The following is a 120,999-nucleotide window of genomic DNA, read 5'->3' as shown; positions in this document are numbered from 1 at the left end:
ATTCCACCTCAACTCCATCAGTCAGGAAAGCCTTTTCAGTCCTATTCACAAATACAAATTGCTTATAACGTTTCAAAAATTATAAAACCATGAAGGAGTTGCTGAGTTCCCAATTAAGGAAGGTGATTAACTTCCATTGAATTGGGGGCATTTGATTACTTCAAGAGAAATCCATGGGATTTGGAATTAGATTAATTCAATTAATCACTATAAAAATGTTTACTCCCCATGAGAAAGCATTCTTTCTAACCTACAGCATATACACTTTGCAAGCAGAACACACAAAGCACAACCAGGAAGGCTCAAAAGGTTAGGTCTTTTGGAAAATAAAATTTTTAAATCCTGAAAAGCCTTCTTCTATGAAGTCCAGAAGCTTTGCTTTGATCACTGAACTTCCTTGTTAATATTTCAACCAGAAGTTTGGAGCAATGGAATTTTGTGCTCTCTTTACTTCACGTTTGCTTGAAGTTTTAGTGATGATTTTAAGATAACTTTTTCTTCTTTCCATTTGTCATGAGGCTGTACAGTCAGAGAACAAAAACTAAAAACAGTCAAGAGTGTATGACAAGTACCTGTGAATTGCAGGATCTATCAATAGAATGTGAATAGGATCTGCATCTACCTCATCCTTGTAACTGTTGGACAGAGCTAGTGCTGATTTAAAATACTCACATTTCATTCTGGATTAAAGTGCCCTCTGTGAGGTTAGGAAGCTCCTATCACATGACACTCTGGTAATGATACTGGCCAGAACCCCTTTATGAGCAGAATCAGGACAGGGAGATTTTTACTTTAGTCTGGAACTGGAGAAAGCCCATCGGGTCCTCACCACCCATGGTCTAATAACCATTTCTAGATTGTACAGACAACTTCTGATCTGATGGTGTTTTATCTTACTCTTTATTATTTAGATAAAAGACTTTAAAAACAAAGGACTATTTCAGTAGCGATAGAATAAGGCCAACTGTTGGTGCCTCAGATAATCTCCCTGAAAATAGTTTCTGTCTGTCTTTTCTTAAAACAGCTTTGTCAAAAGCACACTTTGTGTATTTGCTGAAGAGAATCTAAGAAACTGCAAATAGGAGGAAGGAATTATATGACTCAGTATTATTGCTAAAAGACAAGGTAAAACCATGACATTTTTAGTTACAACCATAGGTGCAATGTGTAAAATGGAAAGAGCATAATGTCAGCAATGACATCAGTGCTCAATTTGAAGTAGCTGGTTTTTAGAAGAGCTGCACTTGTAAGAATGCCCCAAAATGTACAAAAGGGCCGATCAGTAACAGCGGAAGCACAGAGGATATGACAGTGTGCCCTTACACAGCCTGAAGGGACTGCACCCCTCTGGAGTCAACATCTCTCCCAGGTGACCCCAGGTGACAGCTTTCTTGGGAAGGAATGGCTAACAGGGGTGGAGGAAGCAAGATGGAGCATTGGCTGCATGCAGCAGACATTGCCTGCTGTGGTGCTTGGTTCAGGTTATTTCTCTTCCGAGTGAGTAGACCACTTACACTAGAAAATATTTTCTCCTCAGTTTTTAATCATGGACAAGCTTCTGCTAGCAAAATTCTTCTACAGAATTTCTGAGGAAATTAAGACAAACAGAAAAGCAATAGTTTAGAAGCAATTATTTCACTTTCTGTAGCTTGCCAAAAGTCCACCAGCTTACATAGAAATCCCTTTCTCTGAGAAGAGATCCTGCCTGGTAGTTACTTGCCTAAAGGGTAAGCTAGGCTTGTCCATTCCTCAGAAAGGGGGGCCTTCTCAGCTTAGGAGATGAGCAGCTGGGGGAGGTATATTTATCACCTGTGCAAGAACACCAAGGCCTCCCTCCCACAGGTATTTGTGGATTTTTTTTTTTTTTTTATTTAAGAAATATAAGAAATACTTAAGAATCTCAGTTCTAGAACTTTCAAAATCAGTAAAGGAAAAACTATGAAGTTCAATGGGCCCTCATTCCATATCTCTAATTGTACTTTCTCAATCATTTTTCAACTTAGTCTGCATGTGAGTTTGGTACCCTAGCTGTGCCTTTGCTGGGCACTGCATTGCCTGCTCTAAACATGTGATTCCCTATAAGTACCTTAAAAACTTACATACACAGTATCTGTATGGAGGACAGTGCACACTTACACATATACATTTTTACTATATATGTATCCCTTAACAGAAACATAAAAATATATTCAGTGTAAAAAGTATATACTCTATATACTACATATATGAAAAAGTACATAAACTCACAACTGTTCACTAAGTCATGCTCAGACACATGTTGTCAACTCCAACCCAGCAGCCTTCTAGCCTAGGAAATATCCTGCTTTTTTACAGGACTCTTTCTACAATTGTGGCTTTTTGTTTTGTTTTGGGGTTTTGTTTTGTTTTGTTTTTGTTTTGTTTTTGGTGGGTTTTTTTCATCTTCAACCATCCCCAGAGCTGTGAAAAAGCAGTGACATTTTTTGATTTGGTTTTGGGTTCTTTTGACACAGAGAGGTGTGTTTTCCCTTATACTCAGAAGATGGTTTTACCTCACATTTCCAAAAGAGGTTGTAGCTTACAGCAGAGACCAAATGCAGAATTTTTTAAGCTGAAGTGTAAAAGCTTGAACAAAAGATTTGGGTGGGTGACTGATAAGAGTGGGCTAGAGTGGAAATTATTGCACAACATTAACAGAGACACGTAGGGGGATACCATTTCTGTAATAGACTGGTTTGATAATCAGAATATGTAACAGAGTATGCTGTACCCTTTCAGCATGTAGCAAAACCCCTAACTTCCACTGGAAGGTAACCAGAGACCATTTTTTAACATGATGGTTGCTGATTGCCCTTTTCTTCCTTTTTTTCTTTTTTTTTTAATTTTCTTCAAAAGAATGGGCAGTGCGATGTCATTTCTTTCAGCCACAGATTCACAGAATCATTTGAGTTGGAAAATACCTTTAAGATCATCAAGTCCAACCATTAACCTAACATTGCCAAGTCTGCCACTAAACTATGTCCCTAAGCACCCCATCCATGTGTCTTTTAAATACCTCTAGGGATGATGACTTGACCACTTCCCTGAGCAGCCTGTTCCTATGCTTGACAACCCGTTCAGTGACAAAAATTTTCCTAATATCCACTCTCAGTCTCCCCTGGTACAACTTGAGGCTGTTACCTCTCGTCCTATCACTCTTTACTTGTGAAAAGAGACCAAGAGACCAATCCTCACCTCACTACAACCTCCTTCCAGGTAGTTGTAGAGAGCAATAAGGTCTTCCCTCAGAAACAGAGTTCTTCAGATTAAACAACCCCAGTTTCCTCAGCCATTCCTCATCAGACTTCTGCTCCAGACCATTCACCAGCTTCGTTGCCCTTCTCTGGACCCACTCTAGCACTTCAATGTCTCTCTTGTAGTGAGGGGCCCAGAACTGAACACAGTATTCAAGGTGCAACCTCACCAGTGCCCAGTACAGGGGGATGATCACTGCCTTGGCCCTGCTGGCCACACCATTTCTGATACAGGCCAGGATGATGTTGGCTTCTTGTCTGTGTGGGCACAAGCTGGCTCATGTTCAGCCAGCCATCAGTCAGCATCTCAGGTCCTTTTCCACAGGGCAGCTCAGAGAAGGAAAGATGAACTACCCTACACCAGTGCAGAGCAAAGACCTCATTCCAGGGATTTTCCTGGGAAAGCTGAGTCTCGCCTCTCTGCCTGAGCTCTTTGGGCTCCTAGTGTTCAGAAGACATCAGGATATCATTCACAAAACAATCCAAAATAAAACCCCATGGTTACTCTTTGGCTAGAGCCACATGAGGCAGAGCCTGTCAGTGCACTCTGCGGGCAGCCAGGGGCATATCTGAAGGGAGCACGGCTTTGATTGGAATATGGATTTGAAAAGCAGATTCAGAACCAATGAGAAAGAGAGTTGCTTCTCACTCAGGCAGAAGAGCAGGCAGCTTCTCGTCTTGCTTCTCTTTAAGAAGGCAGCAAGATAGCTCTAGGACCACCTGGGCTCTCCCGCTGCTCTGGGGGCAGCCATTTTGCAGCAGTCACAACTCCTGTCCTGACACTGACCCCGCGGGGCAATCCCTGTAAAATGATGGCAGGGTCCCAAGAGCACTAGTAGGTCTTAATGGCCATGAGCAGATTAATCTGGGGCCTTTAACCCACCCCTCTGCCCACAGGCTCCATCGCAGGTACCCAGCCTACCCTGCACTGCTGCTCCAAGTGAGCTCAGGCCTGTGGGATACCAGGCCCCGTCAGGGCTGCTCCTCAACAGTCTGCACCCAGCTGTGCTGGACACAGGTGGTGTGGAGCTGTACTGGGTGTGGAGCAAAGGCAAGGAAGGCACAGTCTGGAGGGCAGCAGCTAAGTCCCTGCCATCCTTGCATAAGTGTGGTAGCACTGGAAAGCAGAGTGTGGGAGGCTTCACCACCGGCAGCACAGATCTTCAAGCTGTCCAAAGGTATGTGCATTATGCTGATTTTTTAAAGTGTGGGGCTGTTAAAAGGTTGCCTATGGTAGATGATAGGTTGATTATGAGTTGCAGTGTGTCCTTACAGCCAGGAGGGCAAATAGCATCCTGGGGTGCATCATGAGGAGAGCGGCTAGCACGTTGGGGGCGGCTAGCAGGTCAATGGAAGCAATACTCCCTCTCTACTCGAGCCTAATGAGGCCACCTCTGGAGTACTGTGTCCAGTTCTGGGCTCCTCTGTACAAGTCAGACAAGGAGCTACCTGAGAAGGTCCAGAGGAGGGCCACAGGGATGATCAAGATCAGAAGCATTTTTTCTTACAAGGAGAGACTGCAGAAGCTGGGCCTGTTTAGTCAAGGGCAGACTGAGAGGGGATCTCATTAATGCATGCAAGTATCTCAAAGGCCAGGAGAATGGTGCCGGACTCTTTTCAGTGGTGCACTGCAATAGGATGTGAGCATAAACAAAAGGTGGGAGAGCACTGAACAGGCTGCCAGGGTGGTCGCGGAATCTTCCTCTCTGGAGACATTCAAAATTCACCTGAATGCATTCCTGTGTAACTGCGCTGGGTGGCCCTGCCTTGACCAGGATATAGTTCACGAGACAATCCAAAAGTAAACCCCGATGGTTACTCTTCGGCTAGAGCTGTGTGAGGCAGACCCTGTCACCGCACACTGCATGCAGCTAGGGGCACCTCTGAAGGGACGTCTGCCTCTTAAGTCTTGTGCACCTCTTTCTCATCATTTCCAAACCTGCTTTTCAAAATCAGATGATCTCTAGAGGTCCCTTCCAACTCTAACGATTCTTTGATTCTGGTGATTCCGTAAAAAGTTAATATTAAGTTAGTCTTAAAGGAAAATAATTACCCTATAACAGATTTTTCCTTAAGGCTTTCTCTGAGTTAAATTCATTTCAATTCTGGTTTTCTTGTCATTAAGTAAGTGATTTTGTGGCTTATGATTTAATAATTATGTTTTATTATAGCTGAGGCTGTCTAATATAACAGAGGATAGGCTGGGTATTTTTCTTCAGCTGTGACCCCTGAGTTTTTTCTGAAGCCTTCTGCAGCAATCCTGACAGGGAAGTGCAGGATAGTGCTGCCATTTTCCAAAGAGGTGGCAGTTGCCAACCCCCATTCTAAGAATAATTATGCATGTGCTTAGCACCATCACATTGGAGATTTCTGTTAATTGCAACAATGTTGCTCATTCCAGTAAATATATATGTAAGCAGGCTAGCAATTGGCTAGATAAATCCCTTTTCTGATATTTTGAATTTGCTGGAGAGGAAGAATTGAGGGGGAGAGATGGCCACAAGGAGTCTGCAGGGTTGCCTAAGGGAAGGGAACTTACCCAGGGGCTGGGGAAGCTCAAGACTGGGACCTATTGCTGCTTCCTGCATGACATTATCAGCACAGGCAGGCTGACAAGCCTTCCCATACCATACAGTTGCTTCAGGAAAGACCCCTGGAATGGAAAATTCATCTGTGCCTCACATTTGACATAGTCTTCATCCTTGAATCATAATTACTGATCTTCCAATTCCCTATTTGAGGAAGAAGCAGTCAGGGAAGATTGAGTTTTGGGAAGGACAGGAAATGAGTGTACTGATGGTGTGGGAAAGATTGCAACGGAAGTGATGGGCCTTGACAACTTTGGGAAAGAGGGACATGCGGTTGAAAAATGCAATGGCTGGAGGAAGAAATGGAGATGAGGGTAAAATGGCTGGTGATAGTAGAGGAACCATAGAGGGGAGAGGTGCAGAGGTGTACACGATTTAAGGGGCAGAGGACAAATATCTATTCGTCAAAGCAGAGAAGCAAGTGCCTAGGTGTGTAAACAGGTAGGAAAGGATAAGTGTACGGGGGTAATAGGTAAAAGTTTCTTTCGACTAAGGGCAAAGCCAAAATTTCCATTGCTTTATAAATAGATGGTCTTGGGCTTGCAGAAAAGAAATAAGAAAAGCTATGGAGAAACTTTGCTACTACTGAATTCATTGGTAAACCATTGAGCATAAATACTAACCACCTGAAACCAACACACATTATCTAGAGACAACTTTACTGAAAATATTAAGAGTCATCTCCCTCTCCCCCTCTCCCTCCCCAAACCAACACAGAAAAAAAAATACCCTAACCCCAAAACAACCCCTACTTCACCAAACTGTTTGACGTGTCATGAAGCTACACACAGGAACTGGTTTGGGGGTTTTGTTTGTTTGCTATTTTGGACATTAGCCTCAAGATGTAGAGGAAAAGAACATCAGACATCTAGGAACTAAAACTGGAAAAGACTCTGCTTCTGTCCCAGAAGCCACCATACCGTTTGGTATGAACATCTATAGTAATTTATATGCTTACCTTTCTGAAATCTGCCAGCCAATATGAGCAGCGGGCTATTTGATTACCCTTGCTATTTTTTAAGTGTTCTTTTCATAAATCAAAACAAAGGCTTTTAGGGACTAAGTAGTCTTTTCTAGGCATGCACTGTATTTAAGAGCTGAAAAAAAAGAACTGTTCGAACAAACCATATGACTAGTACTTGGATGTAAGGTAGACTTAAATTGTTGTGGCTTAAAGCTATACTTCTAAAGCCAGGGTAAGGGACTTCACAAAAAACTCACTCATTTGGTATGGCCCTGCGACTTATTAGACTTCCAGGTGGACAATGAGGAAATCTCTTCAAGAAGCCTGAGGGAACTCAAGAAGCACTTCAGGGCCTTGGGAGGACTGTTTCAGGGTTCAGGAGCCCAAAAAGTGTTCTTATCTGTCCTGCCACTCGCAATCAATGACAATGGTTACATCAGAAAAATCTCACTAATTCCTGGCTCCATGGCTGGTATCAGAGTCAGAATTTTGTGGGTTTTGACCATCAGTGAGTCTACGTGGCAAAAAAACCTGCTGGAGGCAGATGGGGTATGCCTGTCCCAAAGGGGGAAAAGGATCCTAGCCCAGGAGCTAGCAGGACTTATAGAGAGGGCTTTAAACTATGTTGAAGGGGGCTTGCTAGAAATGAGCCACGTGGTAACATGCCGCTGCTGGAGTCCAGATCCATAAGCAACTTAAATGTATTTATGCTAATGCCTGCAGCATGGGCAACAAACAGGGGCTGGAAGCCATTCTGCAGCAGAGAAATTCTGAAATTTCCACAGAAACATGTTGGAATGATTCACATGATTGGAATGCTGCAGTGGGTGCCTATAGGGTCTTCAGAAGAGATAGGCAAGGAAAATGAGGTGGTGGGGTTGAGTTCTATGTCAGGGTGTGCATTGACTGTCTTGAACCTAATGTTGTGAGTGAGAAGACTGAATGTTTGTGCGTGAAGATCCGGGGGAAGGTCAAACAAGCAGATATCCTGATAGGAGTCTGTTACAGACCATCTGACCAGGATGATGATACAGATGAAGTGCTCTTCAAACAAATGGGAGAATTCATGATCACTTGCCTTTGTTCTTGTGGGAGACTTCAACCTATCAGATGTCTGCTGAAAGTACAACACAGCTGAGAAGAGACAATCCAGGAGGTTCTTGGAAGGTGCTGATGATAAATTCCTAATCCAGCTGGTCAGTGAGCCAGCTAGGGGAGGTGCCTGGCTAGATTTTCTGTTAGCAAACAGAAAAGGACTGGTGAGTGATGTGATGGCTAGAAGCCATCTTGGACAAAGTGATCATGAAATGACTGAATTTTCAATCCTTGGAGAACTCAGGAAGAAAGTCAGCAAAACCTTCACCTTAGGCTTCTGGAAGGCTGACTTTGGCCTGTTTAGGATGCTGGTTGGCAGAATTCCTTGGGAAACCTTACTGAAGGACAAAGGGATCCAGGAAGGCTGGGCACTCTTCAAGAACGAAATCCTTAAGGCACAGGAGTAGGCGGTCCCAATGTGCCAAAAATCAAGCCAGCACAGAAGACACTAGCCTGGCTGAACAGGGAGATAGTGCTGGAACTCAGGAAAGAGAATTTGTCACCTGTGGAAGAAGGGACAGTCAAGCCATGAAAAGTACAAGGATGTTGTTAGGTTATGTAGATAGAAAATTAGAAAGGCAAAGACACAGATGGAACCAAATCTGGCCACTACCATAACGGATAATAAAAAGTACTTTCACAAATACATTAGCAATAAAAGGAGGACCAAGGAGAACCTCCATCCTCTACTGGATACTAGGGGAAACTTAGTGACTGAGAATGATGAAAAGGCTGACGTACTTAATGCAGCTTTTGCCTCAGTCTTTAATAGTCACATGAGACATCCTTAGGGTACTCAGTTCCCTGATCTGGATGGCAGAGGTGGGGAGATGAAGTCCCCATAATTCAGGAAAACGTGGCTAGCGAGCTCCTGTTCCACCTAGATGTATATAAGTCTATGGGGCCAGATGGGTTACACCCAAGAGTGCTGAAGGAGCTGGCAGAGGAGCTTGCTAAGCCACTCTCCGTCACCTATTAGCAGTCCTGGTCTAGTGGGCAGGTCCCTGAGGCTTGGAGGATGGCCAGCATGATGCTTCTCTACAAAAAGTGCAGGAGACCCTGGCAACTAAAGGCCTGTCAGCCTGACCTCAGAGCTAGGAAAGGTCATGGAGCAGATGATCCTGAGTGAGATCATAAAGCACATGTGAGAAAACTGAGGAATCAGGTCAGTCAGCATGGGTTCATGAAGAGCGGGTGCTGCTTGACCAACCTGACCTCATTCTACAGCAAGGTGACCCCCCTGGTTGATGAGGGAAAGGCTGTGGACATTGTCTATTTGGACTTAGGGAAAGGCTGTGGACGTTGTCTATTTGGACTTAAGTAAAGCATTTGACACTGTCTTCCACAGCATTCTCCTGGACAAATTGGGTGCTTATGGCCTGGATAGATGGATTATTCACTGGGTTAGAAACTGGCTGGGTGGCCGAGCCCAAAGAGTGGTGGTAAATGGTGTCACATCTAGTTGGTGACCGTTTACTGGTAATGTTCCCCAGAACTCAGTACTGCGGCCAGTGTTGTTTAATATCTTTATCAAGGATCTGGATGAGGGGATCAAGTGCACCCTCAGTAAATTTGTGGACAACTCCAAGTTGGCTGAGACTGCCGATCTGCTGAAGGATAGGAAGGTTCTGCAGAGGGATCTAGACAGGTTGGATCAATGGGCTGTGGCCAATGGTATGAGGTTCAACAAGGCAAAGTGACGGGTCTTGTATTTGGGCCACAAAACCACCATGCAGCACTACAGGCTTGGGGAAGAATGACTGAAGGCTGCTAAGTGGAAAGGGACCTGGGGGTGTTGATTGGTGGCCATCTAAACATGAGCAAGCTTGTGCCCAGGCGGCCAAGAAAGCCAACAGCATCCTGGCCTGTATCAGAACTAGTGTGGCCAGCAGGGCGAGTGAAGTGATCATCCCTCTGTACTGGGCAGTGATGAGTCTGCACCTTGAATATTGCGTTCAGTTTTGGGCCCCTCACTACAAGAAAGACACTGAGGTGCCGAAGCAGATCCAGAAAAGGGCCACAAAACTGGTAAAGGGTCTGGAGAATAAGTCTTATGAGGAACAGCTGAGGAAACTGGGGTTGTTTAGTCTGGAGAAAGCTCAGAGGGGGGAACTTATCACTCTAAAACTACATGAAAGGAGGTTGTAGTGAGGTGGGGGTTGGTCTCTTCTCCCAAATAACAAATGATAGGACAAGAATTAATGGCCTCAGGCTGTGCCAGGGGAGGTTTTGGCTGGATGTTAGGAACAATTTCTCCACAGAGAGGGTAATCAGGTATTGGAACAGGCTGCCCAGAGAAGTGGTGGAATTGCCATCCCTAGAAGTGTTCAAAAACCGTGTAGATGAAACCCTCAGTGATATGGTTTAATAGTGATCTTGGCAGTCCTGGTGTAATGGTTGGACTTGATCTCAAAGGTATTTTCCAACCTAGTTGATTCTATGGTTCGGAGCCAAAGGTATAATATCATGCTATGATGCTAATTGATAAAGAAGACTGCCCAGGTAGTTTCGCACTACAGTCACATAATTTAGACAAAGAAATCCCTGGAGAAGTCAGTCTGCTGCAAGCTGCGCAAATAAGTAATCTGGTTCAATACTGAATGGGTGAAAAAGAATCAAACCAGCGGGTTGGTAGCTAGGTGATAGAGAATAGATAGATAACTGCTTAGGAAAGTTCTTCCATGGAAAACTCAGTTATTTTTTTTAAGTAAATCTATTTTCATAGACAAGTAAAAGACGAAAAATGTACTCAAATTTTCCTTGCTTTTATTTCTTCTACTACTTCCCTTTTATATGGGAATTCACTCACATTTACATTCACTTTCTTCCTCTTCTCTAAGCAATTTGATAGCCCAGTGATATCTGTTCTTGGATGTCTTAATTTAAAATAAATTTCCAGCAAGTGAAGAAATTAAAATGAATCATCATAACCTTCAGTTTGCCAAACCTAAAAGAACAAAGAAAGGTTTCTTGTGTGTGAAATCAAGTCAGTAGTTCAGAGTTTGATAAGAAATGATCTAGCAAATGTTTAATCATTTATATTTAGCCACTGAGATTTCTTTCCAGCTTGGAGACAAAGACATCAGATTGGGGAGATATCTTCTGACCCACAAATATTTCTCTAGTCCATTGAAAATGAAACATGGGGTTAAGACAGCTTTAGATACAAGTTGACCTATGGTCTGATCAGTCAGGGACTTTCACTAGAGTAGCAGGTCCAAGTCTTCACAGATGAGGAGAACTTCCACACGCTGAAAGAGTTCCATAAACATTTAGTTACAAGTAAGTCGCTCCTCTTCTGCAGGGATGCTTGGCTTAGATCCCTAATTCACAACTAGGTAGTGTATTCTTGGGGCGGGAGGTTTCTCCTAGTAGGAAAAATGCCTCATGCTCTCCTAGCTGGGGCTGTAGCTGCACTCACCTCCTTGGCAGGTTTTGCATGCTCTAGAGAACTCCTGATTCTTGTGGGCTCCCATGTTTGAGCATTTAACTTTTCTGCATGTATTGTGTAGGGATTTTGAGTGTCCAAGTCAGAGCAGTAAGCTCTGCTAGACTGCAAGGTGAATGTATTGATGCTTTTGTTCTGCAAATCTAGCCTTTTTTTTTTTTTTTTTTTTTTTAATGTCCTCATTCTCCATCTAGGGAAAGAAGTACATTTTGGTATAGGATATTTTTTTTTGGAGATTCCAATCCTTTCCTGGGAGATTTCAAATAAAAACTGGACTACAGGTGTAGGATAAATGTCCCAGATAGTGACTCATTCCAGTTAGGTATGAAATGAGGAGTAGCCTTCAGTTTTAAATGTCAGTCGTTTAAATCTAGTAATGAATATTTCTAGTTTCAAGTTGACTAGCGTAAGGGCATCTGTGTTTTATTCTAGAGCAATGAGAATCAGAGGAATATAAAAGAACAAGAAAAAATGTATATTTAGCAATAACCCATTTGAGCTCATTTGTCTATGAAAAAAATCACATATTCATGCAAAGTACAAATGCCCATGGCCATCCAGCTTTATAGATGACCTAAATGGGCAGGGCTTACCAGGAAACTGTTTTGATAAACACCTTGTCTTCACATGGGATGCAGGAAGGGATCATACCAAGATAGTTTGCATGCTTCCACCAAAGCAAGCCTGCAACTCAGCACTCTCTTTCACACCAGAGAAATCCTAGGTTGGAGTGAAGCCGACAAAGTAGCTCTGTTGTACTGTCTATAGAATCATAGAATAGTTAGGGTTGGAAAGGACCTTAAGATCATCAAGTTCCAACCCCCCTGACATGGGCAGGGACACCTCGCTCTAAACCATATCACCCAAGGCCTCGTCCAACCTGGCCTTGAACAGTGCTGGGGATGGAGCATTCACAACCTCTCTTGGCAACCTATTCCAGTGCCTCACCACCCTAACAGGAAAGAATTTCCTCCTTATATCCAATCTAAACTTCCCCTGTTTAAGTTTTAACCCATTACCCCTTGTCCTATCACTACAGTCCCTAATGAAGAGTCCATCCCCAGCATCCCTATATGCCCCCTTCAGATACTGGAAGGCTGCTATGAGGTCTGAAAGGCTGTTATGAGGTCTATCTGGCAAAAGAAAGGCCATAGCCTGAGAACTGCTGTATAAAGAAGATTTCTCCCTACTAGCAGAATCAGACAAACCCAGAGCTTGTATGGACTTTGTGCAGTGAACTCGGGACATGCTGTGTGTGATCACAGGTCTAGCCCTGCCTTGATTCAGTTGAGATCAAGTACCCAATACCACTGTAACCAAGTCAGCAAAATGTCAATCAATGTGGGCTGTATAGATCTGCCTGGAGTCCCAGGGACAGCCAGAGCAAGTCTGTGCTGTTATTTCACTGCTAGGCTCAAGTTGTCCTGGTTAAGTCAGTCCATGGTAGAGGATTGTGTCTCCATCTGTAAATGCAAACATACCCTGTGAGTTGTTTAGAGGGGCTGATGAGCTCACTCATACCAGCAGATCTGCCTTAATGTCAGTTGTTCCTCACAGCCATCCTCCAGCACAATCTGATCAGAGGCAGAGCCTGCATTGCAAAATGTTAGGTGTGCTGGAAACATTGCTGTATGAGAATGAATTGTGCTCTTTATGTTTTCTTTTATTACCTCAATTTCAGTGTTGAAGAACTCTAAAATTTTTGGTTTATCTCTGAGATTTGTATTCTTTGTCACTGTGTTTGTTATTAGTAAATCATAGGAATAGAAACTCTTGACAATGACTTCGTCCTTCCTAGGTTTTAAACACAAGTTTCCTCAAACTGCCTCTCTTTTTAAGATCAACTTGACATAAATTCAGGGTTCATAGGGAACAGTGTGGTGTTTTCTCTCCGTATATATTGAACAGGAGAGGATTAATGAGGAAAGGCATCACTAAAAGGCTTGCTGGGACTTTTATCACAACCCTATGTAAGTTTTAATAGTAGAAATATTTCAAAATCCTACTACTACTTGAGATTCTCACAACTTCCTTCTTTCAAACGGCTTAATGTATTTTTAGAAAGAAAAAAAAAAAAATCCCACCATATTTTTCACATACACTTCCTATTCCAAACCAAAAAGAATATGGCACCAATTTCTTCATAGTAACTGTTTGCACAGGCAAGTTTCTTGGCCTCCTTTTCCAGGGAAATTTCTGCTTTTGTTTAAAAGCACGTGTTCTCTAAGGAGATTGTCATTTATGTTTCCAGGGTGCCATCTGTGCTTTATCCCGTAATTCCAAGAAGGGATGAGGTACACTTTAAATGTTTGTGTTAAACTTTCAAAACTTTAACATATAAGAGTGTCAGGCTGTTCCGTCAGTTAAAATTTCAGATTTTTCCACTTACATGCATTTTATACTAGGGATCTGTAATCAAGTCTGATTTGATTTCTTTTCTTTCTTTTCTTTACATATAAAGAAATATTAATGATAACCAGACATTATCATTAAAAATCATTAGAATCAAAAAATAAAGAGATTCATATCTTGGCACATAGAAGTACTTGGTCTGAATCTAGCAGATTCAAACCTTGTGGTCCAGCCTTTGTCTTTGGTTAGACTTACATTTCAGTCATAGTTTCTTGATGCTCTGTGTTTATGATAGAATGACAATAAGAACCTGTGCCTCTGATACTGATGTACCTCTGCAGTGCAGAGCAGCTGTTTGAAATAATCACTCTCACAGAACAGAATCGGGGGAAAAAACGAAGAATGGAATCTTACCAGCTGAGAATTTGATTTCTTTTATATAAAGAAGGCTTTGCTGTTGAACCTGTATATACATATATAAATGCAGTTTCAAAGCTCTTCAGATAATTCATCCAATGGCTTTAATGCCTCAAAAAAATGTTATTTAATTCAAAAGGTTTTTCTGTTTATGACATGAAATCATATTTCTCTCTTCTGTGTGTTTAATGTCCACCCTTTACAGAACAATGACAGTTTTCAATATTGTGATTTTTCAATTTGTGATTTTTCTATTTTGTGTTGCTAGCCCTCTCACTCAACTAAACAACTATATATGAGAATGCTTACTGTAAAATAGAGGTTACTGGACATCATCATATTCAGGAATTAAGCATGTCTGTATAACAAATGTCTTTTAGTGACCTGATGATCATTACTGTTGCAGTGGAGAAAATTACTTTATTCCTTACTCAAAACATTCCTACAAAGTCAAGCATGACTATCAACTGTACAGTTATTTGTGCAAAAGAAGCCTACAAAATGTAGGTGCTCCCCTTACATCAGCTTATATCCTGTTGACAACTCAAATGACACTAGGCCCATTTATTAGTTTCTAGTGGTTTAACTGACAACTTTTGGTCTCATAAAATGTACTGTAAATACTATCTCTAGCACAGCTTTGCTGTTCGGTGGTGCACCAAGTGTTCAGATGGTTGAGAATGCTGTTTCCCAATGGGAAATGTGGCATTTGGCAATCGTTTATTCCAGTTTCCTTTGGGGATATGAAGGAAAGGTTTTACCAAAGTAATCCCTGAGTAAAAAACAAGCAACAAAATGATCAATACCTAAGCACTAGGCTATAGAATGAATGCTAAATTGCAAAATTTATTATACCTTGAAAGTAGATAGGGTGATTGCATACTTCTACCTCTACAGGGGAATAAATGTTTGTTCTTTCCACACATGAGGTTGGTGGGAAAATTGCATAGAACTGATTTCATGAGTTTGGAAATGAGCCCTGGTGTTGAGAATGACTTCACAGCCCCAACTCTGAACTCACTTGGCAGCATGGATGTAGGAACCTCTTGCTCCCAGTGAAGTCAGTCCTGCCAGTAGTTTCAACACAAGGAAGGTTTGGCTGAGCCCAGAAAGGACAGATTGTGATATAATGAAGTCCCATTGTGGAGTGAAAAAAAAAATGGATTTGTTTTCACTGGAACAGGACAGTTTGTGGAGAGAGGAGAAAACAGCCTAAGCATTTATTCCTCTTGGTTTCTCTAGAGCTATGGCACCCCTATCTTCTCAGGAAAACCAAGGGAATGAAGAAAGACTGAAGTGCATGTTTAACCAATGTAAAATTATCACATTTATTGAACTTTAATCTCACTTTTCCAGTACCTAAGTTCACCATGTTCTTCATCTGCAGAGAGTTTATAGTTGATCTTTTTTCTTCTTGCCCTCCTTCTTAAAGACATGAGTTATGGGGCTGTGCTCTTACACACCCTTAGGCAGAGGGCAGACTGGTTTGCTAGTTTCAGCTGAATTTGATCACCAGCCTTTCTAGAGAATTCAAGCCTATATGGAGCAAAGAGCCTGGACTGAGAGAAAGCACAGAGAAGCTGGCCTCTGCCTAGCCTCGTGGCAGAAGGCAGGTGACCAGCCAACATGTATGTATTACTGGGCTGCTGACACACATCATCCAGAGGCAGACACCAAGCACACCATCCCCCTCTTGGCTAAGTGTGCAAGGGATGTGGGAAGAGAGTAGGGGGAGGAAAGAGTGACACAGAGGTACACAGGAAGGTCAAGGTGGCATATGGGGGGCTGGGGTTTGTAGAAGTGGGGCATGTGAAGGATGGGGTATTTCATTCCAGGGGAAACCATACTTCATACTCAAAACCTTCTTTTTGTTTTTTAATCTAAACTGAACATTCTGCTTCTTTTTCACGGTTTCTTTTTTACATGACCTTTCCCTACCCACACTCATTAACCGAACCCATGACAACATGGGGTTAGCAGTTTGGGTGGGCTGTACATTTTCCTCAGGAAGATTTTAACCAACACTTAGAAAAATGAATTAAAACTCTCATGTGCAGCTATAGATTCAGTGAACTGAAACAGTTAAATGCTGATCTCAGAATAAGACATGAGACCACAAAACCATTTTTTCAGCCTCAGAATAATAGTCTCCCTGCTGAAACAAACAGAAAATGTGTTGCCTGTGCAGATAAGAGAACCTTACAGTACCTTTGAAACTGTGATTCAGCACTCTGAACTTACTACTGTTTTACAAGAAGGTGCTGACTCATTTACTGGTTGTATGTCAATGGCAAAACAATCAAAAAGCGTCACTCTTTCTCCAGAAAAATTTAGACGTTACTATCGGTAGCTACCCTGAGTGAAGAAGGGCCAGAAATGGAAAAGCAAAAGTTTCTGCACTCTCCAGAGCTGACTGGCTCATACGGGGAATTACAGACAGTTGTCAGCAACAGATCTGATCCCTGCTAATAGTAGGTGCTTGTTCTTCTCTGTTTCTAGACGCATGATGAGGAAGGGCTTAATTTGAAGGGGATCAATCAAACTTTGAAAGTTGTCCTGAAGAACCATTACAGTCAGAAAGAGAAGGCAGAGACAGGTTCAAGGTTATTCTTTCTGTCATTTCATGCTTTTTAAGGCAAATTGTCAGGTTAGGTCAATGACCAGCTTTTCTTTTTTTTTTTTGCTTCTTCATAGCAGCAAAGAGATCATATCTGTCCTTGCAGACATCTACTGAATTCAGGAAACATCTGTAGCAACATATTTTTTAAGGTTTTCTTATGTGAGGCTAATACTTTTCTGTCAAAAGTAACGTGCTGAAAGTTAATTTTGTTTAGGTTCCCTAGCAGTGGATAAACTAAAATTCAAGGAAATTACAGTTAAGTGATCATTCGTATCTGGATAGTCACTCCCAGTTGATGTAACAATCGGCACTGCACTCTGATTTTATCCAGGATAAGTGATACTGTACTTTCAGCATGTGATCACCCATACTGCAAACCTTGAGTTGCTTCCACACATGACCAAATTGACTCCAGCTTCAGTAATGTGAGATGTCATATAGAAATATAGGTTTATACTGTGTAAACATGCAATGTACCTGGAAGTTTTGAGTCAGTGCTTAAACTGGAAAACAATGGAGAAATTGAATCCACCATCACCTGTGCATTTCTTCCTGGATTTCACACTTTTTGGAGGTTAAATAACTGTTCAGTAATTTCGAAGCCCTCCTGTGGCCTCCTTGTTTTTCACTAGAGAATTTAGCAGAATGGATGCCAGAGCAGCACTGTAGAGAGATGCTGGTTACACAGTTCTGGATTATTTGTGGAGCTGGTAAGCACACTTTCTCGAAACTGACGTTGTGTCCATGTAAGACATCTGTGGTTCAGTTTGTGCACAAGGATGTAGCCCTAACTTACTTCAAGAATGTTTTGGAGAGAGATGAGCTCACTTTTATAGGTAACTGTTGAAGCGCTTGAGGAATCTGAAAGCAAAGGCACAAAACTAGTATTGACACAACCTTCTCAAAACTCTCAAGATGGAAACAGATGGTAACACTGCCTCAAGCTGCTTCTCCAAGAGTGAAATATTTACATCAAAGCTACTTCTCTTTCTGGTAAATTAAACCAAAGCAGGGCAGGTATGGAAACCATAAGCAATGGCCAGTTTGCAAATGTCATTCTTGTTCCTCCTCTAGACTAACATGTGCCTCCCACCCGGGAAAACTGTTCCCTCATCCGACTTGGGCAGTAAATTCAAAGTGCTTGCTCTGCACCTCTCAGAGTAGGGCCCAATCTTGCATTTTCTGTATTCTAGCTAAGTAATGTATGTAATATATGTAAAATGATCCTACTACTGCCATTTTGTTCCTTTCCACAGGACTTGCTGTACTAAGAGCTGGTGACCTAGAAGTAATATAAAACCCATCATGGCTTGGCAGGAGTGAAGTGTTTAGCTCAGAGGAATCAGGACTTCAGCATTTGTCTGGTGTGCCTGGAGATCAGGGATTTGCCTGGAAGAAAGAAAACTATCTGTAGGGTTAGGCAGCTGTTGAATGGAATGGATACCAGTATCACATGCATGCTGGATTCATGTGCCCTATTACCTCTTGTGAAGATAGCCCAAAGCAAAAGTGCCTAAAGTTGAGGGATGAAAAGCTAGGTCAACTTTTATGCCTTTTGCTTACAGTTCCCTGAAGGATTAATTAGTATATAGCAATAGTAGCTCCTTGGTCTATTTACGGTACTTTTCATCAATAGAGAACACTAGTTTTAAGGAGCAGGTATTTGCCCAAATTCACACATCTAGTGGGGCTTAACAGTAAAGGCAGCTCTGCTTTGTGTATTGACTTTTCTTTCCATGTGCCCCTGAAGTCTGACTTTGGAACTCAACACTTAAAATTTGCTTGTATTGCACATTCCTGAAGATGTACTAGCTAAAAATTAGAAAAATCACATAGTATTGCAGTAAAACCCCAAATCTTTCCATTGACATTGGAAAGAATTTGGACAGCAAATTCGTTGGATCAGGTTTTTAATCCAAACTTAAAAAAGTACATACTTTACCATTAGTATGTATATGACATATAAGCATAGTTGCATAATTGTGTGCCATTACAAAGCCACGTGATACAATATATAATCACCTAATTCTCTATAAGAAATGACAAATTTACTTTTTCCTTTTCCTTCTTTGCCAATCACTTAATATTTCAATATTGTCTCCTTAAATACGTGAGTCTGTTGTGGTTCTTAAAATGCTTTTAATTCTGCTGCCAGGAACTGCTCTAAACATCAGCTAAAGCCTGATTTAGTTATTTATTTATTTTCTGCCTTGAAAACAGTTAGTTACAGCTGTGTGGCTTCTGTACATTGTTTTCATCATATAAAGACCTAAAGGTACAGTGCATTTTCTCCTCTAGTGATCTGCTACCTGGCCTTTTATTTCTCTTTTCCTTTGAAAAGCTTCTGCCTCTGCTTTCCGCTGAAGATGCTTCCTCCGCGCTCCCTGGCACATAGTTTCCCACTATGCCTTTTAGCATTAAATCCCACACACTGTAGGAACAGGAGAAGTTCCTGCCAGCTTCCTGACTGGAGGATCTCTGTGGAGATAGAGAATCTCTGGGGAGATTCTTGCAGCTATCTCTGTGCCACACAAGCAGTATCAAGGGATGTAGCTGGATGAAAAAAAAAAACAGCCAAATTTTATCTTGTTGGAGGAATAGCTGTTTAAAGAGTAATGTGGCCGTAATTCAGAATGCATCTCACCCTATTGAGATGATTTGGCTGTTGCCTCACTGTTGAGTTTTGATTTCCCTACTATTTCACATGGTCTCTATGTGACGCTCACACAGGCAAAAATGAGGTGTTGCTCGCAGAGTTTCCAGAGCAAGAGCAATGGGGGGAGTTTGTTTCCTGGAGATTAGTTTATAGCTGGTGTGACTCACCCCTGATAAAATCAGCTTAAAAGAGGGTAGTTTCTGTTTGGGTTTTTATTTAAAAAAAAAAAAAAAAAACCAAAACAAAAAAGGTCTATTTTTGATCCAGAGTGCTATTTTAAGGCTTGCATTTGCTCCTAGAGAAGCCCAAATGCTAATGCAATTAATGGCTGAAGCATTAGACTTTAAAGGATAAATCTTCATAATCTTTGTATTGCCTTGCCTTTGTCACATGGCTCACTGAGGGGATGCTGTCAATGCGCTCCTGTATGTACTATACCTATGCTTCAGAGAAAGTCTGCACCTTAATGTTTCTGGTCTGCAGGTCACTGGATAGGCTGTTGCTTTCTACCTCAAATAAAAGTTGTATTCAGAGAAAAGGGTGTAGTCTCAAGCTACAAGCTAGGAGCTGTATCCAGGTACTGTCAAAATCCAGGCTGGGGCTCCTTCTTCCTCAGTTTTTCTTACATAAGGCTGTCTGTATGAGTAAGGGGCTTAAAGGTCCATGTGCGATGCTGAAATGAGGACTTTAGACTGGGAAGAGATTCAGTGAAGTTAGTGTAGAACTCTGTTTCAATGGGCTTTTGGGCTGAGACAGCCATCCCTGGCAAATTTTGCCAGCACTGCTGCATTAGTTAAGGTCAAGAAACTAACCACACCACTGACACATATGTATGCCAGGGTGCTGCAAACAGCCACCACCAAGTCCTTTTTCTGGCAATGCATGTGGTTTATGAGTGTTGTGTTTGAGACCAGGACAATCAGGAAGGCAGTTTAGGAATGTTAGCATAAGTTCTCTGTCAGTAGAGGGTGTTTTTAATGCAGCTGGAGTATTTATAAAATGATCAGAAGAATTCTGAAGAAAGTGAGTAAGAGAAGAAAAAAAATGTAGGTTTCTGTTGCTGATAGAAAATATTTATGTTCAAAATGTCCATTTCTGTTGAAAATTTTTGGAGTGTGGAGTAGTTGAGAGAGAATGACTGTAAAAAGAAAAAGACAACATGAAAAATTCTGAATTTGAAATCTGTTAATAAAAAGCTGTTGGTTTGTGGTGGGTTTTTTTTTGTTGGTTGGTTTGGGGTTTTTATTAGATCCTCAGGACAGAAGCAGTTTTCCCAGTAATGTACGTAGTTGAGTGGCACTGTGATAACTGGCATTAGTCACGTGATGCATATAGTAAATTATGTTTAAGATATGCTCTAAAAAGGAACTTCAAATTTAGAGCAATATGTAGTTTTTGTTGTAGCCATCTTTTCCCTTTAGAGATAATAGCACATTTAATTCATAATTAAGATCATATTTAAAGGAGATACATAATGGTTTAAGAGTTGCTCAGTAGATGAGGATATACTACAAAGTATTTACACTAAAACTGTGGATGCTTAGGAAAAGCAACTTTTTCTGGGGCAAGTCTGAATTTACAACCTACCTAACAGGGTGCAGTGCTCAGTGTTCTCTTCTCCACCTGCTGCCCACCCAAATTATGTGAGAAATATTTGAGAACCTTACTATATATAGTCAAGATTTTATTGTCTCCTGTTGAGGTCAGTGGGAGGTGCTGAAAACGAGATGGGGGAGGAAATGGGCCATGTGGGAGCGAACTTATGCCTCCTGAAACTGGGAGGCATTGGAAAGAGGTGGGTCAGCTTCAGCCATCACATCCAGCAGACCAGCCAGTGGGAGTGCAAAGCAAAGAGATGGTGCAAAAATAAGTGTTGCTAATACTCATGTGGAGGTGGAGTGGGGTGTTTGCTTTACATGAGAAACTTGAGCTGTATGAATGAAGCTGCAGAGGAAAGGTAGGACTGAAAGATGCAGGTCACAGGAAATTGTGTATATGCTACCTATGTGTGCTGGGACAATCTCCATATGGGTTGTGCAGGTATGAGAGTCATATATTCCAGTAGCCATATGTGATAGGAAAGTTCCCACTGCTGAAAGCTTTGTCATGGCTGGGTTAATTTGTCACTTATAATAGGTGCTACTGTTACAATCTAGATACTTAACCAGACAATAGTCCTCAAATGCAAGAGCATTCCTCCCCTCAAGTTAAATCTAGGAATGAAGACACAAATTTCAAGTGAATGCTTGGAGGTTTTGGTTTTAGTTTTTTTGAGGTCTCGTTTGTTTGTTTGTTTTGTTTGGGGTTATGTTGGATTTTTAACTAAGTTTTTTAAAAACTGAAACTTTCTACCTGCATTAATGATTGACTCTTACTTGCACTGAGATCTCCTATCTTGAAGGGCTGAGTACTTTGGAAACAGGTGCAAAGGAGTCCCTGCTCTGAGAGTCTCTCAGCTTTCTGGCTCAGACAAATGGTTCATCTGCTTGGCGGGGAGAATGAGTGGTGTGTTAATATTTTTTTAAATAAGGAATTCAAATTAAAGACATGCTAAGCAGTGAAAATGCAAGGGAAAGCTAACACAGTTTTGAATGGGACCTGCAATTTATTCTCCCTGTAGATTACAAGTTCAGCCTGATGGTTAACCATGACCACTGAACAAAGATTAAAGCAACTTTTACGTAATTTTCATGTGATTTTCAAATATAAATTATTTTTATCATGTGGTTGAGATTCGTTCTGTGAGGAAAGAACGTGCATCATCTTAGTTTTATGATGGAAAAATGCTTGTGTTCATGGAAGAAAAGCTAAATGAGGAATTGGACACAGGTTTTCATAGATGAAAAACCTTTATTTGCCAGTTTGTCTTAGAATTCAAGAAACTTTTGTGAGCTTATATATGAACCAGGTCCCACTGGCTTGGGTAGTACTCCCTGTCAACTCAAGGAATCCTAAGCAGCTTTAGGGTGTCAAACAGGCAAAATTTACAGTCATATTTCAGAAGAGTACATGTGGCTGAAATATTCATTGGGTGGATTTTTCTTTCAAACCTAATGAATGAAAAAAGGGTTGGTGTATTGGACAAAACACTGTGTTTTCGAATTAGAAAGAAGAAAGAAAAAGGAGGGTGGAAAAGAGGAACTATTTTATTAGGCTGCAAGTTGCATTCTTTATTTGACATCTATTTCATTATCTCCTATTTCCTGATGATAGCGTAATGTCCTCTCTTTTCCTGTTACCCAAGCATTTTACAGAACATGTGTTGCATACCTATTGGCAATCATGGACAATTTGACATTTTCAGCTTATTTTTACATGACTTAACGTTAGGTTTTTTTTACAAAATACTCCACTACACACCAGTGGAACACATTTACCCCTTCCTATTGTTGCATTACACACTGCAGAATGGTAGATGTTGCCTGCAACAAATTTTAAGGCTGTACATCCTGAGCTACTGTCCTCAGTCCATTGTCAATGCCAATATTTTCTGACTGCTTAAATATTTCTGGGTTCATTGATGCATTTTCTTGTCAGTTTTAACAGTTCATTCTGCAGGTACCCCGCTGCAGGCCATGAAGTGGTTAGATTTCGTTTGTCACTTCCACTCCTACCTTATGGCCAGGCATTTTTCTTCCTGTTTTTCATTATTTGTTCCACAATGGATATACTGGGTTGGGATTGCCACACACATGTTCTTTGCTGGTATCCATTTGCCCTGCTTCTTTTCTCGCTTGCCAGGGCTTCTTTTCTTGTCTGTACTGAACTAGTAGTTATTAGGGTTTGTGTTGCAGCTTCTTGATAGGTAAATGTGAACTTGTTAGCTGGAGTTTCTATAGAGTAAAGTTTGCTTTTTGTATGACTCTTCATTTTAAGAGGAATATTTCCGGTGTCTTCAACGATGCTATGTGTCAGGGATCTATGTGAATGCTAGCATCCTCAGGTATGTAACAGAAGTATCTAGTATGCTTATTTTACTTTGTTTTTCAGGTTAAAACAAGAAGCCCAATATCCTGTATTTCTCAGATGTCTAATTCTGCCAGTGCTCACTGTAGTGGTCAAAGACAGCTACCAGGACTTCCTGCTTTTCTGACACCAGTCCTAGCAGTGTTGACTACAAAACTGCTATGGAGATTATTTAACTAACTGACAGTAGGCCCTGACCTGCTGAGGACAATATGTGCAGTAAAGGTGTTTTAAATAATAAGTGGCTATCATATATTACTATGCAGAGCCAGAAGCTGTTGCACCCATAGGCAGAGAAAAATATTTGTAATATATAGAGCATCTATTAATCAGCACCATGTTTCCTGAATTACCAGTAAGAAGAATGTAAATGTAGTTCAATATACAATATTCTACTAAATCCCCTGAATTCTCCCTCTTTTAAGTTACTTTCAGGGAGGATCTCCAGTACACACTTCCCAGGGTAAATCCATACTTTTATTTTATTTATGTAGGTATTAATGCACACCTTCTCACTTATGTTTCTTATTAAAGGGAGTAATTAAATGTGAAAAACACTTGTGTGGGAATGTGGAGAATGACTTACGATCTTGACTCTTGTCCAAGCAGAGGGCAAAAAAATAGGTTTTATTCTATAGATGATATTATATTACAGTATCACATTACATATCAGTTGAACTAGCAAAACCCTCTTTAAAGTGCCTTACAGGCATATGTTTTATTTACTAAACACCATATTGTATATTAAAGTTGTAAAGGAACAATTTCTCTGCCTTATGATTTTAGAATTTGTAGGATTCCTCTCATAATATTGCTGCACATGAAATCTGCAGTGTTTCAAGGCAGGGGCCTTAGCTGAGGGAGATTTAACGTCATGATAATAAGGGTGATAGAAACAGCACTCTAAGAGTACATCCAGTCTACACAGCCAGGGCCGCTTCCACATGTGAATCCTCCCCTGGTTCCTAAAGAAGGAAGCGGGTATGAGTTTGGGACTATCTTATCCAAGAATAGAGGCAGAAAAGCAATTCCTGTTTATCTGAGTTTTCTGTCTCATCTGGAATATCTAGTGCTTCAGAGGGGGAGGAAATACTATGGCAATAGGGGAGTGATTGAGGAAGGCTTTTCCCCATAAGATTATACTAGCCGAATGCAAGGATAGGAACATGGGAAACATGAATAATAGGATCTCTCTTGCCCCTTTTGAACTGTGTAAGAATGGATCTTTGGCTGGAGCACCTATTATATTGAAAAGCGAGCAGCTGCTGCTGATATCCAATTGAGAACTGAAGTCTATTTAGAGAAATAATTGCTTCAGTTTCCAAGATGCTCCTAGAAATGGGATCTAAATTTCTCATTATAGTCTTACCTGGCAAAATACAGTATGTTCTTAACAATAATTAAAAGTTCGTAAATTAAAAATTCTTTAAAAAGGCCAGTTAGTATTCCAGGTTTGTAACGGAGAAAAAAGTAGGAGCAAACAGTACTCTTGTAAAGGGGAAAATACTAATCGTGCCCTGTTCTCTCATCTGAGTGAGAAATAGAACACCTGCGTTCGTCCTCTCCAAACTAGTGCTTGGGACTCTAGTTTTCACCTCAAGTAGTTTTCCTTAAAAAGAAAAAATGAAAAAGACAAAAACAAAGGAAAGAATTCAGATTCTTTTGTTTTTCCAGTCCATCCCACATATATGATGCGAAGTGCTGTATTGTCTAAATTTATTCCAGATTAAGTAGTGCGTTTGGGTAATTCTTTATTAAATTGACCTTTCTTAAGTTGCTTTTAAGGGGTAATGCTTTTCAAATGTACCAAAAAATTACAAGCAACTTTTAAAAGTGTAGGCCGCTACCATATTTCTTACATTTTGCTGTTATATGCTACCATATTTCTTACATTTTGCTGTTATATGCCCATGTTCCTTTCTTATGCTGATGATCTTCATGATACTTTTTTCAGAATAGCAAACTGATAATGCACACAGTGGAGGAACACAGGTAAACACTTAAATACACAAAAAATCATTTATATAAATATCATCTTAGAACCACTTCCTAAGTACTATCTAATACTAGGAATCAGGACACTGGTTAAAAGGTTGCAAATTCTGAGAATTCATCTCCTGCATTTTATAGTTAAGAATTTCTTCCCTTTTTTTGTACTTCACAACAAGATTCTAACACTTGCAATCTCCCTTTTAGGTGTGGCAGCAGGACTAATAATCTTCTCTAAGGTAGTTCAGTTGAGAAACAAACTTTCCTTAAATGGTAAACAAATTGTGAACCAAAATTATATATGCTAGCATTTGTATATCAAATAAAATCAGATGGCTTAGCATTTTAGGCCTTCACCTCCCACCTTTCTGTTTTCTTTTTCCTCCTTGTCCATACTAACCCAGATGGGTAAGAACTGAGAACTGCAGGATTAAACCATCAACAACAAAAGACTTCCTTATTTTCAGAATTTTAGTTTTGTGTTACAGCTGTCCTTTTAAAATTCTTTGGTTTTAAATGAAAATCGTACAGTGACTGCCCAGCAATCCTTTCTTACACTGAGTGTTCATATGACATTTTTCCAGAGTATGGATCGCTCACAGGTCTCATGGTTCTCAGCTGAAATGGAGCCTTGTGAGTGACTTTTTAGAAAACACTGTCTTTGCTGAGTAGGATAATAAATGTTCAGACTTTATCTCTTAATCCAGGGGCTGATGCCATGCAAATATGTGAATATCAAGGGAAAGTGCCAATTGGGCTTCTACCTCACTAAGTGCAATTGTTTCCTTTGCTGTTAACCACACAAGAGTAGCAGGAGCCACTGTACCATCTTCCTCTATGTGGTTAGCCTCCTGATGTGATACCAGCTGAACTCTGGTGCTAGCAGGGGCCTTTGGGGGCTCCTGTACTATAAAGGCCAACTGTGGAGAAAGCATTAACGTCTGCTGGCTGAATTCAGACACTGCTCTGAAATTCCTCCAAGTGCAAGGGGACTAATCCTGCAACCTTGTTTCAAACGAAATACATCTTCTGACAGCAAGGAAAATGCAAATAATCTCCAAGTACACTAGGTAAGGTAAATACATGCCTTACTGAAACTGGAAAAAAAGCCTCCCACTACAACACATCCTGTTCCTGTGACCCTGCTTTAGGGAAGGACAGTGACTATTCTTCTTTAGTAATACAGTATCAATGTTGAGTTTCAGTGGAGCTGAACAGTTGCTGCTCACCTTGTTATAGCATAAAACATAAATGAGTTATTGGGAAAACAAAGGGAAACATAGAGAATAACTGACAGCACATTTCTGTGGGCCATCTCAGTTATGAAATATGTTTTCATGGCTTACCTGGTTTCTACCAATGCATGCAGATGAGACAGCGCACAGCCTGTTTTAAGAATTGCTAGGGGGAACACTTCCTTCTGTGAGTGAAATTAGTCTTCACAATGGCTGGATAAGTACAAGTTTAGATGGGACAAACAAGGCAGAAAACGGTTTGGAAGACAGATCAGTTTCCCACTGTAGTAGTATCCAGGTCTCCATTGCCTGGAAGAGCTGGAAAGCAAAAATGTGCAGACAGTTACTGGAGGTGAGGGAGATGTTCTGAACAAGACTGAAAAAGGAAAATTGAAGGGAAACAGGGTCTTAAACTAGCAACAGGGAGGTAACCTACCATGATCTCTGGTTAGGTTGAAAATCTCTTCGTTTTCCAGGTGTTAAACTTCTTCTGTAATTTTTTGTTATTCCACTACCTTCCTCTTCCCCCAGTTTTTCATCTCACAGACTTTCAGAGCACATTGGAGAGGTTCCTGCAGGGATGGTGAATTACATCAGCTAACAGGGAGAAAAGGGTGGTTAATCAGCATCTCATAGGTTTGGGCCCTTCTACCAAGATTTTAATAATTGGAAGTAGGGAGAAGGTGGAAAACGCTTTCACTGTTACATGACCTGTAGTGCTCACTGCTTTGAGGGGGGCTGACAGGGGCAGAAAGCTATAAATCCACCTTGTGCCTCAAAACCCCAGTATCAAAACTGCATCAGTTTGCCTGTGAGCTAAGCAGTTTATGTATAAGCAAACTGATCTATAATAATCCTAAGAACAAGTTTGAGAGCATTATTCCTGTTATAAAAATGTAATATTAATATTACATAAACACAGTAACAATAGTTCATCTTGAAATGGTTGCATACTGCCTCTTTTGACAGCTGTGGTGTAAAATGGATCACTGGATGGTCATTAAATGAATATTTTCCCTAATCAGAATAGAGAGCTTTATTACCCTTATAATTACTTGTTTAGCAGTCACTTATTAAATTTTTTTTAGTCCATGGGTAATAAAATGAGCCTGTTTATTAAATAACATTTTAATTAGGAATCATTTTTAACATGTGCCAAGTTCTTAATGTTTTCTGCTGTGCAATTACTTAGATAAATGCTTGTATTTCTGATAACTCCATTGACACCATCAGCCAAACTAAGCCTTCCCTTGTACACAGCTCATATAAAATAACGGGCTCCAGATGCCTTAGCTTCCACCAAACAACTAATTTTTAACGTATTGCAATAGAATATTGCTTATTTTACTAAATAGCTTTTACAGACTCCTGCTAGATACCATGTATTTACAGCTCATTTGAATTCAAATGCACTATTTTTGCTCAGCTAAATTTCTTACTGACTGCATCTGGAAAGCTTGCATTTAAACCCTTTTTTTTTTTTTATGAAATTTCACATTTTCATTAAAACACACCTCAGAGGCAATGTTGACAAATTGTTTTGCAAATGTCTACATACTATTTGGCCATGCAGAAAACTTGTTCAAAACATTATGAATGTTGATGTAATGTTGAGTAAATATTTTAAGTGCTGTTCTCAAAATGAGATAGTCATGATCATTCTGATGAAATGAAAATCTCTTTTGTCTCTCTCACAAAGCTTCTTGGAGTTTTTTTTCTTTTTGATCCTATTTTTTGAATGAGGATCAGCATCATCAGAGTGCCTGATTCTTTACACATGAGATATTAGCACACTTTATTTTCTTGTCCTGAGACTGAGACTCTTGCTCAGACCAAGAAGAGAGATGTCTCTCTTTCCACTAACATGGAACATGAGTAGATAAAACACCCTGGGCTTGTTTGTGCAATAAGGCCCTATTTGGCCAAGTAATGCACTTAATTTTGGTGTAGATTAGGCTAATGAAGTATTCATTCTGGTGGTACCATGGGACCTACACATTCTTTGCACAGTGCCAGCTGATTTTAGTAAGCCCTTTCCGGTTTATGCTCATCATCAGTTTTGCTCTCTAAATGCATAATTTCCACATACTTACTGCTTCCCTGGCTCTTCTGTACAGATTTTAGCCTAAAATTGGCCATCACAGATAGCAACTCAAATTGTCATATGGGACTCAGTTTCAAGCATGGGCTTATGTTTCAGTCCTATGTCATTATTAGGAGTTTCAACCTTGTGTCCCAGAGCTATCTGGAATACTAGACATTCAAAAGCCAATGCAGTTTCACCAGGACAGTTTAGCCACCACTGTGAGACATCTCTATATAAGGAGTGCCATGTGTTCCCTGCTTTTTCATTAAAACCTTTCCTTTAGGATTATTCTAGTATATGCTAGTTACCATTTCTCAATAAACACTGAATGGATAAATCCTTGTTCATAAGTTCAAACCCAGTGTTGAAGGAAGATTGAAGTGGACAAAGGTTCAAGCTGACTATGAATGAGAAGTACATTATTTTCTGAAATGAACATTTTAATTCACTCACAGGAACAAAGGAAAGAAAAAAAGAAATTGTCCTTTCCTCTGAAAAATATCTACAGTATTTTTTAGCACAGGACATTATCAGGGGTAAGAGCATAAATCAGTGAAAGATCTACAGTTTGGGGTTCTTTTATTTAGGGGGTTTGGAGGGCTCTAAAATAAAGCTGTCTTAGCTGACACGTATACCTCAAATTCTACACCTCAGCACTATTATAAAAAGACATAATAATAATAATAATGATAGACTCCATGATCACTTCTCCAAGTAGCAAAGACACTTTGAAAAACGAAGCTTCCAAAAATCCAAAAAATGTAAGAAACTGGTGAATTTGACTGAGGACTGGTCTGTAGACCCACCTGATGATGGATTGGCTGCATGTCAGATAGATGAAGCGATCTGCAAAATTGGAGGGATTTTGTGCTGCACATCCTCATCCCTGGGGCTTGCTTCTTCTCTGTGTTTACTTGGCTTGGGTTCTAACCAGTCTTGGGTGCTCAGTCACACCATCCCACATGACCTTCCTCAAGTTTTCTCTGCTTACAGTTGTATATCATACCTGGCAGTAGAAGCTCCAGATACAATAAAACTGCCTTTGATTTTCAGAAAAGGATAATCCTTTGACTGGTATCACTTGCAAATGAAGCCTTGATTATATTGATATTTCTGTGTGGTTTCTCCCAGTTTATCTCATGATAAATGATGGTGAAATTGAATGAACAGGTTTTAGGTGGTCAGAAATAGGATTAGAGATCTATATCTGGATCCTAGACCTTCTTTCACCTTATGGGAAATTGTCTCCAACACAAGATGTTGCAGTGTTAAAGTAAAATGACAATTTGGAAGTTTCCTAGACTGCTACCAGCTAGGGCAGATATCATTGTCTCTGTGTCATGCTGCCTAATTCCCAGGAGTAAGGAATGTAACTTCATGTTCTGGCATCATCAGGGCTCCTTACAGACTTTTTAAGTTGATTTCACCCTAGTTTTAGGGCAGAGCTGTAGTGTTACTTCAGTGCAAAAGCCACAGGTGACTCTGGCAGTGTTGCTAAACTTCTTAGAACAGGATCCACCCAGGTCAGTGCACAAGGAAGGAAGCACCTCAGCTCTGCTCATGCAGCTAGCATACAGTCTTTCTCTTACTCAGTCACATATATGACTCTAGCATGCTAGGAAACACAGGATGGTACTTGATGGCCACAGCCCTGAAATCTCCTTTGATAATTTAGTTTTACCCTACAATATCTGCATTTTTTTTCTTTTCTTTTTTTTCTGACAAAACACAGCAGTAGTTCCTCCTCTCACCCTGCTTCCTGCTCTCCCCACACAAATTTTTATCTGATGGTGCTTGTTACATCTGTAGGAGACCTGGGTTCAAGTTCCTCATCTGTCTGTAGGAAGGAGCCTGACTTTTCCTAAGAGAACATTGCCAGTTGACTGAATTACTGAGGTATTGGCCATTCAGGGAAATGCTGTCCCTGTCTTGCCTATTAAATCCTAACAGCTTTATACAAGTGGGGAAGAGGCTTGGAGCTAGCTCCTGTAGCTGAGTGCTTTTCATGACTCCACAGGGGTGCATGTGAGTTGCAGGGATTCAACCAGCAGGGTGCACAAGTAAATCTGAGAGATGGAAAGGAACTATGTGGATGAACAATCTGTGCACACAGTCTAGCTGCTGGCTTGTGGGGTAAAAGCAGAATGCTGACTTCACTGGGGAAACACAAGCTGAGGGGTTGCCAGATTGAGGTGGTAGATGAGTCTTGGTTTGACACTCTGGATTGTTCTATCAAATTACCTAAGCATATGACAGCAACATAAATGTCAGTTTAAGACATTGTGTGCATCAGCTTCCTTGACAGTTGGATCTGAGGCTTGGACCCTGCCTGTATCTGAGCTTCTTCTTCCTCTCTGAAAAAGACTCCTGATGTTAAGATTGTCTTATCATGACAACCTCAACTCAACAGAGTGTTTGGAACATTCTTTAGACAAGATAAGTTTCCCTTTTACAAGAAAAAAAAAAAAGAAAAAAGAAAGAAGAATGAGGAACACTGGTGTACTAAAGATTAATAGAAGCTTTTCTACTTAATCAGTTTTAAAGCCTAAGAGGTTGCTACCATGTCTAGCTGTTCTGGTTTCAAGAAGAGGCAAACAATGCTTGTCAAACTTGACTCTGAAAAGACACTAGCTTTTTCTGTGGTGGTACCCCTCAGTTTCCATTGCACTGGCTTGTCCTATTTTAAATTTGTAATGAAAGAAAAAATTCTAAAGCTGGTAATCATGCGCCTTCCTTGTATAAAAACACATCTTGTTTTTATCATCAGTAACCTGTACTACACAAGAGCTCTGACACATACATTTCAGGATAGATTAGGAATTGCCTGCTGAATTTACATAACATTAAAATCACTGTCTAGATACACAAAATAAAATGAATACCTTCTTGATTCTCTAGTATGGGCTTGCATGAAAACGATTTTACCTAGCTTTCATTATTTATTTTTTCATGAATGCAACAGCCCCTCTCTTTATTTAGTAGGTTGGAAGAGAAGGATTTGATAGCTGAGCAAGGGCACACCTATGTAATTCATTTTCCTGGCATATTTGAACAGCATGCTTACTGCATTTAAGAAAAGGGGGGGGGTGGGGGGAGGAGGGGGGAGGGAAAGTGTTGTGAAAAAGCATATGGAGTGTGCGGCAGCCTGGCCCTATCTGACTCCCCATCATTCCTTGCAGCTGCCGGAAGCCAACCGCTCGTCTTTCCAAACCACAGGCTCATGTGGGTAATGATATGATTTCCTCTGTCTTGTGTTCTGTGTGTGTGCTTCAAGCAAAGTAACCCTCCATAAACTTTACACACCCAGTTAATCAAGACCATACTGGCTTCTCCCATCCTACTGAAGTGATTCTTGCAATGCTGGGAGAAGCAGCTGGAGGCTTCTTCTATCCCAAGCAGAATGATCTCCATTGTTCACATTGTTCTTGATTGCTTTGGGCTTTGTCCTTCCTCTCACTACTAAACAGGGCCCTCACCAACTGGAAAAAAAAAATAAATTTGAATTCATATAATCTAATTTCAGACTTCTATAAATCCTTTAACATTTCACTTTCTTGGGAAAATCATACATAAATTTCAGAAAAATGCAAAATCAAGACTTTTTTGTTGCATTTATCATCACTGCTCAAGAGCCTTAAAATACTGCTTGTATGTGTATAAGTGTTGGAAATAATAGATGTTTTACCAAGACAAGTAAGGCTGCTGAATTGATTATTTGGTGTACTGTGGTTCAGAAGGAGGTCATGGTCAAAACTTCAGGGAGAGGAATGACTCCTGTTTTGGCACTGCTAAAATTGAGCTTAAAGAAATATTCACAAAGACATGTTGGAGAAGGCTGAATTTCATTTTGAACAAAAAAAATGACAGAAACCAGAGAAAAAAGTCTGTTTAATAAGTTTGTCAATAGTCAACAGTTGATAGCTAAAATTGTGATTGCAAAAGTACCTTGCATTGTATTCTGGAAGGGAAGAGGTCTAAGAGAGAGCACAGAAGCCTTCCCCAAAATAATGGTTAAAGAAAGAACAATAAGGGCTTCCAAAAAATGTGAAGCTAGGTGGAGAACCAAAAAACAGCACTGGCTTTGAAGCCATCAAGAAAAAAAGGTTATGCAAAAGGATGCAGAAAGGACAAGAAGGAAAAGAATAAGCAAGTTCTGGCTCTGAAGATTTGCTGGAAAGTGATCGCTAGAGATTTTGAGCAGAACAGCTGGGGGTAGGCAGGAGAATACCTTTATATCCTTGCCCATACTGATAACATTTCACAGGCATCTGTTTTCGGCCACTGTGTAAGGCAGAATATTGGGTTAGATGGTTCTCTGGTCTGACCAAGGACCAGCTGTTCTTACTTTCAATGGAGTAAAAAAAGGTGCAGAAACTAGATTAGACACTTTAGGGTGGAAATGGAATACAGGAAATCTTATCGGTGCTTGCAGACAGTACACTCAATGTGTTCAGATACGAAGGGGAAATGTAGAAGGTAACTAGACAGGCAAGGGAAGTCAAGGATGGGAGAGACTGCTGCAGAACTGGCATGGGAACAGGGGATGGATTATACAGAAGAGTAACAAAGGGGGAGAGAATGGGTGTGAGGAAGATCAAGGGATGATAGGATGGATGGGGTTACTGGGGAAACTGGAAGAATTAGAGGAAAATAACTGCAAAATTCCCATGCCTGTGGGAGTGATGAAGGAAAGTTGCAGAACACAAAGGAGGCAAACTGGTGCTATATGAAGTGTAGAGGTTGTACTGGGCCAATTTGCAATTGTTACACTTTTGTAAGTTGTGAACAGGTATAGCACAGTGAAGTGCAATTTAACTTTCTCACCCTGTTTATTAATAATAATGAAATTATGCATGCAATGTTAACAGTGTTATTCACTTACAACTTGCAGTGCTTTGGTCAAACAGCCAATTGCTGTGGTACCCTCAGAATAAGTAAAGAAAAACATGACTCCTCCAACAATTTCCCACTCACCCTGGGGGCTGCTGAATGGGTTCTTCTTCCCATGCTTCTCCAGCAGCAGCAGCCGCAAATTTTCCTCCACTCAGTCTCTACCTCCCTTGAGAGTGGGAGACTGGGTATGCAGGTTGCTTAGTCCTTCACAGTCTCACTCAGAGCTCAGAAATCTGGTGTATAAAACAGATTGAAAACTTGTAGAAGGTATGTATTATACTTTGCAATTCCACTGGAAAAAATATGGTGGGGGCACTATTTCCCCCAGAACTGCATAAATAATTAATGAAGCCTGTGCTACCATACACTGGCCTTACCTTAGATGGCCTGAAAATTCCATCCTGGCAAAAAAAAAAAAGTAACCTAATGGCAAACTAGTCCTAACAAGAGTACCTTAATTTGCCACATAGCAGGCAATCAAAACTATATAAAATCCATTAATATCTCAACTCACGTGGGGAAAACAAATATAGTGGCATAAATGTATCACATAAATTGGAAGGTGTTTTCACCTGGCAGTACTGAAGATTGAAAACTGAAGTTTCCCCTTACAAGCCAAACTCATCAGACAACTTCTGACTTTGGTTAAGTATTACTGCAGTAGGAGAGAAATGAGAACTCTAATTGCAGTTCTTTAGAGGGTAAAAGTACTTTTTTATTACTTTACTTAGTTATGCATTTATTCATAAGATATATTAAAAGGTGTGTGTTCATGAATCTTTTTACTTACTCTGCCTTAACATAGTTAATAATCTTAAGTTGCTTTATTTTTATAAACCATTTATCTTCTTAAATTTTCAAAATGTATCAGTGCTTCTGATACTTCTTTCTTTCTGAATTCTTTATGAAAAAAAAAAAAAGGAGCTGCCAGAATAACCATAAAGGAGTCTTGTTACTTTGTTTGGTTTTGTACATTTAAATAGTATTCATAACTTTGTTTCCCGGCACATTTTTCCTTGAAATATTATAGTTTTTAGACTGAGATCTACTAGACCAAATTCTCACTTAGGATAGATGAGACTAGCACTTTCACAGCTGGCTAGTTTGCTTTATTTATCTATGTGATGGACTTTGGGAGTGGTGAGTTCAGATTTTGATTTTGTTCAGCTTGTGGGCTTTTTGACTAATAGCCTGTAGCAGCAACCACGTGAACAACAAAGTGTCGGGAAAACCTTTTGTACTAAAAGATTTCTGCATGTATTTGAAATAAAGAAGATAAAGATGAAAATTTGCAGATTCTGAACATGGTGAGGTTTCAAAATAAGGGTCAAATTTTCACCTCCTGTCTTATTTCAAAATCAGGCTATCAGTTGCAACTGAGCGATAGCTGTGATGCAAAGCTTCAAGATACAGAATTACAAAACAGGTTCCAGGATTCCCTGGACGTTTGTACCTGTTCTGAAAACATACACACACACACAAATACTTCAAGAAAGTTAAACATAACCAAAAAAGAGAGATGTATGTGGACTATTGAGTGCTTTGGCTGAGTTAAGCAAGCACCATTGTTCTCTGATTAAGAAACTGGGTCATATATGTGGATGCTTATTATATTATCCCAGGATATGTGAGTGACAGTATTTTCTGAACCTTATGTGCAGCATTCTACGTGCTCAGCCTGACATTTTTAGAAACCCTGAGCCCCACAACTGTTAGAGATAAGCAGGAACGCTTACCTTGACATGCTTGTGAGGTGGGCTGATGCTAACCTCATGAAGTTTAACCATGACAAGTGCAAGGTCCTACACCTGGGATGGAGCAATCCCAGGCACAGCTACAGGCTGAGCAGAGAAGAGATTCAGAGCAGCCCTGCGGAGAAGGACTTGGGGGTGTTGGTCGATGAGAAAATGAACATGATCCGGCTTCAGTGTGCGCTTGCAGCCCAGAAAGCCAACCGTATCCTGGGCTGCATCAAAAGGAGCATGACCAGCAGGTCAAGAGAGGTGATCCTGCCCCTTTACTCTGCTCTTGTGGGACCTCAATTGGAGTGCAGTTCTGGTGTCCTCAACATAAAAAAGACATGGATCTGTTGGAACAAGTCCAGAGGAGGGCCATGAGAATGATCAGGGGACTGGAGCACCTCCCATATGAAGATAGGCTGAGAAAGTTGGGGCTGTTGAGCCTGGAGAAGAGAAGGCTGTGTGGAGACCTCATAGCAGCCTTCCAGTATCTGGAAGGGGCCTATAGGGATGCTGTGGAGGGACTCTTCATTAGGGACTGTAGTGATAGGACAAGGGGTAATGGGTTAAAACTTAAACAGGGGAAGTTTATATTGGATATAAGGAAGAAATTCTTTCCTGTTAGGGTGGTGAGGCACTGGAATAGGTTGCCCCGGGAGGTTGTGAATGCTCCATCCCCCGCATTGTTCAAGGCCAGGTTGGACGAGGCCTTGGGTGATATGGTTTAGAGCGAGGTGTCCCTGCCCATGTCAGGGGGGTTGGAACTTGATGATCTTAAGGTCGTTTCCAACCCTAGCTATTCTATGATTCTGTGATTCTAAGAAAAATGTTCTCATTTACTATATACCCACTTTTATCCAATTATGAGCCACACTTTTCCTCTATGTAAGAATAAGTACTTATTGATTTAAGAAGAAACAGGCATATTGATCTAAAGGGAAAATACACTGTACATGTTGATCAATATTTACCTTGCAGGACAAAACATCCTGATACTCACTTCAAGGCATCAATATATACATATTACTGCATGTTTGTGTCATTAAGTCAGGTAACTGGGCTAGATTTTTATCTAACAGTATAAACTCTCTTAATGATTATTTTTCTAGTCAAATATTAGTCTCTAAAGGGAAGAAGGAGGTAGAGAACCAGGAAAAGAATAATTGTTTACCTTTCTTGAGATAAATAATATTTTTCACTAAATTCAGCTGATGCCTATCAAGAGCTGCTACACTGGTTATATAAAGTAAGCAGTGAGAAGTCCTCCAAATTCCTCCTAAAAGTATTTACCTATATCAAGGTAAAAATGAAAAACTAAGCATATGTTTCTGAAGATATTTAGGTGCCTAGCTTGTAATTAGTTTGATGTCAGTGAATTTGTACAAGAAGGAGCTCTTTAATATCAATTTCTGAAGACAGAACGCACCTGTGTTCCTAGAAAATTCCATGTAATCCAGACATCACCGGCTCCTCTCTGTCAACCTCACTGCAGGCCAGGAGTTTCTTCTTGCTTGAATTCCTTGACACAGAGCTAACCATAAATTATACAAAGATAAACTAATTATAGTGTAATGGGGCAGTTGTGGTACACATTTTTTTTCTCTGACATTTCTTTTTTGTCCCATAATAGCTCTAACACTGGGTTAATCATTTTTATTTAAATGGGTTTTTTATGGCTAATTTCACCCTAATATCACCCGTCTCCATCTTGAGTCTCCTGAGGCGCTCGCTATGAAGAACACACCCAGGGAAGGGACAGGCATGGGACAAAGGAGCTGTGACAGCTACACAGTTAATATGTATTCTTGACATGATCAACTCCATAATAACAATGTATAATACTTGTTGCTTCAGACGAGAATAAATAACGTAACCCTCCCTTCAAACCACCTTTATTGTCTTCTATTCCTAAGAATATGTCTAAAAGCTGTAGATTCTTTCTGCATGGCTTTGCCCAGCTGAGGCTCTTCCTAAGCCTGCCAGTAGCCGAAGTTCATGTTTAAATTCAGATCACCTTGTGTGTCAGTCACCTTTCATACTGTCTTCTCACCCTTGTCAGGGATAAGGCAAGTCCATCTTGTTCTGGCCTGGTCATGTCCATTCAATGTGCTGGAAACATCTTTGCACATGGTTTTGTATCTACTCTCAGCTCTCCATCCTTGGTTTAATCTAAGATTTACTTACTATACTTCCTCTGGGAAGCTCTTGTATCCCTGACCCCTCTCCCCAGCCTGCTTAATCTCCTTCCAAATCAACATTTTCTCTGGTTACTTTTGGTGCTGGGAAGGTTGTGTCTGTATGTATTATCCTGGCTACTTCATTTTCTCCCTCCAACCTGTTTGTCCCTTCATAACAGCTACAATGATGTTGCACTTCAAGCCCCAGCCTATTGATTTGCCTTATAATATCTCACCATCTCCTTGAGTTCCCTGAGATGTTGTAGCTGTTGGTTATCTGTTGTCTGATTAAAAATAGGTCATGAACTGTTTGCACACTGCCACACTTGATAGAGACCTAGTCCCAGAGTGCCATCTGCTTATTTTCAGGTAATCTAAATTATAAAAATAAACTGAAATACAGCTTTTTAGAAGGCCATGTTGTTAAAAGCTGATCACCTGCCAAAAGGGTATGCCTGCATCTGGATAACAGGAAGAGAGACAATGTTCCCTAGCTATGCTGCGTATCTTCTGAAGTAAGCAGCTCCACACTGGGAGTCAAACAGCCACACTTGAGTCTTCAAGCTAGCACCAGTATGGCTATTTGTCTTCCAGCTGGTTGGGTTTACATGGCAAGGTTTGTGGAGGAAGGCAGTTGGATGGAGCTGCCCCAAGATGAGTCTGGTTTGCCCATCATGGCAGTTGGTAATCTCTCTGTCCTTATCTTGACCCATGAGCGTTTTCATTGCATTTTCTCCCCCAGTCCTACTGAGGAAGGGGAGTGAGGGAGCAGCTTGGTGGGCAGCCAGACAAGGTTAATTCACCACAAGCTCACAGGTGAATTGTCATCTGGCCAGCTCAATCTGAATATAGAAGCTTGAGTCTGATCTGTAGACATGTCCTTATAATGGATTCCTCTATCATATTTCCTGAAGTTTTCAAATGTTTATTCATCAGAGGACATTCAGGTGTCCTGTGAATACCCTTGTGAAATAAAGAAGTATCAACATTGCCATTTTCTTCAGAGAACTATGCTACAGACTGAGTAGTTCAATCAAAACTGCACAACGAAGAGTGTCCAAGCCTATTGCTTGTAAATTGCAATACTAATCTTCTGCTTTACTGTTCTGTTTATTATAGAAGAAATCTTCCCATTGGATTCTTTAAGACAAAGTCTTAACTGCTGTTAAAAAAGGTTTCCAGCAAGTGATAGAGATCACAAGGGCACTCACCACAACGGCACTCTCACCACATACCTGTCATCATTAACTATAAATAAGATAATCCAGAGAGGAGAAGTACACTCTGCTCTGTATTAAAATACATTGGAACAGAAAGGCACAAAAACAGGGAATATAGTTTACTTAAAATGGGTTTTCTTATCCAGACTCTGGATATTTGGTACATGTGTGCAGCAAGTATCAGGAGTTATAATTCATCACTAACCATATACATGGATCTTAACAGACAGTCTCCTGAGCAGGGTGGGTCCTGTGGAAGATGGCAGACCTCATAGACACCAGTGTTGCTTTCTAGGTCCAAATGAGTGTAGTTACTGTAAAGCTAAATTGAATTTTGTTAATAAAATTGTTCAGTGGAAGCAAATCTCTCGCAGAATGAATACTAGATTCACTAGAATGAGGATTTTCTTTTCACTTTCTGGTAGTTCAGAAGCAACATTATTGATTCACATAATCAAATAAAACGATCCAATGTTGAACCATTATGTAATGCAAGTGTTAGGAGATCTCCACTAAATAATTATCGGTAATAAATTAACTTGGAAAAAATTAAGATTTTTTACAGAAGTTTTTATGAGCAGTGAAGCTGGATCAATACTTCAAGTATTAGCAGTACTATTAGTAGTTTATTCTTTCTGAAAAAAAAAAAAGAGCATAGCACACTTCTGAATCTTTCTAATGTGACTTCATTAGAGATTTTTATTTGAAAAAATAGCCCATAGACTTTAAAGGATAGATTAAAAAGTAAAAGAAAAAAATAAACCTCTATGGCCAACACATTGGTTCATTAACAGAACTCTCCATTTCTTCCTGCTTCTTAGTAGACAGCACTGAAGTGACAACAGACTTGTTTCATTTCACCTTTGCCAGAAAATCAGACCAATACACTCTTTCAAGTTTCTTAATCTGTACATGTGAATTTTTGGGAGTAATCTTAAAAGGAGTTGAGGAAGAGGATGAACTATCCATTTACCTGTCAACTATTCTGAATTTTGAACATCTTCCTTTTGTTATTAAATTAAGGCCATACAAAACCAGACCTATATATTTTTCCTATTTCCAGGTACTTTCTCAGCTAGGATTAATTTTGGCAGTAATCTCTCAAGAGAAACATCTGTCAGGTCTTACACAACTTAAGTGGAGAAATGCCTGATTAAGTGTTGATCTTGGAATAGATCCACTATCTTACTATGCTCAGGGACATCTTCATCTGTGCCTGGGTAGATAGGTCCTGATCACTGTGATCTTCACCCTGTTTATAGATCCAGAGTACCTTCATGTTATGTATGCAGAAAAAAAGAATAAAATTTGAATTCTTTGAACTTCAGATGCAATGGATAGCACAAGGGAAGTGTGATAGTCCTTAATTCAGTCCCTTTTGTATACATAGGAAAGTCTTATCACTTTTCCAAAATGGAAAATTACTTGAGAAATTTAAACTGAAGTATAGCTATAGCTAAACTTTATGAATCCTCAAGTTTGGAAGGGGTCAGGAACAGGAGAAATAACAAGTTTTGGAAGAGGTGTTTTTCAACCAGTGATATAATACAATGTGTGGGACCGATGTTGTCTTTGGTATACCCATCCCATGTGTTTTCTGCATGTATGCATGTACGCATGTACATGTGCATGTGTACATCCATAACCAGAGTTCCACTAAAATTGTAAATATGTATAAACTTGAGATGGTCCTTGCTGAAGAGCAAATACCATTTCACTTTATAGCTCCACTTTAGTCAGTCAGTCAGTCACAGGTCACACAGTATCTATCTGCCCTTGATACCAAAAGAATGTCTGCAGTGACATTCAGCTTATTACATGCCCTTACTGGAGGATATTTTTCTACCTTTCTTTTAGAAACTAAACCCCCTCTCTTTGCATTTACTGTTCCTAAAATGGAAAGAAATTAACAAGCCACTATTCTTTTTTCTCTCTGCTCACCTACGTACAGATTAAAATCTCATATATCTGATCAGCTGTCATCCACATTTCCTTGCATTTTTACAACAATTACTTGTCTTGTGTTTGTGGTAGTGTCCATAAGGCACTAGGATTTTCTCTGATCTCTAGATAAGAAGCTCACAAAGAAAGAATTTCGAGGCTGAGGTACAGGAAACAACAAGGGGCGCTTTCTAATTGTACACAGGTGACTCAAAAACAGTAGTATGGTAGAATTCAGTGGAAAATACACTGGAGAGAGCAAAGAACTTGCAGTTGAACTCAAGGAAGTCAGTGAAGAAAAGCTATGTGGGAAGAAAACCTAGAGGCAATTGCCTCAAATGTTTATATGTAAATGAGAATTATGATGGGAGAGATCAAGTAAAGGACAGTGAGAAACCAATGTAAGACAAGTTAGGAGAAAGGTAATATAGATGTCTTGCAACAGTGGCTGAGGAGTGAGCAGAGCAGTGCAAATGGGGAAAGTTACATGAATTGATTGATGGGAAAGAAAGAAGATTTTGGTTGTGGTGTTTTGTATTTATATGTCAGTAGCACAGATGGTATTTCCATGATGTCTGAGGAGAGGAAACCATGGAACTTTGAGATGCTTGTGAGGTTGAAGTTTTGCTAAAAGGTGACAGATTTCTTTTCTGAAGTTAAAAAAAAATGTATCAAACTACAGTTATTGATCAAAGATTATAAACAATGGAAGATCTATTAAATTTTAGATACCATGTGGAATGGGAACAGTGATCTGTGTTTCCTATTTTATATTCAAATAGCTGCCCAGCAGCTGTTTAGTGTGAGGTCTGTGATATTTTCTTAAGGATTTCTGACTGCAAAGTATGAAGAGCCATCTGAGAGCAAACTAGAACTGGGAGGTGTTTCTCGGGGACCAGGTGTGATAAGGATTGTGAAACAAAGCTGGTCACACTTAGAATTATGGTAGAAATCATTGTTCGAGGGAGATTACTGGTTATACGGAACGTTAGCTACCCTTTTGTGCCTCTGGAAATTCACCACGCTTCAGGAGATAAATCTTCACCATCCTCACCTTGATCAGAATTTCCAAACTGATTAAGGAATACTTTCCCAATACATTCACAATTGCAGGCAAACCCTCTGAACACTGTGCCCAGACCATTCTCTGAAGAATTAGGACCACAACAAATATCTTGCAGTGGTAAGGCAAGATGAGGAGCACCCACCTGGCACACTCTGCTGTTGTAGTGAAGGTGCACACTCCATGCTAGAAACTCTTCTGCTGATTCTCAATTTTCAAAACTTTTCTGTTGTATATTTGTATTTAATTATCAGCTGCATGGTAATGGAGTGAAGCAGTGAGAATGTGACCTGCTATTGGTCTGAGGATTCAGGTTGATAAGATTGCTAAAGGAAAGCACCGAGTGGGAAATGGTCATACACAGCAGTAGAAACGCTGTACCTCCTGCAATAACAATTACTTTTTGTATTTAAGAATGACTCTAAGGGAAACCATTCTCTGTGTGGCCTTATTAGATGCTTCCCACAGTAAACCTGATAGCAAGGGAAGAGTTTCTTTAGCAGATTTAGTCTGAGATAATATTTAGCTGGCAATGAACTAGACAGCTGTAAGGCCACTGTCTTTTTTGCTATACATTGCTCTACCTTATATCTTTTACAACCCACTTTGGCTCATCTAAAATTCCCATCAATGTTAGTGGAAGTATTGCAAGAAATGGATTATAGAATTTGTATCCTCAGACAAGTGTCTAAGTGTATATCTGCAACTACCTCATAACAGATCTGCCTGAAGTAGTTCTAGGCTTGGTAAGCATCACTGGGGCAGCAGAGCTCTCTTCAGACTGCCCATTGATGCTATTCCAGCAAGAAACTGGCTGTACATGAGAGCAGCCTGCCAGCAGTGAGCTCAGTGCTGCCATGACTGCACCACTAGTAACTTGTGGGCATCAGCCGTAAAAGGATCTTCAAACATCATCTAAGTCTTGAGAGCTCCTATGAGCTGCTAACAACCCTAAGCACAGTGAGTCACAAAAGATGCTTAACATCTTACAAGACTTGACTTCAGCAGGCTCAGCTCATACATGTCCAGCAACTTGATTCTGACCTTAAAACTCCTATTGAATGTTAATGAGAAATCAGGGCTTGCACGGCATCAAATTTGCCTTTAAATATCTGTATCAAATCAGCTTGGGGGGGGGGAGGCTGAAGTGGGCTCATGGCTGCTGGCCTGCAGGTCCTGTAGCAGCTGGAGGAGAGAAGAGCAGCAAAGTGCTTCTGAGACTGATGATCCAGTGGAGTATAAGTCCTTTTACTTCAGATTATCTAGGCACACATATCTGTGAAAAGTTGCTGCATTCCCTTGAGCTAATCTGCTTCCATGGTTGGGGAAGCTCTCCCTGCTTGTATTTCCCAGTCTTGGTGAGGCAGAGCTTTTTGAGATTTCCTGGAGAAAGGTGCTAACTGCTAAGCCTATGATGGCACCATTCCGTGGATATGTTTTTTTTTGTTTGTTTGTTTGGTTGGTTGGTTGGTTGGTTGGTTGGTTGTTTTTTTTATTATTATTTCTTTTAATACCAGAATGTGATTCCACTGATCAAATGCTTTTGTTCCTTGTATGCAAACCTGCTGGAAAATGTGGGGGTATTATGGAAAAAATAAGAGGAGGATTTGGCTCTGGGTTTCAACACTATTAGGTCCATAAAGTCCTTTTATAAGTTGCAGTAAAAGGAGGGTTCTGCATCTCTGTAAAGACAAGTGTGAAAAATCAAAAACTTGAGAAGTACTGGTCATACCTGTTTCACCTCGAGCATACCCAGGTATTACCCCAGCTTGTGTAACACACAGCAACCATGTCTGCAGAGCTTCTCTGAGGGAAGATGTGCCTGAAATAAATCCCCAGGGACAGTCTTGCCATTTCTGTTCTAAAAGAAGCCCAACTTAGCATCGGAGACGTCATTTCATTGTACAGTATAAACTTCTAGTAAGTAGTAGACAATTTCTGTTCCGAAGTGTTTTCCAAGGTTTACATGCTTGCTTAACTTTGCACCTCTGAATTGTCCCTTTTAAGTCAATGAGATCACTTGCATAAAATTACACCTAATTTTTTTTTGTAATTTGAGAGCACAGATAAAGATAGGATGTGAGAAAGGAAGTATTATTATCCTCATCTTACAGATGAGGAACTGAGGCAAAGCGAAAATGAGATCCTGATCCTCCACAGAGTGTGTATGTGCTTGATTCTTAAGTGATTTCCATCAGGTTCACCGTGCCCTCTGCATTGAAGTGTCAGGTCTGGATTTCAGTGACTGCCTCTGCCACCGATTTGAAGTAAGTCACCTCGGTTCTGATCATACAAGTGTTCAATCCAAGTTCCGAAAAAGCGCAGGACACATTTTGTGTGGGATGCGAATAACCGGGCTGTGATGGATGACGGATGACCTGACCACTTTAACTTCAGCTCTGAGGCCTCACAGGTGGATGTCTGCATCTGCCGGCAGGTCACATCCAGCTGTATTGCAGTGTCTGGGTGCTGCCTGCTGCGCTGGGAGACCTCAAAGTCTCGGCACCGCTGGAGCCGGGACCCTGGAGTGCCCGGCGGGGCGGCGCGGAGCCCGGCCCCCTTCCCGAGCTTCCAGCCCGATGCAGCCTGCGGGGGCCCCGGTAGAACACCTCGTCAGGTAGAACCCTTCCGCAGCCCTGCCGGGCGGCGGCAACAGGGGCGCCGGCGTGCGCGGGTGCGGAGCGGGGCGGAGAGCGGGCGGGAGCAGCGGGGGAGGGACCGGGCGCGGAGCCGCTGCCGGCGGGGCAGCGCCGGCACATGGAGCGGCTCCAAGCCGCGCCGCCACAGCTGCCGCTCACCCCGGCCCCGGTGTAGCAGGTACCGCGGGGCGGAGGGGTCCCGGGCGGGCACCTGCCCCAGACCCCGGGGGTAGGCGAGGGGTCGGCCCCGAGCGTCTGCGGCGGGGGAGGGCTGAGGAGGGGCTGAGCGGAGCCGGCGCTGCCGGAGAGAAGTTGTCGGGAGCGTAAAGCGGCGTCTGCGGAGCCCAACAGGCAGGTCATCCTATCCCATCCCTTATTCCCCTCCTCCGCGTCCCACCGGCTTTTTGTTTGATTGGGTTTTTTTTTATTTTGAACCTTTTTCTTTTTCTTTTTTTTTTTTTTTCATTTGAAAACATTGCGCCGCTGTTAGGGTGTGATCCAGGAGTTCTGTAGCGCTCCCTTGAAATGCCAGAGATCATCAGCCGTGAGGAGCCGGCCGGGAAGGGGTGTTCATTGATTCGAAAGGGGGGGAGGCGGCGGGGCGGTGGGAGCGTTGCCCCGTGCAGGAGCGGGTGCGGGCCACTCGTTCTCGCCTCCTCATGTCAACTGCAGCATCCCGGCTCATTCAACGCCCCAGTTCGAATTGTTGGCGCCTGGAATTTGCAGCAGGGAGGCAGGTACGGAGGTTGTAAAAGCCATTAAGAACTTGTAAAACTATCAGCCCTTGCGCGCTTGAGGGGAACGGCGTTAAGAGAAGTTGCTGACTTCCGAATAGCGGGGCCACCAGAAGTTTTCCTCCTTGCGACACAGCCTGTCACAGCTGGAGGTTTTCTTTCACCAGTCTCAGCCAAGTTGCCCTCTCTGTGAAGGGATGTTTCGCTGTGTAACCGTTACTAAAGAAGATGCGTGTAGTTAGAAACAGTGTATGTGAAGAAACAACTTCCCACTGCAGCAGTCAATGCTAAGGAAACTTTTAATTTTGTGCTTCAAGAAACTTGATTACTTCTTGGATTACTTTTCTGCCTTGGTCTAGAAGGTATGGTGACACTGCCAAAAGGTTGTGCAAAGCATTCTGCTTCCCAAATTGTTAAAGAGTTAATAATATTGTGTTAGAAAATAATTGTAGTTTATGATTGCAAACTTTAAACTATGTACGTTATTGTGAAGGAACATAATGTTGTTTGGTTTTAGTTTTAAGTAGTGTTTCCAAAGGACTTTGTGTAGGGATCAGAAGTTAGAATGAGAGCTTCCTGGCTAGGTATTTTTCTTTTTGACAGTTAGATGCTACCAAGGTTACATCCATATACCTTTACTGTCCAGCTGTCCAAAATCCACCCAAATGAAATAAGCCAGGTATCTAATCCTGTTTGTATTTGTTGCATTCATCTTAACAACCCATTTGCTACATTCAATAACCTAGGTTTAAATTGGAAGCTGTAATGCATTATAAGGGCCAAACCCTTTAAAAGACATGCTCTGTTAGCTTCAGTTGACTGCTCACATCAATTGCAATTCCCATACATACCGGAGCACCATGCAGTATGACTCTCTGTTATACATTAGAAATGATCATTGAAATCATGCAAAGAAAAAGCATATTAATATATTGCATTTAGAAGTAAGTGCTGAAGTTCCTTCCAAGTGCTTAGAATTCCTCCAAACCAGCTGAGATGAGGCACATTCTGAGTGGCTTACGGCACTGCTCTCTTGCTTTGCTAGTGAATCACAGAGTTTAAGATGTTCAGTCTTAGTGAAATGCAGGATGGGATGGCTTTCTTGTATGAAAATGTAGTTACTTCTGAAATTTCTAAATCAAATTTTTGCCCATAGGTAATTTTGTCTTTTTTTTTTTTTTTTTTTTTTCTGTTCTGTAATGCGGGAAATTGTCGGTCAGAAAATTGAGAATGGGTTTTTTCATGTTCCCATGTAAACTCTTGGTATTCCTTTTCATGGGTTAATATAACAGTAGCATACAGGAGTTCATAGTATGTCCCTTTTCCAAAAGGTGTCATCACTCACATGCAGAAGTTTCTTTCTAATATTGACATGTTATTTTTTGATTTTAACTCATAAATATTTGTTTTAAAAGTGAATTAAAAAAATACAGGATATACTGCTTTTACTGTCACTAGCCCCCATTCCCTCAAGATACCTCAATCCTTAGCAAATCTATTGAGTTTTAGTTTGATGGCTGTATGCTTTGTTGCTTTAGCAAAGTCTGAAGCTGCTGCATGTGGACATGAGAAGCTAAGTGTAGAGCAAGACCAAGAACTCTTCAAATGATAGCTGTGCTTAGCAGAACTGGGGGGAGAGGAGAAGGGAGGGAAGTGCCCAAAATACTGCAGAGCTCTGCACTTTCCTTAGTTCATATTTCTGTTTTTTCCAGATTTGCTTCCAACCTTAAAGATTTTCTCACAAATATTAATATTGGTGACTACCCATGTGCACTTTTTTTTTCTTTTTTCTTTTTTGGAGTAAAGTTGCTTAAATTAGAGTTTGATACCCTGCAAATTTATTAAAAAAAAAAATTAGAAATTATATTCCTAATGATAAGGCAAATTTAAGATGAGAAACCAATGAAAAGATAGATTTATCCACCGAGGTAGAAGACTGACTAGCCTGAAGTCAATGGAAGTCCAGTGATGGACACAGGAGCCAGGATTTCAAACCTGCGCTGATACCTGTACGTGTGTACAGCTTCCAGGAGAAGCCACAGGAATGCAGAGTCATCATATGAAATTGTACTGACTGTCCTAATTCAGTCAGGAAGAACTGGTGGACCCCAGCAATTGAAGAGGAGTCACTAATCTTTCTGGCCCAATGTAATAATGTGAAGAGAGGTCACGGAACTCCTGTCTCTTTGCCAGTCATAATTCCAGTAACTGGAGAAGCTTAGATGCCAATCCCATGTGCATCATTTATACTAGCTGAGTGTTTCTCAGAGTGGCTACTTAACTCTTAGCAGGTAAAGTGAGTTAATGTGTTTTCAGTAGGTCCCATACTCAGGAGTTGCAGTGGAGAGGCAAGCTTGTCATACACCTGTGACTTCCCACCTCAGCTTCTGGCTGACAGTGCTCACTCCAGGAATGGTCTGGTTACGTATTTTCTTATATACATATGAATGACACTTTTGTCACTTGTGTTACATGCATTTTATAATTACCAAAAAAAAAGAAAAAAGAAAAAAAAAGGAATAGTCTCCATCTCAGTGTTACTGTAGCGGCTTTCCTTTCCTTTGCGGACCTTAATACCAAAAACTTAGTGTGTCTGCCACTTCCACTGCATAGCAATGAAGAAATGTAAGTGAAGAATCAATCCACAGAGTTTTACAACACAAAACTTGTTTCTCATTGTTAAAATTGGATAACTCCAAAATGTGGCCAGAAACATTTCCAGATATGTTTTATTTGAGCTTAGGTACTTCTTACACTAACGTCACAATCTTGCAGAAAACAAGGAAATGGGTCCAGTCTGTATTTCAGCAACAGGGCATAATGAATTGTATGCTGTTCTGGCAGGTCGTTTTTGGCAGCAGTTACTTAAAAAGTCCAGAGGATATCAAAAGTCATGGATCACAGCCTAATTGTGTGGCTCTTTGTCAGGAAAAGCTTCCACTGAAGACCTGTGGGATTTTTTTTCTTTTCCTCTTGTTTTATGTGCAAGAAGACCTGGGTCCATAGTGAATTTTATTGTTTTTCTGTCAAGATTCACATATGTATTTGATTACATTTTGACCAGTCATTACTTTCCACTATTATTAAAAGTAATTGAATTAGACCAAAGAAAATATAGTAAAGTAGTAAAACATACTGTAGCAATTTGGAAGAAGTTGTCATCCTTATGAGTGTATGGTGGGATGTGCTGCTGGGATTGTAGTGGGCTCCCCTGGCATTCCCCTCCCAGTCAACAAACCCCACTTTTCTAGGAAGTATAAAATCACACAGGAAGAACGGCTTGGGAATTATTTGCTTCCTCTCAGAATCCTTCCTCACTCAAAAAATAAGCAAGAGAGAGTAGGAGGCTGCGCTGCTGAACAAACACTGCTGGGTTAAATGCAGTTGCTACATACCTTCAGGATACTGGGAGTACATTGTGTCAGTTGAGGAATTAGACGGTAAGGGCTCTCATTCAGTTTTTCTGGGACTGTGATTCTTTGGGAAGAGTTTTTAAATGCTTGCAACTCAACGCAAAAGTTGAAAGGGAAAAGACCTATTCCTCACTGGTATATTTTTCTGTAATCCAAAGATTATTTTTTTTCCCCTGCTGGAATAGCATTTAGAGATGAGTGTGAACTCCATCTGAGGCAAAACAGGCAGCCTTTGTCTTGTCAGCTTTATGGCAACTTTTAAACAGGAGACTACTTTAAATACCTTGCATTCGTCCAAAGTAGCTGGAGTTTTATCTCCTACTGACTATCCAGTAAAAAGGACTGACTTTAGCTGGGAAACTCCCTGCTTTCAAGATTAACTGTGGGTTGTTGTCCCTATGCCTGTAACCTATACATAAATGTAACTACAACTTGGAGCCAACAACAGTGTTGTTTGCTCCCTAAACTTAGAAAGAATTATGTTAAACCCTGAGAATATTTTCTGATGCTTTGTTCTTAAAAGCCCAATAACTTCTGCTTCACCCTTCTCCTCAAAGACACACCTTCCTCCAGGCTTTAAGCTGGAGAACTAGAAGAGATTGCAGGGGGTTTTGCAGGTTTTTTTGCACCGAGACAGTCACTACCAACACAGTGGAGTGACTGCAAAGATAAGTCCTAGTCCTGAAAAGATACATGCATGTTCTTAGCTTTATTTGTACCACTGCATACTCATGGGGGTAAGAGAGTACGGGTTTGAGACCTGCATGGTACATTCATGCTTCTTGTCTAAATGCCCCAAAAGGCCATTCTGACTGCAGTTTTTGAAAAGCAGTCACACTGGAAGTGACACAGTGGGAACTGTCCACTTCTTTAGCTGGCTTTGAAGTGTATTTCATGTGAAAGATTTACATTTCTTCTTGTGATCCTTGTTGCTCTAGCTTTCTCAGTAAAAGAGAAACTTGCTCCGTAAGATAGATCTGATTTCCCGCTGCATTGCTTCATTTTTCCATTTGTGTCAACTCGCTGAGAACAGTGGAGCAATTGCAATATAAAGCTGGAATTGTCCATAGTGGATTGGGTCCAAAATATTTGCAAAAGCAGAGTGAGTTAACTGAAACATGTAGTGTGGAGAAATTTGCTAGTTCATTTCAATTATAGTAATTTTTCAGGAGTTATTTTTAGGTTTATTGAGGGGAAAAATAAATCACACAGTTCTAATATGCTTATTCAGGCTGATAATGTCCTTTAATAATCTGTAAGAGCTTTAACAGTTTGAAGGGAAATTAGGAAGCAATTCTGTAATCATAAAACAGGGTTATTGAAACCTCCTATAATTTGGATGAATTAACTACTGACATTGTTGGGGATACTCTGCAATAACAATTCTACACATAGAGGGATTCTTTTATGTTTTTTCTATTGCATATTTAGATATGCTGTGCATCCTACACTTTTAAAATCATCTTTATATATATGGATACAAAAAATACAGTTTTGCATCTGCTGCTTGCCTTCTCACATGTGAGAACCCTGGAAGAACATCCAGGAGCCCAATTTGACCACTTGAGAATGTGCTGTGTTCTCAGATTGAGTGCCTTAATTTTCACACCTCACCTTGTTTTAGGCAGTTTATTTATAAGATGGAAATGTGTGCATTTCCTTTGTCATGGTGAATTTATTACACTTTTCTGCTTTATTTTTAGTGAATAAAGGTGACAGAGTTTAATACATTAATAAAATGTGGCCTTAATTAGGAAAATTACCTTCATATTTTTCTCATCTTCTGGAAACAGTTTATAATGACTCTGGTTGCAATTCAAAAACTTGAAGGAAGAGCTTTTTCTTATGTTTGCAAGTCCAGTAATTTGCACACAAAGTCAATAAAAGAACAGATTTTTTTCTTTTGTTCTTTAACGATGAATTGTTACATGAATACAGCTCAAACACAGTAGAATACTAAGAAGAATGCATATGGAAAATACACATGTGCATAAAAGATCATTTTTCAGTGCTTTGAAAAAGGATTCCCAAAGAACTGAGAATTATGTAGGATCTTTTCAGACAACTTTTCTTACACCCTCAGAATTGTTCACTAACATGGAAATTAATTTTACGTATGCCAGACATATAAATGTTTCACATTTGCACTGTTAGCAGAGTTCTTTTCTTAATCTTGTGTGTTGAATTACAGTGCTTCCTTCATTTTGCAGACAGGAGCTCTCCATTGAAATTTCACTGTATGCTCATAATTGTATTGTCAATTTGTGCAGTTAACCAGAATTTACACTAGGTAGGAAGAGAGAAACAACTGAATAAACTAAACATCTCCAGAGACTTTGTAGCAAATGCTGAATATGGAATTAGTGTAGAGGGAGACAAATTGATCCACTTAGTTTAAAAGTTTTTTTTATTGTTTTAGTGCAGTCCTTTAAAATACCTGGAGGGTTTTTCTTAAAACAGAAATGGAAGGTCACCGAAGTGCTTATTATGACTCGCAGTTTTCAGAAGGGACCACCTCTCATCCTTGTAGTTATTATTTACATTGAGCTGTGTGATGAGGCGGAAATTAAAAATAGAATTAAAATGGTTCTAAAGTAGAGTCATTCACAGAGATTGTGAAGTCTAGCATATTAAATTACAATAATGAAGCTAATTATCAGCTGCTTGCTGAGATATTGGATGCTTTTAATTAAAAATAGTTTGTAGAGTTCTAGCAGTTTTTTTCAAGTATTTCCACTGGTTGTGCAATACATACTACCTTTCTGCCGTGCTTAACTGCTTCCTGTTGTGTGTACAGTCATATATAGCACATTTTTATGTGAAGTTAGAAGTCCATTAAAAAAAAAAAAGAAAAAAAGGTCTTTTGATTAAAAGGATACTAAATGTTAAATACTTTTGCAAGGGTGTCTTTATTCATCTCCTCTCTTGGTTGTTGGTTCAAATCCATCGACTTCAGTGGATGCAAGGTCTACTAGGTCAAGATTGTCTGGTGCAATTAGAAATGAAGCTGTATTATCATTCTGCAGGTAGATGCAACTCCCAGTTTAAAACCAAAAAGACTGCTGACCCATACTTATCAGTCCTAACCTGTTGTTAATGTGTGAATTCTCCCATCATGTATATTAAGGGGTATAGGTGTTCAAATGTACTGTGTCTTCCAGGCTGCAGCCTGGTTTAGCTTTACTAATTTATTTATTAAACTTCTCCTTATATGTCATGGGTAATTGAATCTAGGACTCATTTTAGGAGCTTTGCTTCAGTTTACGTGGCAAAGTGGGTTGGGGTTTTATGGTTTTGGTTGTTGGTTTGGAATTCTAGTTTGCTAAAGCTGCAGCCTATGTGATGAGGAGCAGTAAGACATGTCAAAGACCACAAAGAAGGGATGTGCTCACACAGGAGCACTTACTTAGGGGCAGCTATTCCTGTGTAACAGTAGCTGCCTTAGGGGCAGCTAATGCTGGAACCTGTGCCAGTGTTCCCTTTTCCTTCCATGGGGCTATTTGCACAATCAGGGGGGTTGTAAAATCAGCCCTTTCCCTGCGGTGGCTGTGGAAGCAAGGCTGGGGTTTGCTTCTCTGATTGTTTTTTTTATTGCAGTTAACCCAGAGCTGCTGATGCTAAGGAATGCATGTTCCCCACTCTTTTTATATTTCCAAATGCATCTGCAGAATACCAGGTTCCTTGTAGAAGGTTCTTTCTCCCTCCAATTCAGGCTTCATGAGTGCTCATGTTTTCTGCTCTGAGGCTTCATGACATGTGTACTTGCTGCTGTGGGGTGCACACAAGACAGAAGTGTTGTTTCAGGGACCTTTCTGTCTGCTCGTCAAGGCTACAACTACAAATAGTCAGGAAACATGCAGTTGGGCATGATGTGTGTTTGTGAACTCCTTGCAGCACCAGAAGAAGAGCTATCTATAGATGGAAGGACAACTCCGAGTTTAGGTGTGCTGGTGTAAGTCCAAAGGGGCTCCATAAATGTTAAAATTTGTGATTTAATTTCTATACCAGAAGTGAGGTCCCATTGTGCTGAGTGTGAAGCCCATGCTGCCCAGGGAAATTGGTACACGCATAGTTTGGAAAACAAAGAAGAAAACAAAATGTCTAGTCTTTGGATTAGGTCATGCCACTGAATTATATTGGTGGCCCAATCTTGTGGTCTTTAATATGCTAAGAAAGCAGAGTTTGTAGGACTGACATGCTTACACATTTGTTTGAATTGATAAAACACCGTATAAAAGCTAAGCATTCATTTTCTTGACAAGGAGGTTTACTTTTGAATTTGCATTGTAAAACGGGAGATGAAATAATAAGCAAGGACTTGCAAATAATTAATTTGCTGTATTCTGAAAGATAAGAATATCTTGAACTTGCAGTTACTTCGTCCTATTTACACCCAGAATCCTAAGAGGTCCCAAATCCATTTCTGTTTGCAGATGACACCAGGTATAAATGGAGGAATATCTCAGTGATTCACAGGGCATATATGATATATTCTTAAGACATAACACAAGTTATATTGTAGAAAGAGTAGCAAGGAGGCAAATCAGCCGTATGTAAATTTTCTTTGGGCTCCAGATGGTAACCTGGACAAAAGCTAACTTACTTAAATCCTAAATTTTTGTGTGAGAATGGTCAGTTAAGTGGTTCCTTATTTAAAATATTAGCTTAAGATTGCTATTTTTTCTAAAGCATTATGGTAGCTTTATCTGTGAATCTGGTATTGGAGTCTGAAGATGAAAACATATGGGTTACAGTTCTGCATTGGAAAATACTTCAAGAAATACTTTTATCTATTCTGAAGGGAGCTTTGTAGCTCTTTCAGTACGGGACCAAACCAAACTTTGAAGATATTTTGATTCCTAAATAGAAGAAATATCTATTAACACCTAGGTGCTGTTCCCTTTCTTACTATAAATGAGAGCTACATACATTCAGCATTTGAGAGCAGGATTGCTTCAGTCAGCTGTGTACCCAGGTTTTGATTTCTAACTTCAAGCTCCTAAATTAGTTGCTAACCTAAATAGATGCCACTGCGTTAAAGATGGTGAACTCACACACACTTATTATGCTAGTGATAAATTTGATTCTCCAATAAATCTTACAATGAAAAATTACAAAACAATTCTTTTTCTTGCCAAAATGGGCAGTTATTCAGGATCTCACGTCATAGACATTTCTAAACCAGCATTCTTTTAGATGAATCTTTGTAAAGTTCTATTAATTTGCAAACTGATTTCAAGCAGATATTTTGGTGCAAATCCTTGTGTCTGTACATAGACCCCTTGCTTTCTGGCAAGTCAGTAACAAGGTTTCTGCTGATTCTAGAGCAGAAGAGGAAACGGAGGAAAAACAGGGCATAGTTTCATATTTATAGATTTACCATACCAAAGGCAAAGAGGTAAACTCTGCTCTTAGTCCAAGATATGTTATGCCCAAGTCTAGTGTAAAAAACCTTTTAACAGTCACAGATACAAAACCAACATGAAGCTGTCATTGCAGAACTGGGGAAGAAGGGTGTCCTGTCCTCTATTATTTGGTTCAGAGCCTGAGATGAAGTTAGATGGGACTTCATTTTCTTTACCAGATGCCACAGAATTACCATATGTTAGAGTACAACTTTTCCCTGGGAGGGATTAAAAACACATTTTAGGACTTTTTAAAATTCTTTTTGTTTGTTTGGGTTTTGTTTTTTTGGGGGGGTTGTTGGTTTTTTTTTTTTGTTGTTGTTGTTGTTGTTTGGTTGTTTTTTGGGGGGTGTTTTGGGGTTTTCTCCCTTTTTTTTTTCCCTTTTATCAATTTACTTGCGCTTGTGGATCTAAATCTATATTTAGGAACCATGCTTAATTGTTCTATATAATCATTAGAGGGAAAGTATTTCCCTCATTGCTTCTCCACCAGCTCTCTTTTCTCTCCATGTTACATCCCTGGGAAATGGATCCAGCTTTACTGAATACCCTATTATCACCTATTTCAACATAAATGCTGAAGTCATCTCTTTGAGAACTGAGGACATCTGGTTCAGGACAGGTAGTTACCTACCCTCACAGAAAACAAGCCTAGGAGTATTCCACTGAAAAATAAAAACAAAACCCACAAAGCCAAACCCAACAAACTGTACTCCAGGTTATCTCTATTAAAAATCAAACAAACAAGAAAACAATCTGTACTCTATTTGCCCATTTTACCTCTCCCTTTAAGAATTAGGAAGTGTTTTCGAACTGAATTATGCCTCATGGCAGCAAGAGGCAGGAAGGAAGACAGCTAAGAAACATGCTGCTCGATTTGCAGAAATGCTGAACATAAGGCTTGTCATGCCAAAGGCAGGTAAATGTGGGAATATAAATATAGAAGAAATGTTCTCCTTTGCCACCTCCTCCCCTTGTCACTCCAGTCTTGCTGAAGCCCTAGCAATAGGGAGAAGGCAGCTCCATTTCAAATAAAATGCCCTTCTGGTGGATGTTTCTTTGGATGTTTTGTTTGGTTGGAGTTTACTGTGGAAAAATGTGTAGTAACCAACTGATTAATAGTAGACAGGTGGCTCTCAAAGGCAGTAATAGATGCACGGGCATTTTATTTTTTCTTCCTTTGTGTTTAGACATGCTTGCAGAAGAAATAAGGGTCTACACCAAGCACTTGTACTATACCACTTGCCATAAAACATCACATTTTCAGTAACTGAGCAGGTTACTACTGTAGGGTTTTCCCTCCTACAAGAGAAGCTGCATTTCCCACTGACTACTTCATTAGAAATGGACCTATTGAAAGCTCTTCAGTCCCATAGGAACTGATGCAAATTGTTGAGTGGTAGCCACAAAAAGGTGGCTTTTGTGTTTTGCATGGTTGTAGTCATTTCTGAGAACTATATATAGATGTTAAACAAATTGCTTATCTGGAGTTGAAGTTTAAGAGCAGAATAAAACAAGACGGCATTATTGGATATTAAGCAGTGCTATGGTACATGTGCAACAGGCAGAACATTCTGTGAGACTACAGAACGTTTTTTGCAGACCACAGTCTGTTCCCCAACCCATCTGATTGCAGTCCTACAGTCTACATGCTGTCTTTTAGCAAGTCTATCCTCAACATGGTGAGGGAAGCCATCTTGGATGAGGAAAGGAGAGGGACAGATGATGTACTGGTGACGTTCAGAAGCAAGTGAGGAGACTTCTGAAATCAATAAATATGACCATGGCTATTACACTTTCCCACTGCAGCTTGTTTGGTAGCAGGTTGAAAATTTTTATGTGGGGGGTTGAAGATATTTATTTGGGGGAATAAATTATATAAGTTAGGCTAAAAAGTTTAGGATAAGTTTTGAACCCTTTTTGTAGGAACTCAAGCCACATCCCCCTCTGCTTCCAACCCTCAAGATAATGCATCTTCTTCCAGGAAACAGGGTTGATGGGGCAGGTATGTCAGTTATAAGGAACAGCAAAGAGCCAGCTCCTCTGCTTGGTAGGATTTGAAGCCAGCCATGCCAGTTAAAGATGTGACCTAGCATATCTAAACAAAGAGCTTGTAGGCTTTTTGTTCCCTCCCCGCCTGAGGCTACCTCAGCTCCCTACACCATACTTCAAGGTAGGGACCAGGTTGTTCTGGGATTACCTGCTCCAGCAGCACATCTGTCATCCAAGTGGCCACCAGCTGTCTGCAGCCAATGCTGGAGCCCTGGGACCTGCAAGGTCCCCTTCCAACTGAAAACCTGAGGTTTGTTTCTACCCTACTAACCCTCTGCACGCTTCTCCCTGGTGCTTGTGGTCACCGGTCACTGGCTCCTCAGAAGATGGTGTGTCGCAAGCAGAGGGCAGGAGCTTCCCGGTATCGCTCACCATGCCGTGGAGGCAGCCATCTGTCAGCAAAACAGGAAGGCACAGGTTCCCTTTCCCTCCTGGGCTTGTTTCGCTATTTTCGGGACCAGTACTTCTCCCCTCCTCAGTGCCAGGTTGGTGTGGTTTGAAGGAAGGGCTCCTGGGCGAGCAAGGGGCCAAAGCCTGAAGCTGCAGCTCTGCCCATCTGCTGCGGCTGGAGGTGTATTCATTATTAATGGAGGTAGTGGTGGTTGCTGCTCAGCTATGCAGCCCTGCCTGGGTAAATGAGACATTCTTCAGCAAATTGCTTCGTTTTTTGATTGCTGATTGTACGTGTGTCACCAAGCTGACTCAAGGTTCATCGATGCATGCTCAGTAAATTAGAAAGAACATAACTATGGATCAACCAAGAGAATGAATTCTGTGCCTACAATGACCCAGGGCCATTTAATTTTCTGCTTAATTTTGTTGCAGTCAGTTTGCATTTTGGGTTATTATGCAGTAGGAAATTAACAATAAATAACAAATTTGGTCCTCCTGTGCTTGTAATGATATTTTTATAAATCTTTGTAATGCTGTTTTTAAAAGGATCAAGGTCTGTGCCAGTCTGATACTTCAGCAAGTATGCAGGGAGGAAATAAAGAGAAAAATACATTATTCTTCCCAGATAATCTTATAGTTAAATAGCAAAGGGCTTTTTTTTCTTTCCCCTTCTTTCTCCTTTTCTGTGTGCCTGGGTTGGTTTGGTCTTTTTTTTTTTTCCTTTTTCCGTGTGTGTTATTTTGCATTAACTTAAGGCTCTTCCTCTCTTCTCAGATAACTTGAGGAAAATGGAAACAGATGAGGCTCAAGATATGTCCCAGGTTTCAGGTGAGGTCCTTAACGAATACTTCTACAAAGAAAAGCTTAAATTCTTGTTCATCTTTCTATCACAGTACAAGGTTTTTCTTGTCAATAAAATTGCTTTGGGTCTTTTTTTAAAACTGAAGTGAGAATTGAGATATAATTAATGATATACTTGACATCAAGCCCAACAGTGCATGGATTTTTTAAAAGGAACTGGGTAAATAGAGAAGTCAAGGGAATATAGAAGCGTAGATGTAATTTTGCATTAAACCTGTGGTAGTGTATCCCTGAAGCATGGTCAGGTGCAGATTTACACTCTTGGGAGCAAAACTGTGATTGTTACAAAGTAAATATAGAACAAATAAAGTTCACTACGTGGGAAGGGGCAAATATTAATTAAAAGCAAACTAAATGCATTTACCACATAAGGTTATTTGACTTTTTCCAGAGCATTTAGTTTTACTTATAAACATTAAAAAAACCCAAACAAATGCAGAAGGAAAAAAGCCCTGATTGACATGAGGTTTTATGCTTGTAACTGGTTTTGTCCAAGATGGTAATATTTTGAAAAAAAAAAATAATTAAATGGCAGAGAAGTTAATTTTCTAAAATTTTTCATGTAGTGGCATGATAGGGTTTAGCAGACTTACCCCATATAGATATTCCTATGAGGGAATTTATTCTTAACATCCTTGGAAATTGGTTCCTTAAAAAGTTGGCTTAGCCAGATAATACTTATTTATGCCATTGTGCTTCTGCAGTTGAAAGAAAACAAGTTAGTCTCTTTCCTAGTTTCTCTAATATGTTGGCAGCTGCAGTGGTTAATGGCTTTCAGTTTTAACTTTTAGTGTTCCAGAGATATTGGCTCTTTGTAAGCTTTTACCAGACCTCAGAAGCAGATTATTTGAAGGTACAGGGATATTACCTACTTCTTCTTCATAGGCTGGTGAACTCAGAAAGGAATTTCTCCCTTCCTCTTCTCCTCCTGGGGTTCTACATGCTTCTAGGGTGCTTCCTTGCATGGTGAAGGAACTCTACTTTTATACTGGCGACCAGTTAGACAACTGCAGTTTCAGATTGTCTTGTCAGCTGAACAACACTTTTATTTATTTCTCCTGTTCTGTGAGTAATGCTCATCAGGTGTACCTTACTTTCTGAGCCTATAGAATTAGGTGATTTGGTTCACTAGCACACTTAGTTGTGTTTAAAATAAAAAATAGTTTGAGGGGTTTCTTTGGTGGGTGGTTTTTTTTTTGTTTTTAATCCACAAATAAAACAGGTCTTCTCATCTCAAAAGCAGTGTTCTGCAGCCATGTGCTTTATGCAGCTGTAGCTGACTCAGGTGTAGCAGTGGCGAGCTGGGCCAAGGGAGCGTAAAACTAGCATGAGTGAGTCAAACACTGTGTGCACACAGATATTCCCGCTTCTGGGAATCCAGGCATGGCTGGCTCCTAGAGGAACTGAAATACCGTGTGACAAGCACAGAGTTCATACTTTTTATTTTTCTCCTGAAAGTGATATTTCATGAGACAAGCAGTTGCAGTTCTGAAATGAGGAGAGAGCTGACATACATTTAACCAAACAGTATCCGGCACCCGTACAAGAGAGTCAGAAAACACAGATAATATCTCACTCAACAAGCAGTATTTTTCCTGCCTTTTTTTTCTATTTTTTTTTCTCAGTTCTAGGGCCTAACAGTTAAGGAAGGTGAAAAGAAAAAAAAAAAAAGTACAAATGTTTCCACATCTAAAATACAAAGATCCTCTAGCACCAACCAGGTTGTGCTGCGCTTTGCTAAAGCAGGAAGAAGAATTTTGCATTTAACATTCTTGGTAGGTCTTAGGAAGGTAAAAATGAGTGTATCCTCAGCTGGTATCTCCTACCTGAGAGCCTGGTTTCCATCCCAGATCAACTCTCTTCTTATCACTGGAGATTTGAAGTTCTACTAGTAAAACCAGGGTGTGAATTAGGTTGTGACTCTCCTCCAGAAAAATGTCTATCTTTTTTTACATCTTGTTGTGGTTGTTCAGCCTGGAGAAAAGAAGAATCAGGGGAATCCTTATAGTACCTAAAGAATCCAGTACCTAAAAAGGGCCTACAAGAAATCTGGAGAGGGACTTTTTACAGCGGCACGTTGTGACAGGACAAGGGGAAATGGCTCTAAACTGAAAGAGGGGAGATGTAGATTAGGTGGATATTAGGAAGAAGTTCTTTACTATGAGGGTGGTGAGACACTGGCACAGGTTGCCCAGAGAAGCTGTGGCTGTGCCATCTCTGGCAATGTTCAAGGCCAGATTGGACAGGGTTTGGAGCAACCTGTCCTAGTGGAAGGTGTCCCTGCCTGTGGCAGGGGGTTTGTAACTGTATGTTCTTTAAGGTCCCTTTGAATCTAAACCATTATATGAATCTATGATAATTTCTCCGGTGAATCTGGCATTTCCATGGGAAACAAACTGCAGGTATTAAACCCAACTTTAGTTTGTGAAAGGATAAAGAATGAGATTTTAGTAAGAAAACCCTCCTTGGCTTCCATTCTTATAGTTGTAGCTCCAGCAGCATCATCCTGGCATGAACTGAATTGGCACTTTGCCCCCTTCCTCTCTTTCCTTATGTCTTTATATTGCTGGGGCAGAGATGAGGAAACTCAAGAAGAGTGAAGTTGAGGACCTTACAAGGCACTGTTGATGGGTTAGGCACTTCCAGAGCTTCACGATAAATTGGCGGAATGTATGATACAGCCTATAGTTGATCTCCATTTATGACTCAACCAAGGGCACCAGCAGCAGTGCCAGAAACAGAACCTCAACTCTACAACACCCTTGTCTTTTCAGTTTGATGTGTCAGGTGGCTCTTTGTTAAAAATAAAATAAAATAGAGACACGTCTCTGCCCTGAGATTATATTTCATTGTTTATGCTTCAGTTCTTTTTTTTGAGCAAAAATATAAAATGAAAATGGAATAAATCTATGGTTCTTTACTCTGTTATGTGACATTTTAATAATTTACCCCAATACTTGCCACTATGTAGGCTTTTTTAGCTCCATCCCTTCAACCAGTTATTGTTCTGGACATGCCTGTTAAAAACTAAATGTGAAATTGTTTGCTCCTTCCCCTTGCCTTCTTTCTATTTCTAAATTCATTGGCAAGAGGATGTTAGTGAGATTTCATATCTATAAGATTACCATGCAGTAGTGAACTTATCATGGTGTAACAATTTGGATGTAGTTAAAGCATGAAATACAAATATCACACTCTAGAATCCAAGACACAGAACTCAACAAATGTATCTCTTCTAAGTCTGCTATTTCCACCTTGCCTTTTTGCATGCAGGGATTTCTGGATCATGTGTAACAGGAGGAAATCAAATGATAAGAAATGAGTCATTAAAGCCAAGTTTACTAAGTTTTCTTAACTGCAGTCTCCTGCAGAGGGAAGCATACTAGATCTCTGGCTTCTGCCCCACCAAGTCTTTGAGGCTATTCTAATTCATGCCGCCTGAGCAAATGGCTATTAATTTAACAAGTAAAAGATCGGTATTTGATTAGTGAACCAAACAGTTCACCACAAACTGCAAAAGTACTGATCTACTAACAGTTTCTGTTCTGAAAAGCAGCTTTGACTTATCTTCAAAGCGTCTTATTTAGCCTGCTTATTGTAGGATGCCTAACTGCATACTAAGAAACTTTTAATTTTATTTGCTATTTGTTATCTCATAGGTTTATGATATGTGTTTATATTGGTTCAAAGCCAAAAAAAAAAAAACCTTCCGATTTTTAGGAAACGTGTTCTTCTAAATGCAGACTAAGTCACAGCATCAACTTCCTTTATTCTGACTGGGAGCATAAGTTGAACTTTGGAAAGTGCAGGTGGCTTTTTATTCCTGTTACTTTTTAACAGATTTCCTTAACCTATATGTAGTGTCAAGAGAGCTGATTCTGATCAGACTGCCTCTTGTCCTGCAATTAAACTTCTTTTTTTGTTGTTGTTGTTTTTGCTTTTGTTTCTTGGGGGATGGAGGAGATATGATGAAAAAGCTGAAAAATTTCAGCTGTCTCTCCTTGCCCATGCTTTCTATCTGTAAGAGATACTTAAATCTGGCAATATGGGACTTGCATTGGAAAGTTGCTGCAGCTCTTTAAACTCCTTACATCCCATAAAAAGAGTGCAGAAAAATATAGGAATAACTAAATAAAGAGCTAAACAGTGAATGGCAAAACCTGTTTTAATGAACTTTCTTGATTTTAATTTCCTCTGTTGTAAAATTCATAGTCCTTCTTTTCCATTTACACAATCCACCTATACTCTTGCACTTGCACTCAGCAGGTGCGATTTTGCCCATTTAAGAGTACCCCACCGAAGCCAGCTTTACTTCTACCAGTGCAGGACTATTCCTTTGTTAATCCTCAAGTCCTGCAGCTGCAGCTTTAGATGGTTCATCTGATGCCATTCCCACCACTCCTGCTCAGAAGTTATTCTACAGTCTGATAGAAACGTCACTAAGAAACTGTCCCACACTCATTTTGTTGATTTAAACCTAGATTGTGCAAACAACCCAACCCAGCTAATTTGGGAGATGACTTAAATCTACCTGTCATTTCTCCCCCCTCATGTTCAGTATAGATTGAAAGCACAATGCTTTGCTCCATCCAGAAGGTTGGGAGAAAAACCTTTGCTTCTTTCAAGTCAAATCCATAACTGCCATCACCAGAATGTTGTCACTTAACTGAGCTGTGTATGTCTTAATTTTTCCTTTTCTGAGATGTGATTTCAGAATTAATGAATGTTTGTGTGTTAATGAGGGGATTCTCATTAGAAAACCCCCACTAATTTGCTAGGCCTTTGTGCCATAAAATTACAGTCTTTGCTGGTGCTCTGATTGTCATAGGATGTCTAATACATTGTATTGGTGTAAATTAGTAACATCTCCATTTTGGAGACAAAGGTTTTATGTGAACATTAATGAGTTCAAATCCTGTTCTGGGCCTATTTCATTCTTGCTATTAATGCAAAGACCAGCCTTTTAGTAATAGTTGATGAAACTAATCACTTAGATAATTCTTTTGGTAGTTGTTTCCAAGTCATGCTTTTGTTACAGATGTATGAAGACATTTTAAAAGAATATCTGCAAGACAGGGATAGTACTGTGGGCAGGACATGTGTGCTGTGACTGAGAGCTAATCCAAGAAACCTCATCATTGCTGAAAGTGCATTACTCAGCGAGAGATATTTTCCTTATTGTCATGCATTCAGCATTAAAACTTTTATCTGCAGGGCAGCAGGTTTTGGTCATAAGAATGCCATGTTTTCAGTAGTGTTTAGGTCTTTTTGCTAAGTTGTTTGGTTTGTGGTTCCTCTTGTGGTATTATTTTGAAATAAGACTACTCTGACTGATGCTACTTTCTTCACTACTAGGAAAGGAAAGTCCTCCAATTAGTGATGTGCCAGATGATGCAGATGAACCTATGCCTGTACCAGAGGACCTTTCAACTAGTACTGGAGGACAACAGAGTGCTAAGAATGAGAGATTCTTGGGTAAGTTGACTAGTCCACTCTGATAAGAAATATTAGTACATAATATAATATGCCAGTAGTGTTAAAGCACTATATAATAAGCTGGTATACAAGCAGGTCTTGTGACTTTTCATCTTGTTCAGCACAGTATGACTCAAGTGCTTACTGGTTTTTGTGCAACCTTTTCATTGAGAAAGTCATTTTGAAGGACAGAAAGCCTTTTCATCCGCAGATAAGTTAGTTATCAAGATCCTACTAATTATCTTATTTCTAAAGCATCACTTATTGCATGAAATTCTCCCAAGGAAAGATGGTTTTCATTCTGCATAGGAGATGGAATTAAATATGTGGTTCCTGGTCAAAATTACCTGAACTCAGATTTGATAAAAATTTAGGTGAACTTTCAGGTATTTTTATTATTATTTTTATTATTAATTTCAATGTTATCTTGAATGTTATCTACTATTTAGATTTCTCTATAAATGCCACATTAGCACACACATAGTATTGATATGCTTCAGATTCTAATGCCTGATCTTCATTTACTCTTGAGTATTGTTAGCTGGCAGAACTTTACAAAACACTTGAATTTTGTTCTCCTAAGTAAAAGTCCACAATTGCTGAAGATTGTTGGATAAAAATAAGCTATTTTCCAGAAACAATTTTACAAAATGATGGTTCTTCTTAGGGATCCCAGACTCCACACCATGGACTAGAAATACTGCTGACTACTACATGCACCAGCTCCCATATAGTCCACTTAAAAAGACTAAATGATATTATTTGAGTACAATGCTTTGTTACTGGTAATAAGAAAAAAAAAAGGAGGGGTGGGGGGTGGTAAAAACACAGTGACTCCCAGAATACTGTGATCAATGCCCTGTATGATAAAAATATTTCAGGAGAGGAGTGATGATCAAAATATGTTTGTTTATCCACAAATAAAAGTCCTGCTCATAATTTTTACATTTCTGTACTAAGGGTCAGGGTGGACGACTGCTTACAGAAAGACTGCAAGTGTCTTTACACATTTATTGTCTGAAGGAGTCCAATAAAGGTCAGAAGGGTGGAAAAGGAGAGCACAGAAGACAAAATAATCAGGTCAAGGTAGTACAGCAGAATGGTGTTATCATTAGGAGTAGATGCTACTCCTAAACTCTAGGACTGCCTGGTAGAGAATTCAGCATCTTGTGCATCATAACTTTATTTACCTCTTTCCAAAAATGTGAGCATAAAGTTCAGCTCCTACATGCATACTGATATACCGTATGAACAAATTGATTTTTAAAAATGCTTTTTAATATCTGATCACTTACCTAGTGTTTTGTTTCTGGGTTCAAAGCTTTTTGGACAAAATATTGCTTTTACTGCTTGTGTATTAACCTTTAACCTTAGAGTCAAAATTTATCCCCCTTTTTCATCAATTTACCATTTTAAAGATCAAGGATTAAAGGAAATAAGCTATTTTTAGAAAAGAAGGATAGGCTCTAGTTTCAAAAAAATCTTTTCTTGCCTCTTCCATCCTGAAGAGGCTTGTATGTGGTGCTATAGACCTGATAGAGTGCCACCTGAAACATGTCACCTGCTCTGACAGTGAAGGCATAGTAGAGACTTCAGAAGTTAAAGTACTCAAATCACCTGCCAGATTTTCTTGGGTGCTTTCAGATTTTGAGTGTGTCACTTAAAATTACTAGAGAGGGTGCAAATGTCATAAGGGAGGTGTCCAGAGGTTCATGAAATGTATGCTTTGATGTGTTTCCCCAGACAGAGGCACCCAAGATGTGTGTTGCTTCTGACCAATGCAAAAATTATAGTGAGTGTAAAAAGGTCATTTGTGGAAGTAAAGTCATCAAAAGTTTCTAGTAATATAACTGAAAGCAGCTCAACAAAGCAGAAACATCTTAAAAGACGTGTTCTGGTCACTGCTATGTCTCTCCATTTCCTTGATGAGCTTGCTATGTTTTTAATGTTGTAACTCCCAGAATGACACTATGTGTTGAGCAGCTTCTTCCTGCAAACTTAATTTCTGATGCTTATGTGCTTATGTGCTTCCTTCCTTGTCATCACCCCAAAGTTCCTTCTCAGGCTGATCTGACGCCTAAAACTTTTTTACTGTTTTATCTTCTTGCTCTGCTCACCCATTTGCTCTACAGTTAATTTTTCTAGAAAACACAGGGAATGTTTTCAGCCAAGCAAAGAGCTGGTTTCCCACAGCTCTTTAAGGCACTGGAGACTCTCTTTTACCATCTGTCCTAAATATCCTTTTGAAATTATGATCTAACTTATTCAAAAGTACACATCCCACCTAAATATCCATTCAGAATTGGTGCTTTGCAGCCTATTTTGGACATGAAGCCCTATTTCCCATGCTAACCTATAACATAAGAGCTGATTTGAAATATCTTCTGCTGATTCTTACTGTCTCTGTTCAAGTTTCAGGTTAAATATTGAGCGCACCTTTTGTGGATAATCAGTACTGAACATCCTGTATATGGTAGAGGTTGCAATTTAGGGCTGTTTCTACCCTGGGACTAATTCGAGTCATGTGTGGGAAACTAATGATTCAGTGAGCTGTAGACCTGACCTTACTTCATGAAGAAAAAGCCATTTGCTGTAGCTGCAGTATTTGTCTAGAAAGGCAAGCAGTACCTTCCTTTATCACTAACTGCTTGTACTGTAGCTGGTGGTCGATGGATAAAAGCCACTGATGCCATCTCACAGTGTTACTGGCCTCAGAAAGAGGCTGTGGGCTCACCATTTCTGCACAGGTGGTTGTCAGATGCTGAAGATGACTTCCAACTCAGAAATCAAGGGTTTCTCACTAAAAAAAGTGATCATCACCATAGTCACATGTTACAGTCTGGACCTGAAATATATAATGTGTATAGATATTCTTTCTGAGACAAGAGGGAGGGAGAACTCATCTCACAAAATTGAGCTGAAACTCGAGGAACTGACAGAAGATGCCTAAAGTAACAACTCAAGGTGATCCTAGACATCAGCAGAAGACAGATGAAATTTATATGAAGTTAGAAACTCACAATTTGTTTAAATAAAGCACACTAGTACAGGAAGAGTCATTAAAAGGAAAGAGCTTTTTGGCATTTTTGTCCAGTGGAAAATGTCAAGTGACTGGTGCTGCCTTCTTCCCACAACCCAGTTACTGAAGAAGAAGCCTGGGAAGTTGTAGAGCCTCAGTGCCTGGCATCACTGACATTGCCTTTGCGTCCTGGGGATGCCATGGGCAGTCAGAGGTGGTAATCTGCACGAGCAGCTATTTTCTGGTGCAGGCAAGCATCCTCACTCTGAGCTTCTTCAGTGCTTTATTTCCTTAAAAGGAAATCAACCATTTGAGAACATGGACAGGAGCATTGCTGAGGGGCCACCAGGCAAACCACAGCATCTTGCCATTACATAAATCCACTGCAACCCACACATGGCTGGGTGGAGGCAGAGTAAAAGTGTGGAAAGGCTGCAGACAAAGGGGAGAAGGGAGAAAGCCAAAAGGGGAAGTGCCCCACCCCAGCTTGCAAAATCAGTCCTGTTACTGAGACAGGTCCAGCTTGCTGTTGCCCTGGCATTTCTTGAGGGCAGGGAAAGGGGCTGAGGAAAAAGACTGCCAGCGCTAAACATCTTTGCGTGCTCCTCCTAGAGAAGCTCATTCACTACGAAGGAAGTGTGATGTGTATGAGTCGTAAGATGCACGTGTGGCTTGTGTGCACGTGGACACGTAATCATTCAGAGAACTGAAGTAACCTGGAGGGCTCTGTAATGTGCTTGCTCAGGTTTCAGATGGGCATCTCTGTTGCTCAGAAGTATGAAAGTGTAGGAGCTGATGAGCCATTGTAAATTGTTGCTAGTAGTTGCTGTCTCACCTGATATAGCCCTACTGGCTCTGAGTACAGAGAGAAAATTTGTTATAAATTGGTCTGGGGAGTCATTTTTAATCATCCACAATGAAACAGGGCTCGAAAGTCCTACTAAGGAGACTTCTGAAGGAATTGAAAGACTTGTAACTAAATATTTTAGGAACTTTCAGAAATAAGGAAGTTGGGAATCTCCCATCTTGTTGGTCCAAAGTCCTTGGTTTTAGTCCCAAAATATGGACTGATATTTTATGCTCTGACAGCCTACCAGTGTGACTTATCTGCTCTTAAGAGGAACACAGCAGATATTTTTGTTAGGATTATTTTCATTTTGTATGCAAAACTCTTCTGGGAATCTTTATAGAGAGAAAGATGGGGGTGGTTTACTACATGGGAGAAGGCATGTAGCAAATTTTATGAATGCCCTTATATGTGATGTATAGGATATATGGTATATACCAGCCTTCAAAGGTATGTTTTACATGTGCACAGTGTGAAAGTGTGTGCTGGACTGAAGTGCAGAGGACCCAGGTATGCAGGGCCATTCGGAAGCTGAGGAATTAGCCACACACACTGCCAAGAGACAAGCTCTGCTCAATGTAATGACTTGGGACTTCAAAAAAAAAGTGCATGAATTTTCACAAGCCCAGTAGGAAATGGCTGTCTTTCGAAAGGCAAATTCCTTTATCAGATTTGAAAATGCTTGCTGCAAATAGTGAAGGTGAATATTTTCAAAGCAAACTTGCAAGTACTTTCTAGAAGGAAGAGTGAGGCAGTTTGGAAAGAAAAGCTGTCACAGTCCCCCCACAGTCTGTGCTGTATTAGCACAGTTAACTCAGCCCGCACATAAGCCAGGGCAGAATCACTGTGTAAGCAGGCATGTAAAAATTTATCTTCTGATGCAATTGAAACGTGATAAAATCAAAACCTTGAGAGCAGAATTAATCCTAAGGGCTGTTGTATTTGTGCAGTGATTTCTATTTAGTTTTGTGAGTAATTATTTTACTCCTGGCCCATTTGGTAGAAGTATAGTTTCTTTTGCCACTGTGTGGCAACATGATGTTGCAGTGAGTGGTGAACCTATGGGGTTTTTTTTCTCTTATTTCACTGTTTAGCTTGTGTACCTGTGGCCAATTTAATGGGCACCTGCTGGGTACTATGTTTTTAGAGCGAAACATCAGTGTAAAAGCCAGTGAAAGCTTGGGAGCTGTGCAAGTTTTGTTTCTGCAGCGTTGAGAAAGCAGAGAATATCATTTGAACTGGAGAGATGCCGTGTGTTTAGCTGTGTGGCTTTTAGGTACGGATACTGAGCCTGCTGATCTGATCTGCAGTTAGAGTAAGTTGTCTTTATCTGAGCAGAAGAGATGCAGCTCAGAGATAAGCCCCATTCTAGCTCGGGAGTTAAAATTATCTAGCAGGATCTCAGCCACGACTGCAGCACAACTCAGAAATACAAGGCTCTGGCTGGAAGAGGGGCATATTTTAAGCTGGAGAACACCTCTCTGACTGCAGCTTCCTAAACCTCAGGCTATTTTAAGGGAACGAGTCTGCATCAAAATGTTGGATGGCCCTCTGAATGCCAGTCATCCCTTTATTCTGTACTATATCTTGCTTGCTTTTTGTTGTAGGCTTGTTTTCTCTCTTGAGAAAGTTCTCGTCCAACTCTAGTACTCTTCAGAAGTGTATGCTGAGTGAAAATCTTAACTGATGGACTGAGGTTCAGTACAGGGACCACCTGCTTCTACAAAGGCTCCATTTTGGAACAAGCTGCTGGTTTGATTTTGTTCAGCATGTCCTCACATTTCTATAATTTCAACTCCCTCTTTGGTGCCTCGCTGCTGAGAGAGGAGAGGTTTCTGGCTGCACAGGACCTCCAGTGATGTTCTTCTATCAGGTGTGAGCTCCCCAGGTTCTGACCATTTACAAAATGTGCAAACATATTATGACTGTGGCTGTATCCCCAAATTAGAGTTTTGAAGGGAAGGGTTTTCAGCATGATCGTGCCCTTTATGCTAAAGAGTGAGAAATAGAAGGAGCTTCTTTTTGGAGCTCTAGTCCTGAAGCCAGAAGCAAATACCACTCATTGCAGCAGGATAGAGATTTGCCCCTGAACCTTTCTGATTGAGCTCACTAGGTGAGGTTTCCTGAAGCCTTTGAAGATGGTCTCTCCAGAAAATGATTTGCTTCACGTGCAGTAGCTAGGTATGCCATAGCAGCCAGTGCAGGCTCACCCTCAGCATGTTATTTATGGTGAAGAAGTGTGACCACAGCAAGCTGATAAGTTGTGAAGGTGGATCAGCCAGCACTTCAGAATTATGGTCTCCAGAGAAAGCTTGCTGGAAACTCTGTCCTGCGTAATCTAAGGTCCTCCCTGAACAAGCAAGCCAACAGCAGCAGCCCCAAAACAGGTTAGACCTGCAATGTGAGACACTTTGTGCTGCTCCCTCCCCCCCTAGTAAATGAATTCTGAGTTACAAAGATACACATGCAGGGAATGTAGTAGAGTGACCCATTTGGTGTGTGCTTATTTATAACTGTTTTTTGGAAAAAAAAAAAAAAAGTTTGGATAGTGTCTAGTTCTTGTATCTATTGCAGTTGAAGGATGTGTTTTCCAGAAACATTTAGGTGTCTAAGTTATAGGCATGAGAAGAAATCTCAAGGAGTCTATCATCCCACCACCAGTCATAGTAACACCACAGGCACCAAAAGGGACTTTTGGAAGTGAGTAACTCCTACTTCTTTGATGTAAATAAGATTTCAACCCTGGCATGCCAAAATCCTTACCTAAAAATGGGATTCAGAAAGCCATTGAAGGTTTGCAGAGAATTAGTAAATGCAGAGCAAGAAGATAATTACTCTTGATTTCCAACCAAAACAAGGCTGATCCAAAAAGAAAACTTAAGATCCATGCTTTACTCTGGTTTTCACATTCCATTTCCCCTATAACTAACTTCTAGACTATTTTATGGAACAACGTCAGAACTTGCTGGCTCCCTGACCCCTCCTTAAAAAAAAAACCAAACAACCAATTGAGAGCTTTAAAAGGAATTGTTAATTCCTTCATATTGCAGTGTATCTGCACAGGATTGTGCTCTCCCTGCTGATTAAGTAACGTAACAGAAATGTTTAATGCAATGGAAAGGTGGGTTTTAACTAAAGCTGGTGACACTTTCAGCTTGTGTTGCAATTAATAGAAGAGGAAATATTCATTCTCCATATTTCATCATTTAAAAGCATCCTGTATTTGTAAGAAGCTGTGATCATGATCAGCCAACACCGCCACTATGGGTTTGAACTTTCTAAATCTTTGATGATTTTTGTGTTTTGTTTTTTGTCTAAGAGTTTTGCACTCTGGATTTTTAATAACAGTTTGTTGGTTTTTTTCAGAGGGAGATCAGTCGCTTCCTATTAACAGTGCTGTGCATCTCAGCAATATATGGACTGAATTATTAAGCCTGTTTTTTCCTGCTGTGAATCTGTGTTGCAATGCTCGGAAGTGGTGGCAGTGGTTGGTGTTGAGGTGGGATGGTTTCATTAGCAGTGAAATGGCGACTGCTAGCTAGGGAACACTGCTGTTTCTGCACCTTTTGCACTGCATCTGGGCTTCAGAGGTATTTTTCCAGGTCTTTCCAGATGGGAATTTATTTTTGAGTGAGAACCACACATGCACATATAAAATTCACTATGAAAAATTTACTTGCTTATTGTAGGGTAGACTGAGAGACTGAGACCCACTGCTTGTTTTTTTTTGTTCTCAGATTTGCAAAGGGAAAGAAACACCTACGTGGCCAAGAGAAGTGTCAAATAGTCTATGTCCCATTCCTACCCTGACCCCGAGCTCTCTGTATTTGCAATTCAGGCTGCAAATGCCTCTCTCTCTCTTAAGCAGAGTGCCCCTCCTGGTTTCCCCAGGCAAAAGCCATTAGTGAAGAGAACATTCCTTCCACACTGACATGGCATTTTCCCAAGTTGGGGTTTGTTCTTTCTGCTCCTAGAATCCAAATAATTTTGGCACCTCCCATCGCTGGACATTGGAGGGGAGGTGAGGAAGCCCTGATGGCCAGCATGGTCGCTGGGACTTTTTTTGTTGCAGGTGTGGACCTACAACAATTTGTCTAGAAGTCAAACAGGGAACTAGCTTTTCTGGGGAGGGGTTGAACTTCCTGACCATTTGTCCACACAATGGCAGGTGGAAATAAAAATGAGAAAGTATAATTGTACTAGTAAAATACTTCAATGGCTTCGGAGCCCAGCACTTGGAAAAGATGGGGAAGGAATAATGGTAATGAGGCATTACCTCTGGTGTAGCAACACATTTGTTTAATCTCACCACCACATTACTAGTATATCCTAGTAAAAACAGTATCCTATCACAGGCTTATTGTGGTGTTAAGTGGAATTTTTCTTCTCCCTGCAAAACAATCTAGGGAAGTCTGATACGGTTTATTACTGTAATTACACATTAATAAGTTTGTACATTCACTGTACAGTGTAAGCATTGTTAATAATCTTTCCCATGTGCCATGCAAGAGACTGATTTATACAATGCATGATTTAGCCCTCAGTATTAAGGAGACAGTGCAAAAATATTTTTCATTTCTAAAACTTTTTGTAATTCATTTCTGCTCCTTAATACTCTCTTTGAAGTTTGAACTGGCAATGTATTTTCCAGCCAAGAGGAGCCATTTATGCCATGTTCTCTCTTTCATGTGTAAATGCACATACATACACCCATGTACATACAAAGATATGCCTGTTGGCACACATAAAATTGTATGCCTGCAAAATCAAATTCCTCTCTGTGTATGTCTGTGTAAAAAACCTTAAAACCCAGCACATGTATGGAAAAGAGCATTTCTATTGAAAGTTGAGCTCTTCTCTCTTTTAAGAAAGACCTTTCAAGTATACACTCTGCAAAATAAACTTATGTCTTGTAGACTTTTTTTTCAAACCTAAAAGAGGAAAAGGTTAGTTCCTGCTAATTTGTCTGTATCCCTGTAAGAAACCTAAGTGTAAATTCCATTTGGGAAGTGGGCAGCAGCTGAGAAAGATCTGCTTGTACCCATTGTGGTTTTTGCAGTCTGCGTAGAGCTGCTGGGCTGAGGCTGCTGTGAAGGCAGATGGGGTCATGGTACTAGAAGGACCACAAGGAGCTCATGAAGATAGGGGTTGCTGAGGAAAGGAGAGAGAGACCTGCACCCCCTCTCAATCCTTCCTGCTGGTGTTTGTCATCTGAAACAGTGCCCTGGAAAGACACTTTTGCCTACTGCTGCTGGCTCTGCAGTGAAGGGTTTCATGGGCTCTTGGATCCTCCCCTACAGTTCATAACTGCTGTTCCTTCCAGCATTCAGATGTTTCATTTGCTTAATTTTTTACAGTGTTATTCACGTAAAGCCTGTAATGGAGAGTGAGAGTTACACTGATGAAGTGGTTTTTTCCAAAACATTCTTTTACAGTCCTGTACCAAATTTAGGACTTCATAGTGGAGCTTTGGAGGACATCTAGTCCTCACAGCAGAATGATAGATGGCTGACCTATTGAAATAACCTAATGAAATATAATATCTTGCATCTCTCACTTGAGATACAAGTTTCCACTAAAAACAGTTGCATCTCTAACTCAATAACTATCTTAGAGATGTTTTGGTAGGTGAGTGAACAAGTACAAAAACATGATTACAAGAATCACTTTTACCCTGAACCCTTCTACTCTCTCATCCTGGAAAGTGAGAATGATATTCAGGGAATCTTCTTATGTGTATCTTGGGGAGCTACAGCTGGGTGTGAAATATATCCCCTCACAAAGGCCAGGCTAGTTGAGGAAAATGCAGTCCCAAACCTTTGTGTGCTAAGTAGGACTGGTCTTTTCTGTGCAATGGTGGTGTTTTCCCCCATCTTTTTTACCCTTAGTAAGACAGAGCACAAATAGCTTTATTAGTTGTATACTTCCTGAGAACACAGTGATCCACACATTCTGGGCTGCGGGTTGTGTTTTTCACGTTCAGGCATATGATGGGAGTTCATCAGATAGCAATGGGGAGCTCTAGCAAATAGCACATTTGCATCAGCAGAAACAAATTTCACAAGACTTGCTGGGAAGGGTTTGCTGCAGCGTGCCACAGTCCTGCACTACCAACAGCCACTGCACATTCATTTGATAAAAAAGATGACAACAGAGAATGAAACTTTCAACGTTCCGTTCTACAAACACTTGAGAAGCACGTTACCCCAAAGGAGTGAGCCTATGGCTGACATGGTGCCTTTCAGGTAAAGGAATTTGAAGCTGTGGATGAGCCATGCTTCATTTGTCCTGGTGGTAAGGAGAGCTCTCAGCACTGCACTGATGCAAGTGACAGTCCTGGTATCTAGCAGTTTCCAAAAGTCCAAAGGCCTGTCAACAGGATACTGGGATCACTGAGATTTGAAAGCCTTATGTGCTCAGAAATGTTCAGATAGCACAATGTTGTCATCTTGTGTTGTACAAGGCAGAAACAACTTTCCTTGAGAAGCTGTCCTTCAAATGAAGAAAGCATCATTTGCCAGTCCGATATCTTTGCCTCTGGTTGTTGACCAGTTTACCAGGTAAAGATTAATTTTTCTGAAGACAAAATCTGCACATTTACTGCAGCCTCTGACAAACCTGACTGGCCATTACCTTGTTCAGCCTGTATAGCTCAAACTGCATTACTGGATATATGTGTTCCTAAGTGGTGGAGTTAGCAGGATTTCATTTCCCTTCTTGAGCTCACTATACTACACAGTGCAGCATGGCCACAGCACAGATAGCAAAGTTTACTTTGGCTAATAATAAATAGCAACTTCTGTAGAGTTGCTTTGCATTTTAATGGGGAAGATTTTTTACACTTTCCATTTGCCTCACTTTTAGACCAGCCACACTGTCTGGGTGTTAGTATGAAATTTCAGTGCTTTATGAATCCTGGACTGGGTAGTACTGATGCACTCTCTCTGGCTTGGTAGGGACAAGGAGTTGCAACTTGGTAGTTCATGGGAAAGTAGAAGGATTTCTAATGTGTAAAAGCATATTAGGGCATATATCTGGGTATTTCTACATTTAGAATCCTTTGCATTTGGGAAAAAATGCAATGCAATGTTTGTTGCTTTTCAATATTTGAAAAGCATTTTAAATATAATCTGGGCAGATGCTTTAAAAAGAGACAAAAGGATTCCTCCAAATAAAAGGCACTTACATCGTCTAGGACACACGACTAGGAGCAAAGAGGAAGTCTGACAGAAACTTTGCCTGCTAGACACTTTCAAATATTCCATAAATGCTGAAATGGCAGGAAATGCCAATGCTGATAGCCTGAACAGATCACCAACCCTTATGGGAGGCCAAGTTTTGATCATTCTCTGGATGCGTGGCACCGGTTTCATAGCACAGATCTTGTTTTAGTCGCATATAATTGCTTGTGCATATTAGCTCTTACTATTTATCTAACACTGGGAAGGGGATTGAATTAAGCTTTGGATGTTTCTACTGCCATTTCTCTCAAATGATGTTTTTATGTATGTTTTTATGTATGTTTTTATGTATGAATATATGTTGTGGCACAGGGTTCCAGGAAAAGGAACAGAGCTCTCTTGCTCTAGAAACTGCAAACACCAACAGCATGTACCAAAGTGTTTACAATCTAATTAAGGTTATATGTGACTGATTAATTAAGCCTTAAAAGTCCTAGCCAAAGTAAGTGTGACGGAGGATACAATGAGATGTAATCAGTTGTGCTGCAGAATCTATAAATAGTATTCTGAAGTCCAGAGAGCAAAGTTTTCTAATAGCAGCAGCAAAGTAGTCTTCTGTGTTCTTCCAGGGTGCAGTGGGATTGGTTTAGTTCAAAGTTCAAAACTTTGTTTTAAACAATGTGTCTCTTTAGCTTGAAGAAAGAGATCAAAAAAATATAAAACAAGTATATAAATTTATATTTAATATATAAATATATATATATCATATATATATAAATATAAATAATTGAAGGATTTGATGATGGTACATGAAGGAATAAAATAAGTATTGGCAGTGAATGATTAGATCATTTGGGGCACCAGGAAATAATTAATTTCCTGACTTCTAATTAGTCTAGATCTTAGTACAGAGGAGCAATCCACTGTATTGCTTGGACTTTTGGAAAAAGGGGAGAGCCGATTTCCAGCTCCACGCCTGATATGTGCCAGCAGGAGTCCTGGATCGTGTCAGTGCAATGAGTGTAATTACAGCTTAGTGCTGGTGTGACAGAGCACTTTATGAGGCTGGTGCTAGGAGAGTGGGCAGGTGAGGATAAAGTTGGGATATAAACCCAAATTTCAGGGGGTCACATCCATACTCTTGTCCAGGCTTTTCTCTTTGCTGAGATGTTTCTGAAGGTCCTTTGCATTACAGAAAAATTTGGTTTTGGAGTGAGCTTTCACACCTCATAACTGAACATGTAAGTGCTGTGAATCTGAACTGGAGATGACACAGTTTTCAGAATTAAGTCATTTCCTACAGAAAGGTACAGGCTGAGCCCCTCTCTTGTTTCCTTTCTCAGACCACTGAGAACTTCTCCTGTGTTGGCTACAGTGTGGCAGGAAATTAAAATCTGTTTGGATGTTTTAAACAGCTTATGCTTTATTTTCTTGAGGTATTTGCCTTTAGGATTTTTGCATCTGTATTGAAAGAGTGGTAGCACGGGAAATGGCTATATGGGGGAAAACATCATTTCTCTCCCACTTCTGCATCATTAGTCTGTGGAAGAAAAAGCTTACTTTTTTACCTTGAACAAAAGAGAGCTGGCCAAGGGCTCCAAGCATTTGATATGTGGTATTTTATGGATGTAACCAAGATTTATTAGGCTGGACAATAATTCTACCTTTGTATAATTCTGTAGGACATATCACAGATAAGGGCAGCAATTTCACAAGTATCTAAGTGATGCAGCCTCCCAAGCTATGATTGCTGCCTGCTCCATGGTCCCTAGTCATCTTCTGTGGAACTATGGGCTACATTCCAGGAGGGTGACCAGTGCAACGGTCAGAATCTGGCCTCATGTGTTAGGACCCTTGAGACGCTTGTACCCAGTTGTAGGAATCACTCTAGACAGCAACATAGCTTTTCAGTTTCCCTGTTAAAAAAAAAAAAAAAAAAAAAAAAGAAGTCTTATCCCCATTAAAAAAGAATTGAAAAATGTGCACATAGGGAAGTAAAGGCACATGATGGATTAAGTCCCTTTCCCATAGCCACACAGGAAGTCTGTGGCTCAGCTAGGAGTTGAACCTAGCTTTCCACTATCTCAATCCAGTGTCCTGTCCCTCTCTGAGGCCATAAAATTTTGTTGTTATTGAATTCCCTACAGGCTGAAGCAGAAGGCTACTGCTTGTGAAGAAGATCATTGTTAAAAGATATTATCTGTAATGGGTGAGAAACCGAGAATAGTTCTGGACAAAGTGTTGCCCATTTCTATTGCTATTTAATGTTCTCTTTTTTTCCAAGTTTACATCAGCATGAAAATCCCCTTGTGGTATTGCTCCTTAACCAAACAAACTACTCATGCCTTTCCTTATGGCTCCAATTGCAGTACAGGACAATGCTTAGCTATTTCCAGCTGTCCTGGTTTAACAATAAGTGACATTATGACTGGCTTGACAGGAAAATGATCATGTTTCTGCCTCTTTTGCTTGACATGCCTCATCCAAATCAAATAGAAAAATTATGTCCATTTTCCGTGGAAAGCATTCATACCTAAGTTTTCTGTTACAATACTCACTTGATTTGACATAGCATTGTTTCTGGAACCACTGCATTACTGTTTTTTGTCTTTGCAAATGCTGAACTAAATCAAGAGGGACTTCACTGAAGTTTAAAACAGACTAGAACTAGTAAAGCCAGAAGGCAGGTCTTGTCTCTCAAACCCAAAAGATTCATCAGCCCTTCCCTGTAATAGGCAGGACATAGGCAAAACCTTCACAATGGTTATAGTCCATCTCACATACATCTACAAGGTATTACACAGCTTGGTCACACTACCTTCCATAGAAAAATAATACCGTGTGTAAACTATGCCACTGTGAAGTAGAGGTATCAGTGCTGTAGCTGCAGGGAAGTGGAAGAGCAGTCACAGGTGCAGGATGGGACATGTAGTCCAAGTCTACAACAGTTATAACATCTAAGGGACTGTTGCCGTTTGCAAGAGGAAACTGCTAATCCTTCCTATGCAGGTATAGTCATCTCCTCTGGGTCCCACACATCCCAAAATGTGGGACAGAGGAGAGACATTAACTTTAGCTGAAGAAGTGAACACTGATCAAGTGGCCCAGAAGATATTTCCTAATTCACAGATAAATGGTAGGGAAAATAGCTGAATCTCTTGATATTCTCTGTGCAAGAGTGTTTCAAAGAAAATGAAGCCTCACTAGTTCCCACTTCATATCACCTTCTGACAACCTCCTTTGTGGGGGAATAGCCCCAAATGGTTTTAAAGGAGCTCTTCCAACAGGGTAGCTTTCATGTGGTGATGAACAAATAACTATACCACAGTACACCTTTGTGTAATGCTCTTCATTTACATGCGGAATTTCACCACTATCTTCCTGAGAAACTGCGAAATTCAGTTAGCCATCAGATAAGATAAAGACTGGAGTTTGACTCGAAAGAGATGCATAACCATCAGAATTGAGATATTCATAGAGGGTCATTTCTCAAGTTTTTATTTTCTACGCAGGCTTTTATCAGACAAATTCTTGCTGAAAAGTCAGAAAAATCGGACAGTGTAAAAATCTGGGTCCTGCACTGTTCTTAAAGGCGTTTATCTTCTGCTTTGTATCTCTTTTGCCTGCAAATGGAGAAGAGAAAATTCTTCATGTGAATCTCAAACACTTTCTGCTCTGGCCAAGTTTCGTTCTGAACAAGCAGGACAGAATGGTACATGATCTCAGTGGAAGGACTTCCTAAGCTGTCTCTTCCATCCGCTGGCAGCCAGGCAGAATTGCCAGTTAGGCAATCCCTACTCTGCTTTAGCCAATTTCCTTCTGTACTCTTCCATCATTGTTCTCTGTGGCTGCCTTCAGCAACTAAGACCATTGGCTAATCAACCCTTCTCACCCTGTGGCTAGGCATTTTGAGGCCTTTTCTTCATGTTTGGTTTCCCTCTTTTCTACCTGGGAGTGATTTGAGGAGTTTCTCCTCTTGGTTGATATGGAGACAAGGGAGAGGGAGGGAAGGCTGGTTCAAGTTTGGTTAAATCCATCAGCACACAGAGCAGCACAGTTGGCAGGTGGGAAGAGGAATATAGGTCAAGCAGGTGAAAGTCAGAGAGGACTGCTGCAGAGGCAGAAAAGGCTAAGCATATATATTTTTTGTTTGTTTAAATTTAGTTTTTCTTCTGCTAAGCCACCAAGTATGATTCCTGGTCTGTGCTTCCCTTTCTGTCACTTCTCCATAATTCTTAGCATTTCAGTTGGGCTGCTGTCTCTTGGCTGCTTCCTCTTTTCCTGCTTTCCTATATTTCATTATTTGCCCTTCTTCCTCTTCAAGCACTTTTACAACAGAGTGAGGAGGATGTGGAAACTAGTTACAATATGACACACAAACTGCAGTGTCACAACTGCAGCTCTTTGGTTTCACCTCCAGGACTGTGGAGAAGCAGGGCAGAGTGGAGAAGAAGGGCTGGGAGGCTGAGGGAAAGAAGGGAGAGATTTACAAACAAGGAAGCGAAATGACAGAAAGTCACAAGGTTTCCAGCTCGGGAACTTGGGATACTCATTTAACATAATCCCAAACTGAATCATCACTGTGTCCTTGAATGCAAAGGAGAGATGCCAGTCTGTGCCAGTCTAAGGGTCTTCCACAGTTCTGCTGCCACAGAGAAGATACAGCTCCCTCTACAAGATATACTAGACTAAACAAGATACACTACAAGGTATGAGCTAGGCATACACGGTGCACAGCTTGCAGCATCACCTTTTCAAAAACAGAAAAAAGAATAAAACAATAAAAACTCAAAGGAAAAATCATTCTTAGTGCCATGTCTGTTTAAACTTTTGGAAGATGCCATGGATGAAAATGAGGACATGCTGTAGCTTTCTTGAGATATCAGGCAGCTGGGAAAACTCACTCCCATGGACTTTGCACCAACTGTTTCCTAGGGCACCCATTAATTAGAGGTGTTATTTCCCTTCCCTTCTTTTCTTCTTTTTTTTTTTTTCTTGGTTTTTCTTTTTTTTTCTTTTTCTTCTTTTCTTCGTTCCCCTGGGTTCTCATAGAAGCCTTTCAACTCAGTTGGTTTAAATATACATCACAGCAACCGGTATAGGACTTGCTCCAAACTTCTAGACCATGACAGATGCTAAGGAGATAAACAACTGTGGGTTGGGAGGAAATGGGTAATATGTCCAGACTGCTCTGTATGTTTGTGGAAGGAGTTAGAGGAACAGTAGATAGAGGTTTCCTGTTAAGCTGGACAAGGGGGAAGCTGTGATGTTTCTCAGCTATGGCTGTAACTGGACTCAAGTTCAACAGCATTTTCGGTGTGGATTTGGTGCTTCTCCACACTCCATGAAAAGCTCAGGTTGCCTTAAAAATCTGAATACCACTAAAAGTCAAGGAGACGTAAATTCCCAAACTGTTTAGATACTTCAAAATTGCTCTTCGCTGACATACAGTTTCTTGCAATCTGTGGGGTATTGCAGCAGAACAAGGGTTTGATAGTCTTCCCCTGCTGCAGATTGGAAAGCTCTGAGCTTTGAGCTTTGAAATCAGAATATGCTAATCTATGTCTTTTTTGTTAACTGCTTCTCCACTGATCAACTTACAGGTTATAGCAAAAAGAGCTTGTAAGGAGATAACAAATGCCTGCCTGCACATGCATACTAAACAGAGGATGGTTCTGATCTTCAGAGGTGACTGGATGCCCAGAATTCAGATATGGAGCTTGAGAGAGTGGTCTGATTTCTCAGCGGTCAGGCTGATCTCTTTTCTGACAATCTAGTTTGTTTAATGTCTGAAGCTGGAGAGCCCCAAATGTCAGTTGCTTTTGTTAAAATCTTTTAATCTTTCATTGATAGGCAAATGTTAAAATAATTGGTAGGCATACTGAAGTAAGTGGAAAGGGTTAGAGAAATTCAAGCAGTATTTGGATGCTGGTTAAATCGTATTAGATTATTCTGTTCTTATTCGGTAATTTGAGCCAGAAATGAAGAATTTGATGGAATGATTTCTGTAGCCTGCATTATGTAGGTTTCTCTTGTTCATAATAGTCAGTTCTTGGCTACTTATCATGATTTAGTCTATAGGGCTGCTCCTGGAAACCGTTTAATTCAACTGCTATTATTTTGAAAGCATTTTCCCTTGAAGCTCTGCCAGCAACATGTTGGCTTGGGTGCGTTGTTGATCTATCCATGTTAAGAAAACGGTTGTCCTTTGATGTAAGATAGTGATACTCAGTATGGTGGTTGTGACTGAAGATTGTGATCTTGACTGTGTTTCCAGTGAGTTTCAAATGTCGGATTACTTGTTCAAGAGAGCAGTAAAATAATTTTAAGCCACCCTCTTACATTCACCAGCCTTAAAAGCATTGAAGATTTCTTCAAATTTTGAGGAAGCTGCACCTGAGTGGATGACATACTGGCCTTTCTCTAGAGGTATGATGATACCTGCACCAGAAACCCAGCTAAACCTCAACTTTGAGGTCGCTTCTGGGCACGGCTCCTTTATGATTTTGGAGATACCCTTCAAGACAGGAATAGGGACTCCTAAATTCAGTAGTTTCAAATCATATCTGAGGTGTGTTTGCAGAGCTAGGAAGCTCTAGCTTCCTCATGTAATATCTTTCACATATAGAAAACTCTTTATCCTGAACTTGTGTCATATTTTTCTCCACATCTGTCTGAGAAGCTGTTTGGGTTTTTGTTTTTTTTTACAATCTCTCCTTCTTATTGAGCCAGGTGCTGCAGAAAACTGATGAAATCTAGGTTTTTCTCTTCACATTGCGGTCAAAAATCCAAGGAAACAGTATACAACTTTGTAATTGCTGGATGCCTCATGGAAGAGGCATCCTGTGTCAGGGATGACTACTCACAGTGCTAATGTGGTTAAAGATGGATTCTATTCAGGAAAGGGAAGAAGGGCTTCTTTTTTCTGAGGTGGACTGAGTTTGAAGACTTTCAGAATGATCGAGATCTCCAAGTGTTTGAGAGTCTTCCAGCACCATTTGGGGTTTCTTGCTGTTTCAACACAGAGGACTGATTGGCTGAGGGGTACTCTGGTTCCTCTAGCAAAGCATTAGCTGCAATATGTGGTGAGAAGGAACTAATTTTGTCCTGACATTTTTCTCCTCATGAACTATCTGGTATGTCCACATTCAGACAATTTCTTTAGGATTTGTGTAGAACAATTTGTGCCTCTTCCCCAGAACAAGTAGGTTAGGACTTCCTTTCACTGGACTGCAATCAAGTAAACAACAGTTTACATTGCAAAACTTTCTGGCAGTATTTCTACAGCCCAAATAGAAAAACTTCAATAGCATGGAATTAATACTTCTAGAAGAATAATTGAGCACTCAGAATTAACAGATCTAAAGCAGGGTACCTCAGGATTGCCTTCTTTGCACAGTACTAAGAAAGGTCATCTACTTCATCACTCATAAAGCAATAACTACATTTGATATGCTTTAGTCTAAAATAAACTTTCAGTATCCCTGGGTTTGGTTTTTTCCCTGTCTGGTGAGGGGGACACAGATGCTGTTGCTCTGCAAATTTGTTTCCTGAGTAGGCAAGATAGTAAAATTGTCATAAAGTATTCCCTCAAGTTTTGAAATGGCTAAGATCCTCCCCATTTCGTTATCTGACCTCTTCTTGAAAGAGGAGACTGACAATGCACAGCCTTGGCACAGCACCCATAGGCATCTCCCCAAACCTAAACACAGCTGTTTAGTCTAATTTTAGATTCACTGACCCTTTGACAACTGGGGAACTAAGGACATTTGTGTAAAATAGTGCTCAAAACGTCATTAAACAGTCCCTGATGAAAGTCCCCATGTCTGTCTCACTGACAATGAAGGCACAGCACATTGAGTGTTCACATGGGTGGACTTGCAAGGGCCTGATCCTCAGACAGGGTAGTTCTGTGCCACTTCAGGGACAAAATTAAAGATGTTCAAGCAGCTCACTGAGCTGGAGCAGGAAGAGGGGAAGGTTTGCAAGAGCTAACTTTGGATTCGGGGCAAGGGAAATTTAGGTGATCTGAAGCAAAATACAAAACAGCTCATCTTCCTGCCTGTCCCAGTGTCCCCCCCCTCCCCTGCACTGGCTATATGGCAAACCTAGGAGCTGTCCTCCCCTTCCTACCACAGACCCTAAGACACTTCACTGCTCCCAAGTAGTAGCTTTCTTCTGTGGGGTAATAACTGCTGTCTTCAGCTAGTACAGTTCTGACCAATACCCTCTATATGAGTTCAGATTTTACAATCTGAAAGCCTTAGTCAAACAGGCTTAGAATTCCCTCTCTACTACAGTAGAGAGATGAACTACAGTTCACATCTTTTGTGCATAACTGATCATCTTAACTTTATAGCTGTGCTTCACTCATATTTCTGCACTTGCTAAGCACTTTCCTTTGGCTGGGAATCCCCACAGTATCCTTCAGTTTTGCAGCAGGGTAAGGAAAAGTCCAGCCATGACAGCATTGCTTCATGTAAGAACTTTCCCATTTGTGAGGAGTTTTTTGGTCTTCCTGTTAAATCTCAACATAGTCATTTCTCTTCTCCAAAACGCTAACCTTTGCAGGTGCACATTCTTTTGTGTTGTCCCAGGCTGACATGTGCAATTGCCATTAGCTAAAATTTTGATGCCTTAGTTAAGGGTGGGTTAACACCCATGAATGTCACCAAAGCACGCTCTGTGGAAGGATTAGAGAAGGGGGATGCTTTATAAATGTTATAGTATAGCTGAAGCTGTTCTTCTGTTAGGTAACTGTTGTTGTGTGAGAAAGAACATAAGTCACGTTTGTGCCTACAGCTGGAGAACACAGATTCACAGGTGCTCGGTTCAGCATGTAGCATGTGTATCCACACATATATCTGTGTGAGCTGAGAATGATTTCATATATAGTACTGTTTTTATCTCACTGTTTTGTATTGTTACTTGAGGTTACTTTGCTTTTTAAAAATTTCTTGCTAAATGCCCTTTTGCTACTTCCTCACTTGTTTAATGCCCACATAAAAAAACCATCTAATGGAAACAGAAGAGACAAAGACACTGAGGATGAGAAGCTCAGTTATTGCCATCATTTGTCAGCAAAGCTTTCTCTCCAGTTTGAAAATATTCCCAGCTTACTTCTCAAAACAGAAAAGTGTCAATAAAGTCTGTTACTGGCAAGCCTGCAGCAGTTCCCTTAGCTTCTCTACCATGCAGCCAGCAAAGACACAGAGCACTTTGTATAGAGGAAGCATGGGTTACACATACGTGTGGAACTTGAGAAATAGGTTTAGCATGGCTTTTCTTGACAATGCTCTTTCTCTTGCCTTTAAAACTTGACGTTAGTCATAACTCAGATTATAAACATCAAGCAGCCAGGTAGTTTACAGTCCTTTGAAAAAAAATCATCTTAAACCCAGTGCAAAATGTACCAGTAAATAGCGCAACAAAGAAAGACAGTAAATATGAGCTAGATCAGCCTTTTGGCTTGGTTACAGATCATTTCCTGCTGAAACACAAATTCAGAAAGATTCATGAAAAGCACTTAGCTTCAAGTGTGCAAGGGTCTTTGACCTGCCTGTTTTTACTGGTGCATTAGAGGATTCCCATAGGTAACTAACAGGATGTTAATGGGAGTCTGCACCACGGAGCAAATGCTACTGTTTGTACCTAGAGAGGACATACTTTGTTGGTTGCTTTGTTAACTTGTTTGCATTCCCTACGGTTTGATCTCCCTGCAGCCCCCAGAAAACCATGCTGATGTATTTTGCACAGCTCTGCCCCTTGCCCCTGAAGCCGAGTTGTGCATGCGGACGGGTGCTGGCACTGGCACACCGGGCGCCTCCTGCATACCAGCTTGGCGCTGCCCCAGGCAGCAGGGCACCCAGCAGTGGGAGGAAATGGCAGTCGCGGGTGACGACCTGGGTGGAGCTCCTCACAGCGCTTGTCCCGTGGGAGATAGCTTATCTGAGGACGCCTGTGTTTCTGGAATAATATACATTTGATTGAAAGCCAAAATGAGAGTAGGGAAGAAATTGGCTGCCCAGGGCTGATTGGCACTTGGAGTCAAAGGAGGCGGCACGGACCCCACAGCAGGGATCTCCTTATCCGTCGGCACCAGTCTGCTCCTCTTGCAGGTGTGCCCCCACAGTTCTTGCTACTACTCTTCTTTCTGTTATTTTTGTTTCCCTTCAAAAAGCCAGCTGAGAGCCTCTTGTTAAGGAGCTTTCATTTTTATCTGTTGCCCGCTCTCCACCATGTTGCAGCTCATGGTAAATACTGCAGTTCTCTCAAGCAAAACTGTAAAGTGACGGTGCCACTTCACTGGGCTGCCTTGGCATCCTCAGCCATCTACTTCCTGCTGTGCTAGTGGTCTCTGTCCTGCAATCCAGTGAGTGCTGGGTCCTGTCAGAACAGAAGCCCTACCAAACAGCTTGCTCAACATGGTCTGCATACAGCCCCTTTCATTTATTGATGTGTTTCCTTTCCTCCATAGCACTTAAGTTGCATTGTAGGCTCTTTTTAGGCAGTTCTGAGCTGCCTCTAATTTTAAGCTTTTTTTGCACATGCAGACACCGCAGATGCTTGGTTAACTGGTCAATGCAGTGCTATATGTAGAAAGGAGAGGGCAAAACTGTTGTTTTTAAGCACAGTTAGATGCATCTGCTTTTTCTATGGCTTAGTTTGCATCACTTGCACCTATATTATGTCTCCTAAATTTTACTGAAGAAGGGCTGAAGCGATTGCATAACTAATTATGGTTTCTCTGCCCAGAACTTTGTTGGCCTTTTACATCCACGTGGTTCTTCATGTCACTTCAGAAGCTCTTAAGGGATATATGCTATTAATGGAAACATAATTTAAGTTAAAGCATTAGTCTTTGTTGTTGTCAAGCCTACCCAGTAAATACTAACTCCTTAAATATTCTGTCAACAAAATACTTGCTTATTTCTGAGAATGGCACCCTCTATACACAGTGCTCTTATGTGGTAAGAACACAGCTGATGACACAGTAAACAACTATGATGTAAAAAGGAAAGTGGGAAAGTGGATTTCAGGTCATAAAAAAGTGCTAGAGTTTGGTACTGTAACAAAACAGAATAGATGTTATGTCTTACATCAGAAATAACAGAATTGATGGCAATATTCTGTTTTCTGGAGTTTGCACCTTGTAAAGAGGAAGAGATTCTGGCTGCTTTTGTTGACACTTATTGACATGCTGAGGTGATTTAGTTTGGCCTGATAGAGTTTTCTGCATCTTATTCTGCCTTTTTGCAACATTTTCTCTAATTTGTAGTGTTAAGAGTTTTCTCCTCCACACCACAACAGTGCTTATGCACTGTCAAATCAACCAGTACTGTTGCAAATTCATCTGTCTGCTGCTTGAATAGTTATGATGCCTTCATACAAAACTCTTGTTGGACTTTAAAGCTACCATTTAGACATCAACTAATATCAGTAAAACACTTCTGACTTGTCTTGGAATAACAACAGCAGCAAAATTCCCACTGGAGAATAATACAACTTGGGAGGTGAATGCCCCCTTCCAAATGGGATTTTGTCCATTTAAACCTGTACCAGTGACAAAGTCTCCCAAAGCCAAAACGATTTTACATCTGAGTTGAAGTCCCATAACTGTAAGAGATGGTAAACTGGCAATGGATTTAAAACAAACTACTGATTCTTCATTTGCCTTTTTTTCCAGCTGCCTGTTTCTTTGCCCTTTAAAAGCCATCATCCACATCCTGTTTTCCAGGAGGTCCATTTGGTTTCTCCTTTCTCCCCACTACCAGCTCTTTTACTTATTGCAAAATGCCTCCCTTCCCTCTCCGCATTGCTCAACACTTTCTAGGGAAGTCTCCTCTCCCTCCATCCTGCCTTCCCGACTGTCCCAGGCTGAATCTCTTGCTGAGCCAGCTACACTGCTCTTCAGTGATAGATCATATCTCCCCTTTCCCCTTTGACATGACAATTTTTTTTCTTTTTCTAAAGTTCTGCACAAAGCACCTTTAACCATAGAATATAGAACAGTCTTTGTAACATTATTTTCAAATGCTCTTCATAAAACCCTGACTGAAGCTTCCAGTAGACCTCAGAGAGTAGGACAGACTCACCCAGTGCCCTGCTTTTGGGTAACTTTTCCACACTCTGAATAGGTAAAAAGAGAGCAGGGGAAAGCTGTCAGTTCAATGACACTGGTGCACGCCACACTGCTTGCACAAATAAAAGGGTTTGTATTAAACTCCCCTGAATTTCACTAATATGTACAAAGAGAGTAAAATACAGAGTCTTTTAAGATCATCTCCAACCAAATTGAATTGATTAATGAGTAATTTCTTAATGGTTTTACAAGAGCCAGTGAGAAATTATTAATTGTCATAGAGCTAATATCTGCATGTATGTGTATGGATGTGCACACAAATTATTCCTACAAACACTGTATCAAGTAACTGTTTGAGAAACCTGTATAAATGCTGAGTATTTTTTTGATCAGTGCATCTGGAAAGCCTGTTTCTCAGGTGTTTGTCACATCATCAGTGCTCCAAGAGTGATTTTCCCCTCTATAGCAAGGGACGGACAGGAACCTCTCTCACAAAAGAAATAGAAAACACTGTTGATTTTATTCTCAATCTAAGTCCACAAAAAGAAAATAAAAAAAAAAAAAAAAGAGAGAGAGAAAAATGTAGCGCCTGCCTTCCCATTCTTCATTCAGATTTAGTAGAAGTCCTTAGTGTTTCTACTGGAGTGATGTCTTTTCCCGTTGTTTTTCCTGCACCAGTGGGGATTTTTTCACTAGTTTTCATCTGGAAAACACGTTTGCAAAAAGTGCTGAAGACCATGAAGAGATTTTATTTGTTAATTAGACCTATAAAATCACCATGAGGACCCAGGGTGAGGCAGGTGGCCCCACCATCCATCAGCTTTCACTGGCAAAGCGAGCTCCACACGTGAACACAGTCCCTGCCATAAGCTGCACCGCTGAATGGATGACCTTGTAAGGGCATCCTGAATGCTTGGCTTCATCTGTGTGTGTACGTTCATTGAGCAGCACAGCTATGGCAGTCCAGGAGCATAGCTGCAGACAGATTTAGTGGAGATTGACTGAATCAATATCCCTATCATTGTTCATGTCAAGGAGTGAACTCCATCATTACTTGTATCAGTGTGCCCCATGGCATGTTAATTTGCACATGGCTACTCATAATATGTAGCGTATAGCGTGTCTGTGCAGCTACTTTTGTGTAGGTACATTATGAGGACAAACCTTAGAAATGCAAACAAAAAATATGGCAATATATACAACAGTATATATACATATTTAAAATTGAACACCCTCTTCTTCCGTTTCATAAGACCAGCCAGCATGAGCAGAAAACAATGCAATTTCACTCTTTATAAGTGCAGTGACTAGAAACGAGGATGTAGAAAGAAGAGATCTCTGGCACACAAAGCAGCATGTTGGCAAAAAATAAATCCTGAGAGGAAGCTTGCATTGCAGGGGCCTGCAGTTTCCCTGGAGTGAGGAGAAGGCTGTGTTAGGTGCTCCGCTCCTGTTGACCCTTTCGAGACACTTCAGCAAAAGTTCCTCTTGACTTCAGCAGGAGTTAACCTGTGAGGGGAATACCCAAGAGAGGTTACGAATTTAGGAAACATGATAAAACCTGTTGGATGCTTTGGAAGTAAAGGGCATTTTTACAAATGGGAGTCATTCTGAGCAGGTCAGGATTCCCCTGCCAACTGTCCTGCTGTTGTTCCTGCTTCATCCTAAACTGCTTGTGTTGCTTCTATGATGATAGCTCTGTTTTTCTCCTAGGTATTTCTCTTATAGCAATAATGCCATCTTCTTTTACATTTGCTGATAGCAGTACCACAAACCAGCATCCTGTTTGCCTTCTTTATTGCAGCTGTATACGGGGCAGAAGGCTTTAGGGACTTTCATGCAATAATTCCCAAATCTTTTTCCCGTAAGTATATTGCAAACTCAGCTCACTACAGAGCATTTCTGCCTAGTTCTGACTTCTATAATTTTTGTTTGTGTCATTTCACTTCTCAGTAATGTACTGCATGCGCTACCTTTTTTTTTTTTTTGTAAATTTGTCTGCACACAGTACCAAAGAAAGAGCTTCAGCAGTCTGATTTCTTTGTTTCCTTCATATGTATTATTTCAATTTAATACAAAGCCTACTTTAAAAGCCACATTCTCCAGATCCCTGGCAGGCAAGGAGTCTGTAATTGTTTTGTATAAATATATTTACATTCAGATTATTATTATAATTAAAATTAAAACAATGGGGTGTGACTTATGTAAAATCTGTCATGTGCTCAAGCCAAACCATTGTATTGCCTCCATTCACCATGGTGAAAACAGCAGTACGGGGTTGTAGTCCATTAAATTTGCAGAATAGTGTAGGTCACTTCTGTTTAGCCAGTCATGCCCCCTTTGTAAAACACTGTTTGGTCACTGATTTTTATTTTTTTCCCCACAGCTCTAAACTACTCCTCTCTTTAGGGCATACATTTTAAAGGAAAATCTGATGTTTATGATGTGCACTTATTCTGTCTTGCATATGATTTCTGTTAAAAATGCGGTATTTGAAAAACCTTTAAAATGCTGCTTAGATTGGTAGACTTCACAGAATGTGTCCAGTTAGGCAGTGTTAAGAAATGTGAACACCTTTGCACTCATCCTGTTTCCCAGTAGGATTTTGAGTCTGACACTTTTGTCAGTCACATCCATGCAATCCTCCTGGGACATATAGGAGGTTGTAGGATGTAACAGAGAATAGTTTGTTAAACCTTTCATTTTCAAATGAATGTCAAGGTTTTTCACATCTTGAGGTCCATAACTTAGTTATGTCATTGGTACACCACTACTTATCAAAAAGGCTACCATGAAACTACTATTCCACAAAAGGAAAAGCCGTGATCTTTTTTGGGTGAAACAGACCTCTCATGAACTCACCTAGGCACTAAAGTAAATGCTCTCCTTTTTTGGATGGGGTGAAGGAAGAGGTTTTTTACAGAAAGGAAACTAAGATTTGGGGCAGTGAAATTAAGAGCTAATTTTCACCCCAATGTGTAACAATAGAAAAGATGAAAATAACTATAAAGATTTATTCTACACAAAACATCATACAGTCCTGTGGAAAGACGAGCAATGAATACTGGTGTTAACTGATCTGATTCTTGGCCCTTTTCCATAACACTTAAGTTTGCTGTGATCGTATCAGACCAAATTTACTAATTTACACTATCAGATGTAGTGAAGCTATTTCAAATTTATACCTGAATTCTTCTAACTTCAAGCACTTGTCACCTATGGGGTTATAACACAAATGACTTATCCAATAGAGTCAAAACAGTTCTCTCACCCACCTTTGTTGATTTGACTGGTTTTTTTACTAGTAGCTCACGGCTGTAGAGATGCTCTTCTCTCAGAGATCCTAATCCTGCTGTTCTAAAACCACAATTATCACTCCTATAATTTCTTGTAATGCTAGTTCCTGCTCTTAAATTCTTCATTCCATCCTTCCCCACCCTGGTTTCATGATCAGTGCTTGTACTCTTCACTTTCCCATTGTCCTTGTTTACCCCATAGAACTGCAAGCCAAATATTTGGGTTCAGTACAACCCTCGGGATCTTCCTGCCAAGTGGAGAATGTTGCATTTTCAGTTAATTTTCATCCATTTTCTTTGATGAGTTACTTACTTTCACAATTGTTTTGGACAAATCCATGTAAATTGGATTCATTTAAAGTTCAATTCCAATTATTCTGAATTGTCAAAGTGAACATTACAAATGCAAATCTCTCAAAGTGATCTAAGAACAGACTTGTAATATTGCTTGGGTTCTCAGTTCCCTGGATGCCTTGTGTTTGTCTCACTGATATTCACTGTTCATTTCTTCATGTGTTACAAAGTCATCATATTGCCCATGGAAATGTAGTCGTGTTTGTAGCTTTTGTTATTTAGGTATATTGTACATGCTATTTGCAAGTTACCTCCTTTGATGTGATTGTTTCTTTGCCACCATAGGTATTCTGTGACAAAACTGAGTGGCATCCTCTATTGTTTTTTTCAGCTGGTAATATTAAAATAGAGACTCAGAGTGATGAAGAGAATGGGCGTGCCTGTGAAATGAATGGGGAAGAATGTGCGGAGGATTTACGAATGCTTGATACCTCTGGAGAGAAAATGAATGGCTCACACAATGGCCCAGGCAGCAAGGCTATGTCAGGAGTTGGAGGCATTCGACTTCCTAACGGAAAGCTAAAATGTGATATCTGTGGGATAATTTGCATCGGTCCCAATGTGCTCATGGTTCACAAACGAAGCCACACTGGTAAGGCCTGCCATAGTTTTTCCTTTAGTTGGCAAGAACTGGCCATATTTTAGGAACTAAGGTTTATTTTCTGTATCATGCACATGTTCCATCTTGCAAGATAATGTAGCATTGGTGGGCATTTGAAGCTCAGTTATTTTGTTATATCATTTTGGACAGCACGGGAATTGAAATTTCTTTTTGACGGAATTACATCTGTTGGGCTAGAAATTGTATGTTTGGTTTGAAGCTACATGGAAAATCAATTTTTTTTTTTTTTATTTCTAAGATATTTTAAAGAATTGCTGAAAAAAAACTCATTTGTGGCTAACTCTGAAATTGATCCAGTTCTTATGTTTCCAACAATGCAACAAAACTCATTATGGATCAGTGATTATGAACTGGAAAAATAAATGTTAAGGGAACTATACTGACAGTAAAAAAAGAGTTAACTTTATGACAAATGTTTCATGAAGTAAAACCAAGTACTGCCACTGGTCAAATCTGGACTAAAGGGTTTCTTTCCACTGGGACACTAAAAGAGACATGTAAAAATGATGTTCTCCATATGGATGGCTTTTCATTATCAATTCTTTAAATCTTGTTGCCATAATTTTCTAATTCTAACTAGTCCTAAAGAATGCAAAAAAGGAAGAGGCTGATACAAATTGAAGAAGTAAAGATGAGGGTAAGTCTCATCTTACATGATATAAGCTGTCTGAAAATCAGGCTTCTGATATAAAATCTAAGGTCATTTGTAGTCAGAGGAGAACTGAACTGTACTGTTATGTTACACAAGTTACTTTGAATATAAATAAGCAAAGTATTTGGCATTTTTCATGAATATTCAAATGAAAGGGAATTTAAAAATATTTTTAAGGTGAGAATAACGTGTCAAATGGATAGATTCCACTGAAATAGTCCAGCTAGTGAACACAAAAATACTTTTCTTCCCCTGCATCCCCACAGTCGTGCTTAACTGATTTCCCCAGAATGACTAAGGAATGAGATTAGAAGGTTGTTTTCAGAGTAATGGAGAGGATCCACAAAAAGACCCTGAGTGTTGTCCGCCCCCTTCAGTACTGTCTGCTGTAACTGTGGCTGTTCAAGCTCTGAAAGGGTGTGATGTGTTAGTGTAATATGGGTTAGTCATGCTCAGAAGCCATGCTGGTGATAGCAATGGTGTTACATTCCCTACTTCAAAGTACTCTTCAATTTAATATGATAAATCCCTCTGTCAGGGAAGAGCAGATAATTATCTTTATTGGAAAAGCCACATCTAGTTCTCAGAAGAGAGGCTGCAGCCTAATTCCTAGATATAATAAAGTGCTTGTTGGTCTATCATTTCCTTTTTTTTTTTTTTTTAATTTAATGTTAATATGATCCTTTAAAAGTTTATAAATGCATATGGAAAATGACTTGGACATGAGGCCTTTTAAACAGACCCATAGGCTTGATGAGGATGCTGTAGTAGTTGAAATAAAATGTTGTAACTTAAAATGCATTTAGAGGTAGAAGTTTTTGTGCTTGTTTAAGAAGCCTATTGTTTAATTAAAAGTATGATGTTGCATTTGGAGGAGCTGTTTTGAGTCCCTGTGGATCAAAGGCAGTGTTTGCACTAGGGCTGAATGGCCATTGTGGGGCATACCTTATTTTAGGGAAGCAGCGACCAGAACTGCCTTTGCTTCTAGTGCACTGACTGGTACCTGGCATGCTGAGTTTCTGGAGGATGAGCTGGTCTGCCTGTCCCCCATGACAGCATCACCAGGGGCCACCTCACTGGTTTCCCTGGCATAGACCTCCAGATGCCCAAACACCCTACCTGGCAGACGGGCTCATATGCCTGCCAAGGATGCTCAGGATGCTACCACACAAGACCTGCCTCTCTAAGAATTCTCCACCCATTGCAGAGCCCTCCCCTTGCCAATGGGACCTTCTTTTTAATCAAGGAACATTGTTAAAGCCTATAATGGAAGCACCCTATGAGATGCATTTTGCTCAGCAGGATCCCCTTCTTTTACACTCAATAAAACTAAAGTGTGTGAAGTTGCACCCCAGAGTCCTTCCATGGAAAGAAAGACTTTGCTTTCCCTCCAGCCTTGTCATCGGCTGCTCTCCTGAGCAGCCTCTTCGGCATTTTTTCAGGGCCTGGCAAGGGAGTGCAGGCTCAGAGCTGATCGTTTAAATTAAAGGGATGTCATGGGGAAACTGTGGTGACTGCTTTTCCTTTCAGCTGCACTGTGAAAATTAAAGTAGATATGGGATATACTATTACAGACATTCAACTGACTATGCCAAAGCCCATTTCAATACATGCCTGGTGAAGGAATAAGCCTCACAAATGAATTACTTTGCTGCTAATTCATGTAAAACCTGCATATGCAGTGAGGCTTCCTTAAATAAATATTTGATAAGTGAACAAAACTCTAGCATGCTAAAGTGCCAAAATAAAGTGACTTCCTGACCTGATAAAAAGCATAATTACTTTAAATGAATACACCTGCCAAGTGCAGATATGCAGAGCAGCACCTGATATTTCTGTCCCCTCCTGTCTGCTAGCAGCTGTGCAGCACTGACTGCTTCCTAGCACCTTACCTGTTGCTCCCATCTGTGAAGCAAATCCCACTCACAGATGCCCAACTCTTCTCACTCTCCTTCCCTGAAGCTTTCAGTACATTGATTTTCTCTGGCTTGCTGCTATCGTGCTTGGTGTTTAGCAAAAAGACGATCTAGAAAGGACAGAGAAATCCCCTTCTGCCCCTTGGTGCTGAGACCTCAGGATATTGATTCAGGCTTCACTTGCTCATTGTGCACATATGTATGTGCATGGAGTGCTTATGTATATGTGCATATATGTGTGTGTGTGCGTAGGTATATATAGTCCCTCCTTACATGTACATGTCTTTAACTGAAGTAAGTCACCAACTAGTTCACTTATGTCTTGTTAGATGGGTCTGAATGTCTCCAGTTTATTTAGAAAACTAATGCCCAAACAAAACAAAACAAAGAGAAAAGAGTTATGCGTGTCTCTGAGTTTTGAATGATTTTGTCATTATATTGTTTAATAAATAATAAATAATAATAAATAATAAATACTTCAATTAAGAGGATCAATATTCTTCACTGAATAAGTAGCCCAGGGCCCATGCTGCCACTAAGGCTTGCAAATCACTCTAATGGTGGTTGATTCAGTTCAAGGCTCCCATTACAATTTTTGGTTCTTGACCTGTATTAGTCCATAGGTACTCAACATCTGGTGAAATTGGCCCAGGATAGACATGTGATGCTCAGAACTGGCAACAAAATAGCACGCAAAGCTGACTGTTTAAATAAAAGATGCGTAAAATTTTTTCTTCCCATACTTCCCATTTTGGGAGAATAGTGCCACAACCAATAATTTTCCACCAGTGACCATCTCCATCCTAGTAGGGCTAGGAGCTTTCCTGGTCTCACAAGCCAGGCTTTTCCCACCTGGGTAGATGCAGCATGGACAACCAAGGGCCAGTCAAGCTACACATAGTTTCAGGATCTTGCAGTGTTGGTGTCATTTTCCTTGCACAGCAATGTATGTGCAGATTCTCTTACATTTGATCCATTACAGAACTGTATGTTCTGTAGAAATATTTGAAATGCAGCAGCCTCATTTGAAATGCTCCGTCCGCCTGTCTTCTCCCCACAGTGCAAGATTTCACCCTGTAATAGTGAAAGCTGTAGGCTGGAGATAGATTTCAGTGTTACTTTGCTTTACATTTCATTCCTGGAGTACTTCTACAATCCTTGTTTTCTCCTTGTATGTTCGTCTGAGTAAAAATAACAGAAAAGAATGCTCAAAAAGCTCCTTAGTAAGGATTAACCATTTCTTCTGAATTTGTGTCCCCCATAACAAACTGACTTCTTCAGTACTGTTTCAGTCCATTTCTGAAAAATACCTTCCACACTGAGTAACTGGCTCAAAGAATAAGCAGTAAAGCAGACAATCTCTTGCCCATTTTCTTTTTTCCCCTCAAAACTACTGTGCATGGCTTATGAAGTACACTGCAAAATCTATAAGGCTCATTCTGGCATTTCTGTGGGCCACCCCAGGTGAACCAGTTGCAGATACAGTTTAGGTGAATACAGCTACTTGATGGACAAAGAAAGTGAGCTCATTTGGCTTGACAGGGGCTATGCTGACCTGCTTGCAGCTATTTGACCAATGGTAATATCTTTTTATAAAGCAGATTACTTTTATTGTTTGCTGAACATACCAGCCCTGATGGTTGAGTTTACAGATTTTTGGGTTATTACTGTGCTGATGTCTAATTGAATTTCAGCTGTTCTACTGCATTACCCAAAAGTCAGAAATTATCATGCTGCATATATATCATGTATGGACATGCAAGCTGATCCTAGGTGTGCAAAATAATACATGATAGTTAAGTGAGAGAGGGAAAGAAACTGTTTAACTTGTATTTATTTTTATATATATTTTAACTTCAGCACTAAAATTTTAAATTCAATATTACTGTTATATAAAGAAAATCAAAACTAAGAATAGGTCATCTCTGGGCTATTTCTAATACCAACAATGTGTCATAATTACTAGAGCAGATTACATTTATGCCTGAAAGAAACAGAGTTCAGCAAATGAGTTTCAAAGGCTAATTTGACTTAGTCGAGGGCTACAGAAAAACGGGCATGCAGGACCAGTTCCTGCTGATATAATACTCTTATATATATTTTTTCCTTTACTCCTACATGGTACAACTGGAAACATATTTTATTTCCTGCTGACTTAAGAAAAGGCTTCAAATGTCTTAAATTTAAAAAAACAGCTAAGTGAATAAATGAACATAGTGATTTTAAACAGCATTAAAAAGCAAGCAACTGCCATACTAGTTTTTGCAAAGGCTAGTTGATTCGCTTCCTTAATAGCAGGCACCAGTTTAGACAAATCAAGACTGTGTCTCCACGTTTTATCCCATGTCCATTCAAACTATAGACCAACAGAGGCCATTTGTGCAGCTCCTCTGCTCATACCTGTCCTAGAAGGGTTGGGACTTCAGCATGGAAGTACAGAGCTTCTTTTGCACTGTCTTAACTTATGTGATTTTACTCTCTCTCTTTCTCTGTCTCCTTCCTGATTTGGCTGCTTAGGGACAGACAGGTAATGGAGAAGAAATTGAAAGGGAAAATACAGGGAAAATGTAAATGAAAAGAAGTTATTATAACTGTTATAATGAAGTGCCTTTCATTTAAATATAAGAATGTAACGCTGAAATGAACTTGTGATCCTGAAATGCATTTTTAATGAGTTTCCTTTTTATTTTGCTGCTTCAGTGGCATATTTTAAAGACCCTTTGAAAAAAGCCACATTAAAAACCCCACCAAATGCCACAACATGCAAAATTGGATATTGGTTTATTCCAAAACTGCTGATCAGGAAGAGTGGCTCTTCAACACAAAATGTTGCAGTCACTTTATTTAAATGAGTTTGAATTTGCATTGTGATGTGCCATTCTGATTTAGAAAAAAAAAATTAGATTTTCAGATCAAATTGACCCAGCCAGTGAAGCATTAAGAAACTGGCAGGTTTAGTCTGAAAGCCTCATGTTATATCAAACCTGCAGCCGGTGGAAGTCACAGAGCAGCAGTAAGAAAACAACTTTCTCACTGAAATCTTTCTCTTGTTACTGCTAAGATTTTTTGTTCTCACATATTTTATCCTTTTCCCTCTAGGAGAACGCCCTTTCCAGTGCAATCAGTGCGGAGCCTCCTTTACGCAGAAGGGCAACCTTCTGCGCCACATAAAGTTGCATTCTGGTGAAAAGCCCTTTAAGTGTCACCTGTGTAACTATGCCTGCCGTCGCAGGGATGCCCTTACAGGACACCTGAGGACTCACTCGGGTAAGTGAAGGTGTAGGATCATCCGGGGCACTCATCACTTTACCCATTGGGAAGACGGAGGCGTTTGTGACCCCCAAGACTGAAAGGTCTTCTCACCCTGGGGAGGCCAGTAGCCCCATGTTGGGGTTAACCAAGTTGTGAGCTGGCCACGGTGTTTTAGCAGCAAAGAAATGACTAAACACATCTCATTCTCATGGTCATGTTTCTTTTCCCATACTTCTTAGCTGATTAAAAGTTTCTGTATTTGGGTTTCATCTTACAAGCCTCATGTGAGTAATCCATTTCATGGAACTACGAACATGAATTAAAACTGGTGGACTGGTTTAGGGTTTGGGTGGCATTTATCAGCATATAGAGATAATGTAAGTTCTAAACAGAGTAGGTTTCAAGTCACAAAGTCTCAAAAACCTCCAGTCTGGTAGTCATTCTCGACCTAAGGAGTGAATACCACCTACAGCATTTAGCAGCAGTTATTTGTTACACCTTGTTATTGCAACTACTTTGAAAGAGCAGGGAGGAGGGAGAGGGCGGGAGAGAGAAAGATAATAATCTTCAAAAAAAGAGGACTCTCAGAGTTTTTCAGTGTTCTGTCTCAACAGTATGTTGAATAAATATTTTTTAACAGCTGCATTTTTCCGTTACCATGGACCTTTCTTGTTTGACAGAAACCATAGTCAAACACCTTCTGTGAAGGAAAACCAATTTAGTGCCTTCAAAGTGCCTTTAAAAACAGAGTGTTGTCTCATCTAGTTTCCCAAGCTAGGCTGGAAATGCAAATTGCTATTTGGATAGATCTCCAAAACACAATGCTGGAACTGACAGTGGTAACTTTACTTGTGAAATTGACTTTGGGACTAAGGGGAGCTCTCACAGTGACATTTCTGTGTTGCAAAAAACTAAGGAAATTCTCTACACATTAAATTAGAGCACACATTAAATAATAAGATCCCTAGTGTTGGTCCCAGGTGTCCAAAATAATTTCCATTTCTCCTGTCCAGCCCTGACCCACCTCAGGAAAGTGTATTTTTTAAAATACTACTTTGCCTCTCTCCTTATTATTACTGATTTTCATCGCTGCACAGTTTAAACATAATCTTTCATACATGAAATTACACCTAGACACTATCGGCAAACTGAACATTCGGTAGCTAAAGAGACAATGCATGAACTATAGATTGTGATTAGTTCTTGCAATTGACAAATTGATATCAATACATTGTAAAATAACTTGAATCGCTGAGTCTGATTTAAACTTGAGAATTTGTAAATGGAATTAGAAAGTTAAGCTGCGTAACCATCTAAAAATGTGGAAGCACATATAAGGTGACAGTCTTGACATGCTAAGACAGAAAATTCAGGTCCACAAGTCTATGAAACTGTATTGTTACTGTGAAATTCCTGTAACTACCTACATCTGGATTGGTGTAGTACAGAAAATGTTTTGTCATGCCATGTCTCTTGAATTTCCAGAAGCAGAAATCTAACATTGTCCTAAAAGGGCTGAGCTGATTGTAGTTGCATCAGAATTGACCTCCAGTCATGGGCAGGTGTCTCTACCTATGCTGTCAGTTCCCCAACGGCAGTCTCTGTGAGAGCAAGGCACTACAGCAACTATACTCAGACTTCTGAAGGTGTCTCAGTTTCTAATTTGTGCAGATGCCATTTTTGAAGGTTTATTGTCTCAGTCTTTATCTTATGTGAATCATCTAAAATCAGCTTGCAGCACCCACAGAAATGGCCTGTTGATATGAAGATAATCAGCTAGTTTTCCATTAGTTTGGGTTTAAGTTTTTAAGTTTTGGGTTCTTGTTTTGTTTTGTTTTGTTTTTTTCTTAACAAAATCTTCCTTCAGTTCACCACAGCATGGGATTTATTTTTGGGATGGGTTTTTTTTTCCTGTTCTTCTTACCATTATTAGTAGACTGTTGAATACCTCATCTGAATCCCTCCGCTGATTGTGTTTTCTGCAGTTGGCAAACCTCATAAATGTGGATACTGTGGTCGCAGCTATAAGCAGCGCAGTTCTTTGGAAGAACATAAAGAACGCTGTCATAACTACCTGCAAACCATGAATATCTCAAGCAGCCTTTATTCAGGTAATGAACGTGTCCATTTGGGGGTTAACTCTGCCCTGTCATGTACACAGAAAAAGGAGTGCAAAAAGAACAGTAGTACTGTTTGCGGAATCATTTGCACTGGGGAGGCACACACCCACCCAATATGTATTACATTGCATTTGGATTTATTCTATATTTGATAAATATTTGGCTGTTGTCTTGTTTTTTTAGCTTAAACAAAAAACCAAAGTAAAACTCAGGTGTGTAGCAGAACACTTGCAAGACATGGAAAATTTCAGTTCACCATCTCAAGACAGTATGACCACATCATCTCACCACTTTTCTCTTTTGCCCCGAGTCCTGAACTGCAGTACTCCTGTGGATGTATTCTTAATAAAGACTTAATATCAGTGTTCTGGGTAGGGCTGCACAAGCTTCCACAATGCACATCTTCTGCTCTTCCCAGGCACACGTTAAAGGCTTACTTGACCACTGATACCAGCTCATCTAATAAGGATGAGCCATCTGTCTCTGATCTCACTTTTCCAAGCATGAGGACATGAAGCCAGAGGCATTTAATATAGTTTGTCTGTCTGAGACAATCCAGGAAAGCTAATAATTTGTTGACAGATTTCTTCCCAACCTCCTTTTTAAAAGAGAACTGGGTGATGTGATGAATCGTTGTGTTTCTCTGAGAGATCAGCCTTTTGATGAAGATAAAGTCCATTTCTTGGAGAACATCCAATCTAAAACTATGCCAAGAAATACAGCAGGCAGGTATTGGGGTTTGGATTTTTTTTTTTTTTTTTAACAGAGGTCCTAAATTTCTATCTGGGATTGATTTCAGTAAAAAAACATACAAAATCCCCTTGCATGTGCAGTTTTAGATAGAGAATGTAAGATCCATCTTCTGTGGCGGAGTTTCAGCCCACCCAGTAAGTTACGCTTCTTGCATACCCTTTTCATCTTGTCTGTATATGTTATTTGGCTTTTCAAATTATGAAAATGAAAGGTTGCCTCTGACCTATTTGTAATAATGCCTCATTTAATATTTTATATCTGGACAGAACCTGAATATGTTTTTACATGCTATCAAATAACGTAAAGTATATGCACATAATGATAGCAGCAAATACAGCTGAGATGCTTCTAGCAAACAGCATGTTAGAGCAGCACCCCTTCTAATTTTATTGAGGGGCTGGAAAATGTATGTATAAATATAAAAGCTTAACGTAATACACAGTAGGAGACAATACTTATTCCTCAAAAAGGTGATAGGATTTAGAAGCAAATATTCTGCGTTGGTATTTGAATTTTCAGTGTCTGGCACATGGATTTGAATGCCTGCACACAGAACATGAAAATCTGTGTGAACGAGTAGGTGAACTACTACTAAAGTCTTAGTAAGCAAAAATGTCCAGATGAAACTGATGTCAGGAATCATAAACTTTGATAAGGAATAATACCATTTTAGAGATGGACTTTTGTTTATAGCAAATCATGACAGGAGAGTTTACACTGACTTAGGGCTAATATCTCAGTGGGATGAAAACCTGTGGAATTCATGAGTGCTTTGGAAGAATTGCTTTTTCCTTGCATATACTGAAAGTATTATATAAATCCATATTTAATATGAGTGCTTTTTCAAATTAGGAAAAAAAAACAGAGGATTAGCTTCAGGGTTTAGACCTTATATCCTGCCAAAAACTTCACTCTTAGATGAACTGAGTTCTCAGAACTAACGAATCAATGTTTGTGTATCTAAAAGAGGAAACTTTCCTGCATTTTTCCTAGTATTTTTCATTCTAATCTATTCTACTTCACTGCAAACATAACTTTTTACCATTTTGCCATTTTACATTATTTCCCTTATAAACTCAAAGATGAAAATGTACAAATGGAACAGTTGAGAATGAATGTGTGTCTTTCTGGGATTTTTGTGCATTCTACATTGTATCTGGAAAACCAAATAGCTGTACTACCACCGTTCTTATAATATTTCAGGGTGTGATATAGAGCTATTTGAGCCAAAATTCAGACCCTTCAGACTCAAAAAAGCTTATACAAGAATCTGCTAGAACGTCTGATTTGATATTCTGCTAGATTGGGATTGCTTCGTACAGTATTTTTAAAATACTTCGTGAAGTGTACTTAGAAAAATTATCAGTTGAAAGGACCTGAACTGGTAGAAGCTTTTCATCAGCTTGTAAATCTAAGAAATATAATCGACATATTGCAAAGTACTTCAGTAAGGGAAAGATCCAGCAAAGAGAGTAAGGACGGGAGCAAGAGATTATTTCATACTTTAACTCTTGTTTTCTTTCTTTAAGATAGGAGGTTCAGCATGAAATTAGGAACCTGCTGAATTTAATGCCAAAATTCTTATTTTAGAGGACTAGAACCACACTGTCTATGTGAAGTTCTTCTCTTATGGGTATTATTTGGAGTTTTGCATTTGAGTTGAATGGAAGTGGCTGAAATCTTATCAGGCCTATATAAAATAAGAGAAGACATAGTTTACAAATTTTAAAAACGGTCAATTACAATTCTTCAGTCACTTTTGGATTTTTGTTTGAAAAGATAAAATAATATCTTTTTCAGTTCATAGACACCAAATTACAGAAAAATAGTTATCAGGTTGGTAACAAATTTCAGGGGGGTTCAGTTGCAAAGGCTTGAAATTAGCATGTCATTTTTACTTTTCTATATAGCCGGCTTTAAAGTTTGAGAGTTGAATACATAACTTACCTTCTCTCAAATTGATTAGAATTGAATATTATACCCTAAACAGATATTTCTTGATCATTTCTATTTTTAGCTAGCAATGCAATCATTTGTTTCCCTGTTGAACAAGCTGGTTTAAAACATTCTCTCTCTCTTCCTGAAGTGGTATCTGGAAGCCTAAGCCAGCACAAGATGCTGGCATGTGCTTGTTCAATGATGACAAGGCACCACCGATGCCCTTTACTCTTCTTCAACTTAATGATAAAATTCTGCTCATAACTTACATTTGTCACAGTCTTCAGTATCTTATGGGGTTGGGGCATAATTCCATGAGACTTACTGCCACTGCAGTATGTCTTACTGCAGCAGGGACTCAAGAATCAGTTGTGTACTCTTCAGTTTGATCTTGTAGAGTGCTGTCATCTGGGACACTTCACCTGCTCCTTCTAATTATCCACCAGACCCTGATTTCGTATCTTTCAGGAGCAATGAAACTTTCACAATCATCCTTTTATGGTAGTGGTATATTGCCAAAATAATATTACATAGAAGCAGCATGTTCTCCACTACTGTGAAACACCCAGGTGCCAGAGTAATGGATTATGTGAGCTGGTAAACCCAGTGATAAAACAAACTCTCAGTAGGCACAGAAGGCAAAAGGTAGCAGAGTGGTACACCTAATTGCAGAATCAAAGTCTAAAAGTCATCTTTTGCATCTCCCTTTAATAGCAGCTAACTAGTTCAGGAAAAATACCTGTATCCTAGTATCAGGTAAAAGTAAAATTAACTCCTTTCTCTCCTGTCTCTGACCTCTCTTGCCAACTCGTTCCTCCCCCTCTTCCCCCAAAACAAAACCAAAACAAAATCAAACAAAATAAGTTAATCAGTTGCATTGTGATCTTGCTGCATGGCATTTTTCCTTTAGGTAATGGAAGTCAGAAATAACTTTCCATCATAGTCATTGCTTTAACAATGCATTTTCATACATCCCTTCCCTTTCTGCAGGAAAGTACTGAAGTAAAGCATAGTGAAAGTGAAATAGTCTTTTCTTTGTGCCTTACAGCTGAGCTCCTAATTCATTAGTGTCACATCAGCAGCAGGAGGTTGGGAAACAGGTTTGAGTATTGGATATCAGTGCTCCCCTAGAGATGTGACTTGAGCAACTTAAACTGTCATTTAAAGTCTAAAATTGCATCAATAAAGTATAGAAATATTTACCAGAGAAAAAGAAGAGGGTGGGGAGAAGAGCTGGTGTAGCTTGCAAATAAATCTTTTGCTGGAGATGAGAAGTTTGTCCTTTTTTCTTGCTGAAAAAGTGATGATTATACAGGCAGCTCCACTGAGAAAAGATCAGAGGGATGGTGGGGGTGAGAGCAGGAGGATGAAAAGATGAACTCGTTTATGTCCAGTATAATGTTAGGACCTCATTTATTCACAGAAATGCAGAGTGCCTCTAGAACAAGTGTGGAGGGATTACATTGCCTACAGGCAGATGCCCTGCAGTTGCAATCTCATTTTTGTACCCTAAAGGAGGGAAACATGAACATGTACATAGGTTGATCAGCATGAGGGACTTTGTTAGCAAAAGTCAGAGTCATTCTGTGTCTGTGGTGGTGAGCTTCTCCTTCCAGTTGGTTGTGAGCTTAAAGACGTTAGCTGAGAAACAATAACGTGAAGACAACAGTTCCATTAAAATGGAACAAGCGTGCCTAACCCTTCTGATGTCATTTGATTTCAGTCATAAAAGAGGATACTAACCAGAGTGAAATGGCTGAAGACCTGTGCAAGATAGGGTCAGAAAGATCCCTCGTGCTGGATAGACTAGCAAGTAACGTCGCCAGACGTAAGAGCTCTATGCCTCAGAAATTTGTTGGTAAGAGTTAAACGTTTGCTGTCTCCTAAAAAAATAAAACAAAACCAAAAGCCATCTCACAAGATTTTAACTTTCACGTTATGATTTTAATTTTGCTTGTTTTACTAAGTTAGCTGTATCTATAGAAGCAAATACAGAGATGTGTTGGGGTAAAAAAAACCAAACCAGACCAAGCCAAAACAACCAAACTTCTCCAGCATACATTTCTGCATGTTTAATTTTGCACATCTGGAGATTGATTTTAAGTCTGTTTTTCCAACTTTTTCTAATGCATATGAACCAGATAGCTACAAGATCTGGACAGGCTCCTGAAGTTGACTTAAAAAGCTGCAGATAGGAATAGATGTTTCCTATTGGGAAAGTATTTGACCACACTTTCAGGGTTATTTTATTAACATCTTCGATGACATTCAGATCTGGGCATATTGGTGTTTGTGAAAGTATCTGAGAGTAATTGTACATAGGCTGGATAATATTATTCATCCCTTCATAAAGTCTGTATACTTTACTTTTACAGCCCAAAATAATCATGGAAACAAAACCAGGTCTGAGAATAATACCTGAAAGACCTTTGGGTACATTCTATAAATAACGCAAAAACTTCATGGCCTTTTTACACCTAATAGTTTTTTGTCTTAACAGTGAAAAAAAAAAGGAGGCTACACATACATTGTTCTGTTCCATAAGTCTGTACCAAATAGTGGTCACATGATTTTGTGTGACACACAGACAGTATTTTGTCAGCTATATAGAGTTAGTCTCACATAAATAAAAACATGGGAGATCAGAGGACAGTATCTACTCATATCTAGTCAGATTCTTTTATAATTCTCTGTGTGCTCATTTATAATATTCTATAGGAGACAATTACAGAAAACTGAAGTTTTGAAAAAAAAAAATACATGTGAAGAAGGTCTTAAGTCAAAAGTCAAGGCAAAAAAAGACTAGTTTATGGAACAGAAATTCCGAATAAAACTTCTTCAATGAGAACACAAGGGTGAAAGGAAAATTAGTATTTCTGAGACAAGGAAAGGGGATGTTGCACATCAGGAGGTGCAACAGAAGGTTTGAAATGAAAGTCCAAGACTTTTTAAAGTCCAAAGGCAACAATTGCAGGAGGTAGTCAAGGACAAGAAATGCTTATGCTTCTTAAAGGATTTAAGCTGTAGTAGAGGTAGTTGCCAAAAACTTATCAGCTACATGAGGCAAACCTGATTCATTTAGACACCCTAGTACCTGATTGCATTAGGCAAAATACTAATTCTATGAAAGCTCCAGAAAGAAGCATTAAAATGTAAAAAGTGCTAGCAAGTATCTTATATGCGATGTATCTGTGGGTGTGGGCTAGCTTTTTTGTACTCCTTTTCTTGCTTCAGGCTGAGAAACAGTAAAGACAGCCAGTTTAACTATGAGTTCTAGGAGGGCAGAGTTTCCTGTCAGTTAGTTATTCAGGGTGCGGTGTAGGAAGACAACCTACTGGCAGCAGATATTTATGGAAATTTGCTAAACTTCAAAAGGATGAACTCTTCTGACAAGAAAATGCCCCCAGATCCTTTCTTTTCCAATCCTCACCTGCTGCTTCTTGTAGTAGGTACATTCCTGATTAATACAAGGTTGGGCTGGATAGTCAGGAAAGCTTTTGTGAAATAAAATATGTTTATTGCTCCTGTAGATCACTGTGTCATCCCAAATCCCATGTTGAATTCCAGGGAGAAGGAGCAAATGGCACCCTTTGCATAAGGGAAAGATGATCTGCTGCTTTGCTCTTTCTTCTTAAGGCTAAATTCATTACCTTTCAAAACTGAGATTGTTCACCAAATTAAGCCAGTTATCTGTAAAATTCTCTTTATATTCCAAGCTGGAGTAGCTCCTAGACCCCAAAGCAGAATTGTACCATCCAAACCAGAAAGTGAGAACTGCCAGTGAGGTTAACGCATACTTATCATGTGGAAACAAAAGGCAGTAAAGAGAGGTTAAAAGAAAGGAAAAAAAAAATGCACTGAGTGCATTTTTACAATTTGGTACCTGCTGCAGAACCATGAGCAGTGCAAAGCTTGAAGTGCATCAAACCTTTAGCAGTTTAATTTACTTATGCTCTAATAACCACAGAAATGAGCTATTATTTTTAATGAGTACAAGTATTACCTGCATTGCCCAGATATAGAAATGATACCTGCCTACCTCAAGTTTTCTCTGTTTCAGACACTGCTTGGAAACCATTTCTCTTATGAGCACTTAATCCTCTTAGTCCAACCACCAACTAGTTAGGCTACATAAAGCAAAGACTGCCCAAGAAACAGCTATTAAAATCACGCCTTCTGGATGCACAAAATTTTGTGTATAATGAAGACCAGTCTCACTTCTCAGGGGTATACAATGCCATGTGATATAAATGATTTTGATCTCATTTTTAACTTATTGAGTCAAGGGTATACATTCATATTAGCAGGTTTTCTATATTTAATTCAAGAGTCTTTCACAATGCCTAGTTTGAATCTTAAGCCTCAAACTCTGCCTGAAGACTATAGCAATATAAAGGGTAAATCTGGAAGAAAAAAGAATGCACCCCTATAGGGGGGTGCTCACATTGGCAAAATAATAGGGAAAGGAAAAAAAGGAAGTAGAAGTTTGTGCAGCACACCTACAAGGTGTCTGTACCCTACATCCCTTGTAGGAACTTATGAAATGCTCAGTGTTTCTTTCCCTGCTTGCAGAGCATGGACAAACTGGTATGAAACCATATCTTGTGGGAAATGTAGACAACAGGAATTTCTACACTTCAGCCCCATCATTGCAGTAGAATCATGCTAGATGCTTTCCAAGCTCTTCACTGACTTTGAATAGTGAATTTGACTAGAATCTGGGTGGGTAATTCTTGTTAACTTAATTTGCAGATCTTTTGGTAAACTTTCCATGCTTCTATTAGCATTTATTTTAGACAAATTAGGACTTTCCAAGGTCAACAATGTCATTCTGATTAGGAAATGATGACAGCTCCTCATAGAGATGTTTGTGGCTTTCAGTAGATGTCCCAAGATTTGCAGAGCTAGAAAATCCATCCATACTGTAAACAAGCTGTTATTGATAGTTCCTATGAACCTGTGGGAATTTTTTATCCCTTTGCATCTGTATAAATTTATTAGGGGCCTGAAAAGAACACTGATATTTTACACTGTTTGAGAAGACTGTTCAGGTTCATAAAATGAACATCTATGCATTTAAACAGTTTCTTCCATCCTAAATATTACCTTCTATGTTTTGCTTAGTCCTACCTGTCCTGGAATCTTGAGAAATTGTAGTGAAACTCAGCATCCACTACTGGGGAATCCACTACTAGAGATACATAAGTGCAGTCTGATTTTAAAAAAGTTCGACTCCCCCCTTATATTTGGCATTCCAAATCAGAGTTGAAGTTACAAGTAAGAAGTAATCTTGCTCTATACAAGGCTTTTTACCTCCTAGGAAAAATATATTCCAACTACAAATGCCCTTATTTTTTTCCCATGGTTCTTGGCTGCTCCTGTACATGACAACTCTTTGACACCACAAAATTTCTAGAAACATAAGTAGCTTCTGGTAATGTGTCTACCACAGTTTATTTAAACAACAAGGTGGGACGGAGAAGAAATTGAAAAGTTAAGATTTTGTTAATTTTTGTCCAAAATAACATATAATCACATGGCCAATGTGGGTTATTGTAAGAAACTGAAGGTCTAAAACTAAAACATACAATTTCCACTAAAAAAATGTAATATTTGGGGCAAAGATATTGGCAATGCTCTTTCATGCTCTGAAGCATCAAAGCCAGGCTCACTGTAACTGTGCTTGTCTTCACTGTCTTCACTAACCACAAAGGCCTGCCTCAGTTCACTGTAGGAGGCAGATGAAGAAGTACAGTTAGAGAAAGAGACGATGGAGCACTCAATCTTTAGCTCCTATGAGTTTCCATATAATTAGTTCCAGGATCTGTTTTCATCCATTTGCTTTTCCAAAGATCCCAGATTATTTTGTAGGTTAAAACAAAAGAAAAAAGCACCAACCAACCATTTTTCTGACCAGCTATATTAAAGAACTATGAATACCTCAGGTGATATTTGACCAGTTCTTTTCTTCTGTGTTGCTGTTCTATTAAACCATGATGTTTGGTTCCTTAATTATGTAGAAATCAACCCTCTAACTCCTGGCTGGTTTTCACTACAGGTGAGAAATGTCTGCCTGATCTTCCATACGATGCCACCACCAACTATGAGAAGGAGAATGAGATTATGCAGACGCACGTTATAGACCAGGCCATTAATAATGCCATCAGTTACCTGGGGGCAGAGTCTTTGCGTCCCCTTGTCCAGACACCACCAGGTAGTTCTGAAATGGTGCCGGTTATCAGCCCCATGTATCAGCTCCACAAACCTCTTGGGGACAATCAGGCTCGCTCCAACCATACATCTCAGGACAGCGCAGTGGAAAACTTGTTGCTGCTTTCCAAAGCCAAATCTGTCTCCTCTGAACGAGATGCCTCTCCCAGCAACAGCTGCCAAGACTCAACAGATACAGAGAGCAATAATGAGGAACGCAGTGGTTTAATCTACCTGACAAACCACATAGGTCCCCATGCAAGAAATGGCATCTCTATAAAAGAAGAAAACAGGCAATATGATGTCTTGAGGGCAGGTACTGACAATTCCCAGGATGCTTTCAAAGTGATCAGCAGCAATGGGGAGCAAGTGAAAGTTTACAAGTGCGAACACTGTCGAGTCCTTTTCTTGGATCATGTGATGTATACGATCCATATGGGTTGCCATGGGTTCCGTGATCCTTTTGAATGCAACATGTGCGGCTACCATAGCCAGGACAGGTACGAATTCTCTTCCCACATAACTCGAGGGGAACACCGTTTCCACATGAGTTAAAATTCCTCCGGCACAGATCTAGCCTCAACAGCTGCATTACTGGAGCTGCACGAGACACGGCAGCAGCAAAGCACAAGTCAGCTGGACTATAAAAGTGATGAAAGAATCAGAAGTTCAGCTATCTTCTCCCACAAGAAAAGTTTTCCTTTTAGTAGCATGCATTGCATCTCAGTTTTCTAAAATGAGTACTAAAGTTTTTACAGAAAATGTTTGATCACCAAAAACCTTTAGTAATTTAAATAGGAGCTTTTGTAGTCACATAGCTGAAAGCCCTTCCCTTAACTGATGCTTCTTGCAAACCTCCCTTGCCAAAAGTGTTAACCATGTGCAGGATGCACTAGGCCAACAAGGACATAACAGGCAGGAGTGGCCAAGCTTTCTCACTTAACACCCTGAGCGTAGATCTCTTACACCAGATATATGTTTTTTTGACTTCCTGGTATTATTTGACTCTTTTGGGAAGATTAAACTCAACTAAAGATGGAGGTTCTCACCTCAGATGACTTCACAGACAGCTGGGGCAGGATGGAACCCTCCAGCCAGAGGGTTCTGAGTTGCTTTGGTGGTAAACGTAGAATGTTTCCACCTGCAAGGGTGCTGCCTTTTTTGTGTCACTGGGCAGGCAAGCAGGTATGTGACAGACAGAAGGAACACCCTTGTAATATACTCTGTGAAGTATGAACTGCATTTAATGTATAGAAAAAGGGTATTGTTGGCTTTTCTATGAATAAGTGTTTTCTCTCCCTGCCCAATAAAACCCCACTTTTCGTTAGAGGAGCCCCTCTTCTCTCTGCATAAACAAGTTACAATGTATTTAATTGTTCTTTCTTCTTTAAGTTTTAGTTATTTAGAAAAGTATGATGTACAGTTAAGAAAAGCACTAGCTAGAAATATGTGGGGAAAGTCTCCTTATGCACATTTTTCATCTTTTCTTAAATGCCTAAAAAATATCCAAATGTCCCTCTCTCCTGTATAAAACCCTATTTTGCTTGCACAGATGTCCTCTTGTAGATTCTGTGGCCCCACTCCTAAGTGTTGCACTTAATTATTTTTAAAGCACTGACCTAAATTAAATCAGCCAGTCAAAATTTGTAGCCTTCTCCTTACTTCCTGGCGCTTGCTGTTTAATGAAGGACCAAGCCCCACAAAAGTGCTGAGAACCCTGGCTTCCTATTCAACAAATCATTTCACCATGTGCTTTAAGTTACTTTTACCTCAGTGGAACTAATCTTAAGGTTAAATAAAAAAGTGTTTTGGTGAATGGAGACCAGAGACTGCAGCACTTGTAGAGTGTACTCAAGTCCACCACTCCATGGTGGGTTCTGCTACAGGCACTGTAACTTCAGTTAGAACAAAAATTTCTAACTTTAAGAAGACAAGATTTTAACCCCAAGCACAGCTGATACAAAAAATACCTTTTTTAAAGGCTTTTACTTAACTTCCTCTTCCAAATAGTTCATTCCTTTCCCTGAGCACCCTCACACTTTAAGACTGGACAAAGAAGAAATTTTTGCAGCTGCCTAAAAATCTGTCATTGGTGCTGCAACACTTCCTGAGCAATACGCATAAAAATAACCCATCTTATTAATTTAGTCTAGAAATACTTCCACTCTGCATAATAAATGGATATTCCGCAATAAACACAAAAGTATAACCAACAAGACCAGCAGTCTTGTTATACAGGTACAGGTTCTCTGTTCACAAGTGCATGCAAACACCTACATTTATTATAAAAGAAAGAATTCTTGGAACCGTGAACGCTAATTTGGCCTTATATGTGTAGCTATATTTGATATACATTTCCTATATATACAAACTATTACAGGCACACAGAGCTCCTTCTTCTGCTTTCACTTTTGCAGGTGTAAGTCAGGGGCAACAACACTGAAGTCAGAGGAAAGATACTGATGAAATAATGAATTACAAATACATGCTTTTACAGTCTTATGTCTCAGCTTCTCATGCCAACCAAGATATTTACCTCAAATGGCACATGGGCACAGAAGTGTTTTTACACTGAAAAGTGCATGTGTGCATGCCTGTCTCATAGCTTTGTCACCAGATGTGAAACTCTGTGTATGAGCATCTGTAGACTGATGCATGTATCCACAACGGTGGAAGCAAATCACTAGCACATTAGGTAGGCTGGTACAAGCCGGATGACCAGTGACACCCCACACACCCCACCCTCGCCCCAAACGAGTACTGTAAACTACAGGCCCAAAGGTTGTCCCCTCGACTTCTGTATTATAACTCAGTTGCCTTATGTGATGTTATTGCTTATCTACTTCCAGCCTGAGATACTGTGCAGAGGGTGGGCGTAGGAATTTCTGCCCCAGCTATGGTTTTATCATCAATGCCTGCTACACATTCAGCTTCGAGGCAGACTGTGCCTGGCAATGAGGTATTACCAAATATTTTGTATAGGAATTACCTGAAGAGGACCATCAAGGGGGGAGCTTACAGTGACAAGTCCTCTTTATTTTATTTTATTTTTAATGAAGTTGAAATGAGTTCATTTTTTCATAGCTGGTAGGGTACAGTCAACTGTTCTTGCCCCTCTCCACTTTTGATTGATACCAACCAACAAGAGACCGAGTAATTTCCCGGTCCTTCTGCAGTGTCCCATCTGAAGCCAGATGTTGGCTGTACACAAATATTCTACTTCTTTGCTCTTACACCTCTTTCCTACTGTTCTTAGATTTAGGACATGGTATACCCCATGCCATAATATTTTTAACTCTTCATTTTAAGACACGCAAGATATAAAGGGGAGCGGACAGAAGATTACTCAGGTGGTTTTGTTTCTTTGCTTTTACTAAAATCCAACTCCACCAATAAAGCCACGTTCATTAACCGTGTATGCAAGCATAGCTCCAGTGCAGTTTCAGGCTGCCTTGAACTTAGCTGTTAACTGTGATTTCTGATCACCGGGTAGGTTCACTGCCTTCACAACATCTTTGTGCACACACACACGTGTAGAGGTTTCTGTGTCACTTCTCTTGTCAACATGCACATGCCCTATCTGTGGTTTTGTGTATCATCATTAGTATTTTACATACAAATGTACATGTATATATATATCTCTAAAATGGTTCATATGACATGATAATGCACTGTCAATCACAGTGGGTTTGTTTTCTGCGCCTGGAGTATTCTTATTTATGCTATAACAGAATATGTTGATGTTGTATATTAAACAGTACAGTAGTATAAGTAAATATATTAAGACAGTGTATCAGAGGGCATAGTCTAAAGGCAGGAGCAAACAGCATTCTTTGTTCATGAAGGGGCATTTATAGTTTTGCCTTTTTTGTTGTTTGGGGGGGAGGGTTTGCTTTTCTTTTTTTGCACAAAATCATCTTCAATTTCTTTATCAACAAGTGTTTCAACAATTTTATTTATGACCATATGTAAGGCATGAAAATAGATGTTTTGTGTGTGTGTACATTGAAACAAACTGTGCCCTCAGAAAACTACTTTAGTGTAATCTCCCTTTTTCTCTGTTTTTCTTGCTATGGTGCAATACCCTGATATGATTTAGCTGAACCCTTAAATGAGTAAATATGGTGAGTGGCTTTAAGTTTATGTCTGTTTTAAAAAAGTGAAAAGTACCTGCTTCCCAGCCCTTCCTGAGACACTGCCTTTTTTAATAGAAAAGTTGTATTTACACATTTCTCTTCTTTTTTGCTGTGATTTTATATTGTAACTTCATTTTTCTTTGGGAGCATTGTATTTAAAAAAAAAAAAAAGAACAAATTTCATAAAATTTGGAAATGTTATTAAATTATGCCTGCAAAGTGAGGTGTATCTTTTAAGACAAGAGAACGTGGTGAAAAACCCAAATGCCAGAACATTCTGTCACTCTCTTAGTGAGTGAAGAAGTTGTTTAGTGTAGCTGGAGGCCCCGTGTGAGTGTCTGAGCTGGTGACTGGGGGGGGGAGGGGGGAGGGGGGGCAGTGTGTAGTGAGATACCCTATGGGCAGTCAGGGAGCACTGAGTACCATGCACAGCCTCAGCCTCCACTGCCATGCCTGTAGCCCACATCATGGTGAGCTCATCCTCACAACCTAACATCTGTGGCCACAAAAAGCCACTCTGTATCAGTCACCCTGCATTCACCAGCTATGTGAAGTGGCCTTGCTAAGCCAGCTCCAGCTGAAGACCAAGTCCTACCTAATCCAATGCCTTATGGCCACAAAGATGATCAGGGGGCTGGAGCACCTCTCCCGTGAATACAAGGTGAGAGAGCTGGGGCTGTTCAGCCTGGAGAAGAGAAGGCTCCAGGGAGACATTAGAGCATCTTCTAGTGCCTTAAGGGGGCCTACAAGAAGTCTGGAGAGGGACTTTTTACGAGGATATGTAGAGACAGGACAAGGGGCAATGGCTTTAAACTGAAAGATAGATTTGGATTAGATATTAGGAATAAATTCTGTACTGTGAGAGTGCTGAGGCACTGAAACGGGTTTCCCAGAAAAGCTGTGGTTGCCCCATCCCTGGAAATGTTCAAGGTCAGGTTGGACAGGGCTTGGAGCAACCTGGTCTAGTGTGAGTCATCCCTGCTCATGGCAGGGGGATTGGAACTAGCTGATCCCTTCCAGTCCAAAACATTCTATGATTCTGTGATTCTGTATTGGCTGTTCCTACCCAGCACATCCTTGGCCACAAAACACACACAGCTCCTGCAGGCAGCTGACTTTGAGGAGGTTGCTTCTCTTCCAGCCCTCTCATCTTACCCTTCCCTCTCATCAGCCAGCCAAAGTCATTACAGAACACAATTACTTCTGCATGTAGAGTCATGGTAATTCAAAATAAAACACTGAGAAATTATTTCTACTATTTGCCATGACAAAGGTGATTTCTCTGCAGGTGTCCCTTTTTCCTTCAGATTCCAGCACAGTAAATTCACATCACATATTTAACACAAAAAAAGAATCACTCTTTTGCATAGAAAAAGCACCATTTATAAAGTTTTAGAAATATTTCCATTTGTAAAGCTGTATTATTATGAACAAAATGAGATTTAAAAAAACAAAGAGGCCTCTAATGGTATTGCAATCAGTTCTCTTCGAGGTTCCCAAAGCCTAAATTTTCTTCACGCTACTGTAATGAGGTTTCATCATAAACTATCACAATTTTTCTATAAGAGAGAACTTTTAAGTACCCTAATTTTTTTGTTCATCATAGCTGGTTCGCAGTAAATGAAATGAAATACAAAATCCTGTTGCAGGTGGATTCTTCTGAAAAAGTAAATATGGTCTGTTACATAATTAATAATAGTAGTAATAATTAAAGTCAGTAACATCATCACAAAAATAAACCAAATGTAATAGTCTCAATCTATGTTATTAAGTCCTTGAACCAAAGTAGAGACATCCACAGATTTAAATGCAAGTTTGTGTACCTAAAAATCTATTCTGGGTACCTATTTATAAAGTTTCAAAGACTTTCTTAAAATCATCATGTTTATATATTTTTCCTACTGCAATAGCTTGATTAAATGACATCAGAAATGGTGGTAGGTGACAAGATACAAATCGTTATACAGACACAAACACACAACTAGCAGAGATGAGCATTTTCAGCCTCAAGTCCCCAGACAGACTTCCCAAGCCATATATGAGCATCTAAACACCAAATTGCATTAACGTGCTCAGCAACCATTTTGCAGTCAGTCTTTCAAACCAAGAAATGCACTAAAACACACAAGGTTCTTTTAGTAGGTATCAAAATGAGAACTTGGTGCCAGATGTGGAGCACACAGATCTGATAATGTCACAATTCCCCTTTTTCTGGGAGCAGGGGGAGATCACTCAACATCTTATTTGGGGAAAAGGAGTTGGTTACAAATGCTCCTGGCTGCCAGTACACCAGGGGATTGCCTTGGTAATGTCAGCTTGGGAGATGGTTGAAAATAAAGGAGAAGCTTTCCCTGGAAGGCTCACGTTCCAGCAGCAAGAGCGATGCTTTGAAAGCTGACAGCGTTGCAACTGGAAAACCAAAATGTTTGATTTCTGTAAGAGGTGTTCCTGCCTGTCCTGCATCCGAGCTCCGGGGCATCCTGCCCTGCTGTGGGCCAGCCAGGCTGTGTCCACCACCAGGAGACACTGCCAGCTTGTTTTCTGGAAGGAAAATTCTGCATGAGAACAAACTCTGGTCCAAAGAAAGACAAAACCCCTCAGACCCGGCCTGAGGAAGGCATCAGAATCCTTTATCTCGACAGAAGCTCCATTATCTCAGTTTCTCAACTTTAATTTTTGATGCGTCTTCTCTCTGACTACGCAGACTTTGAATTTTAAGGGCTGCTGCACATGCAATGCTCAGCAAAAGCCACTGTCAGCTGCGGACATGCAGTGCTTCTGAAACCCTGCCACAACTGCCACATGATGGGGACTCAGGAAACAGGCGGGACAAGAATTTGTGGAGTTTCACTGCAAATGGGATAGACAGGAGTGAGAAATCCAAAGCCAGGCTTCAGACAGCAGGAGGTCTGCACTTGTAAATGGAAAAAGGATGCAGCGAGTGCGGTTGAAATCCAGCTCTTACCTAACAAACAGACCCATGCTAAGTGCAGAGGGACTAAAACCTTTTATTCTTATATACTTTTTTCACATAAGGTAAGGTCTTGCTGCTTCAAAGCCCGTCCCAGGACAGGGAACAATTCCCAGTTTTATCTATCCTGACCACACATAGGAACCATGTGAGTGATAGAGGGCAGCTGCTGCTGTTGCTGCTGATGGTGGTGGCTGCAAATCACACAAACCAACGCCTTCCTGTCCCTTGGGAGAGAAGTGAAGGTTCTGGTTTGTAAGCAGTTAGAAAAGAAGAAAAAAAAAAGAAGGCAAGCAGAAAAACCCATCAACACCTTGCAGCAGACAGTGAGCCCGGGCTGGCGGGGTGAGGAAGTTAATCAGCCCCGAGCAGGCTGTTCGGGATGAGGCCAAACAGATGGCTCGTCTCTGAAACGGCAAAACGGGAAGCAGATGTGGCCACCGCTTCTCCCCATGCATAACTGGGAACCAGCCGGTTGGTGAGGAAATTTGCATAACAAGGATAATTTGGTATCAAAACTGTCCCTAGAAGTGATCTGGATGGATCCGGGCACAGTTGACAGTTTTCACTTCTTGTTTCCCACTCAGTGTTCAACCAGATTAAACTTGAATTCTGAACCTCCTGTCTGCCTGAGGTGGCTTCCAGCTCTTGCAGGGAAACCTGCGTTACAGGCTGAGGACTCAGCAGGTCTCTGTTGGAGCTTTCAGGGCCATAACCCCTGACCTCTGTTCAGCCAGTTGAAATTGTAGGGACTAATTTCAGCGGGCTCTGATTTTCAATTTAAGGCCATGAATTTTATGTCACCCTGTGAACAAGCAGCAAAACCAAACCTGAGCTAACAGCCTCTATCTGCATGCCATGGAAATGCATGGATACAGCCACAAGGCTGTAAGCTGTGGCTAAAAAAGGCTTGGTACAAAGGCTAATGACCTTTTCAAGCTCCTTACTACCATGAGTAGACCCAAGAGGCCCAGAGGAGCCCAGCACCTCACTCTGCTGCCCCAGGGGAGTGGGGCTGGGGAGATCTGGCTGTGAAACCCCCAACCTGTTAAGAGCCTTTGCACCCGCCAACGCTGCACTAAAAAAGTTAACCAAAACCCTGGGAAAACACCGTGAATATTGAGGGATAAGGTTAACACGTGGGTACAATACACTGTGAGTAAAGGAGGGATGTCTTTTTTTCTACTTCTCCCTATTTTGTTTCAAAGGACGCAGTAATGTCTATTTGATTACAGCTTTTACTATATAGAGTTCCTGTTACATTGACAAGGGCTAAATATACTTCAGCCTTAATACATTATTTAATTGATAATAATTTAATTTAATTGATAATAAAGTCATTTACATTTAATTCATTTAAAACAGAGATCCAAATTGCTCTTAACATTAAGGGGGGTTCAAGTCTGGATTCAAAGACTCAGGTCCTCTTTCAGTGATAGCTCTAGTGCACAAAATAGTACCTTCATCATCCCAGGGAGATTCCTGCACATAGCTTGGGAATGAATACAGGCTCATTCTCTATGGTGTTGGGAAAAAAGAAGAAGGAGTAAATACTTGCTGAAAACACATCTGCAGGCACCAACAGAAGCACTGCTGCAGGAATTTATTTCTTTTTCAGTACAGCACATACCCTACCTCAGAAGCCCCCCTCTGAAACATTCACAAACTCTTTATTTTTGCATTGCATCCAGTCACTCAGTTCTAGACTAACACTATATATAGTATTATATTTGCATAATCTACCAAATGCACATGGGAAATGCACTTAACACACGCAGGTATGTAGGGTTTTTTTTGACTCATTAAATATTGGTACAAATTAGAATGATTACTTCTGCTTTGGAAACATCTGTTTCACTATCCCTCTGTAAATGTAAGCTGGCTCAGACACAAACCGCTTTATAAGGTCTAATGCTGATACTCTAACAGTACTGTACCTGGCAGGAGGATTCCTACTGCAGTAACCAGGATAATCTTGAAGAGGTGGAACAAGTCAAGGTGCTGAAGGACAGGCAGTACTGACAGACCCTCAGTTCACACACGTACAGCGTGCTGCTGCTGCTGCTCCCCAAACCATGACTACACTGCATTTAACTGACCTTTAAACAGAGATTGGATCCTGATCGGCAGGAAGTGTAGAAGTGCACAAGAAGAAAAGCGGGAGTGGTTTTAGGAAGACAATGAAATGCATGCATTAATAGACTCGGAGTTCTAAAATGAAGCATTTTCAATGAAACTCCAAAGCCCAAACCAGGAGAAGGAGGCTGCAGGCATCTGCCTGGGTTTCTTTGAACAGCTCTTGATGGTTGAATCATAATTTGGTCATTGAAGGTAGAGGCAAATGTACCAGAAGTGATAGGAAGACTGGAGGGAAATGAAGGGTGATAGAAGATTGGGTGGAAAAATTAACACATTGAGCTTAGCAGTGAAGAAATTGCTCTCTACCATAAGGGCTATTACTGCAGCATTTAGAAAAGCCAAACCCAGTGCACTTCAGCGAAATAAAACATTCTACCCTTCTTAATAGCTGCATGCCTTTTATCCTGTGGAAGAGTTGGCCTCTTCTCTCGATTATCCTTCAATCTAAAATCAATTTGTGAAATAAAACGACTTTTTGTTTGGATTTTAGCAACTTCCCCTGCCACCAAAGCTGCCTGGTGAGACAGCCAGTGCAGGTGTTCTCACCATGCATTCATGCCTCCTTGTTTCTTCAACATGTGACAAAGTAGAGAATCAGTGCAAATCCTTTTTAACAATTCATGTTGTCACTAATGTAAACAGTAAAAATACCTCTTTTTTAATATCCCAATCTACTGAGTGTGTCCATTTTTGTTTCAAATACAGGAGCTGTGTAGCTCTGTTGGCTTTGGGGCGGGGGGTTGGGGGGGAAGATCACAGTAAGTGGAAATGAAGCTGAACCAAAATGGAATATAATTTCATCCTATTACCTTTAAATTTATTCTATGATTTCCAGAACCCAAGGCACAGTTTCTGACAGGCTGGTGAGCAGCAGCAGCACCGCTGTGAAACTATCACACCCTTCCCCTTGCTCTGAGGGGGAAATTCTAGCACAAAAAAGGCCTGAATTCCTTACACAAGATCATGCAATGAGTTCTTCACAAAATCTGGATTGCTGGCAACATCTTCGGACACTGGATTATTCTCCAGACACAGACCAGGCTTCCTTTTCAGCAAGTAGTATCAGGAGCCCATGCTTGCAGACCCTTGCGCTAACTCCTAAGAGCTGTAAAAAGGCCAAAGGTCTAAGGATCTGGGCTTTAGCTTACATAAAAATGCAATATATGTTTATATACACTCTATGTATGACTAGTTCAAATTATTCATCAATTTATGTATTTTTACCCAACAGTTGCAGTTTTCCTTCCACTCCTTTGTTACTGAAATAATCTTACGTTTTTTTTATGTCAGTATTTTGACCCAATGTACAAAGACCCATAAACCATGATCAGCTGTTGAAGTTAGACAGCTTTTGCCTTGCAAATGTCTTTAAATGATGCACAGATCCTGGGAGAGGGGCTCTCTGCCTAGTGCTTGGCACTGCAGGCCTCAGTTTTCCTGTGGAGACCTAATGAGCTGCTCAAACCATAGCTTCGTGGTACCCAACTGATTTAACAAACTGAGATGCTCTTCTATAGCCTTAACACCAGAAGGCAAAGTCACTCCATTTGCCCTCCCAACCATCTCAGGGAAAAGAAGGCAACACCACAAAACACAACAAACCAAACCCCAACAGGGCAATGGCCACGCTGAAACTATTATGCTCCAAGCAAAGAGCACCCGATGCTGGCCTTAGTGAGCAGGCTGATTTACAACAGAAAACAGAAGGCTCACTGGAAACTTTGCACAAATAACAACGTGTGAAATAGAAACTTCAGATAAGCTGTGGAAAGAGGGTGGGATTTCCAGAAAACAGGGAAGAACTTGTTACACCCTCCTTGTCAAGTTTTGCAGGATCAACACAGCTTCTCTGGAGAAACAGTATGTGCAGAGGGGGAAAGCGAAGAGCTTTCCTTTTGGTTCTGCTTCTCCCATATAAACTGCTTGCCTAATTTCCTTTGCTATTAGAGAAATAATTTGACTCAAAGACCCTTCCTTTCCACATCTTACTGTGCCGCGTGCTTTTACTACTCAGCCTCTGGCCACGTCCATAACTTTATATGATGGATATTATAGTTACAGCAATACCTCACCCTAACAATACCTTGCACTAACATTAAGCAAGGCAAAATCTCTGGGGCAGTGAGAAGAGGGAGGATGGTGCCACTCAGCAGCGCTCAGAAGGAGTGCATGGATAGAGGGAGAAGTCCCTTTCCTGTTTCCCACCATTCCCACCTTTGTCAGCGTTTTCTGTGGTCACCCTTGGAGCTTTTGCTTCAGAAAAGCAGAACAAATGTTCTGTCAGCAGGGTCTTGCTTTCTAAGCTCTCCCACCATGACTGCCTCCTGACTACCTGCAGTTAGAGCCCTTCCTCAGTGCTTCTTCATGCTGTGATGTGCCCTGCAGAAGCCCATCACTCCTGAAGTGCCCTCAGCCATCAGACAACTGCCTCAGGGGCATTCACCTGCTTCAAGTCTTAACCAGGCACCTCCAGACACCCCGTTTCCTCAGCAGGGATGTCATCAGTGCCACAGCACACCTTGATGAGTTCACTGGTGTGTAGTTAGAAAGGAAACACCTGGAAGGATGGAACAAACACGGGGTCTGGTGGCAGCAGAGAGGGGAAAGTAAATTTACACCATACAAAAGGTATCTGTGGGACAGTAAAATACAAACACATCATTTATCCAGAGCACTTTGCTCATTTGTGGCTCATTTTCACCAAGCCTCCCTCTGCACCAGGGAAACACAGAGAGGAATGAAGGTAGGTGGGAAAAAACCTGGCTTTTGCGGGTAGCTTTCTGAGAAGTTTTATTACAGTGAGAGGGGCAAAAAGAAAGGGGAGTAGTGCAAATGCCATGTACAAAAAGTGGGGCTGGAAGCAGCTGCTGCAAATACACCTATCAGAGAAGGGCTTTTGTTTTAAGATAGCCTCACATTAGTGTCAGTTGTAACTGTGTTTCGGGAAAAAATAAAACAGGAATTTTATATTGACTTGTGGAAGTCTCAAAAACCTTCATAACACGTTCCTGGAGCCCATGATGTACTTCAGCCTGCTTTGGACACAAAAATGAAGTACAGGATCCAAGAGCGCACCTCTCTCCATTCAATAGGCAGGACAGCTGTGTTTCACAGCATCATCCCAGAGCCCTCCAGTGGTCACCCCCAGCAAGGCTTCAGTAGCAGCATGATCAATCCCATAAGGCTGAACAAGAGAGAGATGCTGTCGCCATTTCCCCTGTCTTTCCTCAGACTTTAAAGAGATGCTCGCTAAGAAAAGGGGAATTCCAGCGGCATACAGCTTTCTCCCCGGTTACCCATTCTGCCCCTCTGTGCTGTCGGCACTACCGTGTTGCAGACCGAATCCAGTTCAGTAGCTTGTTGGTTCCATAACAGCCGTGGCTGAAATAAGCTGCCTGACTCGAAGAGCGAACACTTCCTGTTGTTGGCAGAAAGCGAGACTTCGTGCTGTTCCCCCTTGCTTCCTTTAAAAACAGTGCCAGGAATTGATGTAAATTGGCTGCAAAGCATCTGACCCACAAAGCAGGGAAGTGAGAAACTGAGGACTCAGGAAGATAGACCAGTATGAGCCACCTATATCTAAATATATGTGGGGTTTTGATACACGTGGTCAGTGACCATGGATGGCATCAGTGATATCCACTTGAAAACACTCCTCAAGGGGCTCTTCAGCAGCTCCAGAGAATTCTTCCTTTGGAGAAATCAGTCCAGTGGTTCCCTCAGTCACAAAAACTATCTCCAGTGCTGACCACGGGTGGGTGTGCCTTGCGCTGCCTGCACAACTCAGCCACATGTGAGCAGAGGCATCACCCATAAGGTTCATGATTACCCAGCACGTAGGAGATGTCTTCTGGGACTTCTGTCAGGGGAAGGTCCCCGCACTGCACAGCTGGGATAAGAGTGTTCCCACCAGATGTTCAACCCTACTACAACAGCACTATTGACTTTAACAAACAGAGCAGCAAATGGTGCTTGCTAGCAACCAAAACTCAAATGAATTGAGACTGTTGAATTAATTGGACTCAACTCCTACCTGTTTTGTATCCGCATTTCAAAGCATTTTCAGGATCTTCAGCCTGGAGGACTGCTCCTATCTGCTTGTTTAATCCGCTATTAAAATTCCTAAGATTGACAATCAGTTTCAACACAAATGCATCAGAATTTTCACCTCTTTTCCCAACCCCAGTGCAACAGTACAGCCTAAGACACAAGGTAAAATTCATCTTTTAAAATCCTACCTTTGTCACATAGGGAGGTCTAGAGATGCCAGGCTGGCTTTCACAGCTCCCTCCAAAACAATCTTCTTCTATCCAACAAATCAACAATAACCCTTAATGAAATGGCAGTAACAGGTTACTAATACTGGATGATTTTAAGTGACAAAACAAGGAAACAACTTTTCAGTACCCTTAGGCTTTCCTTAAGAAATCGGGTGGACTTCTTTGGGAAAAGATCCCCACCTGGTGGCAGACTATAAGAAGGAGCATGTCAACACAGCTACAGCGGTGTTACTCTCCTTTAACACACTGGTGTTACAGAAACGCAGCTCATTTGTTGTGGGTAATTATTTTTTCCCATAAACTTTTAAAAGTAAAATAGGATGCACCGAGCAGGGCAGCTTTTAGTCTTAATAACAGTGCCCTAAATACATGTCTAGCAAAGCGTTTGAGCTCCTCTGGCTCCCGTATCCCATCTCACGCTTTTTCCTGATGACACTGCTGTAGGAAAGACACTCCCAGCCTGTGATGAGAAGCAGCAGCACCATTGCCACCTGTCTACAGGCAGATGCTTCCAGGACATCAGGACTGACCTACAGAC

At 40.4% G+C, this 120,999-nt stretch overlaps 1 protein-coding gene across 13 annotated transcripts; it reads left to right on the top strand.

The window, feature by feature from the left end:
* Window positions 1–43,970: 43,970 nt before the first annotated feature.
* Window positions 43,971–108,986, top strand: IKZF1 (IKAROS family zinc finger 1). 13 transcript variants are annotated; one of them, XM_061369632.1, is made up of 9 exons: window positions 43,971–43,988; window positions 57,132–57,185; window positions 62,574–62,693; window positions 87,627–87,686; window positions 89,804–90,064; window positions 95,762–95,929; window positions 97,900–98,025; window positions 102,449–102,583; window positions 106,784–108,986. In XM_061369632.1, the coding sequence occupies exons 2-9, from the start codon at window positions 57,146–57,148 to the stop codon at window positions 107,488–107,490; spliced, it is 1,617 nt and encodes a 538-aa protein (XP_061225616.1). In that variant the 5' UTR covers window positions 43,971–43,988; window positions 57,132–57,145; the 3' UTR covers window positions 107,491–108,986. The 13 variants fall into 13 exon arrangements, with proteins under 13 accessions (XP_061225616.1, XP_061225615.1, XP_061225617.1 ...); XM_061369631.1 differs by lacking the exon at window positions 43,971–43,988 and adding an exon at window positions 44,522–44,538; XM_061369633.1 differs by lacking the exon at window positions 43,971–43,988 and adding an exon at window positions 44,913–45,097.
* The last annotated feature ends 12,013 nt before the right edge of the window (window positions 108,987–120,999 follow it).

Source organism: Neopsephotus bourkii, unplaced genomic scaffold (genome assembly GCF_033783945.1).
Source record: "Neopsephotus bourkii isolate Nb327-2 ecotype Australia unplaced genomic scaffold, CSIRO-AGI_Nbou_v1 NB_1508, whole genome shotgun sequence".
Taxonomy (NCBI): domain Eukaryota; kingdom Metazoa; phylum Chordata; class Aves; order Psittaciformes; family Psittacidae; genus Neopsephotus; species Neopsephotus bourkii.
Note: the sequence above shows the minus strand (reverse complement) of the source record. Positions and strands in the feature narration are given on the sequence as shown.

What these genes read in the sequence shown, in the direction of transcription:
- IKZF1 (XM_061369629.1), top strand. An exon ending in AGATATGTCCCAGGTTTCAG is followed by an intron (nt 57,186 to 62,573) that starts GTGAGGTCCTTA and finishes CTTCACTACTAG; the next exon opens with GAAAGGAAAGTCCTCCAATT. An exon ending in TCACAAACGAAGCCACACTG is followed by an intron (nt 90,065 to 95,761) that starts GTAAGGCCTGCC and finishes TTTTCCCTCTAG; the next exon opens with GAGAACGCCCTTTCCAGTGC.